At 40.7% G+C, this 130,872-nt stretch overlaps 1 protein-coding gene across 1 annotated transcript; it reads left to right on the plus strand.

The window, feature by feature from the left end:
* The first annotated feature begins 22,944 nt into the window (after positions 1-22,944).
* ANKH (ANKH inorganic pyrophosphate transport regulator) lies at positions 22,945-120,769 on the plus strand. Its single transcript, XM_062499649.1, has 12 exons — positions 22,945-23,040; positions 78,465-78,681; positions 87,000-87,118; positions 88,239-88,322; positions 90,704-90,874; positions 91,486-91,620; positions 94,400-94,492; positions 98,026-98,121; positions 116,186-116,315; positions 116,969-117,092; positions 117,680-117,779; positions 120,084-120,769. Exons 1-12 carry the CDS (start codon positions 22,945-22,947, stop codon positions 120,198-120,200), a joined length of 1,482 nt encoding a protein of 493 aa, XP_062355633.1. The 3' UTR covers positions 120,201-120,769.
* The last annotated feature ends 10,103 nt before the right edge of the window (positions 120,770-130,872 follow it).

The following is a 130,872-nucleotide window of genomic DNA, read 5'->3' on the forward strand; positions in this document are numbered from 1 at the left end:
CTACATACTTTGAACTATTCCACAAGAATACAAAAATCCATTTGAAAGAAAAATGCAATATGCAACAAATCTACATACTAAACTATTAATTTCAGGGTAAAGATACTTAATTTTTAAATAAAAATTATGTTGACTGTTTTGCAAATTTTTAGATCAATAATTTCTATTTCTTTTTACTCTCAGATTATGAAGTTTATTACAGAATTTTAAAAAATATTATTTTGTACAATCTCTTCCTGTACTAGTTTAAACTTCATTTCACAATATGATGAAGTCACAGTCCTGTTTTCCAAAAGAAGGCAGGAAAGACCTGACCACAGCAGAAAGAATCTTGGGATGTAGGGGGCACATGGGAAACAACATTATCAATTCCTTAAATACTGCAAGAAAAACAGGAGAAGTGAAGTACGTGTTGAGTGAAGGAAACAAGGCTTATGTTTACCAATGAAGGAGAGAGTCATCTTTTTCTTGTGTAATCTTTCAAGTAAGAAATGTTTGATTTGGGAAAAAGCCAGCAGTAGAAGAAAAAGGAGTGTTACTGACCAGTATCAAATCACCTTACATGTAGACCTGGACTAAACTTAGAATGAGATTATTATTGCTTCTTGTACAAAAATACCTGAAAACAGGGGACCATATGTCTCTAAACATCAAAACACTGATGTTCTGTTCACCACACTACCAAAATAACTTAAAGTAATTAAACTGCAAGAAGCACATCTTTAGGACACACTTCTTAATCCACCTTATCTCTACAATAAACCTGGAGCTCCTGTTCAGACTCTGGATGTCTGTAAGTTTTCTGCCTCCTTCTGTTCTGCTATCACTTAATTATATTTTTTTCATACTGCTGCTGGTGCAGTATGAGAAATACCTTTTGATGTTCTTGACTTGACTACAGCATTATCTAGATTCTAAACAGGGACGAGTTTTGCATGATACTGTAAGGCCAAGAGCCATGCTACATAGCTAGTAATTTAGCCAGCATCTCTCTATAACCAGCATCTTTCCTTGGTTACCAAAAGACAAGCTACATCTTCATTACTGAGTTTTTCCTTGACCTGCATATTTTTGCAGTTCAGATTGACTCAAAATCAATTCTATAATTCCTAACAAGTGGGAGGAGCCTCTCTTCCTGATTTAACAAGAAAAAGAAAACTACTGCTTTTTAAAAATCATACTCAGTGCTTTCCAGCAAGATTTGAGGTCTACTGCAATGGGATTACAGTCACAGGGGTAAAAGGAATGCACAATCACTGTGAAATCCAGACAGAATACAAGCCTTTGTACTAGCCATAATCTATGCATTCAGAGCAAACCACTTAACTGCAAAGCTGATATCTCCTCGAAGATTTTATCTGCACTAGGTACAGTGAACCTTTCACAGACATACCTAGTGATTCTACTTGTTTCCTGGAATAAGAATGATGAGGAGTCAGAAGATGCAGCTGCAGGGAAAATCATGCTGAGGTTGAGTGATCTTCCTTTGGGCAACTGAATACTGCTGCTGGAAAAGGAAAGGATGTACCCATCTCTGACACAGCCCCCTTGGGATATGGGACGTTCATGCGAGACAGACATTTCAAAAGTGCAAATTCCAGACATTTACAGGACACCCATCTGTCTGGCTTAAAAATTGTCAACATACAGAGCTGCAAATGAAGTTGTGGAGAGGGAGGCTTGCTTTGAACATGTCATATAGTATATGTGGGCTTTTAACATTCAGATTTTAAAGGCTTTTCAGATCAGGTATTTCAAGTTACCCAAGAGCTTTGACTTTAATTTCTCTGTGTTTTGATTATCACCTTTAAAGTTAGGGTAATACCATTTACACAACTAATGCAAGTAACTATGAGAGTTAGTTTTCAAGGAACACTGTACAAAATACACAAAAGAAATGTTCACAAAAATTCTGCCAGCAGATGTGGCACACTCTGGGGTGTGTAAATGGGGTCTAGCATTTTGAAAGGAATGGGAATAAGAAAACCTCTTGTAGCTTTGCAGCAACTTCCCCTGAGTCACTCAGACACACCTCAACATCTTAACCCTTCTATCTACATATGGCCACTGGGGGACACAGCTGTGTCCTTTTTCCCCACTGTGCCAGCTCCTCACTCAGGCCCCATCAGGGACAGGAGGAGAAGAGCTCGAAAAGCTTTCAAGACACTCAGATATCTTCCAGGGTTATTTCCCTGTTACAGGGTTATTTTAATTTTTCTGGCTATTGAAGAACTTCTTGCCTCAATGAGGGAATTTACATTTTGAGGGGTTGGGGGGGATTTACTGGCATTCTTCTGTGTGAAAAGTGTTTTACTGTGGACATAATGTATCAATGTATACGAACAAAATACTGATTTGGTCGATAATACAGGATAAATATATCCAGTTTTCGTTACCGCTTCAGACACAGCAGTATTTAGCCACTCGGGGGTCACAGCAGTCTTGGGAGGGCTGATTCTTAGTTTTGCCTCAGAATGAAAAATAGGATATGATGATCTAAATAAAGATTGCATCAATGCCCACAATCAAGGAACCAAACTAAAATTGTTGACAGGAATGGAAAAAGACTGTCTGAACAATCCCCACACCTCTATTCCTGCCCCAATGACCTCACTTACTGTAATGTTTCAAACAGTTTAACTGCCACAGATTTTCACACACACACACCCCCCCCCAAAAAATAGTCACAGGAGTCAGAGGAAGCAAAAGTTACAAATAATGGATTATACTGGATGTCTTCACTTAGTCATCCCAGAGGCTCAGTACTATGAAGCTTCTTTTACTGATAAATTTCTCCTTTAATACATGGTGCTTAGTTCATTTAAATATAAAGCATTAGATTTTCAGTAAGACATCAACTCATGCTAGGCTGTCTCATATTTCCCTGACCAGTGCTCTCCCCAGATGGGACTCTCAAAGAAGCAGAACTCTCATTTCTCCCTTTCAGAACTGGCGTGCCATTAGTCTAACCAGAGAGCCACTCCTCAGTGTCAGGCCTATGGCCAGGACACGTCACAGAAAGAACTCAGTCACTGCAAACATGCTCTGGGTGAATATCTTTCCACAGAATGAAAGTCTGGCCCATAAAAGATAGTGGGGAGAATTTTTGTAGTGAAGCTCCAGATTCAATCATGTCAGTCTCCTGCACAAGTAAAGAACCCACTCCCTTTTGACAGTTCTCTCCAGCTTTGAGGACTCTCATTGAGTTAAAAACCAAAAATTAGCCCCATCCAAGTAGAGCCACAAGTAAAAACTTGCTCTAGAGAATGTTTTATTGCCTTTTTAGATAGAGTTAATATAAATTTTTAGTTCAGTTGCAAATGCAACACACCAAAATTCTCAAAGTAAAAAAAAAAAAGGCACAAAAATTAAAAAAAAGAATCATTGCATATTTCTAGAGTACAAAGAGCCCAGTGTATTATGTTTCCACAGACTTTATGTGTATAAGTGTTAAAATTTTCCCTTCATACAGGAGATTCCAGTCCCACAGTCTTACCACTGTTGTTTGAACAGAAGCTCCAGTCTTAGTCAGCATGAGCTGTTTGGTTTTGTTCAGAGGAATACATCTAATAGGATAACATGCTCCTTGTAGACACTGGTGACACTACTGAATGTAAACATCTAGATTTACTTTATATTTTCAATAAAATTACACATTTTACTTCTGATTCATTAGACAGTAAAATACAATGAAAACAGAGCTCCAAATTTAAGCAGCTTTTGATGTATTTTTAAAAGTATTCTATTATGAAATATGTATTTTCTCTCTTCCTTCCAACTACTTTTTGTATTTATTGTTTCTACAAAAATCATAGACAAAATATATTTTTTTCATTTTAAAGGAATATCATATGGACAGGTTTTAAGCCTGAATACTTTTGATTTTAAAGCCACTGGAAGGGTTCTGTTCATTAAGGTATGTGAGTCTTATGCTGCAAATCAGCAATGGGGGAGATGTCTGTAAGACCCTTTCTGCCCCATATACAAATGGGGTTTCAGTGCAGGCTAAAGTAAAGCAGAGGGAATAAGCTGTTAAAGGTTTAAGTCACTCTATACCACATAACTCAGGATCAGATAGGGACTAGCCAGACAACAGTATGAAAGAAAGAAACTATAGAACTTAAGAATTAGTTGTGGACTGGTTTTGGAAGCAAACTGTAAATGGTGGTACTGTCAACTGTTCAGACTTTCTGCCATGCCAGGTGACATGTTAGGTTTATATTTAAGCTATCTATCCACCTGCAAGACAACCAATAATAGCAGCCTGGAAACCAGCTTAGAATCAATCCTACTTCTAGCATTATTTGCAAAGACAGCTATTTTGTGTAATTCTGTATCCGCAGGTACTCTGCAGTCCAGAAATCTCCACAGGGCCTAAGGGCAATGTTTCTGGACAATGTTTGCAAAGCACTCAAGCACACTGTTCCCTATGTCTTGGGTAACATGAGTCTTTCAATTTGATTGAGTTACTCCTCTTACAGATGGAGACATTTATAATTTGTTATTGTTACTGTTAAAACAACTGAGGTTTCGAAGGCAGGAAAAAACCTTATGGAATGAGGTTTTCTGAAACATGACCAAGCCAAAGCCACCAAAAATAAGTCTGGCCTGTCTGCAAAACAAGACTCAGTCTGTCTCAGTCCATTCCCTGTGTTGCAGCTATGCTTCTGGCAATGTGAACTCACCTTGCCACTTAATCACAAGAGGGAGAACAACCTAGACACCCCAAGGTCAGTAGTTGGACCCCAAGTAATTCACCAAACAGTCTGAAAAGCATTAGGAGAATAAGGTTTTATTCTCATTACAGTCCTATTAAAAACAAATAGAAGGTGGGTTTAGAAAAAGAATCTAAGCAGCACAGACTGCACAAACATACAGTGACTTCAGCCACAGGACTCCAGGTTTGTGCCAGCAGAAGTGGGGGACGACATGAGACCAGCTGACACTCTCCAGACATTTTCAGGGAGCCAGAATGTGAGCAACGTTGCTGAGATGGCCACACAAAACTTAGTGAAGGTTCAGACTACTGTAGTTTCCTTCAAATAGTTAACGGCAACCTTCCCTTGTTAAACTTCTCTTTCTTCAGTAACTATTGGTTAGAACTTCATCAACAACTTGTCAAACTGTCTAGTACAAAAATAATTACATCAGCAGACTTCAGAGTGGCACCTGAAAGGCACTCCAAAGACAAAACACTGTCCCCTTTTTCCCTTACATCAAAACCACACAAAACAGCAATTATAGGGAAACCATGATAAAGAGAAAAGGAAGAGATCTTTGAGTATTTCTCTGAAGGATCCCACACAGGATATTTACTTGGCCAGATGATGACTATAGAGAGAGAATTCCAGATGTGTGGGTCTCAGATAGGAAAACCTTCCTCTTGCCTATACACCCACACATATCCACTTCATGCGACTCTTAAGCAAGCTTTGGAATGAAAAAATAAGAATTACGGATGAAATATTTGACATGAACATACACTCTTGGCTTACACAAGCCTCTTGATGGATTCTCAAGAGTAAATATGTACCATGCAATTTTCCTTGAATAGAAGGAAATGCCAGACACTTACACAGTGATCAAGCTACCACTGAACCTCTCTGCCTCCACTAAAGAGAGCTCTATATTTGAGACTTGTAGAAGAGGTTTGGTTGTCAGGTTTTAAGCTGTGTGCTAGTAACCATTAAGAACTCCACATTTATCTTGCAGATCTTAGCTGATATAATGCCTTCATTTCTCATTCCAAACATTAGGAGCAACTGAAGGAGTCATATATGAGGATTCTTGATGGCTGTTTCATATTTGTACACCAATGTTGACTGTGACTTTCTCATACCCTGTATAGATACCAAATCGTCATTTCAGACTTCCTCCATCTTTCCTCACATTAGAAACTCTATTTGAACCTAAGACATTAACCAGAAGACAAGTAGGACTAAGGAATTATGATGTCTATATTAACAAGAGAAAAACAAATATCATCATGCTGTTCAGAGCTGATAAAATCTATTTGTGTTCAAAGTATTAAGAGACCATGTGAGGCATACAGTTGTGGAGGAGACATGACATGACTGCAGCAGTTTTTACTCAGTACTGAGCTTAAATATCCTGTGAACTTAGTGGCCTTTCAGTTGAAAACACTGTTTATTCTTTTTGGTCTGAGAAGCGAGCATTCACAGCAATTCAAAGCAAGTCATACGACTGAGCTGATATTTGCACTTCATCATCATAAGGCAGGAAGGATGACTCCACTTCCCGATTGCCAAATTTACCATAAATCCCAAAAAGTGACTGTGAAAAACAGAAGTTCCAGGAGCTCAGGTCTTCCCGAAAATTTATCACAATGGAAAAACAAAGTAGTTGACCCTTTTCCACACCCACACTCCAAAGGAAAATAATATTCTACCTACTGATCACAGAGCTCTGCCAGCTGGTCAAGCCATTCTATTGTTCTACTCTGGATTGCTTTCCTTGCTGGGTTTTAGCCTTGGAGAAAATTCATCACTGAAAAAAACCCATGAAAAAACCCTCTTTCACTTATGTTCAAAGAAGATATATGCTTAGGCCAATAGGAAGTTTAGACCCATGATTATCGTTTAATACAGCACTTTCTCAGATGGCAAGCTCAGAAAAGACTGTCCCACCTGGTCCCTTCATTAGTCCCCTTATATAATTTTCCTTTCATTATTATTGCAAATTATGGAGAAATTTGGTATGGAGCATGCATCCACAGGCACTAGAGTATCTATCTGAGTATCACACAAACTTGATAGTATACATGGCATTCCTAAATACTTTTAACTGAATATACAAAAAGAAAAAAAAAAATCACTTCCTCTGGCAGAAAATAATCAATTTAAAACATATGCTTTGCTTTTTCAGCTTGACTACTCCAATGCATGAAGATTAGCATCTTTGGGAATTCCTGTTTCTGGCCACTGTGGGACAGAAAGTGAAGCATGCATGTTTTGTCTTGCATGTTTAACCCACAATAAGATTTCTACAAATGTATGCATCATATAATAGCCACATATCAATCCAGATTCTGTCCCATGTTACATGGCTGAAACTTCCTAAAGCTTGGAAGTTTAATTGCAAGCTGTTGACTCAGTATTGTAATAGTGAACAGCAATGGCATGTGGAGATATCATAACCAAAGAAATTGACCTAAAAATGCCTTTTAAAAATTTTAAATACTGAAACTACAGAACAAAATTTGCAGCTTCTTTTGGAAAAGCCCCATTATTTCTTACTAATTGTTCACCTTCATGACAGCTACCTCACTGTCTCAGGAAAGGCAGAAGCACACCATCATAAAATGTTTTGAAATTTACTGGCATAGAAACAAAGCTTGTCAGGATGGTACTATCAGTCATCTAGATTTTAACCCCTGCCTGTTTGTTTCCTTCCAAAAGAATGCAGTTAGGCAACAACACAAGGACTTCCTGTTTTAAAATTACTATTTGCACAGTCTGATGGAAATGTAATGATGGGTCTGTGCTTCTGGTAATTGTGGTTTACCCTGTCACAGTAGTTGTGCAAGGGATGAAGGTGGAGGATGTGGTCACCCCATTAAGAAACAAAGAAGTGGGAAGCTGTCCACCTAACTGAGGATGCTTCTCAGAAAAATTGACAAGCTGCTGAGATTCACCATAGAGCCCAGTGTATTTCTCTCATGGAACTGGTAGATATTCAGTGCCATCCTCACCCTCTCCCCACCAAATATTTTCCCCCATGTACAGGAAGATCTTGCTGATCAAGAATAGAAATAAAAATAATTACAGATTTTGAATGTAAGTGTAATGAATGCCCCACTGCAAACAGAAAGGTGTGACTGCATCCTTGATGATTAACATGGCGGGATTCCCTTATCTCTAGATAATCATCAGGGTGAAGCACAAACTTCAGAAAGGTGATTCAGCCACTCTCAGCCACATTTTGGAACTGCCTACCTATCTCCTTCCACCATCTGGGGAGAGTGGTAGAACAATTTTCATCTGAAGATATGTCTCTCATTTTGGAGGGCAGAAACTGATTACCACATTGATGCCACAGCCAGGCCCTGTTTAGGTTCTTGTCCCAATTATTGCTTTTGAATGAGAATGCCATTGACACATGAGATACTTGGGCAGAGATGCCTTCCAGAACAGTACTGTCTAAAAAAAACCCCACCTCAATAATCCTGAAGTTTTCTGCTCAGAATATTTGAATAATCCTGAGAGAGTTCAGGACCCAACTCTCAATGAGTCCTCTGATTCTGTCAGTAAGGCATTTATTAGTGTAGCTGTTTCCTGCCTCCGGAACAAAGGGGCAAAAAAGAAAGCATACAAGAGACCCTAAAATCGATTAGCATTTGACATTAACTGCATCAAAATGATGCTATTTTGTCAAGGAATAACCTCTCAGCCTTGCAGCATCAGAGCCTTTATTGGCAGCACACATGAAATTAGGATTTCACAATGGTAAAATGGCACATCTGATTTCAGCTGCAGATAAAAGCACAACACAATTCTTCAACAATTCAGCTGCTGCTGATTATTAGTATAAGCTTTTATTATTAGTATAAGCTTTCAGACTTCTAAAGAACATGAACCTATTATCCTGTCTCTGAAGATTAGTGCTGTCTTCTCCATCTAAAAAGAAGACATTTCTGAGTACTTTTTTATTTTAAAAAATATATTTTATATTGTTGCTGGGAGACAAGCCACATACAGTGCAATACTATAATTCTACAATTGTGTCTATAATTACTGCCATATATTTTCATTGTTGATAAGTGTTACAATGAATGCTATCTCTAGTATTTGGGGTAGAAAGTAAAAAATCACCCTGTTTCCTTGTGAGGATTTTTGTGTAGATAGACATTACCTAGCTGTCTCATTCCCTGAGCTGACTGGGTCCCCATCTCTACAAAGATAGCCTAAAATGTTGTGAATATGCAGGTGTTTCTGTTGAAATCCTTGCCAAGCATTTTAGCAGCTACATAATAAATGCTCAGTGTGTTGTTTTTGATGGGAACTGTATCTGACAGATAGATAAGGATCTTAACTTCATTCTCTGACACTGCTTTAGCCCAAATATTTTTATACAATTTCTCAGAATAAGAGATTAGCACTCTGAAGAACAGGATATAACAGAACATCACAAGTAGTACATGAAACAATGGTCATCCTTCTTATGATCGCAGTTCAGAGGCCTCCATGCATTCATGTTTTCACTACAAGAGCAGGACACATTATTAAGTGAACACAGCTAACAGACTCCTAAAATGTGCCATCTTGGTCAAAATCTTCAGAAGCTTTGTATAGCATTTATATTGTCAGCACCAAGCAATAAAGTAAAATCAAATATTCAGTTGTCATATTCGCTTTCCAAGAGCTCATTTTCACGTTTTCATAAAATCCACCAGCTACAGCACAAACGATCATTTTTGGAACACTTCTCAATACCAGCAGGATGTCATCATAGAGGTAAATTGCAAAATGAAAATGTAACTAATTAGCTTTGACAGTACATTTATTTGATGAAGGATCATCTTGCACAGCATAGAGTCAGTTACAAGCACCTGCTGCCAGACTGCAGAAATCACTGTTAATCTGCTTAACTGTGAGGCTCCTTTAGCTTCCAGACTCCTTCTGATGCAGACTCATGGGATCCCAGCAGTGGTATCCCCATGCCTAATGCATGCAGGCAGCAAAACCTTGCTTCCTTCAACAGTAAACCAGCAAATGGGTGTATTGATTAAGAAGAGCTGTTACTGCTTAGAACATGGAAGTGTAAACAGGGTGGATTAATAGTGATTTGCAAAAGATTAAAAATGGGGATCACATTTAAATGTCTATTCAATTAATTAGTATTTACAAAGCATGTTCAGTAACTAACAAATCTTGGATTATTTACCTTTGATAAAGTGGTATGAAGGGGAGATCCCTGTGCTGGGGCCCTTTCTGAAGGTCTGGCTCCCTGAGGCTGAGGGCCAGTGTGGGCTGTCCATCACTAATGAATGCATTTACCTTTAGCACTGTACCTGGAAGAATTAGTATTTTCCCTTATCCTGAGATGTGAAATAAATAAATTACTTTCAGCAGACGCTGCCTGGCAACAAGGGATCTGCCAAACTAGAATCAGGTGCTTGAAGAGGGCAGAGGCAGACTAATATTCTCACAAGTCAAATAAGAAACCTAAAGGTCTGCTGCTGTGCAAAGTGCAGCCAGTGGACAAAGACAATGACTGTGTGGCTGAAGCTCTGTGCACACAGGATGGCCCTGGAATAAAGTAAAACCAGGTATTCAGTATGCAGCTGCACTTACCCAACTACCCCGAATTTAGCTGCTTCCATCCCTTTGCTGTGTATCTGAGGTTGTAGAGCTCCTACCTGCATTAAGCCCCAGGTGGGTACTGTATACTCTTTCCCAAATCTGTTTGCTTTGGAAAGAAGACAAACCTGCCCTGGGAAATGGTGGGCAGTCAAACCAACGGACCCTCTTTGTATAGTACAAAACATTTACAGACTTCACTTGGAACAAGTTTCCATTAACTCATAAATTTTGGAGGCCCCTTTTGCTGCTGCAAAGAAGAACTTCAGTTTTCAGAGGGAACTGCCTTACCTTGGTGGAGTATCTCTCTCCTATGCCCTGGACTCCACTTTAAACAAAAGGTTTTGCTTGCTTTACTGCAAAAGTGCCCAAAAATGCACTGCTCTCTGACATTTTGCTGGCAACCACTAGATAGAAGAAAAATTTGGAACATCTTCAGCACTTGAAGGACAACTCCAGGTCAAATGTCCCCGCGGCAGTTGTAACAGCCCATGGTGTTTCCTGCATGAATGAACAATTTCATGGACTAGAAAGACCACACTTCTCATGTTCACCCATATCCTGGGAAGACTGTCATCTCTGGTCCAGACAGCCACAGGAGGTCAAGCCTCCAGTCATAGCCAGGGATGCAACCAAAATTGGAAGATTACTACCAAGAACATCTATCACAGAATTTCCCATATGCTGCTTTAGCAAACTGAACTAAAAATGTGTTTCTTCTTCAACAAAGGAAGCTTGTTGTAGACATGAGACAAACAGAAGTTAATTTTAAGATTTTTTTTTTCCTGGTTTTGCAGTAAATACCTTGACAAAACAATCAAGGTAACAGCTGATCAGAGCAGTACAAAACCTTAATGTTAACAAAGCAAAAGCATCCCTCAGGGGGAAACTAGAAAACATCTTCATTTATGTTTCTTTCATTTAACAACCAAACAGAAAACACCATTTAACACAGATTATCTGTATTATTGCTTATATACCAGAGGTACATAAAGAAATTTAATTCAAGACATATGTAAAAATAAAACCAAAATATTCTGGGTTTTGTTGGCTTATGCTTCATTCCAGAGATGCCCAGATGTGTATGAGGGATAATGAAATGCTAGGAAGAAGTATCAAGGTTCGTTCAGTGAATTTTGATAGGACTGGAAGTGTCAGACCTATTAAAAAATATACAAAAATTTAGTTAAGCTTCACACGGAGTATTAATAAAGATTTTAATAAAATCTGGCACCCCCGAATAACCTCACTAGTTCTGCATCCACATCTGGAAAAAGTGGGAATCAGATGGAGTAGTTTGGTATATGTTAGTAAATATTTCTATACTCAAACCCAAGATTTTGCAGTCATTTAATAGAGAACTGGTTATCAGCTTCAGGTGATTTGCTCTTGAAAAGGAAATGCTAAAACACTTTTTTCTTTTTCTTTCTTTTTTTTTTTTTTTTTTTTTTGCTAAAGTACTGCTTGTTAGACTAGCAAAAGAGAGATCCATTTCAGAAGGATGATCTAATTAGTGTGGTAAGGGGGGCTATAAGAAGCAAAAACTGGGAAAAAAAATCTCAACTCCATCTCCTCAGGGTAGCTGTACACCTGTATGTCCAGCTACCTCATTGACAGCATGTTCTGTACATAGAGGCCTCAGGGTCAATCATTTAAAAAAAGAAATAAAATAATAAAAGTTAATGTCAAGCTTTGTTGTCAAGCAGCAAGTCTATTTGAGGATCACATATACACACACAAATACCAATGTTTCATAATTATGGATTTCCCTCTCAACAGCTAATCTAGCCTACACATGATCATTGTCATCAGCCAGAATCTGAAAGCACATTTTAGGAATCTAATCACTATGAGCAAGTGGTCAGCCCAAATTTAAGATTACACATAACTGCTTCTCCTCAACCTTGAAGTTCAGCACAAAGCTTCCAGAGGGATTTCTGTCACACTCTCAAACACAGTAAAGAACTGCCATTCCACAGTGCTGAACTCCCTTGACCAGTTTATTCCATATTTTCATGCCAAGGAGAAAGACTCAAAAACCAGCAAGACTATGCAAAAAAGCAACAGAAGGAGCACTCGCTCTGCTAATCCTTCCACAGAAGCCACCAGCAGTGGAACATGAACACTCAGTGACAGAGAAATTCCACAGCACTGCATTCCTTTCCTCTAGTGGTGTGAATTCTCACACAGAGAGACTACTGTAGCATGGTAACTATGAAGTGAATATCTGAAATGTCGCATGTATTACACCATAAAATAAGATTAAAAGAGTTCTTTTTCTACACTAAAACTTGTAAGTATAAAGACAGAGGTACCCCCAAGTGGGAACAAGCAGCAATTGCTGGCTTGCTGGTCTTAATTTTTCACAGAGACTTGCAGGCAGCACAGTGGTATGTTTCCTCTTACACTACAAAAGAAATTAATTTTGCAAAAACTGATCACTTTGCATTCTGGAGCTATATAAATAATTAAGATTCAACTAAATTTGCCAAAATATATAATCACAACATTCTACAAAATTAAAGAGTGTAGTAAGCAAGAAGTTTCAGTTCAGTGCACATATTGAAACATCATCATTTTATCCAAAGGATTTCTGAAGCCTGAGGAGCTCAACTCAGAGCTGGAAGATCAAATAGCAGGAACCTGGGGCTGGAAAGTTACCTCATGGTACTTGTAACATCTTCCACTATCAAAGCTCTGAGTTAAAAGAAATTGTTTAGGCAGTTGACATGCTGCGAATCAAAGAATGCTTAAACTTTACAGGGAGATTCATCTTTAGGCAAATGGCATTGATTCTAACTTTGTATTCCCAGGGCTTCATGTCAGTCAAACAATGTTCATGGGTTTGTTTTTTTCTATATGCCTTTTATCTGCACTAAAAGCTCATAGGGATCCATTACACCTCTATGAAAACCCAATTTGAATTTTTCCATGGCTTTTGCATAAGTTAGTAAGCAGGCAAAAAAGTCTGATAATTTTTTTTCAGTTTACTGAACAGCAAAATTTTTCAGGCTCATTTGTTACATGTCATATTTAGCTGATTAAGTGTTTCCTAAGCACAGGAGGCAGTCTGATACTCTGCTCTTTGCCAGTTCATCCATTTGTCCTTGCCTGACATTCTTTAAGCTATCCAACCACCTTAAACTATTTTTTGCTAGAGGAGAAAAAGCCTTAGAAAATATGAGTTCTTCAGGGATTATCAGTTAGGCATTTGGGAATTGTAAGAGCACACAATAAACCAAATTTTATTTTCTGGCCATTCAAAAATGACAGATAGCTTCCTGCTTGAAAGAAAACCAGACTTTACTGGGAAAACACAAACTTGGAAAAACCTGAAAAAAATAGCAGCAGATGAAACTGAGATCCTTCAGAATATGCTGGTAAAAGTCCTGATCCAGACTGCTACTGCCTACAGTGAGTACATAGAAAGGGATGCCTTCTTCATCCTGAGGAAGACCAGACTCACTGGATATCAGGTGAATGGGAAGTAAATATGTTGCCTTTGATGGATATTTTATTTTGAGGACTGCACTTGCTAATCCCTCTAGGAAGAGAGACATCCATATGATGCAGGCACTACACCATGGTGCCTGTGACATCTGCTACCTGTATGGATCAACATCTGTCCTTGCTAACTGAATTCACTGCTGGCTGTTTGTTACAGCAATGGCTTCAGTGCCAAGCAGGTCTCTGAGAGATTGAGGGCAGATACCATCCTCATAGAATCGGTATTTCAAAACAGGTAACCTTTTACATGGTGTCTCTTCCTGTCCTTTAGCAAACAAGGAAAAAACCACCACATCACCAAAAAAATACCACAGTAAACTGCAGACTACAGAGAGTACCACAGCATCCTTCAGCAAACTTAGATCTATTCTTCTCAGCAGGGCTGATCTTAGACAGCATGGTACCAAGGCATTGCCCACCATCAATGCAATTCTGACCCATTGAAGATGCTTTCACATATTCTTGGACTGATGCCCCAAAATTACTGTGCCCCCATTAGATGCTGCTGCTCCCCTGTCCTACCAGGTTTCAGGCCTTTAACCTCATCACCTACTCAGATTCAGCTCCCAGACCCTGAGAGGCAATGCCATTACATCCAGAAAAGGAAAGATCCTTTGGGGAAAATCAATTATTTACCCTGGTGTCATTCCATAAATTCACAGCAGAAGCAACAAAGCACTGCATCACTGGTTTTACCACTGAGCTCCACCCACGCAGGCAGATGATGAGGTTATTGTTGTCATTGCCACTGACCAAACAAGCCTTGCTCCCAGTGTGAGGCTAGTTTTGATTTCTCCATTCTCCCTCACCACCACTTCCAGCAGACCCTCATTCCTTTGCACCCAGATCACAGTAATGGCTCTCTGTGCAGCTCTCTGGTGTCACTGAGACGTCTCTGATGTTAGGATGCCTCTGGCCAGCTTGAGCCAGTAGCCAAGCTTCAAGAGAGGAGAATTCCCAGCTTCTTTCCTTAACCACACAGGTTTCCCAAACACACCAAGCCCACCCTGTCACATGTGGTTTCTCTACCACCTCCTTTCACCTGCTCTTCCCTCCAGTCCATAGCACAGCTGCTGGATGGAAGAAGGAGAAGGCATTTTTGCCAGAAAGGAAAGGAAAATGTGGTGATCAGATGCTGAATACATGAGTGGGTCTGGAGATTGTCTACACCAAATTCCTTGCGATTCATGACCAACTGAGACAACATACTTGTTACTTTTAGTAAGAAATATATTTTTTCCTACAATTTTTACTTTCATTAGTAAATGAGAAAATAAATTCTGTTTTATTCCACTGATTATGACACATCTTTTTTGCAATTTAAAGTAATAACATGTTAATCTGAATTCTCATGGACATAAAGAGACTGTGGTACCATGCTCTTTTTTTAGAGTTATCTTAGCACAATAAGGTTCAGCTAATAGTCTCATTCCACCCACTTGCAAGAAACACTTATTTGACTTTATCCGGATACAAATACACCTGGTTCAGATGGTGAGTTGGAGCCTAAAGGGCTTAACAAACTCATTGCACTGCACCCAAAAAAACAAGCAAACAACTGAAAAGTTTTGCAACTTAACTCAAAATATTTTGTTTTCCTTGTCCTAGGAAGAATGTGAATCCTATTAATGAAATATCCAGAATGGAAGGTAGAGGGATTTTGAGAGAATCAATCCTCCCTTAAATATTTCATGTCCACATGCAAATGACATCTAGTGCTTTGCCTAATTTCTTTTGTTTCTTCATAATACTGTTTTGAAAGAAGAGAAAAAATTGACAGCAAACTGTTGGGAGATGGGAAAATGGCAATAGCTATGCCATTCATCATCCTTCATGAAATAAAAGACTTCTACACTCCTTTAACAGATTTACAGGTGCTCTAATAGCAGATTTGAAAGGAAGTGCAAGGAAGAACTTGAACATTATAAAATCTCAAACTCATCTTTACATCATAGATTCAAAGAATCACAGAATAATTTGGGTTGGAAGAGACCTTTAAAGGCCACCTAGTCCAGCCCCCCTGCAATGAGCAGGGACATCTCCAACAAGATCAGGTTGCTCAGAGCTCCATCTGGCCTGACCATGACTAGTGGGAAAGGGTGGCATCCACCACCTCTCTGGGCAATCCGCCCCAGTGTTTCATCACCTTCATTGTAAAAAAAAAATATTCCTTATATCTAATCTAAATTGATCCTCTTGTAGTTTAAAACTAATACCCATTGTACTATTGCATTTGATAAATACAACATTTATCACTGGAGGACTTCTGCTGAAATTTATACTCAGGAAATACTGGCTTTAGGCATGAATATACGATAGTGTTTTTGGCCCTACATGCACTAATAAATAATGCTTAAGCATTTGCATATTACTGCATTCTCACAAATACATTGTTTACTCATTAGTTTACTACAGCCTCTGTATAGGCTATTTTATGTTTTTTTGTGGTAACACAGAAGCCATCTTTGGCAAGACACATATTAAGGCTGGACTGAGGCACTTCTAAATAAAACTGGAGAGGGTGAAATATTGCAAGCTTATACGTGCATATTTCTGAAATGTTTAAACATATTCTCTACAATTAACCTTACAATTGAGTTCTACACAAAAGAACATTGAATACAAGAGTTTGGAATGCAAAATCACCACCTCCTCCCAGAAGTTTTAGTTAAATGGCATTCAATACATCAATAATCTCTAAACAGCTCAAATCCAGTATAGATTACTGTTTCAATAAAACACAAAGCCATGAAAGTTGACACTTGGAACAGTATGTTGTTGGTAGCATTGTGTGTTATTAAACTTCATAAAGAATACAGCAAGTGATATTACATGTAGAAGTTTTAGTGAGACTCAAACAGGCTGCAAAAAGTACATCCTAATGCTTGAAGCAAAGATGCCAAATGTAAATTTTAAAATGGGTTCTGAATTCCAGGCAAATCCACATAAATACATTTTAATTCATTAACTAGAAATAAGTTCTAGAAAATATTTTAAATTATTGATTGCATTTTTTCAAAATGTTTGAATGCCCAAGTTATAATCATTAAATAAACTGTAATTTAGAAATTAGGCAAGGTAAAAACCTACAAAAAACCACACAAAGAACCCTGTGTTTAAGGATTAAATTTCATCCATGCTGAGAAAAATGCAACATTTGTACACATTTGCTTTGACAAGGAGAGTTTCTCTCCCTCTGATCATGAAACAATGCTGAAGCCTCAGGTCTGATGTGAGCACAATGCAACTCCATCAATAGCATACAAGGCTTATAATAGACAGAAACCATCAACTTGGGCAGCACCTGGCCCAGTTAGCCTTCTGCAATGCCACATTTACATCAACACCACTCCAACACCGAGGAAGGAGCTGTTCGGATTAATCAGTTAAGAAATGGCACAGTATTGTTGCCTTAGTGAGCAGGGCTGCTGCTGAGCATCCCCACTGGCAGCTTGAGCCCAGCTGCTCCCACCAGCTCTCTTGTGTCAGAGCCGCTGCAGAGTCATGTGCCCCAGGTTGCATCAGAAGAAGACACAGTTTTGGAGTCAGAAAACGAGCCCAAAGAACACTATTAAGGCCAGTGCCACAAGATGCATACAGATGGGATTACTCCAGGCTGTGAGCCTGAGTGATTGATGGAACAGACACCACTGTAAAGATGGGGGATACAGAGGCAACACTCACGGGTGCCCTGTGAGAAACGACACGTTCTGGATGACTCCCTCATTGCAGGTGACCAGAGACAGCACTTTGAGTCTCATCTGAAAAATAACTCAGGCACTTCTGAGCAACCCAGGTCTCCCTGTGCCACTGAAATCCAACATAATTTTTATCTTGGTCTACCAAGCATTATTAGGAAGCTGCTTCTGCTTCATCGACTGGGAAACAATTTTGCCTGACGCTGCTGCCAGGCCACTTGTGCCAGCCAAAAAAGAGAGACATGGGTTTCCTGCAGGGGCACCATTCTTATCATGTAACTTGACAAGCCAGCTGCGTCCAGAGCAGACTGGTCTCAGGGAAGTGGCATAGGTTAGTTGTAAAGACCATTTTTATTCTTCACACAGAGATGCAGCTAAATCAGAATTGTATTAGTCAGACACTGGTCTGACTGACAACCCAATTCCTTTGGCTGTTTTCTGATCTTTCAATTCAACCCTACCAATTCACAGAAGGAAATGCTACATAAATATTTAGAGTTTTCCTGCAGCATTTCTGTAGTTTTTCCAGTCATGAATTGCAACAGCCTCGAAGCCACAGCCAAGCACACAGCCCAGGAAACTAGTGGCCCTTGATCCTAAGGCTGATGCACAAGGAGTGAGACAAGGAGAATTCTACTAACCCTTTGAGGTGAAGGCCTTCTGCACAATTCAAAGTGTCTGTAGGTCAGGCTTTGCTGACACCTTACCAGAGAAAGAGTTGTGCCCCTAGCTCTCCTTTGTCCTTGCAGGACAAGAGGCTGAGCACACATTTCACTAGAAAGAGGTTTTCTGCAGAACTCAGGTCCAGGAAAGGAAGGGGATCTTCAAGTGGGCCCTGAAGATTCCTTACAACTGTGTGTCTGGTCAGCCCCCATAAAAATTAGTGTGTAGAAGAATTTCTTTATTTTTATTTCTCAAAACTAAATGGGAGGGTTTTTTTGTTTTTTTTCTTTATTTTGTACACAAGATCCACATTCTGAGCTTTCCTTCAGTAATTCAGACATAGTTTGACAAGATTTTTAAATAACTATCTCATTGTTTAAATTACTGTGGTATAACGAGCCAAAAATACGCATCAGACTCAGTTCAAACTTAAAAGTTAAATTTTCAAGAGGCAGCTGCTGCTGGGGGAGAAACAGCTCAAGACAGAAGCAGAATATGAATGTGGAGATGTCCTTCCACTTTATCTGATAACAGATAGGAAGAGACAGTCATTATTTGCTCTCTCCAAGCCCAAGGCCATTCAGAGACCACAGTCACTGGCAATTCTTGAGGCTGGGAAATCCAGCTCATTTGTCCTCTTATGGGATGGCTGGCTGACAAATTTTGTTATCTGCTTGTTTTGAGTTTCTTATATGAGTGATTTTAAATCACCAGATCATAAAAAAAAAAAAATCCTATGTAGAAGAAAATGTTTGAAAGAGACCCAGTAGCTCCAAAAAGCAGGGGTAACAGCTAAACAGCCAACTAGAGATGGAAAGGCCAAGAACAGTGATTTAAAAAAACAAACCTAAGACCTGTAGCCTCAGCAAGGAAAAAGGAGGCACCGTTCTGAAGCAAGGCAATACCACAGAAGGGTCCTTTAAGTGTAATGCGTCCTTCATCATGTATTTGTGTTAAGAGGCCCCTTTTAAGCTCAGGACAGGACTGGGACGCTAACAGGTTAAAGCTCAAGTGCTGATCTACCTGTTGGATTCCTGACTGTGTGAGTAAAAGTAATGTGCAGTGTCCTGATTCAGTCTGCTACTGGGGACACCTTCAGACTTTGCCCCTGTTGCTTAAGCAGCAATTACAAACACATTTCATTACCAGGCACAAGGGAGTTTTGTGATACTTTTAATCATTTATGCACTGCAACACATTGCAGCACAGTACTCTATTCATATGGACTTCTCCAGTGAGATGGCTCCACTTGAGATACAACCAGACCAGATGATTTTTCTATAAAAAACAGTGAGATTATGGCTAATTACTTCCTGCTGTCCTCTCTGTCTTTTTTATTCCATTAAACAAACAGACAGTGTTTGGTATATGAGTAAGAAATGTAGTGTAACAGAAAATATGTTAGAAAGGAAATGATTACTAATCACTGCTTTTTGCCCAATACAGCAAAAATGACCTATTTCCTCAGCTCGTCAGCTGAGCAAACTACTGATTTCAAGATGTGAGAAACCATCCTTGCTCTTTGGTTGCAAACATAATTTTGTTTCTGCAATGAATCAAAGGAGCAAATATGACCTGGGCTGAAAGAGAAGCACACAAAAACTACAGTCAGCTCAGAAAAAGAAGACATGTATGGAAAGCAGAGAGAGAACCCGAAAACATTGTCTAAGGGTTTATTAAGTAGGTTTAATGATTTTAAAATATAGAACTCAAGAAAGCATCAGGTTTGCACTTGCCCAGGACATTCCAGTACATGTGAGGAGGTAAAACGTAAAACTACTCTTAAAATAAAACAGTACTGCTTTGAGCAGCAGGAAGATAAAAAGTTAACCACAGCCCTCAAGTGACCTATCAGATGTAAATTAATTAAAGATGTAAGGGGCAGAATTCATTATCTGGTGGAATGAAAGAGTATCAACTACCTTATCAACACATAAAAAACCCTCAAATGGATACACTTCTCCTATACTACATTAAACTACTTGGGTTTCTCAGTATTTCCAGGACTGAACACCACTTTGGGACAAATAATCACTATGTATTTTTTATAGTTTGCACTGTGAGACATAGTGTCCAAGTGTTTTGATTCAAGAAGCTTTAATTTTGGGGTGGCTTGTTTATGCCAGGAATTAGAGGAGGTAGTTGTCAAACATCAGCTCAACTGGAATTTTCTCATGGCAAGTTAAAATCATATATTTAAAAGTGGCTTTGGGGATTCCCTTTTACTTTTCTCTGACTCAAAAACAGCACTAAAGGTTTCTTTCCCTTAAATAAAGAATCCCTCTAAACTGAAACAAAAGAGGAACGCTTTGCAAAGAAAGCATTTTAAAATATGGAATTTTAAAAAAAATACTCTTCTATAATTACATTTTCAAGTTGTTCTTAGACCCATGGCAGGGAGGAATGATCTCAATGCCAATAAAATCTAGTTCTGACAGGAAGAAATTAGTTACTGGAAATACAGTTGTCTAAAACCATACATATTCTCAGGAAGAAAGAATGTAATATTGAATTAATGCCTCAATATATATCCAGCCTCGAGTTCAAAAGGCACAAGGCTTGCTTCAAAGAAAAGGACCTGCAACTTACACCTAAGTGTACACAAAGGCATTAAATTGGCAGGGAATTCAGCTCAGTGCAAGCAAACAAATAAGGCATCTGGCATAAGGCCCCTGCATGCCTATGACTTTCTGCTTCAAGTCCAGCTTTAGTCAAGCTGGCTGGAGATTGAATGTTCCCTCTCGCTGGACTTGGTTTGAAGATGTCCGATGGATGAACCACTGGTCCATCTGGAGATGATTAGCTCTCCCTTAGGATGACGAAGATTTGGTGCTGTTAATCCAAAGACACTCTTAGGCAACCACAAACAACTTCTGCTTCCCTCTTCTCAGTTAATGGTCTTCCCCTGTTTTTCTCTGCTTCACTCCAGGACATCATGCTTGTGGCATTTTAAGTGATCTACGGGATGAAGGCAGGTTTGCTCTCACGTAAGCATTTGAGTTTGCTCATCTGTGCTCACAACGATGGCTGCTCCAGCTCAAGGGTAGCTAGCTGAGACAAACTCCAGCTGTAGGAGGAAAAATCTTCCAGCAAAACTTGGGCTGACTTTGTCAAAATACCTCAGAAGTCAGGGGCTCCTTCGCTCCAGCCCCACCCCACAGCTTGTCATCTGCTTACCAGGGCTTTTCAGAGCTCCCCCCACCGACTCTCCAAATATGTGGAATGGTGCTTGATCACAGGAATATGTAATTCTGTTGTCTTTGGGAGAGGAAGGCTTTGCAGCACTCCTCTGCTCCTCTGAGGATCACAGGTATCTAACTGCTCTCAGGGTTCCCACCTTCCCAAAATATTTGCCAACTCTCCTTGAAGGGGGCCAGGTGAAGGTAACACCATAAACCTAAAATACCCCAGCAAGACTCAATTACAATGAAACCCTGAAACCATCCTGCAATTTGAAAACGCTGAGAAACTTCTGCAAATTGTTCAGACGGTGGGTGCCTTCTCGTCTTTCTCCCACCCTTAGCCTGGCAAACCTCGTGGCTTGTCACGGCCCCGGCTCAGAAGGCAGCCAAGTGCCCCAGCCAGCCAGGGCCCTCCTGCAAGCTCCCTTGGGCCACAAGCACCTTCCCTTCCCCAGAGCTCAAGCAGAGATCTTGAAAGATGGTGCTACACTGCCAAACGTTCAAAATTCATTCATTTCAGGTTTTTGACCAGAAGAGCTGTGGGTCAGACACCCCGACTGACGCTTCGTTCAGGACCCCCACCTTTCCTGCAGCTGCACGAGTGCCGCTGCCCGAGGCCCGAAGCCCACGGCCAGGGAGCGCCTTCCCCCGTCCCCGGCTGCACGGGGAGATCGGCGGGCGAGCCCACGGGGGAAGCCCAGGTCGCCCGCCGGGACCCGGCGGGGTGCAGGGGTGCGGGCAGGTGCCGAGCCCGGCCCCGCGGGCGGGGGGCGCAGCGCGGCCCCTCGGTCGTCGGGAGGAGCCGCTCGGTGCCGCTCTTTCCTCCCCGGCCGCCGCCGCCCGTCTGCGAGCGTGTGTCAAACCCACGTGCTCCGCCAGCCCGGAGCGGAGCCCCACGGCCGGGTCCCGCCGCTGGTCCCGCATCGCCCCGCATCGCTCCGCACAGGCACCTCCGCCGGCGGCCGCCACGCACCGCGGCCTGCGCCGTCCCCCCCGGCGGCGGCAGGGAGGAGAAGGAGGAGGAGGAGAAGGAGGAGGGCGGTGTTTTCCTGCGCGGCGCCGCCGCGGCCGTCGCCCCGCCGCCGGCGAGCGTCAGGCGGGGGGGGGGGCCTGGCCCGGCCCTTCCCCTGGCCCCCGCACCCCGAGGATGGCAGCGCTGCCCGCACGAGTGGCTGGCGGCGGTGTCCCTCCTCTTTCTTTTTCCGGCAGCGGCGGCGGCGGCGGCAGCGGCGGCGGATCATTGTTGTGTGGGAGGAGGGCGGCGGGGATGGACTTGATCTCTCGGGTCTCCTGCTAAGGCGGCAGCACAGCGCGCCCCGCCGCCCAGCCAGCGCCGCGCCGGGCAGGGAGGGACCGGCCCGGCACCCCGCCCGCTCCCCGGCTCTTTATTTTTAGGGGGCTCTGCTGCTCCTCTCCCTCTCCCTTATCTCCCCCCCACCCCCTCCCCGCCCGCACACACGCACAGGGACACGCACGCACCCTCCTCCGGTGCCCTTTCATCCTTCCCCCCCGCCGTCCTCCCGCGCCGTCTCCTGCCTCGGCAGATGCGCCGCGGGTCACCGCGCAGCTGGGACTATGGTGAAATTTCCAGCGCTCACTAACTACTGGCCCCTGATCCGGTTCCTGGTCCCTCTCGGCATCACCAACATCGCCATCGACTTCGGGGAGCAGGTAAGGCAGCGCCTCTCCGGGGAGCGACCCTGTCCCTCCCGCCCGCCCTCCGGCAGCGCCGGGCTGGCGCGGTCGGCGCCTCCGCCAGCAAGGGAAGGGACGGAGAACCGAGCCGAGCCGAACCGAGCCGTGCCCCGCCGTCCTGCCCCGGCTCGTCGCGCCGGGCGGGGACTGCGGCCCCTGCACCGGTGGGGGCAGCGAGCGATCTGTCCCGGGCTGCGCCGCACCCCCAGGAGATGCCCGGGGAAGGACGGCGGGGTCTGAGTTGTTTTTGGGAATTTTTCTCCCTCGCATTTCAGGATTATATAATCTGAAATTACATAATGCTTTGTCCGGGGGCTGGCAGTGGTTTGTCCCCGCGCTGACACGGCCGCTCAGGTGCAGCAGCCCCTAGCCTAGTGCAGTGCGGCTCGGCGGCGGCTGGAGCGGGGCGCGGGCCGGGCTACCCGGCTGCTGCCGCCCGCTGCCCAAGGGAGCCGCGGCCCCTCCGCGCCCCGGCGCTGCCGCTGTCGCAGCGGTTCGGCCCCCGCCGGGCATCGCGGGAGGAGCGCGGCATCCCGCGGGGACGGGGAGACTTCCCGGCGGGGCTCCGGGCAGGCGAACCTCCGGCTGCGCCCCTTCCCCCGCTGATGTTCTGTGCGCCTCAGCACTGCTGCGGTTCTGCAGCGGTGTTGGTGACCTAAGGCTGTCCCTTGGCATGGGCACCGAGCAGATAGCCCGGTGCATCCGAACCCGCCGTCAGCCCATCTCCCTGACATACAGCCATCAAGGTTCTATCTCCCAATCCTCGCTTGCTACGTTTGCACCGAGAACATGTTCAGTGCTTGACGTGCCCCCTCCTCTGCCCTAGCTAGAGCTCGTTCGCCAATGCACTGGGGCGTGGGGAATCTCTGCTCTCACGTTTCGGTATTTATGACAATCCATGTCCCGTCTTTTGTTAGGCTGTGCTACACAGGACCTGTTCATTACATTTTTAGTAGGATGGTACACACTGCTACTTACTCGCAAGTGTTAAGCTGGGCAGCCACATTAGGTATTGCACCCCAAATAGCTTTATCCTTGTCCTAAGTCACTAAGTTTGGCTAAGAAGAATAGACATTTGCTCCTATGCTTCTTGAGCAAAGATACCAGAAAATTAGTGGGTATTTTCAAGCATTTGTAAAGAAGAAAGTGAAAGGAAAAATACGACAGTGGGAAAAAATAGCTAACGTTAACAATATGTTTGTCATGGCTGTGTCAATCGCATTTTGATTCCTAGTCCTTTGAATAAACCTGATACTTAAAAATACAATTCCATCTTTGACTAACAACTGTGTGCTTTCCTACTAAGTCAGTCTTCTTTAAAACATACTGGGGGCAGGGGGGGAGAGGGAAGGGAAATCTAAATATAGAAATGACAAAGGAAAAGGAGATTTAAATGCTAATAACTATGCCATGTTAATTACATACAGTAGAAGTTAAATTGAAAGCAGTGCACTCAACAAACTGCATATGACAGGTGCATTCATACAGTTTGCTTCGTACAAGGTCAGCTCAATTCAAGGTAAATGTCAGCCTATAAAAAAAACATTCCCATGACTTCAGTGTGCTCTTAACCAGGATTTCAAAAATTTGCAAGTAATTTTATAAGTGGGGGTCCTTCTGTCTGTCTGAGTACCAGTGACAAAGGAGGGATGTTAATCTGTGAATGATACATGTAAACACTTAAACAGCTTTGACAGTGTTAGGGACAAAAATAACTTAGAAAATGTGTTTTGTTTGATAGCCAAGTCATAGGATTGGCCTTTCAGGAGACTTGGGTCTCAGATGGCTGCCTGGGGAGATATTTAATTGAAAAGGGAGAAATCCAGCCTGCTAGAACTCTAGCTTCTTTTAGGAGCAGAAACTGGAAAGATAGTTTTTCTACCAGCCTTACCTTCATGGAAATCAGGAAACTGAAGCAGGGACAAAGCTACTCCAGGTCTGAAGGGTTCCTCTTATAGACAAAAGGACATTGATTTTATTTGCCTCTATGTAATATATAAAGTTTCTTTTTGCACTTGTACGACATTACTGTTGGACTTGGGAGGCTGAAACTACATTGACTGGCTGAGCCAGTCACCTTTCTGCTGTATATTTTCAAAAAATGTAATAATTTTAATGTAAGGGATGAATGGAAGCAACATAGAAGAATAGGTGTGCCAATAGATAACTCTGCAAAGGCTGCAGTACCCCCTCCTGTGAATGCATCCTGCAGATAATGCAGATTTCTAAGAATTATAAGGGAAGTAGCATTTACATAGAGGAATATTACTTGCTCTGGACAATCCTGTAAAAGAGACAGGTGAACTGCAGGTCAGAAGTAAGAGATTACTATAAAAAATTATAGACAGAATGGACCTCGCCTGACCAGGGAAGAAGAGATGTGTAAGAAATGCTGTAAGTCATAAACTCTTTTGATGTATGGTATTCATACATTGCTCCCTCAAATGGGGAGAGTATTTGGAATTAGAGTGTTCAAAGCATAGCCTTCTTAGCAAAACCAGATACTGTTAGATACCTCCGACTGAAAAGTGAGAAACAGAATCACGTATTTTTTTCTATTACCTTGAGAGGCTTTTCTGTGTGTTGAGTTGTTGTAGTCAATAGCAAACATCACTAGAAAATTACCAGATCCTTGGTAGGCAGCTGCCTCTAGGTTTCTTGCTAGGTTAAGGGAAATTTACAGTAAGGCTGAAGATTGTTTGTAGAACATAGGTTAAGGCTGTCACCATTGCCCCATATAAGACGCTTGGTATGGCAAGTCTGTTTAGTTTACAGGAAGTAAAAAATGCTGGCACAGTGCTTAAGAACTAATGAGCTCAGCTCCTGAAGTCAATTCCAGAACCGCTGCAGCCAGTGAAGAGCCTCCTGTTGATCCTGGACTCTAATCCAACAATGCTTTAGGACAAGGCTTAGATTACCGAGTTACTTGAATCTAGTGAGCTGACCTCATTTCTTCACCTCATAAAGTCTCCCAAACAAATACCTGATTCTTCTTCCTCTACTAAAAAAGGTAGTCCTGATGCATGACCAGGTAAATGACCAGAATATTAGCAGGATAAACCATTTCTAAGTTACATTCTGGATTTCCTTCTGCAACCCATTTCCAGTTTATTTACAGTGATACATAGCTTTTATGAAATGAAATACTACATACCTTTCTTCCTAAGAGTATGGCCTTCAGGAAAATAGTCCCAAATATTTTGGCTAAATGTTCCTTCTCCACTCAAATCTGTGTCTCCATGTGACCGTAATGTGTGTATTCATGTGCACGCATCTATGTGTATTTTTTTCTCCAAGTCTATGTATGCATACACAAATACATATAACAGAACATTTTCACCCCAAGAGCTTAACACTACCAGAAGAGAGATGGTCCTTTTTATTCTGCCATTGAGTGGAGCTTTCAACTCTCAACATCTTACCCTGAGATTAACAATAATTACTGTTGTATGTAGAGCTCAGTCATTGGAGAGCAAAGTTTGCATTAAAAATTCTGGCTCCCTTGAAAAATGTTGGATGTACTTGCTTATAAATAAATAAATAAATAAATAAATAAATAAATGCCTCCCATGTGATGGAGAGCAGCACAACCTCAAACAACTCAACCAGCAAATAACAGCATTGCTACCCTGTGGGCTTAAAACTCCATCACCACCTGCACCAGTTATCTTTTTAACACAGTTCCAGAGTTGCTCTCCTATTCTGGTGGCCTGACTTGTAAGTGTGCACTTGCATCAGCATTTTTACAAAGGGGGAAAGCTGAGGTGTGCATAAATTCACTAACTTTGTCAGAAGAGCCAACTCAACCCTAGGTTGCGCTAAATAAATTTTGCAAGCGTGGCTGGTAACTCTCTCTGATGCTCATGGGGTGGCAAAGAGCAGGATTTGGATCTCAAGGCCTGTTTGCAGTGGTCCCTCAATTATCAATGGAAACACTAGGACCGGTTTTTTGTTTGGGGTTTTTTTTAACTCTGTAGCTATCATGTAGCAAGCCCCTGGATCATTAGATTCTGTCGGTAGCTGCTGGCCAGGCAGTTTGGTGTGCCAACATAACTGAAGTACACAGATGCAGTGTCCAGTGGCTTGTGGGCCCTTGGAAAGTAAAACCGAGCAAGCACAACCCTGCTGCCCCTTTCTCTGGTCCTTGCAGAGAACTTGCCATTCATTGCCCATGTTGAAGTGTTTAACATCCAACAGACTAGCCATAAAGGAAATGCTAAGTGTTTTGTATTCCAAATTATTTTGCAGTAATTGCTGTTTTTCTTCTTGTATTTGATTGGGGTTTTTTGGTCTGTTTTTTTTTTCTTTTTTTTTGGTTGTTTGTGTTTTGGTTTTTTTTTGTTTTTTTTTTTTTTACTTAAAAAAGGAAAGTTGCCAGAAGAGGAGAACAAGTCATGAATAATGTATCAAAAAGAATTAGTGAGCTTATTGTCTGCCCATGCCACTTGCAAACTTGGTAGGGGGTTAAACATTTTGATTAATGCCTTATGAAGCTTGGTTTTGGGGTAAGCATTATTGTCTGGACGTCCAAAACAAGTAATGGAAGAGTTCACATTCCCAACTGTTCACAAAGGATTTGTGCCAAATTGTGTAACCTTTCCATGGCACAGTTTCCCTGCCTTTGAAGTGTGCCTAGACACCTACCTGTATGTAGATGTAATGAAAATTCATGTGTCAGAAGCACTCTGAGATGGGAGGTGATGTGTGAGTGCAAAGTACTCCTGTTATTGATGTTGTAAGAGGTCAGGGACTCGTTTAAATTGTGTAGGACTTCAGTACCATATAAACAAGAAAGCTAACAACATCCTGTAATTGGTGTACAGCATGACTATGTTATTACCACAACTGCATTACTAATGATGGAAATGCCCTATTTATTTTAAATGAATGTGAACTACATAGCATTATAAATTAAATTTAGACTAAATCATGTTGAAGAAGAAAACATATACAGAGTATACTATAAACAGAATTTGTTGTTGTTGTTGTTATTTTCCATGGCATTATTTTGAAGTAGTTTCTCTTGCAGAATTCACCAGCCAAATAGCCAGGGAAATAGCTAGGAATGACCATTGAAATATATCTAACTTCCCTGTTTAGAGAGAGCAAATCCTAGTGAGATGCTCTATGAAGGATTAAACACCAAACCACACACACCTGAAGTAGTAGGTTTCAGGGATATATACCTCAGTGCTGTCTCCAGAGACTTTTTTGTAAGCAGTGCAGCTTTACTTCCCCATGCATGCCAGCCTGAGACCTCCAGCCCTGGCTCCTAAATGGTCATCTGCCAAGCACTGGGGGTTTTCACACCTGTGCTAGGTGGGCTCTAGAACACGTGGACAGCTCTTGAGACTGCCCAAGAGATTAATTAGGTTTATAAGTCTGTGTTACTGCAGTGGGTGTTACACACCAGGCATTGCATTCACCACTCACGCGGAGCATTTTTTGCTGGCATTTCACAGCAAGCAGTGCCTGCTGAGATCTGGGAAGAAGTCAAAGATCTCATAAAACATTTGCAGATAAAAGCCAAATCTCAACAAAGAGCTAATGTTCTTAATGGTGACAAAGACTTACTCCTGGCGGCTAAACCAATATCTATTTGCATTTTATAGCACGCGAGGTACAAAATAAACAGGCTAGGAAGAGCACTGGGGCTATCACCACTGGAGATTTCACATGGTACTAGAAATTATGAGAATGAATCTGCACTATTAATGAGGTGTCCATTCCCTGCAGTGTTCCACGTTGCCATAGTGTAAAATACATAATCTTGAGCTAGGACCTGTTTTGTGTCATTTGTCAGTACCTTCCCTTTTTTTATCCTGCTCTTTCCTTCCTTCACAAAACCATCCAGTTCCCTGCCTCCCACCTCCCATGGCTGTGTCAGCTCGGCTCTAAGGATTTCTCTGGATTTTCTTATGCTTCAAGTTTAAGAACGGGCAGGTTTTGTACTTGGTGATAACCATGAAGCATGTCTGAAGGAATTTGCTATCTATAGAGCTGTAGAGAGAGCTTATTTCCAGGACAGGTTGGAAGGGAGGGGTGGGGAAACAACTCCATGCAGCACCAACCAGCCCCTTTTTCATGATGTAATTTAATTAATCTCAAAACTGTAAGTTTGGATTGTATTTTCCCACCAGGTTGCTGGAAAATAAAACTTTGAGGTCAGTGGGGTGGAAATAATTCTCCCTACCAGGAGACTAACTCATGCAATGGGAGACAAGGAACATTTACAACTTTTCCAAGCAGTCCCAGTACCCAGTCTCAAGGCTGGAGAGCCCTCACTAGAGATACTCCAGTCATAATATCATTGGATATCCACTGAAAAAGGTGCATGGGGTAAACACATACTTCTCATACTTATTTCAGAGATAGGGTAATTGTCTTCTCCTCCCTATGCCAGTGAAAATCTAGAAGACTAAGACAGCATCAGGAATTGAAAGCAGGAGTTGAAAATACCCAAAGTCTAATTTTAAAACATGGGTTCAAAACTGGGATTTTGAAAGGGGTTTGAACCACTGTATTTTGCATCATGTTGAGAAATCTCTGCAGTAAAACTTTTGGTTGTGAGCTGACCATTTGCTTTGTTTTGGGACTTTACTCTTTTATTTCTTTTTGCTGCCTTTTTCCAAAACCAAGAAAGCTGATTTCTCTTCACATTTGCTTTGGTCTGAACTGATTTCTTTTTAATAATTGGTCATTTTGCTGCTGCCTGAAGACCTTGGTTGTGTACAAAGGCTTACACGACATGACCAATATTATGACTAAAGTGTCTTTTTATATTTAAGGAAGGCATACACTCAAGGCTCCAGCTCTGAAAGTGCAGATTCTATCTGTTCCTATCTTGATGCTAGACAAGACATTTCTCTTTGTGTGAGTTTCTTCAGTTCTAAAATAGTGATGTGCTTCACAAGGCAGTTACAAAGTATATTCCTTCATATTTGTAAAACATGGATGTAAGTTGCTGTATAAATAGAAAATTTAAATATATCTGCCAGCTCATGCAGAAAACTCCATGCAGAAAACTGAGCAATTCCAAACAGATTTTGCTTTGCAGCTACTTTGAGAAATCTGTGATGTTTTTAAATAACAAATATTACAGCTGAGCTCAATTCCAGTTTAAATGACATATCAGAACATGTCTCTCTTAAAAGAAATATGGGTAATTTGTAACTATCTTTTATTTTAACAAGCTAATTTAATCACCCGTTGCTACCTCATGTTCTTTGTGCTTGGAAATCTATGGATTTTGGGGTGAGGGAAACAGGAATGTTAATATGCAATTAGATCATCAGATTGCACTTCTTTCTGCTTGCTTGATTTTCTACTGACATGATATTGCTGTATCTATGGTTTTAGACACCACCACTGTGTTTTCAGATAACCATTAGATAGAAACATTTAAAAAGAACCACCATGAGAGATGCAAATGATCTGTGCACTTCAGTGTCTGTCTGAAACAGCAAAGCTCTGCAGTTTTCCCATGTCCTGTCTTCTTTATGGTATCACCTCTCTTTCAGATTTTCCACAGGATGTCACTACCTTGCTATAGAGTTTTTCTACATGTGTACTTTTTCTTGATGAGTTCCATTCCAATGTAATGCAGAATAAAAGAGCCTGCGTGAAACTTTAACTAAGAAAAATTCCAGGTGTAAATATGCATTTTGTTCCAAAGAGGGCTGAAGTAGAGCATTGTTACTTGCAACATCACAGTTGATTTCCACAGCCTTTCCAAGGGCATTCTAAAAAAGGACTAAGGAAAAATACTGGAGAGTGAGGAGAAGTTTGTTGAAAAAAATAAGTGCTACAAGGGCGTGAAATCTCAAGTGCCATTATAATTATTTTCCCAGATAAATTCACTGTTCCTGTTTTGACTGGAGTGTTACTGTTGGAGAAAGGGTGGACACTGTTGCCCGACATGTCCGGTTTGCTTTACTGAAGTAGTGGTTCAGCAAGAGTTTAGCTTTCAGTGTGGGAAGTGAATAAACTGCAAGACACTACTTATTTTCAAATGTTTTGCTTCACATAGTATTTCTGCATTGTTAAGGCAGTTTTTTTTTCAACCCTTTTCAATTTTTACAGTCCAGAAAATTTTCACTGGAGTGAAGAGAAAATTCACATGCATAGGAGCTGGAGAACATACATGGTTTTATATTTCTTCATTACCTGTTTCCAACACCTTGTAAACATTTGTGAAAGTACAGGGTTCTGTGGGGCTGAAAGCTCACTGAACCAATACATGTGCCAGTCTGTTTGTTACAAATAGATTTGAAAGGCTTTTGGCTAGGAGATGGTCTGTCTTCTGGCCTTCTTACTTGTGTTTTGCACGTAAATTAGCGAATGAAGTCAGATGCAGGCTGCACTTGAGCTTTAATGTGCTGGCATGATTCTCACCCATACTGGCTGAAGTGGTGCCTGTCAGCCAGGACTGATTTTTTTTTCCTTCATCAAGTTAGATGTGCAGCTTGTGTAGGTATAAGGGGTGCAACCACATCACCCAATGTCCCCTTGTTTGTTTTGGTTTTGTTTTTTTTTTTAATGTGGTGTTTGACATCTACTTTCCTGAAAATGTATAATTTATGTCTAGATTTAACTGGACTCTTTTTCCTGTTCACTCCCTACTCCCCTTCTTCCTTCTGCTGCATACCAATGACCAATATCTTATTTTTGTAACCTCTGTGTTAGTACACAGTAGCTGCTGTTCCTGTAGCTATGGGTTGTTAAGGTGAGGTAGCCTCTGATCTGCCCCTGGCATCTTCGCTCCTCAAGGCAAACACTTTCCTTGCTACAGCATACCAATGTGCTACTAGAATCTGGCAGCCTTTGATCTCAAATCTCTGTTGTCCTGCAGATGGAAGACAGATACTTGAAGAAGTCCATAATTGCCATTTCCTCTGTCAGCATCTTACCAATTAAAAAATCTTTAGGTCATTTGAAAAGAAAATGAATTGTTAGCAGCATCACAGGGGTGGGAAGACACTTCACATTTTTGGTTCTGTTGAGAGGGGAAAAAATGTCAGTTACGCAAGAGGAAAGATTATAGAAATGAAGCATTTATAGCTTGGATGGAAGAGGGAGTTTGATAACCATCTGCAGGTGTATGAACTATGGTGTGGTCATGAAGGAGAGGAAAGGGGAGACAAGGTTGGCTAGGTCACTGCTGTGGAGAAGAATGTAGACAGGAGCACTGAGAAAGAGTGGGGTGGTAAACACAGTTTAAAATGAAAAGGTTTCCAGATGATTTTCCAATTAAACAGCAGAAGTTTTTCCGTCTCACACTTTACCTCCTTCTAAAGTGTGGCACAAAGAGTGCTGACCTTTAGACATTATTAGGTGGTGGTGGTGGTGTTTTCCATAGGCTCAAATTCAGTGAGTTAACAAAAAAAAAGAGTGCTGAGGTCACTGTAAAGTGCTGTACATAATGGGTCAAACCTGAAGACCACATTTTCTGAGCTTGAGAACCACATTCTCCTCAAAGGCATCCAATACACTCTAGAAGGGCACTGTAGTTATGGCCTCTTATTAAGGTAAAGTGTGAAAAACCTGCAACTCAGATGTGAGGAATTTCTTTAACTAATAATCAGCAGTCATGATAGAGTTTTTTCACAGCATCCTGTTTTTCACATGCTGTCTCCTAGATTCAGCATACAGAGAGCAGTTGCTAGGGGGAGAAGTCAGATCTACCTAGCTAGTGGAAGTATTGACTGTGAATGGTTGTCTTGTTCCTTTTAGAAGCATTCACTGGAGGCAGCATGCCCTTTGCTACCTGAGTGAGCAATACACTGTGTTAGGGTCTCCCTGGCAGAGCTGAGGAGAAAAAATCGAAACAAAATAAGCTTATCAAAATGCATGAACCTTTCCAATATGAGAGAAGTAGAGTGTTGAGTGTGGAAGTAAGGGAGATCTTAACTCTGCTTTTTAGCTGGAGGCTTGCTGAGTTTTTTTAAAGGCATAAACTGTGGTAAGACTGTGAGATGTAAGACTGTGGTAAAGGCAAGCACAGGGGAGGTTTAAGTCCTGTGGTCCCAAATGGTGTATGCCCACAGCCCTGTACCCTTTCTTGACCTTTCTCACCCATTCTTACTGCCTTTCCAGTTCAGTTCTTCAGGTCCTTTGCTTGGTTGTTCCATGGGTGCTGGAGTGTATTAGTTACACAGATGTCTCTGTGGCTTTGTTACCAGACTGGAAATGCAGTGCAGCACCTCTTCCTGATGGCTACCAGGGTGCCCATACATTTTGCCCTCATCCTGCTACTGGCTTAGGTAATTTATTCCATCAGTCCATCCCCCTTCCTCCTTCACTGTGCCATTTTGGATATGACTTTGAACATTAGAATTATTTGCAACCCACTCAGCCCAAGAAGCCAGCTAAGAAGATGAGTTTAAGCCAGCCACCAACTCTGCCCTAAAAAAGTGAAAATGCCAGGTGATATACTTGACATCTCTGGTCATTTTTCTCTGCACTTAGTAGCATATAACAACTGGCAGTGTGAGCCTCCAAATTTAGTGTGACAGCCCTGTCAGCTTCTCCTGTAGTTATGCTGGATTGTAAAGATTTTGCAGAGTTAAGCATTCATTTTAAAAGAGGATGAAAATCCAAACTGCACAACATTTTTCAGCGCATTAAAACACCAAAGGCAGTGATCTACTGAAAGCTTTTTTTGACACAGTTAAACACGTTTTTCACATGATTCTTGAAGACACACATGTAAGTGGTGCATTGTGAGCGGGAGACTGCCTTTATAGGAGAATTATACACTGAGTGGTGCTGAAGTACTGTCTTGATTACTATTGACTTGTATGCAAGACTAAATGGTCAAAGAAATAAGGAGATGGGCTGTAACTGCTCATGGACCTGATTTGTGGCTTATAGTTTGAGCCATCTCTGGTTACATGTTGCATGTGCAAATGCTGTTTTGTTTTTGAATCCATGGTTTTGTACATGGATTTTACCTTTCCAGAATGTGACCTTGATAGCAGTCCTGATCACTGCACCACTGTTCTTTATATACTTGTGGGTAGTCATTTTGCTTCAGAGTGTTTTATTTCAAGGCATGAAAGCATGACGACCTTTCAGCATTCAGAGTCTCGTTCTTAGGAGCTTTCTGAGATGCAGTCAACGGTCTACTGGTCAGGACATGCTCCAGCATTGTAACAGTCTTGGGAAGAGCTTTCATCAGCAGCGCCTTCTAGTATATGAGTAGTGTGGGGCTTTTTCTGTCAATACTGTGCAGAGGCCAGTGTTTCTCTTTAAGTAAATTCATAATAAATCACAGCAGGTATCCTCCTTGGCATTTATTTTATTCTAGGCTTGACCTGTCAGTGAGCTTTGAGTCGCAGTCCAGAAAAGGCCAGTGTTGTTGTGGGCTAGCTTTTCCAAATCACATCATGCCATTTTTATAAGCTGCAAGCTCCTACCACTTGTGGGTGGTTGCATCACTGAGGAGAAAATATCTAACGAAGGCACAATCATTGCCTCGGGACTTTGCCAAGGAAACCTCATGTGAAGTTACATATTTGTGACTTTGAGCTCCAAGGGTTTGGTCACGCTTGCAGATGTGGGGTCCATTGTGTTCTGTGTGCATCCAGAGATTTGAAAGGAGAAGTGAGTGGTAAGAAAGGGGTTAAGATCAAGCTGTCTGAAAGGGAAAGGCCTGACAACCTTGGCTTTAAGAATACCACCACATCCCAGAAGTCCTGGGTCATGAAAGCTTTCACTGCTCTAGAAGGGCTGAAGCGCTCCAGTCAAAGTGACTGTGGGGCCATAATTTCATCACTAATAATATAATATAATATAATATAATATAATATAATATAATATAATATAATATAATATAATATCTTGCTGAATAACAAACTAGAAACTTTTTCCTCTGTCATTCTGCTGGAAGTCTAAAGTAGACAAAGGAGGCATGCCAGTGCAAGTTCAGCTTAATGAGAAGGCTGTCAAGTTCTGTATTGAGACCAGCATTGAGAAGAATGTTAAATCAATACTTGTCCAGCTGGTGATAAAGGATAACCTGTGCTTAACTGTAAAAATAAATAGAGGAAAAAATATGACTCGCTAAAATCCTTGACCTTTTTTCAAGAAAAGAGATTAGTAGCAGCACATGAAACCATTAGATATGAACACAGTCTCTTGAGAGCTCTGAGTATGGAGTGCTGTGACAAGAAAGAAGCAAATTGGCTGGACAGGGAAGTCTCTCTGCAGCCAAGCAAAGAACACTTGAGTTTGTTGTTTTGGGGTTTTTTCGCTCTTAACACACTTACAGAAGTGTGGAGCCCTAAGCACTGTCCTACTTTGCTGTTGACACAGCATATGGGTGAGGGATGCACTGAGAGGTTGGAACAATTACAAGAAAGGATTAGTAGCTGTTTTGCAAGAGGTTACTATTGCAACTTCTAGGAGTTGGTTTCAAAGGCATCTGCAAGCATGAGTGTCTCTCGTTTGCATTCCATGGAGAATTGTGCCTCTGTAGTCTCTTGACATTTAGAATCAAATACCTCTACACTTTCCTTCTTTCTGTTTCAGCCAGGTAAGATTCTATAACCTCAAATCTGTGTATATCCCTTTGTTTTGCAATTCCTTTGTGAAAGAAAGAAAACAACCATTGAGAAAGAGAGAAACAGGATTTAAAAATAGGAAGCTGCCCTCAATTCAATTCTTTTTTAGTCTTCCACTGAATTCCTGCGTGGCAGTTCAGTGATGCAGCACCATAACCAACAGTCTGGCATCTGCAGCCTGCCAAGCTTAACCCTGAAGGATCAACCATGATCAATCTCATGTTTTACAGTTTGTTTTTGTCTCTTTGTTTATACATATTTATTTAAGATTTTTTTTTTTTTGTTTCAGCCCTTGGCTGGGGCCTCCCATGCATTGCTGTAGTTGGTGGCCCTGGACAGCTCCTGTCCCTTCACCTTGTCATTCTGCCTCCTATTTACTGCCCTTTTTTCAGTCCACAGTAGTCTGTAAACTTCAAATACCTGCTCCTCTTCTGTCTCCTCTGCTTTTCCTTTTCTGTGCCTGTCCACAGGCTGCCTCCAAGGCACATCCCATTGCTGTCTGCAGACAAGCAGCCCACAGTAAGTACAGCAGCAAGGTGCCCACTGCCTGTCCCCAACAGATCCTTTCCTTGCAAACAAGAGGCTTGGCTCAGCAAAAGAAATGCTTAGTTAGAAATCTTCTTTATGTCTGTGGGCTTTAAATGTAGGCCTCACTTCAGCTGATGTACAGGAATTTATCTCATATAAGACATCCAGACTTCAAATGAAGTATGTGAGCTTTGTAAAGCTGCAAGACTTTTATCTAGCGCAGGATCCATGCCTGCCGCTTCTTCCTTCAGACATGCAGTTGTGGTAGCAGGCAGCATGCTACCCAGCTGTATGTGTTCCTCCTTTCACATCCCACCATGTCAGAGCCAGGTCCAGGTCAGTCTGCTTCAGATACTTTTTCTCTAGGACTGGCATGGCACAGTGCTGGCGAGGCATGGCTGTGACTACTTCACCGCTTGACCTCTGGCTCCCTCTTGTCCTCGCCCAGGTGGCATGTTTTGAATTCCGCTCCACATGATGCCATGTAGGAGAAGCAGTGAAATTTTTGTCCCTGCATGCTGATGTCTGCTGGCACATGATTAATGCCTGGTGTCCTCATTGGTGGCTTTTTTCAAAGAACCTACAAACCAAGGTCAGAGTGATTATTCTCACTAAGTCTTAAAGCCAATTACTGGATCACAGACAAGAATAACATTGCCTGCATTCCCCACATGCCTGTTCATCCTGTTGTTAGGTCTCATGCCTGTGGTTAGGTCTCATTGCTCCTGAAAACAGAAATGTCTTCTTACCTGCATGGCCAGAGATAAAGCTGTTGGAGTGCTGAGCGAATCCAATCTCAGCAAAGCCCCTTTTGGATCAGAGACCACATCTGCTCTTGGGTGTATTCTTTCAAAGACAATCCTTTGAGGGAACCTGAGAGAAGCATGTCAAGCCCAGTCAGTTGTACGTGTGCATGATTATAATGTACAGAGAGATTCAGGTGTTGAGAAGGTGCTCGCTGTAGGCTTCAGACAGAAACATCCCCATTGTGAACCTGTGCACCCCTTCAGGGACTTTGATGTTCATGACCATTTTTAACATTATAAATATTTTTAAAATGCTATATATAATTTGTCTTCAGACATTTTCAGGCCATAACTGAACTACTAAGCTTGTTCCAAATTAGGGGTGGATGGCATGAATAGCTCAGTCAGACCCATCATATGTTCTAAATTAAACTTGTGCTGAGCCAACATTGATCTTAAAACTCCTGAAAATCTCCCTACCTTACAGATACTGCTGGTAGTGTTGCTATAGAGGTTGATAATGAAGAAAAATATAAATCAGAAGCATAGAAGATCAACTGTAGATGGAAGGACTCAAAACATGCAACTAGGAGAAAGTATTCTGAATAAATATGATAGTGAAATAACAGCTTCAGTAGCATATAGGTTTTGGTTTGCTTAGCACTCTTAAAAGTTCAAATTGCAAACCTCTAATGTTGCTAAAGCAGAGTTGTCTCCTAATTAATACAGATGGATGTTTTCCTACCTAGGCATTGCAAGCTGCCTGAAGTATAACCACAAAAGGGCTCCTTGTTTTCTGAGGGGAGGGGGTGGTGTGGGGAAGGGGGAAGAGGAGTTATGAGGGTAACATAAAGATCAGAAGATAGAAGGTCTTGGAGGATTTATCTGATGACCTGTCCTCCAGTGGAGGTAATGCATGTTCTAAGTGAGATTTCACTTGGGGTACTTTGCACAGTTATGGCCATACATACTTAAGGCAGGTCAGTTCAAACTAGTTCAAAAGATTAGGAAAAAACATCTCCAGCTATTAATGTCTCTCTTTTTTTCCCCCATTATCTTATCTGAGAAGGTGAAACTGAAAGGTTTTGGTTTCTGTAGCCCAGCAAAGAAAGGTAGAGCATGATTAAGGTGTTTGTCTGTGAGGGAGATGGGATCATGTTTTCTGATGGAAAGATGGTAGCCTACCTGCAAACAAGAGGAAATTGAGTAGCAACATAAGACTCTGAACAGACAATGAGTGCTTTTAAACTGGAAATGCGGAGGGCTCCCAGCTACCAGAAGAATGAGACTCTGGAAAGAGCAGGGTCAGGAAAGCTGAACAACTTGTTTTTAAGATTGCATTAATGAAAGTCATGCTATTGCAGGTGTACCTGGAGCACCACAAAGGACTGAGGCCTACACCCCTGCAAGTAGTTTACATTCCCTTTGTGAAGGGGAGGTAGTAAAAACTTCTTAATCTGAATAAGCTGTGGTTCTGTTTTTCAATATTTCTACCTTTTTTAAAACAGGTCGTTGCTTGCTTGAGACCTTCACAAACCCTGTTCTCCCATAGGAATGATTCCCAAAAATGGAAGGTGTCCCCTCAGCCAGGGACACAGAGGCAGAAGGCTGTTTCTGCAGGGCTGACACTGCTGCCTCTGCTGCTGCTGCTGGCACTGGTGGACAAACAGAGCTCTGTTCATTTTCTGCTCCAGCAGAACGAGCAGGGGGTGGGGAATGGGACATGAGAAGGATGAGCTCGGGGATGGAGGTTTCTCAATAGAATGAGAAAAACATAATGAGAGAAGATAATGTCTATTCAGTTTCATAAAGAAATTCATTCAATTACACATCTTAAACAAAATTTGGATGGGTTTGCTAATGTCCTTTTATTGTTGTTCACAGGGCAGCCTATCTGTTATTTTTTTTCTGTTTTGCATGCTAATGATAAACCAAAGCTGATCATCTTGTCATTGCCGTTGACCCTGATTTAGGAAAATCTAAAAACATAAAATACCTTCCCTTTTTCTTGTTGCTTTTGTCTTCTCCCAGCATTCCAAATAGCAAGCTGCTGTTGTGATATGAAAATCCTTTAAAAGACAGAAGTATCCAGACTGTATGTATGAGAGCACTGGAAGAGACATGCTTGTCTTTTCTGTTGGCCTCTTTGAAAGTCTCAGTCTGTATATTTCCATCCATTTGAATTATGTTGCTTTGGTCTTTCTGAAAGCAAAGCAACCATTATTACAGTAATGAAAAAAAAAATCTATTACAAGTTTTATAAGACATAGTGCTTTCAAAAATGTGCCATTTTAGAAGCGTGGGCATTAAATTTGTTGGCCTCTGCATGACTGGGCCACTAAGAAGCCATATTGGTGTTGTTCTAGTAAGTTAGAAATGTGATTTTAAAATGTTTTTTTGTACTGCCACTAGAACAATACATGATACAAGAGCAAAGGCTGAACCATGAGAGTCTTAATTCTGTGTTTGAGAGATTCTGCATTTTCATTTGGGTGAACTGAGGCTGAGGGAAGAGGGACTTTTGTTTCACATGGGGGCATTGGGATTCTTCGTAATTTTACCACATCCATGCAATACATACCAATACATTCAAGTGTTTGAGCACTGATGAAGCACAGTCCAGTCACTCTGCTGACAGCAAATGGAAGCAAAAGGCCAGACCATGAGGTGTGTCCTACCTGCTCTGACCTGTGGCCATCATCTGGCCCTACACCTTCTTCAGCCTTGCTGAGGAGGGGTAGCCAGGGAGAGGGGTAGGCAAAAGGTTTGTCTCATTCTGTCACTGTTGTATGTGCAAAGTGGTGAATCCTCTCACCTTTATAAAAGCTGGTTTTGGTTTTTTTATCCACTTAATCAGGACAATGTTTATTTTTCCACTAGTAAAGTGGCAGATCTCTTTATTTTATACTTACATCCTAGACTCAGGAAGGTTGAAATCTCCATGCAGCATAGCTGTTCCTTTTTCATCTCTATGATCCCTCCTCATTGCTAGACTAATGCATGGGAAAATGGGTGCAGATTTGGTATCTCCCTAAATACTTTCACTCCTTGAATAGTCATGATGATCCTTGTGAACAGAAGGTAGCAACACCCTTAGAAAGTAGAAAATGAATTTTCTTTCTACCCCAGCCTTTTTAAAACACTGTGCTTTTTCATTCACTCTTGCTAGTGAATTAGGAATTTGCTGTATCATTGTTAGCTAAGCAGAATAAAGACAGTCTGGAAATAGAAATGGCTGCAGCCTGTGCAGATAGATGTCAGCTGTTGCTCAGTGTCACTATGAAACTGTGAAGTCATCAGAAATAGTCCCCACAGGGAACGTGAATACTGGGGTTTCCAAACCGAAAATAGAGAGCCAGAAACCTGGGTAAAAGAAAGGAGTATCACACGACATGAAAGCGGCTCTGGTTATTTTTGGCTCACTGGAAGTGTTTGGATGTCTGTAATATCTGATATCCGTAGAAAACATACATGAAGATCCATGAACAGTATGTGCACTCGTAATCCAAGATGGCCTGTAGAGCTTCCCTATGCTTAGTGGAAACTTTCTCCACATTAACGTTGAAGCCATGCAAAAACATATGGACAAGAGGAGGAGATTTAGGAAAGGATAACTTATCTTGTTAATGACATCAAGGAATAAGACACTCAAAAGAAATCCAATACCTGCAGCAGTAAAGGTCCTGTTAGCACTGTCAAGGTTGAAAAGGAAAGCCTTTAAGAAAAAGAGGCAATAAATTTGCTTTCCAACTCCTTTATCACACATTACATAAAAAAGCCTTAGGGAACAAGATCTTACAATTGGAAAGAGTCTTAATGGCCCAAAATTCAGCCCAGATATTTGAACAAAAGCTATAGTCATCACATTTCTTTGCTTTCTGGACAAAGAACTTATTATGTAAAAAGCAGAACTTAACTCAAGAGCCTGGGATATGCCAATAAGCAAACCTCCCTTTACTCAGACAATAAAAAAAACAGATCAGGAAAGAGGACTAAATGCAAGACTTCAAACAGCAGCCTGTTAACCCATCAGACCAATGTGGGTTTGTGATGAAGATCCACTAGTTTTTCACCTACAGGAAATGGCACCATCTGTGCCCTTTGGAATTTCTCTTGTGACATCTAAGCCAAAAATTCCACAACTGTCATCAGAAGTTTGTGCTGTTGTAAAAGTGAGGGGTATCTGCTTACTCATCTAACATGATTCAGCTTATTTTGCTCCCAATAATGTTGAAATGACTGGTGAGTGCCTGTTCCATAGTAGTAGTAGTAGTAGTAGTAGTAGTAGTAGTAGTAGTAGTAGTGATGGTTCAGAAGAATAGAGGAGTTAGCAGTTGAACTACTTGTTATTGTGTTACTGCCTCAACATTATTTCTGTATCACTTCTTTGCCATAGGCAGAGAAGTCAGCAGTGAAGGAGAAGGTAGCTGTTACTCATCATTGACAGAAGAGGAGATAGCATGTGAAAAAAGTACTTTTACTTACAAACTAATACCAGATAATCCTAATGAAGCTGCAGGATGTCAACTGTAGAAAGCAGCAGCCAAATCTCACAGATTTTCATGAAACTTAACAAAATAAGGCAAGGAGTGTTCTTCTCTTTTAATGATCCAATAGCCTGGTCTTTATTTGTAACTGAAGGGTACTTCTGTGAAGAAATCATTGGTATTGTTATAGTAGGATGCAGAGCTTCCAGAAGAGATAAGGAAACCACTGCATTTGCCTTCACTGGATACCCAAGGAGTGCTGTCTTTGATGCCTCCACTGGACATAATTTTTGCCCACTGACAGAATGCTATCACTGGGAAGAACAAGCTCAGACCTGAACTAGCAAAAAGACAATTTTCACTATATGGATGTGTGAGATGTTTTCTGGGAATGAAGCTCAGATCATGCTGATACCTTATAACCTTAATCCCATGAAAATGAAATTTAAGACAGTGATCCAGGCAAGTTTCTCTTTGAAATGAAATTGAGAACTACTCTCTATGAATAGTTCTGTTTTGCACAGTTTTCTCTAGTGACAAACGTTCATGTTACCTGCAGAAGAATAACAATATATTTAGTTGACTATACCCATTCTTAACACAGTTGAAGGAGGAAGGCTGGTTAAGGCCATGAAACAGGCTGCTCTGAAGCTACACCTACATTTTATCTTCCTATTTTAAAAATACATAAAGAACCAATGTTTCAATATTGTATTGTCTATTGTATTTGTTAAAGTAATAGCAGGAATAGAAATAACAGCATTAGTCTAGCCAAATCCACTAACAGGTACTGAACAAGCTCAGACAGTTCAAAATTGTGGAGGCTATGCAAGAGCTGTAGTGAGCAAGCAACATAATTTGTAGTATTTGTAGTATTATGTTTTGGAAAAAAGAATTAGAGGAAAAAGTCACAGATTATAAAATTATATAACCCTGCACAAATTACAGTTACACTAAAAAAAAAATCCCTCACAAATGGTTTACTTGATGTATCTACATTTCAGTAGGTTTTTGCTTCAGCCTTTTACTATAGAATTTCAATATCTCATAGGTAGCATACATGAAGACTTAGGGATACCAGAGCAAAGATTAAGATAAAAATTAAATGTGCTTATAGAGTGAAAGGGAATTTTTCATTATAGTGTTGTGGCTGCCTTACTGTGTCTGTGACCAGAGAATTCAGACTTGAAGAAAGGACAGTTTCTGTGTTTCAATCAAGCAAATAACAAAAGAAGTTCTGTTACAGCATTCTGTATTTTAATACCATGTTTCATTCTAGATCATCTACACTGCAGTTACTTAGTATTCTGAACACCCAGCATACTCTGTTTAAAAAGAACCACAGAAAGTATGAATTGTTTTCTTCTAATGTTCTTTCTAGTTTGCATGACACTGCAACTGTAATTCCATATTTGCCGTTACAGCAGTAATCAAAAAAGATTGTTTCCTCCAGAAACTCAAAGACCCACCTTTTCAATGAAGCTCATTGCTTCTAAAGCGTGTGCTTTGCCTGCTAGCAAACATCTGCCTCCAATTTCTATGCAGATGCTCTTGATCACATGTATCTGAGTCATGTTTCTTCTGGAAACAGGCAATGAATTCTCCAAATATCAAGCCGACCTGATGTACTGAATGGCCACTTATTTGCTACTTCCTCTGCTGGGGTGCAGCTGATGGCAGTAATGTTGCTGTGCTCTCAGCTTAAATGTCAGCTGTGGAGTTGTTCATAGCCCAATAGATAATAGCTTTTAAGATAAAAAGTGATAAAAGTATGTTCTTCTAGAGAGCCTCACAATCTTAAGGGAACTCCTTTCTTCCACCAAAAACATCTACCCATCCCCTTTCCAGGTCTCAGTCCTTCTTACTCAATCAGCCCCTAGTTTCTTCCCTTCCACAGCCAGGATCCACTGGGGATTATTTACAGTGCTGACACTCTTGCTCTCACGTGGGTCCTGAAGTTATCTCTGGCAACTTCAGCGTAAGAGTGCAGCTAAGATTGGCAGAAATGCACTGGTGAACTGGGGAGCAAACAAGAGGACCTGGTGACACCACAGTCCCCTGCAGCAACTTCCTTTTAGAAAAAGGCTCATTAGTGTTACAGCTAAGTTTTGCCTAAAGCAATTGATTTACTTTTGAAGTCACCAGCTGAAGAAGTAACAGTTAGGAACAGAAGTGCTGTAACCAAATAATATGATAATTATAATTCACTGCTTGTGTGTTTGAATTGCTTAAATGTTTGTCCCAGTTTAGATTTTTCTTCACTGCTAGTGACTGTCAGCATTTCACCTTCCCTATCTAATAGGTGCAGCTCTGCGATGCAAGTCACTTGCTCCTTTGCTCAGTTAGTTCCTCCCTATTCAATGAATAGTTAGCCAATCTAAAAATAAATGTGAATTAGTCTGCAAATACTGTGTTCGGGCTGCAGGCTGTTAGGTAGAAGCAAATTCAGCCAACCATTGTGTACGTGTGATAAAATGAAATCTGTGCATTGATTTTTCCCCTGCTTTGAACTCTAAGCCATCTTGTATTTCTGGCTGCTGCTAGAGCAATGAGGCTGTATCTGACAACAGAAATGGACTTTTAAAGGCAAAATATAAATATTTGGAACGTGCCCAGGGAGACAAGTCTCACATTTTCCCTTCTGCAGCAACAGTCAGTTCTGCTCTTCACTGAAAAATTGCCAAAACTCATTCTTATGCTGAAGAAACAAAGAATATGAGAAAACGTGCCACCTTTGAAACAGATTTCCTGCTGTGAAAGCATCAGTCCAGTAGCAGGGACTTGATCCTGAGTGTTCTGTGGTGTCAGGGGTAGTGGAGGCTCCTGCAGTGCCTGGGAGCTGCATGGCTGAGCTCTGGAGATCCCTGCAGATGTGTTACACCAGACATGGTTCAGTGAGGTAGCTCTCTCTGAAGCTATCATCCTGCACCTGCTCATACTGTTGAGGGGTTCACTGAGATTAGAACTCAAAGTAACACCTGAAGTTAAAATACCTCCTTTTCCCACTGCAGCAGAAGGAAAACAGGGTTTGCCATGCGTCGGCTGTGACTGGTGTTGCACCACTGCTGTTGCTGTGCTTTCCTCACAGTGAGTGGGAATGCTGGCTGCTGCTGTGGGCTGCAGAGAGCATCTCACCAGTTGTTGGCTGGGGACAGCACAACTTGTGAGCTGCATTGAGGACACTGTGAGCTCTGCTAAGCACCTTTAACATCCACCAGCCTCCCACTTTGTTTGTAAGCCCAGTCTCTCCTGCTATCTTAATTGCCTCCACATTCCACATTCAGCTGCAGTTGCAAGCAGTGATGTTGCAAGGGTGTCCACAGAAGGTTACTAAACCTTGATGACCCTTGATTATCAGGAAGAACTTATCTTGCCAGCTGTTTTCAAGAGAAGAGATGCAGAAGGCAAAGCTATGTCAGTGAAGGTCCCTGAATACTTTAAAGGCCCCAGATCCCTGGCAAACAGTGATCAAAAAGAAAAATTTCCAAAGTTGGGAAAAGCAAACAGCATTTTTTGTTTTGTCTAATTCTGTTCATTTCTTGTGCAACTGTAACAGAAACTTCTGCAAAATCTCTGTCCTGTATCCCAGTTGTACTTACTCCTGCATTTACACACCACCAAATGTAATCAAAATGGAAATGTATAGTGCTTGAACAAATGGGATGGTTGTGTATGTGTGTGTAGGTAAAGGAAGGATGCAGGATTGGACAGGAACAGGAATTGCTCTGACTAGATACTTGAACCACAAGGCTTTACTTCCTTACCTGTTAACAGACTGAATTTTTTGTCTGAAGGAAATACATCTTGGGGATGCTGGAAGGAACGAAAAAGGTTAATCCTTAAACCTACCTCAAGACGAGGGAAAATAAAGAACTACAGGTCCATATACAAACTCAGTTTTCTGGTGGCAGGCATAAAACTCTGAAAACTTTCTAAGTTTGTATCATCATCTAATAAAAAAAAAAGATACACAAAAGTTGACTGGGCACTCAGGAGCTCTGGGGTAGCAGCAAGCAGATCCAAATTTGAAAGCCCATTTATTCATTTTTTTCTCCTTCACATGTTGATGTTATCAGTGATGACTTCAGAGTCAGATTTTAGGTTAGTATTTATTAATATGTAAACCTACATGTTCAAATAAGTAATTCTTAACATTTAACCAATTACTAGCATGATATGATAATGTGCAATGTTAATATCACTTCAGGATGATGTGCTCTACTCCCTCTTGTGAAGTTTCATTTCAGGAGGTAGAGACATTGTATGAGTCTTTCATTTTACGTAAATTCTTATTCCATCTTGGCTTAACCTGATTTTCATAAGACCCTGGTTTGTGTTTGTCTCTTTGGACAACCTACAGCTAAATTAGTGTCTGTCAGGCAAGGTTATGTGATGTTATATATTGCCTTAGGACTCTGAAAACTCTGTCATTCAGCATAAACTGAAGAGTTTCAGCTCCAAGAATCTGGAAGCTTTCTCACTTGTGAAGTGTTTTGATTCCACCTCAGAGCCATCCACATGTTTGATACTTTTGGGCACCTCCATTCAAGTAAAGAAAAACACTGGAAAATGTAGAAATATAACAATATTAAGCTACAACCTTTGCCAATGAAGTCTAATCCAATAAATTATGTGAAATTTCTTCCATTAACTCCCAAGTATCTTAAATACTTCTAACAGGATAACTAAATCAATCAAGTCCATGATTTTTCCACACCACAAAGAACCATAAACTTCAGAAATAGTTTAGATTTGTTTTTTTCTAATTTAAAAAAGAAAGCTAAAAGGCTTTCTATGTGCTTGAGTGGTGTCTTGCAAGTAGTCTGCAAAGTAATCATGGTCAGTGTCAGGGTTGTCCTGGTATGATGCATACGAGCTGATGATTGTAGTGCTCTACTGACTTCAAAGCAGCTTTGTGCGCACCTCAAGAAATTATTTCATGGTCAGGCTTGAAAAAACTTGGTAACAATCAAGTGTAGAACATGGCTTAGAGGTAAAATAGCAAAAAGCACTGAGCATGGTTTAGAGAACCCGTCTCAGGTGAGCACTTTCTTGTGTCTTAGTCTGGGAGGCCAAAATGGATATTTTTTCCAGCACAATCTGGCGTGACTTTTACTGAAATCATCTTTCTTGTTTTTCTATGCCGCCCTTTACACAGTACTTCGTACTCATCTTTGCTTCTCTGCTCTTTCCTTTGGCACCTTCTGACTCTCTCCCACTTTCCTGATGACCACCCTACATCAACTATTTGACAAGCTACTGGCCTGACAGTCCTCTGAACTGCTCGTTTGCAAGAGCTGATTTGTCTAATGTCTTCAATTCATGAATAATCTCTTGAGTCCTCTACTGACATCAGTTTCCTTTCAGTGCAATTAATTTCATTTACAGCCTGGCAAAGCTTTAAGTCTTGGCTTTCCTCTTGCCTTCTTTTTTCCTGGAGTCTGTATTGCACTTCACTCCTCTTTACTGCATACCCTGTCCCTTGATAGTCTCCTTCACAACTTTTGTTTATTCATGTTCTGCTTTATCATAACCATCTGTTATCTTGGACTCCTCTTTTAACATTTTCCTTTGTAATCATACCTGTTTCACAGACTTTCTTATTCATACCGCCTGATGACTGTGCTTCTGATCTCCAAGCCTGCTACAGAAAAAACCCAGCATCTGCTCATGCAAATCTGTGCCAATACTGTGTTTATTACTCCCTCCAAACCACAGAATTTTTCCTCGAAACAAATATTGTCAAAAGAGAAATGAGACCGAGTGGGACAGTTGGTAGAAACAGCACATCCAAATGAACATACACTATTCTGCAGTGTGTCCCGTATCTCATTTAAATACCTCCTGGCATATGCAAACACTGCCCAGGACACAAGGCTCTGCCACCTTGCCTTCTGCCCAGCTGCCTGCCTCTGAAGCCCGCTGGCTGCTCTCTTTGCCCTAGCGACAGTGTTTGTGTTGACATTGCAGTGGTAGTGCCTGGTAACAGGATCCGCTATTTACGTGTGTGCAGGACACGATTCCTGCCCTGGCCCTGCTCTCCGGGTAGGGTCTCTTGCTCCATACGCTGAACCTCTGCAATCATTTAGATCAACGATGCAAAGAGTTGAGAACCTGTTGAAAATAGACCAGGCCGCTTTTGATTCTAATTTTTTTTAAGTTAATGCTATTCCTGAGTTTCTTTCCATCAGTAAAAAAAAAATTCGCTCTACTGGATCTGGGTGGAATTCATGGGGATAATCAGCAATTACAAGCAGATCACAATTACTAATTCACTGCAGCATTCCTGGAACATACTGTTTCCATTCCTGGATTGTTACACTGGCATTTAAATTATTAAAGCTGCATAGTAAGAAGTCATACGTTCTCCCTGAAGGACCTGAAACATTCTGACATTTCTATTAATGAAAATTCTTCAAAAAGACTTTTTTAAAAAAGTTTTCAGAGACTTAATAGGCAACTACATGTCCACTCAATTTAGGATAAGATTAGCAACTTTAAAATAAAGAAAGCTTATTGGGATGCCTCTGAGAGCATTTTTCATTTCTTCATTCAAAGATATATGTGTTTATGCAGACTTCTCAGGTCAAAATAAGTTCTCTTGAGTTACTGTTTTTAAGGAGTGCTTAAGATTTGTGCTTGATTTAATACAAATTCTTTACAGCATTGCTCTGCAATGTGTTTTTCCAGTCTTGCTCTTTAACCCCCATACAAGTGACTTGGTTTGGATGAAAATTGATTACAATGTCCATATTTCTGGTGTTCTGTCCCAGCCTGCTTCCTTCCCTCCTCTGCACAGGCAGGGTTGTTGTGCTTGGCTGCCTCTTGCAGGGGCTTGAGAGGCACAGAGGGCCAGTATCTCCCCCCAGTTCCATGCCTGTGGCACTGGGGAAGGCAGCTCGCTGTAGCCACATCATGGGGGCATGAGTGCCGTGTGTGCTGCCTCTTACTTTTTAAACCTGAATTTAGGTTTATTGAGGTTAATTTTTTGGCAAATGTGGAAGCCACTCCAGGAGAAACCAAACAAGTTCACTCAGTGATAGAGGATGGTCAGGGAGGCCAGCCTTCTTCTGGGCAGCTTCCAGCATCTCCACCACCAGTGCTAGGGTCATCTGTCAACATTTTTGAGGAAAGAGCAATGGTTGTTCATGTGCAGTATTGCAATTTCCAAACTATTGTGAAAGACGTGACATTTGTTTTACTGTGAGATTTCTTGTCACACTCTGACTCTGTTTTGATAGGGTGCACATCAAAACATAATCCAATGGTAAAGGCATCTCTTTTGGGACAGAGGCACTGTGTGATGTCTCTTCTTCTCTAAGGAACTGGGCTGCTTTTAAGATTACTCCTATCAGGTAGTTCCTTGCCCTGAACTTTCTGGACTACTTGTCCAGAAAATACTTGCAGTATTTTTAGTATGTGTGCCTGCTGTTCTTCCTATGGGAAATTGCTTAAGGTTTTACACAGTGAACTGAAGGGAGAGGTGAGCAGAAGTAGTGATGAACACCTTGGTGAGATGGTTTCTGCTGCTGAATGACAAAACATACCTGAGGTGAGAAGCAAACTCTGTAGGAGAGACCAGAACAAGCTAGGTGCTCCTGCCTGCTGATGGAGAACAGCCCACCATGCCTGGGTTCAGCAGTGCAAAGAGAAGGAGAAGGTTGAGAAGGTAATAAATACTTTGACCTGGCATCATCTGAGGGATTTAGGCTGCCTGCTGCTGCTACTGAGAGTCCATAGCAGCTGGGTGCCTCATTCGTGGGAGTTTTTGGAAAAAAAAAATCTCTCTCCTAATTGCACCAAGGAAAACCAGTAACTGGAGTGTCAGCCTGACTATATACCACAAAACCAGATCAATTAGTTTGATTTGTCTGATGTCAATTTATTAATTTCTATATGCATTTTATTATTTGGTAGAAATTCTTTGGTTTGCCCACTCAGAAGGTATCTGATAGCTTACAGATATAAGAGTGTGACTCAATGTCATTTTTAGCAAAAAAAAATTAACCCTGCAGATGCTGAATGATATGGGCTTGCTATTTTTCTTGTCAGCATTGTTTTCAAGCAGATATAGTTCCAGATACAGTTTTCTGCTTTTAAATACCTTCACAGAAAACAGATTGCTTCCCATAAATTTAGGTGCATGTTTTGTGCACAGGACTGTTATCTCAAAGCATACCTCAGAGATCAGTAATTATTTTCTGGGGTAGAGGAGTAGTAGTATTTCAAATAGTCTGAATAAGGAGTAAATTTATTTTACCAACACCAGATCATCCAGTGCCCTGCTAGTTGTCCATCAGTGTCCACTTGGATGTCTGTCTAGTCCTTTGGCTAGCTGTTGCTGAGGGACTTTCGTGGAATGACTTGTCTGTCGTGGAGGTTTTGTCTGTCTTCAGCAGTGAAACTGCAGTGGACATGGCAGATCACATGCTCCCATATTGGCCAGGAGGATCATCCTATTTGTTTAAAACTCTTATACTGCTTAGCAAAAGCTTCCTTTTATTCAGTAAAATTAAAAAAAAAATTCAAGATTTAGATTTGATGAACTAGTTTTGCTAAACCTGTATTATGCAAAGGTATGCACAGATCTCTTTTTTTATAGACTGCACTCAGTTTTCTTTCCTCATGATGGTGCCATATTCCTCCTGCCAGGGTGAAAAGCCTCCAATCATCCTCTGAAAATATATATAGAAACTGGATGTCTAAATCCACACAGTGAAGGTCAGCTTGGGGTGTTTTTATTTCTATGCTACTACTGCATTTCCCGTTATGTGGTTTCTACATACTTAAATTCTCAATGCACATTGCAAAGATGCCATTACAACTGAGGTCATATAAGTACATAGCCAGGCAAAAAACAGGACCCACTTCCTTCACTTCAGACCACATCTTTAAGAACTCCAGGCCATGTTTTGTCTCTGTTAAACATCCTTTTGCAAAGTACTGACACTTTTTTTTAATAGTCTTTGCTTCTTACCACTGACCACGAATGTGGGCATCCCTACATGTCTCTGTCTATTACACCCCTATTGGCTGTGGCCCCTAATTGAGACTTGGGTTTTTCTCAGCAATTGAAAGACCCACAGAATCCTTCACCTATTAAAACAGTATTTAAATTAAAGAGAAGCAAATGTCATTTTCTGGTGGAGATCAGCCCTTACATACAGAGCTCTTCTTTTGCACATGGGTCCTAATTGGTTTATATGATGGTTCCCCCTGGGATATTTGGGACTTGTATTGGTAACCCAGGGCCACATGGTGCTAAGTTGTTTTTTTTTATGACAGCCATCACTGGCATCTCACTGCCTTCTCACTGCCTTTTGTATAACATTATGCTTCTAAGCTGTTGTGGTATACTCAGGAGTGGTTCAGCTTGGCTGAAAGGTGCAGCTCCTTCCTCCAGGACAGCTGTGTCACGGTCATTGTTATTTATTATCTCTCCTTTGTCACACACCCAGTAATGAGGCTTAGTTACCTAATAGCCATGATCTGTCTGCACAGAAATGCCAGACCAAGGAGAATTAATTCTTATCCCCACAGTTGCCAAAGGATGTTCCTGCTAAGCTAAGCTGTAACCTAGTAAATTGCATCAATAGCTATTTCTAGGTAGATCTACCTTTACCTATAAACTACAGACTGAGAAGCTTGCATGGAATGTTGTATTTTTCCATTATAATTTGAATTTGTGCTGCTGGTGCAGGCAGATCAGTTTTGGCTCCTGATTTTCTTTTATCTTTTTCTTTCTTACTGCTATGTCACTGCTCTCTTGTTTTTCAGTGTGCCAAACTAGAATTTAATCCAGTGTCGGGAGAGCAGTAAGAATTACCAACAGGAAAGATTAAAGCAAGGTACAGTTTGAAAATACTGGTAGCAAATGAAGGAAACTCACTTTTTCTTCCACTTCAATCTAGCAGATCTCCTGGGTGAATTATTCATGCTGTTTCCACCCCTGGCTGTATTTAAAAAGGTGCAGCAAGAGCACAGCCTCGCCTGAGAGTCATTTTATTCCTGCAGCCTTTCACACACTCTCCAAGGGATGGCTTCTTAGGAATTACCTTTTTTTTTTTAATCCTGTGACCTCCTTTCATGCAGCTCAATCCCTACAACTGCAACACAAATCCAATAGAATAACCACCATAATGAATGTGGCTCAATTTCTGATGATACTGGTGTGTATCTTCTCCTTTTGCTTCACACCCCCCCCCCTTCAGAAGGAGAGCAAAGAATAAAGACCAGCTGGGGAGACTCTCATCATTTCATGTCATTTTTCTAATTAGCCTTTAGGATTCTTCCAGGAGTCTCCAGGGGCTGAGCCTAATCAAAGGCTGGAGGTACTGTCAGGAAGCAGTGTGTTCATTCAGAGAGTGTGCTTTCCTTCTGACACTGCTTGTACTTCCTTTCAAGTTCTTTTAAGAATCCTTTTTAATTCCCTTATTGCTCTTTTAACCTCCTTGTTTTCCTGCTACTATCAAGGACCAAAGGAATAGGAAGTCTCAGCAGTTTCTTCATATATCACAGTACCAAGGGAGGAAAACCTGAAAAGTAATAGGACTTAGAAAGAATATCCTTCTTCAGTCCAAGGATGAAGCATCTGATTATTCAGCCTTTTAAGCAAACTGCAAAATGACAAGCCATATTACCCTCAGGTTCCATATATTTATATTAAAGCTGTATCTTTTGAAGTGTATGTGTTCAGTATGATGCCTGTGGTATGTTAAAGTTGGGTCATTAAGACTAGGGCTCCAAAATGGTCCACAGAGTTATTTTGCAAAGATCTTTTTGCATAGAAGTCATCTCAAATCACACTTCGGATACCAATAAATTGCCTCTGATATATAAGCTGATGTATGCCATTCTTGTCCCAGTACTGTAAATTAGTGAGACTTTTTAATTTTGATATGAAGAAGAAAGATTTAATGGCAATTTTGAATAAGATTTCATTTAAGAAAAAACATTACTAAAGTGGAGCTTTGTCCTACAAAACCAATCTGGGTCATTTCTCAGCATGCACTGAAAGCAAAAAAAGAGGGACTTTTCAGTCAGGGAGCACAAGCACTTTGAAAGCAAACGCCACTTACCAAACTTCATCAGGAAAGAGTGATGGTTCTGAATGTCTAAGCACAATGTACTCAGTTTGGTCAAGAACCACCCAAAGAGTGTTATCTCATGCCAGTTCAGTCATGAAATCGGGAAGAAATCTGTCCATTTTTTAAAGTAAAATAAAAACTTCAGTGTTAAAAAAAAAAAAAGGGTAAGCTAAAAATCATCAGAGTTCACTTTGTTATTAGAGGCTGGGTATCCATTTCCCCATCTAGTGTCTTCTTTACAAGCAATCTTCCTACTTTGATTTCCATCTTGCTTGTTTTATTTGCACTTTGTGCCTTGGCAGGGACAAGGTATAGGAGCAGAAAACTTTTTGATAGCAATCATCAGTCCTCTTTGACTTCCTGTTTTTGTAGTACTCTCTGTTTTCTGAATTTAGGAAGACTAATGAGAACATCGAAAGAAAAGAGATGGCAACATGCGCTACAACTCTTTGCAGAAAATTTAGTTGATTTTGCAACAGAAGAGATGTGTGGGCTTAGGTAATCTTTACCTAGAGGCTGCCATGTTTTTATCATCATGATCCTTTTGCAATGACTGGCTGCTGGCACTATTTATTAATTAAATTATTTTTGTTGTTTTGCATTGTCTGAAAGCCTGCAGCCCATAGGAAGGACATGACATATGTGTTTCCTCTTCCAAAGACAGTCACAAGCTCTTCTGCAGTAGGAGCCAAGTTTCCTTCAGCAACTGTAGCAGTCCAGTTCCCCATTTTCCCCTCAGTTTTCTGCATCACAGAGTTGCATGCTGAGGTTTCCTTCTCCCAGGTTTTAGCCTCACTCCCATCTTCACCCATCACTTTTGGTAGTGTCTAAGAGGCTCTGGTGTTTAGTTGGTGGCAGTTCTTGTTTTGTACTGTTAACTTGCTGCACACACCTGGTTTAGGGTATCAACTTGATAATGTGCAGTATTTATGCTGCCAAAAGAGGGATTTGGTGCTGCTACAGTTATAGCTTTAAGCATGAGAATTCCCGAGAAATTATGACTTTATTCTTATCTAGCCCTCTTGTGCTTTTTCCGAAAGAATATGCACCATATGCTTTCAGACTTTTACTAAATAAACATGAATTAGCAAAGCCACGTATGCTATCAATACAGCAGAAATTTGTTGACAGTATTTTTTTTTAAATCAAAAAAAGTCCCAAACCCAAGTTTTGGCATGCTCAGCAAGAGAGTTGTTTAAATTACCATTTTGGGGTGTCTTGCCATCTTTCTCACTGTACAGTGCCTTCCTGTTTATGCCCTTCAGTCCCCCAGAACTACTGGGAGGGGGGCGGGGAGGTGAAATTATGCTTAATTTGAAGCCAGCTATGGAGAAAGGTGCAAGATTGAAAGTAGTTTTGTGGTAAATACAGATCTGCTGTTTAAAAATAAATACTTTCTCTCAGCAATGCCTTTTCAGCTGGCTGAGCTTCCAGAGAGCATTAAGGGCTATGATAAGTTGGCATTGCTGCTGCGGTATCGTAGCAACTCCAGCAAATCAAGGCTGCACCCTCAAACAATGAATCATTCATTTAGAAACCATATCTTCTCTTTTCCTTACTTGTGAAAGATTTATTCCTTTCAGGAGGAAAATTTATATCCACCATACAGGCGTGGGCTGCACAATACCTCGTGGAGTGTGTAGAGTAGCTTTGGGGGGATTGCTCAGGGCATTGCCTTCTGCCAAGGCAGTAATTTTAAAGAAGTCTGAAAAAGGCAGCAGTGGTAGCTGTTTGGATAGCTGCCACTCTCCAAAGCTGCTTGTCTTCAACCTCTTCATTTTACCTGTCTTGCTGAAGGGAGCTAGCATCACGTCATTATATCTTTGGGTTTCGCTGCTTCTACTAAGGTAGGTGAATCACCTAGTGAGCCAGCAGCTGAAAATAATGATACTGCCAAGTTAGCTACTAATGATCTGATTCTGACAAGCATCTAAGCTATAAGCAGGAGGAAAAAAAGTAATTATTTTCTTACTAGGAAATCCAAGCTGAGCACATTGCTAAGAAACACATCAAAAGGGTCAGCTTAAAACACACTAAATCAGATTTCCTAAACTCTGCTAGACAGCTTTGAAATCTAAAATGTCTGAGAACCACTGTAAGAAGCCATCTGAATGAGAAGGCTGTGAAGAAGAAAAGTGCCCTTCCAGGTCTGTGTCTAGTTGCTGAAGTAATAACAGCATCAGAGCACAGGATTTCTTTTCCCTTTGATGTGCAGATTGAAAGAGAGGACTTGGCTTAGAACATGTGAGCTACTTTAGTTAAATATAAGTACAGAATTGAAATGTCTTCGCACAGTAAGAAGGTCTAAAATTATTCCAGCTCTGGACTTAAGTCCTTCAGAGAAGTAATATAGTGAAGTAATTTGATTAAATTAGTAAATACAGGCAGGTATATGCCATACTTAGGCTTGTTGATAATGAAGTAAACAATAAAAAAAATTTCTAGGGCATCCAGTGTAATCAAATTTTATTATATATGTCATGTTAATTCTTGAATATTATTTCAGGTTCTTTCAGAGTTGACAAACCTCCAGAATCAAAAATTGAAAACATGCCTCAAAGGGTTAAAAAAATACAGATATTTTTAGATAAGATATAGACTTCTTTTTTTCTTATTGCTCCAGGAATTCTTAAGCGCTAGGACTGCCGTATTGTCTTTCTCCCTTTAATTTGCACATAGCAAGTTTTTCAATCCTCATTGAAGGATTTTAAAGATAAGGTGAAAGAAAACTTTGCAAAAACATTTCTTCTATGTGTGGCTGATATTGTCGATAAAGAAGTCCTCATTTCCCCTTTCTCTGCCTCCAGTGTTTTTTCCAGAGTTGTGCAGGAGAACAATGATGACTGAATAAATGGGTAGTTTCCTTGGCAATTTGTTTCTTTTCTTCATTGGACACAGAGTACCTGATAATTCAACTAAAGTAGTTTACATGGAAGGTTTTGATATCTGCATGTGCTGGTCTTGGCTGGGATAGAGCTAAATTTCTTCATAGTAACTGGTATGGGGCCATGTTTTTGATTTGTGCTGAAACAGTGTTGATAATTTAAGGAAGTTTTAGTTATTGCTGACCAGTGCTTGCCCAAAGTTAAGGCCTTTTCTACTCCTTACCCCACCAGCCAGGGGTCTAGGGGTGCACAAGAAGCTGGGAGGGGACACAATCAGGATAGGTGACCCCAGCTGACACAAGGGATATTCCAAACCAAATGCCATCAAGCTCAGCATACAAAGGTCTGAGGAAAGAAGAAGAGGGGACAAATGGAGAGATGTCATCTGTCGTCCTAGGTTACCTTTATGCTCAATGGAGCCCTGATTTCTTGGGGATGGCTGAGCACCTCTGCCCATGAAAAGTGGTGAATGAATTGCTTGTTCTGCTTTGTGTGTGTCTTTTGCTTTTGTGAATAAATTGTTGTTATCTCAGCCCCTGAGTTCTCTCACCTTACCCTTCCCATTCTCTCCCCTATCACAGTGCGAGGTGTGGAATGATCCAGTGGCTCTCTGGGCATGACCCCAGCTGATGGTCTGGGATCAAACCACTAGCTCTGCTCCATCACAGTGTGCAAATTTTAAACATAGCAACTATTTGTGCTTTGTTTCAAGCGTGAAGCAGTGGTGAAATAAAATGACCTCAGTCATTCACTGCTGTCTTAAGGAAACATGAGGTTATCTATTGCACGTCACTGTAGAAGGGGACAGTAGACAAGTGATAGATAAGCCCTTTTGAAAAAGTTCATGGTGATACATTTCAAAGCTATAATGTCCTACTTTGAGTGGGTTTTTCTAATGACGGCTTTTTGTTCCTATTTCAAGATGAGGGAAACAATACATACTGAAAAAGTCATGATTGCGGTTGAACCTACTTAAAATGTAGCACTTGAAAAGGACTTCTGATGCACACAAAACTAAAAAGATATATCTCTGGTTATAGGATCATCACTGGCATGCACCCAAATTTCAGTCAGTGCGTTACAGCCCTTAATTTATTTTCTTTTTTTTTTTGTCACCAGAAAAGACTGGAAACAGTATTTTCAGTTATCATAACATCTTAATTAAAACTAAATGTTTGCAATCACTGCTAAGCAAATACAGGAGGCATTCTCTATGCTGAAAAGTCTGGTCCTTGAGGAGCAAGGAGATTAGAAGGAAACATTCCTGCAGTATTTGCAAATAAGTCTGTGGTCTGACTTCCAGTTCCTTGGACTTACATGGTGTATGTGCATTACTTTCTGTTCACCATTTGGACAAAAGTTACTAGCTTTCTAGGGAATTGCTTGTATTCTCACTTTTCTTTGGCAAATAAGGGAGAGAGGTTTGAGAGGCTAAGCTCTAGCAGGTTGTAAAGGTAGAACTGTTCACAACAGAAGGAGGCAAACCACATAATTTTCTATTTCATATCAGATGCAATTGTCTAGTTGAATTTCAGCGTTAGTTACACAGAACTTTAGAGCAGTGTTTTTAATCACCACTGTCTGCTTTGGCTTCCAGATTCGAAAGTGTTGTTAAAATCCGTAAGAGAGTTACGTTTTCTTACGTGGATGGATTTTATTTTATTTTTTGAAATTATTGCCATCCTTTGTCTCTTGGCCTCTAGTACATTACAGTACCAACTCTGAACATAAGACAAGAAGCACTGTACTTCTCTAGCTGAAGGTGAAAACAATTTCTCTCTATGGAACCCATGTAACTGCTTAGAACATTATATTGTCTTCACACAAAAGGAGTGAATACTTTCTCTCTATCAGATACCTTCTAAAGCTTTTTATGCTGTATGTCTTTGGGAAGTAGAATGGTAGGTTTTCATTCATCATCTGCCAAATTGGCTGTATCAGAATTTTAGGTCTGGCATTTGAAGTTATGACTGCCCTCGTGCCCATGAGAAACTGAAGACACTTTGAAAGATTAAATGAAATCTTAGTCTTGATGACCTTTTCCTTGTTAGAAGAGATTGTTTTTTTGGACTATGGCCTCTGGCCTTCAAGTGTAGTATCAGATTTTTCCACTCGTGTGCTGTGAGTACTTAGTCATCGGGAAGTTCACTGCCAGACAAATCATAGCTCTGCCTTTCCTGTTGTCACTTTTTAGTACCATTCTTTGAACTATTCATGTGCTGATGAGTTTTTCAGCAGCAAATACAGGGGAATAAAGTTCACAATCCTCAGTGAGCCACTGAGCTGACCACATACACTTCAAAGGACTGAAAAAATGGAGGAATTAGGCTCAGTTTATAATTACTCAGAAGAGGTACAATTTATTTCTTCCTCCAGATATTTACAGGCTGTTTATCCTCACTTTAGCAGTCATTTGCTCTCAGACATGCTGATGAACACCACTCCCAGAGGGGCAAAGTGAATAAACTTTGGTTCATTGACTGGTCTGTGGTAGGAATAACAGAAAACTGTAAGAAACCTTTCCATCTAGGTCTATTTGGCAAGAAGGGAGAAGGAAAAAAAATACATGAGTTGCTATCTTCAAGAATTCAAACTTTCTGCCCTGAAGTATATTAAATTTAGAAAACATATTAGTGTACCGCAAAACCCACAGGACAGATTTCAATTGACTCCACCTAGATTTTGGTGGCAAAACATCCTGGCCACATAAACCAGTGGAGCATTTTGTATGGAAATGTTGGCTTCAGCAGTTATTACTCACAAGTCAAAACAGAAAGATTTATTCCATTTTCCATTTCAGTTTTCCTCCATCTTATAACTTTGTGAGGAGAGCTTCCTTCTTTTCAGATTATCCAGATAAGGATACCTATAGAAAGTAGAAGACAATGAAGAATTCTTCCTGAAGCTTCTTCCTGCTGTATTTTTCACAGAGAAGATTGCTGGAAAAGATTTTTAGGGTCAGAGAGGATGCTTGGGATTCACCTCTGAAGCAGCTGCAGCTGCTGTGGAAAACAAATGCAGCCACTTTCATGATCAGGCATTTTGGCTAAGTTTATCCCAGTATATACGTTTCCTAAGAGTTACACTTTAGAGCAGGTAAATGCTTTGGAAGGGACTGTGGTCTGAGGTGGTGAGGCTCTGTAGCCCTGGAAGATCAAAAAATGTAATGCAAACAAAGGAAAGTCAAGCAAAACTGTGTCATGAAAACACAGAGGGGGAATGGTGTTATGCAAAAGAAGTCTTTCTTTGCAGTGGACTGAGGTATCAAACTAATTAGGGTATTTTTCATTCCTAGCCTAGTTTTTGAGCAAGGCTCAAACCATGAGGAGGCACAGCAGCTGGCTCCTATACCTAGCTGGTGTAGGAGGTCTCGTGACTTTCCCTATCTTTCTGAGCGTAAGCAGGTGAAGAACACAGATCCTCTCACACACTCTTACTAAAGCAATCTTCAGACTCTGCACCCTTACAAACCAAAGCACCTTATTAAATGCAAAGTTCTCAAGATAGCTCATGTTAAAAAAAAACCCGAAAAGTTCTTAATCAAATTTCTCATTATCTTGACTTGCAGCGTACATACAGTTATCATCATTGTATCTTTTAATATATATTCATTCATCTCTTCCCTTTGCACATGTAGTCAAGTAAGACAGTGATACTGATAACTGATGCTAAAGGAGATAACTTAGGACATGGCTAATAAAAGGTGAAGGCAGCATGATTAAAAGAAAACAAGAAGACCTGTAAGCATAACAATATTGAATGGTTCTGGCAATGTAAGCCGAGTGTACAGAGGAAAAGAGCTGGGTGCTGTGGTGGATGGGAGTACAAGAAAGTAGGGGTAATATGTTTGTGACCAATCCCACCCTTACAGGGTTTTGTGAAAGACTATACATTTGCCCTGTTACTTGTTAGAGAAAGGGGACATGGGGAGGCAAAGAGGAATCTGTAACCATAGTGTGGGGTGAAAAAAACAGGATTATAATAAAAACCCCAACAACCAAATCCAAAACATGTCCTTACATAACAGAGCTGTTGCACACATGTACCAGGCTTTCAGCAGCACTGAAGCATACTGCCTCAGAGTTTGGCCCAGCTGTTTTGTGTTAGAAAAGGAGAAAACATGTCTGAGATGTGACCTGGAGGACTTAAGCCAGAGCCCTCTGCTGAGGTTGTCCTTTGGAGCATCCCCTGCAAAAGGAGGTGAAGCCTCCTTGTTTGAAATCTGGTTTTGGGGTTGTTTTCTCATCCTTATGCTGCATGTTGTACTGAAATAGGGGATGATATGGGACAAGCAATCCAAGTGAATTTAGTACCTGTGATAATAATTTAAAGATAAGATGTAGGCACTCCTTTGTTTTCCAGGCTATACTTCCCTACCTTCAAGTGCACAAGATGCATATATTGCTGAAAGGGATCATGCCACATATCTTTTTGCCCTTGTAACCTTTGGAAGGAAAGTGGTTTTCTGTTTCAGTTGTTGGAGACCCATTTTCTAAACTTCAGCTAGATTGTATACAAGCCCTGTTTATACCCATTTGTTCTAAGGCCAGCACTGTCTTCTGAATTAAATGACACTTCTTCCCTGTTTTTTCCATCATGGTTATGTTGAAACAGAGCAGCCTCTCAGCCTTCTCTTTGCTATGGAAAACAACCTCTTCTGGTTTCCACTCACTTGATCAGGTTTCTCTGTACCCGTGGATCAACTCAGTAACCTTCCACTGAATTAGGGATGCTCTGAAAGCCTCCTTGATCCTGTGGAGAAGAAACGAGAAAAATATTTCTCAGTGTCTACCAGAAATGCCCCACCAGTTCTCCAAATGCATTTGCCTTTTTCCATGTCTGCATCACTTTGCCCGTCAGTCCTTTGGCAGTGTGTTCATACACCTAGTCTAACTGACAATTTCCTGGCTCGTGCCAGAAATTCTTGTTATTGGTCTCCAGTATTTAGCTTGGCATTTTCAACTTTTTATTACACAACTCTCAAAGCTATCTGTGCCTGTGGTTCTTACTAGATTTGCATCCCTAGCATGTATAATCTACATATTCTCAGTGTTTGTGATGTGGTGCATGAAAATTAATGAAAATGCTAAAGAATATCAGCTTGATCTTCAGTGCCCCACCAGTAAATTCCTTTGAGTCCTGTGCATCTCCTTTCAGCATTGCTGATTGCATTTCCCTTTGAGCCAGCCCCATAAGCATTTCAGAAGTCCTCTTCTAATCCATGTAATTATTCAGTCTGATGAATCCTCTCCTATGTGATACCATATCAGATGCTGTTACCTAATCAGATTGTACAAACACCAGCATGACAAATTAATTAAACCCACTGCAAATTCATGCACTGCTTCTTTCAAAAGTTTGCAGTTTAGACTGTCTAGCTGTTGTTGTCTGGACCCTGCATAGAGCTTACTGAGTATGGCTTCAGTCCTCAGCTTTGCTTGTGTTCACTCTTGTAGCATTTGCTGAAAATACAGTGGGAAGTATTCTTTTGATTTTTGATAATGTTTATTCCAGTTTGAACCATTTCAAGTAATAATAGGAGAATATTCTACTTCATTGGCTGTTTTCTGAAGTGTTCATTATTACTTTCTCTCCTATGTTAGCACTGCTTGAAGATTTCCTCTCTTCTTCTTTTTTGTTGCTTTTTTTGTTTGTTTGTTTGTTTGGTTTGTTTTCACTGCTGCAGTATGCAAGTTTGGTTGTTTACTTGATGAGGGCAAAGTACGTAATGTGGTCAGAATGCACTGGAGTAGCAGTGCCAGCAGTACTCCCACAGACCCGTGCAAAGGCGTCTGCTGCGGACTGGGACTTTTTGTGAGCTGAAACCAGCAGTCCTGCTTCCCACTGACTCGACAGCATTCCACCATGAGATCCACCATCGCCTTGAAAATGAAATGTGTGTGCACAGTCAAATAGGCTTATCAAAAGAACATTTGCAATAGGCTTTGTTTCTCCCAGGTGACTTCACAGTCTCCTCTGTGATTAATACTCTTGGAGGAGATGCACAAGCAGAGATGCGTGTCCTAATGGAAAAGAGAAAGATGATGAGTCTCTGAGCCATGCCTTGCAACTCTTTTTTGGTCTGACATCTTCAAGTCACTTCCTCTCTAAGCCTGATGAGCCTTTTCTCATAGGATCTTTCAAACCTGGCCTGTCCTGCCATTCCCCATCTGTCATCGCAGGCACAACTGCCTATATATTTCTATATGGCTTGCTGCCTTCCTGCTACCAGCAAATTGCTCCTCTCTGTCACAGGCAAGTTTGGTAAACATGCCAAATACACAGTGCTGAGCATCCCAAAGAATTCACTGACTTATCACCAAATAAGTTGGGACACCTTAGTGTCCAAAAATATTTTAAATGTTGTGAAGCATAAGAATTTAGACTGTATATAATACTTCAAAACAGAATATCTCTTCTTGCTCTGACCTGGATTTCACTTTCCTCTTTCAAAATCTATTTATTCCCAACTACCTTGTCTTGATGGAAAACCTTGATCTATGGCATAACAGGATGCTGGAACTGAAACAACCAACAAATGTGTGATAATGACATCAGGTTATTTAGGAGCAGGAGATTTTGGTATTTTGGTCAAGGTCCACTGTAGGCTTGCTTTGCAGTTTTTTAGTTTGCTGTAGGCAGAAAACCCAGTCTGAAATCAGAAAGTTGGAAAGGCCCTGGGCAAGGATTTCTAGGGTCACAGGGACAGTGAGTCACTCACCAGCCTCTGCACAGCACCTCACTCTAGCTGTGGCACTTTGGCTTGCTTCATATGTTGCACAGTCAAACAGTACAAAACGTTTTTGAACTCATGGGCACTTTAAGGTGCTTCAGTTCTCCCAGTCTCTAGAGAAGAACAGTAATCGCAGTTGGAATCAATATTTTAAAAATTAAATAAACAAGCAGATAAATAAATGTAATTTACACAATTCTTTCATCGTAGCACAACATAAACTGTGAATTACTGCAAATAAATATTGCCCTAGAATGTAAACTTGCATGGAATGTTAAAGCACATTTGTGCCCTCAAATATCCTACATAGGACAGGAAGCAAAGAGCAATATTTGTCTGAAACTTCAAGACTGTTTCATCTAGCAGCTGTAAGAGAAACATGTCCAAATTGTATAAAACAAGACTTGTGACTTCTGTTATTACCACAGTTAGCAGGGTTGAGGGTTGCTAGCACCCTTTAGAAGATACTATCTTTGGAATAGTAAAAGCAATGTTAAATAAACAAAGCCAAGCTTAGTTGTATCACTTCATGTAGAACTGTACCATTCCTTTCTTTTCATTGCTGAAAATGAAATTTCACCTGTTTAAGTTTGTGAAGGTGGACAAAATGAGAGGAGGAATCTTGACAGTTGCTGCATCCTTCCATGTCTTCTGGTAATACATTTGGAAGAGCAGAAGCATTCTAAGAAAGCTATTCCTCAAGGAAAATGTACTTTCTGATTTGCACTGATTACAGAGTCCACTGGATAAGGTCCTACCACTTGCGTATAATAGCACTTTAAATACATTTATCTTTTAATTTAATTACATTTATTTATGAAATATGAGTTTGGATAAAGCTTATATGATCACAGTACTGGTTGAAGCCCTATCTTAAAAGGCCCTGTGAGTCTTTCTAAAATTCTAACCAAAAAAACATAATGGCCTTTTTCAGAAGCTTTTCTCTTCATTTTATACTTTATAGCCCTTGTTTCTTTCCCAGAGATGTTGGCATCTGTTCTGATGCTGGCTGCAAGAGTGCTTTCCCAGTGCAGGCATCAGGGATGGGCCTGGCTGAGTAACTGCCCTACTGCTTCCCTTTCCCAAGAAATTAATGCTGACTGCTGCAGTAAGTCAGCAGGCTGGAGTGTACCTTCCTGTGCCCTCAGCTCCGCTGCCAGTTTCCATTAAAGGCTGTCCCTCCAGCAGGTCTCTGGTTAGGAGGGGTGGTCTGTCACTGAGGTGCCTTGTGCAGGGCTGGGACCTGGTCTAGGCTCAGCGTTTGCACTGCGAGTCTCGTGACACAAGCACGAGGAGTGTGCCACTTCATCCTGCCGCAGCCAGCTGGGGTTTAGCAGATGGTGTTGGGTGTTACTGCTGTTGACAGGACATACATTAGTGCTATAAATCTCTGCCCAGAGTCTGAGAGCCAAGGGGAACACAGTTGCGCTAGTCCAAACTGGGGCTCAAGAGTTGATCCCCAAATTGGGGGTGAAATAAATGCCGTGATTGAAAGGGTTTCAAACTATTCTTCTTTATCCTGTGTTGTTTGGGTTTCAAGATAAGCATGCCACCGAGCTTCAGGGTAGAATTGCCTTTTAATTTTACAATGGCTATGATTCAAGGCTCTTTGGTTATAAATCCCACCAATTTCAAGGAGAAAAGCCTTAATCCACTGGATACCACTGTGACAATCATCTGCTTCCTCAAAGGCATCTTTATTAAAATGAATCAAGATAGTCTCCTGGGGGAAAACTTCACAAAAGGTCTGTAATAGAAAGAAATACCTTATTTTCCTTAAAGTCTTCTGATCAACAGCAGCAGATGTATTACAGACTGCAAAAAAAAAAAAAAAGAGAAATTGCAGTACTTGATTATGTAGCTTGAGTGGGGCTGGTCTTTTGTTCAAAGTGAAATAAGTCATATAGCTAACAAAAGCAATTATATTCTTCACCCAGATTTTAACTGTATCTGTTGAAGAGATTGTTGAGTTACAGAATTATTGCATCTCAGTTCCTACTATAAAATAAGGGTTTTGGCACTCTTGCCTGGAGTTGAGAAATCAGTCACACTGTTGCTTAAATTTGCAGTGATGGCAAAAGTTCTGCTCCAGTGTAACCTCAACAGAGGGCTTTCTCCATTATCAAACACTTACAAAAGGAAGTTAAAACATAAAGTCAAGTCTTCCAAAAAGAGGACACAATAGTTGTAAGGGAGTTGTCTCACAGACAGTGAAATATGCACAAAGAGATACAATAATTGCCTCTACTTCTAAGTTAATGAAAATACAGTCCTTATGTTTAATACAATGTGGTCTTACCCCATGGCAGGGTGGGAGGCAATTTGCCGGGCTTTTGAAGCCAGTTCAGCTATCTGTGATGGCACCTAAGATGCGAGGACAACTGGAGCCCACCAGGTTCTGGCTCAGATGGCAGACAGGGAGTGTGTGCAGACCTGGCCCATGCCCGAGAGAGAGCTGCCAGGGATGCATCCGAGGATGTAGAAGGCAAGAGGGGGAAAGCAAAGGTGTAAAGGTCGAGAGCATCTGACAGTGAGCAGCAGTGAGAAGCTATTTTCTGTGATGCCATTTAGTGCTCTTTATAAAGTGCATGATGACCTAAAGAAGGCTGAAGTTGCTGTTAGATCGACCCACCAGGGACAACCCAGTAGGGGTTTGTAAGTTGCCTACCTGCAACAGGCAGAGACATACATGTTCCTGGGAACTGGGCCCCAGAGCTCACTGGGGTTGTGAGTTCTGCCCTACGTTGTCATCACGGTTGAGTCACCAATTTCAGAGAATTCACTGCCTGCAGTAAATCAGGGGTGATCGGAGAAAAAGGATCTTCTTTGGATCATCTGAACCCCGTTAGGCTATTCAAGAGAGATGTCATGACACCTGCATTCACCTTACTCTTGTCACAGTCATGGTTTTGACTCTTTGGACCAAAGAGTTCCAATAAAGAGTTTAGAAAATATGTATCCTGTGTAGCACCACTAAGGTCTATAAATACCTGGTGTAGAAAACTATGTTTTTGCAATTGTAGCAGGCTGGTTTTGAAGATCCACATCTTTAGGATCGCAATTGCCAAATGACAGCCCTTTGGAGGATCATCCCACAATACTTCTACAGCTCTTAAACTGCAGTTCCTAAACTAGATCTTTCTTGAATTCCAGTTGACTATAATCTCGTTTAAGCTCCAGTTTTAAATTTTCCTTTGGGACCTGTGACTAGTATGAGCAGGTTTCTTCTAAGCTGCTCAGAACAAACATAATAGACTATCAGCAAGAACATGACTAAAGGGAATAGCAACTAAGACCATCATGTGGCATTATCTTGAATGAATTTTAATTTTCTTTGCAAGTATACCTTCCAGTTTTTTGTTGTAAGATGCAACCAGCATTGACTGCTTCAAAATATTTCAGATGCTTGCTCCCACTACGACTCTGCAAGGTCTGTTTCAGAACCTCATTTCCCTGATGTCAGAAAGAATTTATTTGTCAAGATCAGCATGGACTAATTTGTTCCTGACCTGCACCTGAAGATTTGGTAGTCTTAGTGCCTTCCTGGCACATAGGTCCCAGAAGTGCTCCACCAGGGGCTGTGCATATCCCAATTTCAGTTTTCCTGCCGTGCAAATAGAAAAGCAGACTTCTGTCGGGTTCGTTGTGTGCTGTTGGCTTCATTCATGTGTCTGCAGTGTTTGCATTCTGGTAGTGCACACCACCCCTACAAGAACTTCAGCATTATATTTACCCCTAGGTTGTATGCCAATGTAGTGCAAACTGGTGGCCTTAGCATCATCACATTTCTGAAGGTGTTTTTGGGAGCACTTAATGCTTTTGCCCAACTGCCCTGCAGGCCTTGGCTAAGCAAGCCCAACAGCTGTATTTTTTCCTTTGGTATTCAAGATTCAGTAAAGGATAAGTTGTAACCTGTTTTTCTTGTAGACAGAGAAATGTAGTAAAGTATTCACTCAGGTTACAGACTGTGCTATGCTATCAAAGCAAGCCAGCTCAATTTTTCAACCTCCATAATGGCAATAGTGTGACAATTAGCTCTCTCTCCCTGCTTAAGAATCTTGGCAGGATGCCCATCCGAGGCCAGTTTTGTATTTTGCATTGGAGTAACTCAGAGATAAATTATAGCTGTTCTGAATTAATGTTTTACATCCTCTGTACTTCTCTACTCATCAGCAAGAGGACAAAAATCCTCACGTATGGAGAAGATAGAAAAGAGATTGCATCTCGTTTGACTTTGTGTGTAAATGACTCAGAAAGTAGAACAAGGCTGATCTGGGGGCCAGGGGGGCTGTAATGGGAGGCTGTTCTGATGAAACCTCAGCACAATTTAGAGTAGCGCTGTGAAAGCGTGGTAGATAGTCTATCTTCACTGCATTTCTTACCACTTTTGAAATCCCTGAGTAAAGACACCCATTATTTAAAACCAGTGAATCAGACAGAGAAGCCATTAGGCAAAATTACTTGTTGCACTATGGTGTGTCAGGGTCAGTTTAACTTAAGCTTTGAGAATCAGTGTTTTTCCTGAACTTTAAAAGTCAGACTCTCATGGCTGTATAAAACAAATGAAAATGGGTTAGTAAGTTCTACCTGTGCAATTCAAGTTGAGGAGTTAAAGGGAGTAGGGTAGTGGGAAAATGTTCATTGCAGTTGAAAGAATCACTTTTAGCAAGAAGAGATCACTGCACTAGGAATACAAGAATGAGAAAGGATGTCAGTGAATATAGTTTTAAGCTTGGAGTTAAGTTTGGTGGCTAAGAGAGCATTGAATTTGTCAGGGGTGTCATGGTGGTGAACATTCTGCTGCTGAAGGAGGCTGTAAAAATGCTGTTAGCAAAACCCGATTTAAGAATTAATGTAGTAATTAATTCCTCAGTGGGGGAAGCCATCCATAGTATGTCTGGTCATCTCTTCAGCTGGAAGATGGTTTTTTTGTGTTTTTTTTTTTTTTAAGTTTGTGTTTTGTGAACCTAGAGGTAGATACCTTTGAAATTAGATTAATCATCAAACTCAAACACATATTTGGCATAATCAAGAATACTCACAAACTGACTTGTGACTGCACCTCTGATTAAGACTCACCCCTGCTAGACACATAGAAGTCAGTCACAAGATTTGCTACGACTCCATGGGTTCTTCCAAGGCTCTCTTTCTCTGGAGAAGACTGCCTAGGTAGTGCTTAAGGAATTCTGAGTAGAAGCACTAGCCAGGGATTTGCTGAAGCTATTAGGCAATTAATTATTGCCAGGAATTTAAAGGGTACTCCAGTGGACCCCTGTCTCTGCGGTCTGTGTGTCCTGGTATATTCAGAAAGAATGCTTTTTTGACTCCCTTTATAACTTACATGTTACCAAGAGGTACAGAGGAAAAGTTTGAAGCATTGATATATTTTCCACGTCTCCCCTTTTTCACTGGATCCAGTAAGGGCAGAACATAACTACTTTGATTGCATTTCAAATGAACTGGTATTTCACCTTATTTCCATTGTCACAGAAAGCCATTTATTATAAGAGCAGCAATTTGGCTCCCAGCTGCCATGAGATAACATAAGCACCAGTAATCAGGTTCTCCCATGGCATCCCACTCTTCTAGGTCAGAGGGTATTTCAGCCCTCCTTGTGCAGAAATATTACTGTGGTTCCCCTTGTGAAGCACAGGGTGTTTTAAAAAGAGTGTATGATTTCTAGAGAAACTTGTTTGTTACTCGTGCTCCATATAGCCACCATCTGGAAAAATCCACGTGCAATAATTTCATTGTGGGTTGGCTTGTTGACTTTGTGTCACTGGACACTGAGGGAACCAGCTGAGCTATTTTTAAAAGGAAATGTTGGCCAATCCTGTCAACAGCACCTGCAGGAACCAGGCAAGGAGTCCAAGGTTCTCAAAACTTAGGCTGAGGACAGAGAAAGCTTGGTTTTCTGCAGGAAAGTTTTACTTTGGGGAAACACTACCTCTTCTCCTTTCTGTCTTCCTCCACCACACATCTTTACCACCCGCTTTCCATTTATTTTAAATGGATACATTAGGTTAAATTCTAGAGGCAGAATTATTGGTTTGATGAAACTGTCACTTTCTGCAGATACTGAAGTATTGGAAAGTTCTGTAAGAACTGGAAATATTTTAAAGCACATTTTGCACTAGCTTTACACAAATGAATCAACAGCCACTATACACAATTTGTTTTCAAGTCCACTGAGTAACTTTAATCTCATCCTAATAAAGCTGCTACAAAGAATAAGAATGGAAGAGGAAAATAAAAGAGATACAAATGAAAGGTTTTCCTACTGTTGTAGAGTTTAATTATGATGGGTGTTTCTAGCAGAGGAAACACCAAGTTTGTATTTAGGCTGGTGGTCTGGGTGCCCTCCATTTGTCACTTCTAGGCAATTAAGATATGAGCTATGCTGGCACCTGTACACTTGCAGTCACAGGCACTCACACCTAACAAATCAGCTTTGTGTAGCCCAAACTGTGCTTTGCCCAGCTGACAGCGTGCTGGAGGGAACAGCTGCTTAATGACAGCCCTTAACCAGCCATGCTCCCCACTCTCAACACAACAGCTGAGGAAAATATCAGACCTCAAATATGTTCTGCATGGGTGAAGATGGGCAAAGCCCTGGAACATAAGTAATAAGTCTGTGCTGGGCCACATGGGCAGATAAATGCTTCAAGAGTAAGCTAATGGACAGCAGATAATTGCATGGCACACTAAGTACCAGTAAAGGTGGGGCTGTACTACATGTCTGGGGACAGATGGCCAAGCTCCGACTTCCAAAGTCGGGCGCAGAAGCCTTGCTTAATGTTTATGTGTATTTTTTTGTAATCACAGTGGCTTTGATGTATATTTTATAGAGTGTTCAGGGTTTTTTGACATACTACAGTACTTAGGTTTCCTTCTAAGCTTAGTCATTGGACAAGTCAAGAATTTGTTCATTTGCTCAGCAGGCTCCTTACGTATCTTGTCTGCAGCGAGAGAGAGAACATTTATTCATGCTGAATGAACAAAACTTGCAGACTTGCACCCTTTCAACATGTGCAAGAAATGTTCATTAAATAGCAGAAACTCAATTGCTTTACATATTTTGCCTAGCTCCACTCACAGCAGAGGAGTAGCAGTTTGTGAGGTACATTTACTTTGGTCTGGTGCTGATTACTGATGAATTTGAACCACATTAGGGGAGGAAAGGAGCAAAGAGCAGATAACCAATCTATCTTCCCCGAATTCTCATACTTTCAACTTCTGACTAACGAATTTGTTCTTCTAATTTACACAAAACCCCAAAATATGTGTTTGCATGACCATACTCCAGTGAAGCAACCCACCTCTCCCAGATCACTACCAGTTCTGGCAAAAAGAGTAATTTGGAACAGCAGCAGCAGTAGGCTAATCTCTAGAGCAGCCATGAATTGGTAAGATAGTACATGTGGTGATAATAAAAGGTTTTGCTGCAGTATTGGTGGCCTTGAATTTGATTGTTGGCTTTCACACAGTTTGCTGGGTGTAATTAATACATCATTTAAAATCCATGCAGAAAGGGAATTGAGAGGATATGTCAATTATTTGTCTTCCACATAGGAGGACATAGCTTTGAATTATTAATAAAGAGTGGAAAGTATGTAGAAATAAGAGAATTTAAACAAAGTATATTTTATTGATCTTGCCTCTAGGGTCCTTTCCAAAAGAGGCAAAATTGGAGAATCAATCACCTCACAATTCCTGAGAAAGAATTCATAGTAGGGTACTGCAGCTTCAGTCTGTGGAAAGAGAAAGTATTTGCCTTTTGCTTTGAGCAAATATAGGTAGTGTTCTTGTTCCCTGGTTTCTTAAGAACTTGAACCTGTGTGGTCTCTGCTGGGTGTTGATGCTTGACTTTCTCTTTCTCTTGACTGCTCTAAGCTTGATGCCTAGGAGCACACAGCACAGCTGAAATATAGGCAAGATTTCTGCATAGATAAAGCAGTTGAACAAGTTTTACTGAACCTGTGCAACTCATATTTTGCAGATGCTTGGCCAAGTTTTGGTCTGGTTTAAAGGCATTTTTGATAGCTTCTGCCAAATGTCAGAGATTTTCACCAAATGCTTTATTCATCAAGACTTTTTATAATGTGAAAAATTAAAGGAAATATTTTTAAAAATCTACAAAGCCAGGAACAAACCTCATTAATTTTCCATAATCCTTCAGCTGGCAAAAGTACTTTGCAGGTATGTTGAAGTGTTTGCTTGGATTTTTTATTTTTTTTTCCTATTTGAGTATTTTTTAAGGGGAAAGAATGGATTTACACTACACACAGGATTTTGTAATTGTGAGTTTCAGGTGACCTTATATGAAAAAATATGACTTAAGAAAGCTGCTTATGTGAAAGAAGAGGCCTGGCTTCATATGCAAGGCATGAACATACAAAAGAAACACAAAAGAAACAAACACAACATCTAAATTACTGAAAAATACTGAACAGGAGGGGTGAAAATTGGAAGACAAGTGGAGCTAAATAATTTCTTGCCATGAGTCAAAAACATAGGTGAGTTAATGTGGAGGACGAGATCTCTGGTGAAAGTGAGAAGAGGCGGTAGTGAATGAAGAAACAAAAGATCTTTCAGGAAAAGAGAGGAACACGTGGGAAGTGGAGTTAGACTGATGCTAGCAAACTTTAATGTGCAAGGGAGGCAGATGTGGACCTTCAGATGCCAGTTTTGTTGACATGTTGAAATTCAGGCTGAGAGGGGCCTCCCAGATGTTGTCTAGGGAAGGTGTGGGGTCTCCACAACATCTCCCAGATGTTCAGTCTGCGGCAGCGCTCTAAGCTGGCCCCCAGGGCCCCTTCCAACCTGAACCTGCCCAGACACTTCGGAGCCTAGTGAGGTGTAATCGTGGAGAAAGTGACACTCTCCATTTCAGGATGAGGGAGCCATGAGCAGTCTTTCAGCAAAGAGTGAGTTAGTGCAGATAAAAAGGCAATATGCCAGACTGGTGAGGGACTGACAGGTGCGGGACCTGTGTGGATTAAATTTGCTGTGTGCATACGAACAAGTCTTATAACAGTCCTTGCAGATGTTTAATTTATAAACATGAGAAAAAGTGAGTTTATGAAATGTGCAACTGATAGAGAATCAGCTTACTTTTTACTTTGGGGATATAATGTGCAGAAGAGAACAGAGCCTGTTTCTGTGGGAAATTAAAAACAAAAGAAGGAGCATTGCTGTAGATACTGTATCACTTGTGATAAAGGCAAATATTCTTTGTGTGCAGATGCATATGATATGCATTTGTATCCTCCCCAGTGTTTTCTAGCACTTAAAAGTAATCAAAATGGAATTTGGTGAAGAAATGATCGCTATTCCACTGGCATTCTGAAGAGATAGGGAACCAGCTTTCTCCTAGTTTTCTATGTCTCAATTTACGTCTCAGTTTTTATTTGTCTGTACTCCTACACTTAGAAACAGAAATAGCTTTTGAGAAGAAAATGAGTCTTTGGCATGAAGATCTGAAGACAAATAACCTCAGCCCAGAGTTTGCCATGCTTATGCAACATATTCCCAAATGCTTCTCACCTTTGCAGACTAGCTCCAGGGAAACATGAATGAAAAGCTTGCACACTGCTTTGGGAACAAAGCATTCCCCTGCATACCCTTTGAATACATTTTGGACAATTGATTAGTATCAGTTAGAGGATACCAGGAAAATCACAATGCAGAGGAGTATCTCTGACGTTGCTTTTGTCCTGTTTCCCTAGAAGCACTGCTTGCCTGAAAAAGGCCAGGAAAAGTTAAAGCTTATGGTCTCACCTCAGGAGTCATGTTTGTTTGCAGACATCAGTGGAAATGGCAGTGGTTTAGGTCTCCTTCATGCTGGTGTCAGGCATCCCTGTTCCACACAAGGATGTGTGTCCTGGAGGGCTTCCCACAGTCATGGCTCATAGCTCTCTTGTCTTTGGGATCAGTGTTCTCCACATCCCACAGGGAAGAAACCATCTGCAGCAGCTTATTCACTCTCCAGGATTGCTCCCTGTCATAAATATTCTGGAACTTTGTCAAATGTCATTTGAAAAGAGACACTCTTTTGCTTCACTGAGTCTGGTTTCTTTCCTGTGGTCCTGCACCACTATCATCTGTGGTTTGTGCATTATTCTCTGCCTCGTTGTGCTGTAACCTGTTGTTCATTAATCTACACACAGGCAGTAGGTGCCCTAGGGCAGTGTGCCACATCTGTTCCTCCAGCTCCCAGACATGTCCTCCTCTGCCTTAATTTTTGCAGTGGGAAGGATTTTCCATTTTCACGGAGATGACTGTTGCCACTGCTGTTCTAGTTATTCCTGCACCTCCTTGCTGTGCCTGTTCAAAGGTGCAGTTCCCTGATGCATCCCAGGTCAAGTGCGAGCTGCAAGTGCTCTAGAGCTATGTTACTATGGATTTAGGGTATTTATTTAAACTTCTCCCATGACACATAGCCTGGACATTGGACAGCAAATGGCTAATGTCAACAAGTAAAACTGAGATCCTGTTCATGGTCACAGAATAACAAGCATTTCTGTTAAGGGTAAGAGCCTTGCAAAAATGTTCATTCTTGCTTTTCTTTGCTTCTCAGGAAGGTGAATGGGGAAAAGTTGCAACCAATGGCATTCTAGTTTCCCTTCCAAATGATGGCATTCTCATTTTCATGGCTTGCTTTTTGTTTCACAGGGTATATGAGCTTTCATCTTCTAGGCCATATTCTCATTACTTAAGCAGGCAGAGTAAATTGTATTTTTTTTTTGTACACTAACTTTTTTTAAAGATAAAATGTGACACTCACCCTGCACTGTGAATTAAAAATCAGCAAGCAACAGAATTTCAGCTCTCATTTTACAGGTCTGTCCTAATGCTCTTCCAAGGAGATCGTCTCCAGAAACAGGCCACGTACCACAGAGATGTTGAGGTGTTCTTCTCTCAGGACAGGCATTTTGTCTTCCTTCAGGTGGGGTTCAGAGCTCTGGTCTCTTGCTGAGGACTGGGAGAGTTTCTGTGGGTTGAAGCAATGTCAGCACTTAGAGACTGTGGAATAGAGTGACTGGCTGTTCTCCCACAGCCAGCTTTAGTAATGAAGCAGGGGGAAAGTAAAGTGTTTTAATAGTGGGCTAATAGGAATTGACCTCACATGGCATTTCAGACATCTGATACATGAGCTGCAACAGATGCTGACCCAAAAATTAGAGATACTGAATTGCATTGCAGAACAAAACAAACTAAACATCAACTCCCCCCAGAAAGACCCAAAAGAATGAACACTCTTCAGTCATAATTTTCAAGATACAATGTCTGACTCCCTCTCCCCTTGCAGGGATCTCTTCATACGGTATGTTTGGACAATCTTCCTGAGCCTGAATAAATGTGTGTGTGTTACTTTTCCCCCAGTTTTCTCTCTGATCTATACCTGTGTCTATGGAAGTCTTACACAGGCCTGTGTCAGAGCCTGTTTATATCAGATTGCCTGTGGTGGCTTCTGTGTTTATGAGAAGCCCATTCAGAAGCAGAGATGCAGCTGCAATAGTGCTCAGGTAGCACCTACACAGTGATCCAGTTATGGCATGCTTTCAGAGCATCAGATCTGTCAGGCGTCTGTCCTTCTGGCAGCACAGTTCCTGCAGTGCTGACCACGGGAGCAGAACAGCCAGAGCCAGCTGGTACATTTGATGCTGAAGATTTCAATGTGACAGGATTTAGTAAAAGAAAACTCAGCCAAGAGTCATCAGGAGAGAGATTATTTGACACAGGAGATAGATTGTCCCCTACATCAACTTGCTCTTTAACTGGATACTTTGGTTCTCTTCCATTTTCTTAGGGAATACCAGGTAGGAAGAAAGATACGTGCGGGGAAGGGTAACACGTTACAAATGTTTGCTGAACCAAACATACATTTGGCCAAGATACTGCCAAATTGAGCAGGTTTTTTATGTCACCTGTAAATAGATAACGAGCCTGAACAGACTTGAAAACATCTCAGGCAGAATCCCTGTTTCAAACAAGCTGTAGGAGCATGCCAGCTTCCAGTATGTCTCATTCTGCTTTTCTGGGATAAGCAAAATTGAGCATTGACAAAAATTACATTTCTTGGATTTTACATCCTCCTGTTTAAAACACAAGCATCAGGGTCAAGTAGTGACTGCAGAGTCAGTATTTAACTTCAAATTAAGTAGAAAATGTTGCATAGGTAGATACAGACTAGTGAAATATAGGTAGTGTGTAGGTAATAATAAGTTTTAAAAGCAGAAGAAAACTTGTACAATAGATGCTGCTGTCTTGGTGTTTTTTTTTTTTTTAATAGCTCCAAACCAATACAAAGTAAAATATCTGTCATCCAGTGGTCCCTGGGAAGGGAGGATCATGTGAGTAATGGTCAAACTATCGAGCCAGCTTAAGAGACAGCCTTTGAATTTTTGGCAACAGAGGTGTGTAGTCCTAGACTGGAACCAAACCTTTTCTGCCAACGTTACTGAATAGTGCTAAAAGTTCATGCAAAATAGGACAAGTTAGACCTTTGACATTTTTCTCACAACTGTTTCTTTTCAAATCACTGCCTTTGCATGCAAACCTTTGTTGAATTCATCCATTATGCATGTGCTAGAAATTTGATAGAGGTCTCATATGTTCCTTCTAAGAGGGTAAAACCAGCTTCAGTACCCAATTGTAAAGATGTGGTTACTGGCTTGCAATATTGTTAAGTGTGTTTGATATCCCTCTGACTTTAATCTTTTGGATGGGAATTTAAAATTGCTAGTCCTCTCTGATTTTAGTGAACATTAAAGTCAGCACACAATTATTCATAAAGAAAAAAGGTTCAAAAGATTGTTAGCAGGTCCTCTAGTAAAGATTTAATCTTTCTAGTGGTAACAAATGTGTCATAGAAGAAATTGCATAGAAGTCACTGTGTATATTGGCGCCTGGCATTTTGAGAAGTATTTTAGGAATATGACTTACTTCAGCTAACCTGTCCATGTGTCTACCAGACTATGGTCTGCCTGGAAGTGTTCTGTGGGGTTTTTTCTGTTATTTCTAGAAGAAGGATCAGCTATATCTATGGCTTTGTTTTAATCACATTTGGTGAATTGCACTGTGACATTTTCACCTACTACCATATTAGATTAGTGGTTCCTTAAGGACTCAAGCAAAGGTGATGTCACCAACAGTCTGTCTTCCAGCTTCTGGATTGCCTAGTCATCCCATCAAACATGGTGTGAATAAGCTGGTTCAAAGTAGGATGACACCTGAAATGTATGTGATCAAGCTAACATGCTGTGCTAAGTATTGCCATTAGTATTATTGCTACCTAGTTCTGTGTGACTTCACCGACGAGCTACACAAATCTTTGTAGAAGTGTGCTTCCTTGTGATACAGATCCTACTGATGAACTTTCCTTATTGATTTCTGTTCACACAAAAAGTGTTCAAAATAGAGTCAGATTAAAAAATGAAGGCCTTGCCCTGGTTTATATTGCCTTCCTTTATGACAGATTTAATTGGAAATCTAACAGGAAATTAGACTGGAAAATTGCCAGCTGCATGGCTGGCATACCATGAAAGATCAAGTGTCTGTGTCTTTCATACTGCACACCAAAGCAGCTTTATCAGTTATCTGGGATTTCTTGTGAATTTTAGCATATCAACAGCTTTAGCAGCAAAAATATTTGGAAGTACATAGGGTCGAAAAGCTACGCAAGTTTTCATAGGGAGTTTGAAAAATGAGGATGAAGAGTCTTATATTGTCATCTTAAAATGAAAAAGGAAAACAGAAGCTAAACCATCCCTAAACACAGCTCTATTGACTGTTCATTTCCTAAGGATCTTTTCAAAGAAGCATTTAGGACTGCTTTTTCAGGGCTAACCTCTAGAGTATTTCATTATGTCAGCCACACATTCCACAGGAGTAAAAATTAGTGGCAGCATATCTCTTACAAAAGTCCCTTTTGGATTTTGCCAGTTTACCTTTCCTGGTACACAGGCTGTCTCCAGGGAAGATTACTCAGAAGTTATCTACTTGGCTGTCATTTGTTCATTCAAAAGACATCAGTAAAACCAGAGAGTGAGGGAAAGAGGAGTGCTCAAGTCTTTCTGTCTGTCCCACTTAGATGGAAAAACTTAGTTACCCCAGGGCCAGAGTCATACGGAGCTGTTTTCACTGGCATGAGGTCTGTGCTAGGCAAACATTTCTCTCTCTGCAGAGGGATCATAGTGCCATGCCTTTTGACAAAAAGTTATTTCTTAAAGCCATGTTTATCCCATCACCTTGTCAGAAGTGGATCACCATCTTCCACAGACTCTGGTATTCTGTAGTTGTACAAAGCAGGAAGGAAGCACTTGTGCTTGTGAAACTGCTGGAAATAATTCAGCTGTTTACATGTGACGAGAAGTTTTTAAACTAGCCTACCTGATATTGGTTAGCTGTTTCTCTTTAAATTGAAGCTGCCTGAAATATTTCATTCTTGACAGAAGAAAAAAAAGGGGAAGAGCCATGATCAAGGAACCTTGTATTTGGCATAATTTAAGGCTATTTGTCAATTACTGTCAACAGCAGCTGAGCGTTTTGGCGTATTTCTAGCAAGTTTAAAGTAGATGGTTGTAACTCTGTATACACCTTGAAACTGATTACTTCACCATCACAAGTATCACCGCAAAAGACAACTATACTTGACTATTCATTTCAGAGGCCACAGTCTTTCAAAAATTGTTTGAATACAGTTTTGTGCACGCACTAGTGCTTTTGGCATTAGCAGATTTAATATAATTTGAACTGATATCAATGCAATAGGTGGAATAATCTGTATCCCAGGAAAAGTTACACTTAACAGCTTCAGGTATTCCATATCTAACACATGGTGTTTTCAGGAAGGAACAAACTGGAGCAAGACAGATGAAAATATTTGGAGTCTCAGGCATTCAGGTCAGAGCACATTAAAAGAGAGATTTGACAGGCATCAAAGGTGGAAAAGTTGGTATTTTCTACAGCTTTTTGCTATTTTGACAGTGCAGCTTAATTTTCAAAAATTAAGAATGTCTTATAGGAAGAGTGGAAAAGAACAGTAGGAAAATTGCTCATTTCTACTTCAGGGATGCGGGTTCTTTTCAAGTCGATAGGAGTTGCTTGCTTGTATGATCTTTGGAACAGAAAATAAAGTCAAATAACTGCAACAAAAAGTTTATGCTTCCATTTGAAATGGAAGGACTTCACCACAATTACCTGATGATACTCTAGCTAGTTTGTTCATTCAGATAAAGTGGTATTAGAGCTGTGTAAGTGTGAGTGAGGTTTGCGTGGTGGCTTGGCGAGACGTTCCTGGTTGGCGTCATTGCTGCCGCCCTGTCAACACACATCAGCTGTAACCCATAGGAACTAAATACTTGTTAAAACAAATCATATTTCATCCTTCATGCTTTTTTTAATCTAATATTGTTTTAACAGTTTGCTGGGTGTACCAGATGATTGATGCTGTCACACTGCAGATAAAATTTATAATTCTGTCATTTTTATTCAATACTTTTGAAGCATTTTGGTTCAAGCTGGAATCTGAAGGAATGTTGCACATCTTTTTTACAGCTCATCTTAGTTGTAAAAATAATCCATCTAACTCTCTGATTAATTGGCAGACATTTCCTAAACACAGACCTGGAATAAATTAGTAAGTTAGTTGTTCCTGAGTATGTCTTGAAAGACACCTGCTGTAGTTCTTTTAAAATTTCCTACGAGGGGGTATAAATGAATATGTTATCAAATGCAAACACACAGATTTGTATACACACAAATATGTATATATCAACTACATGAAAGGAGATCAGTTGTGTTTAATCACGTGCATATTTGGCCTCATTTCATAGTGAAGGTCAGAGACTAATACTAGCTAGTCACAACAACTACATGGGATGTTGTGAAAAGCTTGTTGCACAGGAAAAGTGTTTTAGCTCCTCAACTTTGAGCATATGTCAGAGTTTTTGCCTGTAAAGATGACCTGCAAGGTCTATACTCTGTTGAAATCAAGGCTGGAACCTCAGAGCAGTATTTAAGTAGTTTTGTATTATCCATGACTATTAGCAGCTCATAAAATTATTCTAAAAAGGATAGAGACTGGCTTCTGGTATGGCAGAAGTTCTAGTATATACTTCAGAAATAGATACCTTATCTTCAAGTCTACTTGACTTGAATTTAGTCTATATTAAATTATTTTGCCTGTGTCAGAGGTCACAAGTTATTGCTGCTGAATCCAGAGAAATAAAGTCCAGCTTGGGGTGAAAACAATGACAGCTAAATTTCTTGCTAAATTGCTTGTTTCTTCAGAAACCTGATGCCGGATATTGTGTTTGGTACCCTTCCACATGCGCTACATCATTTGCTTTTTCTGTGTTTCAACAGGCCTTGAATAGGGGCATTGCTGCTGTCAAGGAAGATGCTGTGGAAATGTTGGCCAGCTATGGGCTGGCATACTCCCTGATGAAGTTCTTCACGGGTCCGATGAGCGACTTCAAAAATGTAGGTCTGGTGTTTGTGAACAGCAAGAGAGACAGGACCAAAGCAGTTTTGTGCATGGTTGTGGCTGGCGCTGTAGCTGCTGTATTTCATACTTTAATAGGTAAGGTCACTTCACATCTAGTTAATAAGACTTTTAATTTGCTTCCCTCACCCATTCTTCAAACTGCTTAAGCTGTAGGCTTAATATTTAATTTGTAAGTACAACAGGAGATACAGAAGAGATGAGCTCTTTTGGGCTGGTATCATGCCCATCTGCACAATTTTTATTGCTTTTTAAACTGGTTATTAAGGAGCAGATTCCAAGCACAGTGCTCTCCTGCCTGGAAGCAAAACATTCTACTGATCTCTTTCAGTCAGGTGTGTGAACAGAACTTTGATGAGGTTGACAGGTTGCCTGAAGCTGATAGCTCAGTGTTACTGTTAGGTAGTGATGAACAGCTAGCAGTATCTGCTGGGTTGGTTTGGCAGGACTTCAAGGTGTTCTTGGTAAGGCTGTTTGTCAGTTCTTGGTGGCGTTGTTGGTGTACTCCCTCTGTACTTCCTTTGCTACTTATCTCACAGTACAATACTCTCAGCAGGAAGATGCCAGCATACTCATTAAAATATCAGGTAGTACTCTCTACTGCTGTTAGGAATCATCCACTTCTGGCGAATCATTAATCCGTGAGGAAGAGGTTAGTAAGAGCAATTTATACCAAGCAGAGACTGACTCACTGAGTGTACTCTGAAACAAAGAAAATACACAAAGCAGAGGGATATCGACTCAAGCAGCAGCCACAGCAATTAAAGCCATGTAACTTGGAAGACTTTTAACTTCATCCTCTCCAAGAATTCCACGAGATTCTCTGCACCTTCTGGCTCATTCTACAGACCTGAAACCTCTGGACTGTAGCAACAAGGAACAGAAGATGCTGGAGGAAGAAGCAGAGTGCACTGCATAGAAAAGGTAAAATCCTAAGAGTTGTAAGGGGTGGGAGGGAGGAGCCTATGGAGGCATTTGTTGATTGACAGGCAGTAGCATTGGATTAGATGTAGACACCAGTAGGGTGTCATTCCATTACAGAAAATGGGAAATGTAAGTGTAATGGCAGTATCCTGAATTGCTGTGAAATCTCAGAGTGGCCTCGAATGAGAGACAGCATTCATTGTCAGGCTGTTAGTATCTCAAGAGCAACATATGCTGCAGTTCATCATGAATAGAATAGAATAGAATAGAATAGAATAGAATAGAATAGAATATAACTATTTCAGTTCCTGTCTGAGTAGGTACAAGATCCATCTGGCAAATACAAATGCCCCCAGTTCTCACCCTTTAACAGGCTGCCAGCTATACTCTCCAGCTGTATGTGCCTCCTAAGCAATAAGGTTTGTTTTGACCATCATATCTCTTATTCCACCACTGGTACATGAGCCCTGTGCAATCCAGCTTTGCTCCATGTTACAGTCATAAAAAATGCTTACAGTAATGGCTCACTAACCAGGGCAGCTGTGTTCCAGGGATGTCACTGATTTTATAAGCTGAATCCATGCATTCAAGTTAATTTAATTCACTGATTTCAGCTGGTCACATCCTAAAAATATATTAACATTTGAGGCTGTTTTATTGAGTCAGTGTTATAAATTTTGGCCCATTTGTACATTTGGCTCTCATACTTCTTTGTTGGGAATGTTTCTTCAGCCCCTAGAGCTGAAGAGCTGCTCTTCTAGTTGCTCACTTGCTTTTCTGCCAATGCTGGTCAAAGTTTTTGCCTTTGCCAGCTGGATAAAAAGTTATTTTCTAGTCCTACAGTATTTTATTTTAAGCTAGGATAGATTTTAAGAAAGTTTTAAATATAACTATCAGATTTCCAGGTGAAAGATGTAACTGGATTTTCCATGTGGGACTTCTTATTGAAAGGAGGTGTTTGGAACAGTGGTTGGAAAACCTGTCAGCTAAGTTTTTTGCCTTTGCCTGGAAGTAGAGCCCTGCTGAGTTCAGAACCTCTGAAATGCACTCTGCAGATCCTGGGGAAAAAAAGGAGATTGTGCTTACCCTACTTTAAAGTCCTGAATTAAAGGACTGCACACAGTCTTTCAGCTTTTTATGGTGATAGACTGCAAAATATTTTTTGGTATTTTAACTTGTCTATGCCTGAAAATATGCAAAGGCCACAGCAGAGACTGGCAGAGAGCCTGAGGGAATAGAGTTAGTCAGATTCTAGCACCAATTGCCTGGGTGATGTTGCCAAATTTTATGTTCCAAGTTTCCTTTGAACCTATTTCAAGTCCTGATTATTTTGCTCTGACCCACAGATACACAGCCTGCCTAGCAGGAAGAAGAGAAGGATTTCAGTGGCAGGCAGCCTCCTAGGACCTGAGAGTACTCCCCAGCAGCTGCAAGCCTATCACAAGCTATCTACAAGAGACACAAATACAGGTCACTGTTGCTTGGTGGATGAAAAGGAAAAACAAATAACACTTAGGGGACCGAATTTTTTCCACATGCCATAAATATAGGGCTAAGGAAGATAAGATGTCTATCTGCCATGGATTGTCAATGCCCAGGAAGAAACAGAAAACAAAAAGCCCAGTGAAATAAGGAGTACCAAAAGGAAGAAAACAAGTGGTGGTAGAAACACAGTGACCACAATGAATCACCACATTTCCAACTGTGATAGAGACTATTTGCAGTCTACACACACAGCTCCTCACAAACAGTGGCCTCTGCTCATGGAAAATATCAAACCAGATCATTTCACACACCTGACTCATGCTTCATTGCTTCAGCACCAGCTCCCCACTGCTGCTTCCCCACTGGGGCTCACACGATCCTCTGTGCCAGTGACTGGCTGAGCTAAACCTCTTGAACTCACAGCTGCAAGCTCTGGGTCCCTCAGTCAGTACCCAGCCACATCCTTATGAAGGTCTGCAAAGTCCAGAGCAGCTCCTGTCACTCCTCTGTACAGGTAGCAGTAACAACTGAGAACCAATTTGGCCAAAGGGATTCAAAACCATATTCTCATCCCACTTCCAACGCTGCTGTAAACCTTGTCAGTGCAGTATTCCTGGATTGGCTGTTTCAGGTGTGCTGTGGAAATAGAATATACTGTTCTGCCTTCCTTCCCGTGGGCTACTTTGAGGGCAACTACTGCCACCAATTGGTATCCCTGGTGGGAAGTTACTCTGGAGCCAGGGTCTAAAGTGTTCTGTTATTTCAGAGATTGGCTTTTTGATGGCTGTAAGAGAAGGGATTCAAGATGCTAAACCTGTCTCTGCATATTTTTGACATCTTACTAAATTGCCATCTTGACAGAGAAGTCATTTATATAACATTATGCTAACATTATGCATTTCTTAGTGTTGCTGGTAAGCCCTCCATACTAAGTGAGTCTTTTAACATCAGTGTCATGAAGAGTATGCACATTTTCTTTGGCAATAAAACAGCATTGTTCAACTTTTCACTAGTTTACTGAGAAAGTTTGTTTCCTTTAGAATAATTCTCAGTAGTTCTAGAAATGACAGGGCAGCAGTTACTTTGAGGAAACATCCTCTTTGCTTTTTACTGATTAAAAACTACATGATGGGTCATTGTCATCACCAGGAGAAAAAAGGATGGAACTTTAGTAACCAGTAAACTTAAGTGTAGGTTAACTTCTGCAATAATCCGTAGCAGATTGGATGACCAGGAGATGTGAGTGATTAGTTTTGTGCCCATTTATTGCTGCCAGGCTGCTGACCGTGGGCTGCAGATTGCACAGGGGAGAGCTTCAGCAGTTCCCAGCAATTTCACTGATGCGTTTGAACTTCCCACATGCATGATCACTGCATGCACATTAAAAATCTCCCTAGGAAGTGAGACATAGGTGTAATCCCACGAATTCCAGTGTAACACTACTGGAGTTTTCCAGAGACTAGGAGTTACAGAGTGGGTTATGACAAGCTGAGGTGTTTTGTTTTTTTCTTTTTAATCAGTTTTGTTCTGACAAGACCACTGTACTAGGGTATACAAAGCATTTTGCCTGGGAAAAAAGGGACAGCACAGGAACACAAATCAGAATATAATTCATGTTTGCTGCTTTCCCCCTCCCCCACCCCCTCTAAATAAAAATGAAATGTTATTCATTAAATTTTTTTCCTGCTTCATCATGGTCATTGCCAAATCAATAACATGCTTCCCTGGCTACCACAACCCTTCTCCCACAACAGGAGCGGTTTCTTTTCAACAAGGTATTCAGGACAAAGGAAGAAAGCCTATGACCAAAGCAGATAGCAGTGATTGTATATCAGTTAAAACAGGATAATGTTGAGACTTTTGAAACACTTGTTTATATGAAGTTATTTCAGGTACTGAAAGTCATTCACAGATCCGGGAAAAATCAACTAATGGAATTTTAGGACTAAACCTGAGCACAGAAAAATATGATTGTAGTAATCAGTCTTCACTGAGATGCTCCTAAGATGTTTTGGTTTTCTTTAGTTCATGTATTGCTATAAGCAAAGGAATAAGAAATCACAACACCTTAAACACTAGTCATCTGAGCTTTCACATGGGGAAAGCAGAGGATTTCTCTTCTGTTTTAAGTTCAAGCTAACCAAAGCATAAAGAAATCTGTATACCCTGTGGCATCTCTATATGAAGATTTGCTGTTGTTTATTCACACTGCTATTTTCCTATCTGCCCACATCACTTCGCTGAACAAATCAGCTCAAGTACATCAAGGATTGGTGCTAAAAACACCAGGGTTGTGGGTTTGATCCCTGTACAGGCCATTCTCTTAAGAGCTGGACTTTTTGGCCTTTGTGTGTCTGTTCCAACTCAGAATATTCTGTAATTGAGAAACTGATGAGTATCAGTTTTGGCCATGTGAACCATCTTTCCAACAAGCAGCAGAATAGATTTGTTACTTCTCAAGTCTCCAAGTTCATTTTTAAAACTGGTAGCAAAGTATGTAAATGGAATGTGTCTAGAAAGAGTATATATACTTGGACCTGAAAATCGTGGTTTGGATGTTTTTCTCCTGGTAAAGCTATTTTTGACATATGTAGCTCCATATCTGGAAGTAAATATTTGAGAGTTTTTTCTTTATGATTTAAGTATGACATGCTCAGTAGTCAACTCCAAAATAATTACAGTACAGCTATGTGTCTGAGACTGCTGGTACCATTGAGAATGTGTTGTTTTAAGGGTGTCTGACGTTTAAGTGGTAGTAATTAGCTTGCTAGAGAAATCAGTGTAGGGACCAGGAGATCCAATTAGGTGTACATTTTTCAGTGTAATTTCTTGACCTTCTGGGTCTTAAAACTCAACTGGAAAAACCAAAAGCAAGAATTCTTAACTTATGCTTAAGTTAAGAAGAAAATGCTTAACTTCTGTGGCAAATCTGATTCTTAGACATAGCAAAACAAATGAGGTATTAGAGAAGAGCAAACAGGCAGCTGATCTTGGACTTGGACTTTTCTGTTTTAGTTGAAATGATGCAAGAAGTGGGAAGCACCATCTGCTTTAGATTCATGTAATACTCTCTGGCTCTATGTTATTAGTTTCGTACCATTCTTCATAATAAGTTTGTAAGGTTGGCCAAGGTTAAGTTCTAATTGCATCAGCAATTGCTGGATTCACAGCTCAGTGGTACATGCCTGTATGTTTGTCAGTGAATCTCAGCTTGCTGAGTCCTTCTTTGTGAAGATGGAAACATCCATGGACATCAGCAAAAGTGATTGTGTGCTTTCACTGACACATGAAGTAGCTGACCATTTTGAAAATACTGTTTTAACAATTTATTACCAAAATCAAATAAACCAAATGTAAAACCAAAATCACATTAAAAAGTACAGTTAAACTTTTTTTTTTTAATGAGTGAGAGGAAAACAAAAATCTTTCAAGCTTCCAGAGCTCAGTGCTGATATCCCTAGAAATCTTAAAAATGTGGTACTATGAGTTGTAATGGTATAAGTGCCTTGGGAGTGCCCTGCCAATAAACTACAACCCTTTTCTTAGAAGTGAGAGTAGTTCAGCCTCTGACCCCCCTAATTCTGTCATTTTTTCTGTGGTAGTAAACTTTAGGGAAAAAAAGCCCAAAACCATTTGATAGCCTTTAGAGATAATAAAAAGTTACTTATTACTCACATTCTAATCACTTTAAAATTCTCATTTAAAACAGATGAAGGGCAGGGAGAGCAGGGAAGGGTGATTTCTGCAGCATGCTGTGCTTCTAGCGCTGCATTGCTGGAGGTGGCCCCTCCACAGAAGCAGATTCCTCAGCACATGGACTATGATTCTCAGTCCCTATGTGGAGGATAAGGTGGTGTGTTTCCTGCACTGGTTTTTAAGTTTTTTGCAGAAGTGTAAAGCACACTCAGTGGAACCTAACAGAAAGTTCAGTGAATCTGACCTTCACACATGGCTTGTCTCACAGACCTTCTGAATTTCTTTCTTTCATTTAAACAAGTTGAATCAGGAACATCCATGCACTGCCCTGCCATAGAAACAGCTTTCCACAAGGACTTACCACACACAAAACCTTTCCTAGCAGAGTTTTCAAAGCACAGAGTCAAGATTGGTGCATGGCTATTCATGCAAAAATATAAAGAGGCTTTGCTTGATGTTTGAACTGCAACAAACACCTGAACACATAAGGGACTAAACTACCTTCTTCAAACTGAAGAAAAGTTGGAGTCCTGGTTTAAAATTCTTCCTCAACTCTCTTCAAAAGGAAACAAGGCTGGGAGTGCCTCAGGAAGATGGCTAAGCAACTTGGGATTTACTGAGTGAATTTGGAGACCGTGAGTCTTAAGAGTCATAGTTCAGGGGAAAGACATATAGATAGGGACCAGCATAGGGAAAGAGGGAGTTTTTAACATTTTTGGCATCTTTTGGGTAGTCCTGGTTATCTGGAATGAGGCTTGTGTTTGTTCACAGAGCTGTCATACCACCTTCTTTTATTTTACTATCTTGTTTACATCATCTTATTTGGACTCAAATAGTCTTCTCAGTTCTGTTAATCATTTAACTGCTGTATCTCTAAGCCATCACAAAACAATGTCAACTTAAACTCCTCTTTAATTGCTTCCAAATACTGTTTACGACTTATGAGAGGCAGTTTTAGGCTAAGAAGATTGAATTTCATGACTAATGTTAGCATTTGTCAATCTGGTTATGAGACATGCATGCATGAAAAGGATCACTTTCCTGAAATACCCTATATGACAATCTGTGCAAAGATAATAGAGTTGTTATAAATGGAAAATTAGATAGATGTTTGCTTTTGAAATAGTTAACTTAGAAAATATACAAGTAGGAAAGAACTGAAATAAGGTTCCCCAGGCACAAATAATTCTGCCATTACTTGCTTTGGGAGAGGCCTTACAGCCTAATCATTCTTTTAACAGCTATTGCAAGTGTATAGAGGTAATCAAGTAATGATGTGCAGGTCTAGAACATAGTTTGTTAAAGGTTAAAACTGATCTGGATTAGTTACCTCTGTGTATTATTTTCATCTCCGTAGTTCAGACTCCAGTCACAGCCTTTGTTATTCCTGGTTAAGGGGAGGACTCTGGGGTTCTTAAAACAGCTGGGTAACATGGGTGCAAACAGAACTGTAAGCAGTCCTGCAGAGAGCTGTGTGGGGACTTCCCATGTCTGTGCAGCCTTCAACCCAGCCCTTTGTGAAGAGAGGCCTGGAAAGAGAGTGTGGTCCAACATAAAAAGTTGTCTTGGGTTGAAACAGGACAGTGAAGTAACATGCCAGCAATCAGAAGTGGGAACCCCCCGATTTCCAGAGGTGCCCTGTTCTGACCTGTGGCTCTGGAGGTGCTGGCTCTAGATAAGGAAGGAAACTGAGGCTAATCAAGGCTGCCCACAGACTGCACAGCAAAGCACAGAGTGTCCTGACAGGTCCTGGCAGAGGTGACCATTAGGCAGAGTAAGGGAGAGGCATAATGAGTGTGATTGTTGCATGCCATCACAAATCACAATATCCTTTTATAGCTTTGGGCAGGTTTACAGGTAATGTCATAAGAATGCTGTGAAAATATATGGTTTCAGCATTTAAAAGGCACTATATCCCATGAAATACACAATGCCTGGTGAAAACAGCTTTTCTAACAAGAAGCCTTGATTTAATGAAGGAGCAGTAGATTTTCTGGAGGACCAGTGTGTTCATTTAGCAAACAGATGTGGCACTTACTATACTCATCTCCCAGTTCAGCCATTTGTTATCATGCCTCTGCCAAAGGTTACTTTAAAAAGAACCATGAGAGCACTCTTTAGTCATAAACAGCAGCTGGTGAGGCTGCAATATCTGAAGCCCTTGCAGCTGTTTGCTAAGTGGATGTGTGTCTGAGCTCCAAGACATCACAGTCTTCCAGGTACTTCTGAATATCTCACCCAAGAGTCCGTATGCAACCTTTGTTTTTCATTATTGTCTTGTTTCTCCACAGCATATAGTGATTTGGGGTATTACATTATTAATAAGCTGCACCATGTGGATGAATCAGTGGGAAGTAAAACTCGGAGGGCCTTCCTTTATCTTGCTGCCTTCCCTTTTATGGATGCCATGGTGAGTACCTGATTCAGAACTGAAATTCAATATTAATATTATATTTTTGTGACCTTAGTTCACAAAATTTGTTGCCTGGTGGGAAACAGAAGTATGCAGAAGTAAGGTGTGTCCTTTGCAAGCAGTTATTCTCTGTATACCTAGACTCATGTCCTGCTACATGGAGAAAGCATCTGAGTGGACTTCAAACATCCAGAGATCATGACAGATGTCAAAAACCTCAGTTGCCTTGTCAGGGTTACAGTATGTGCATGTTGGAAAGCACTGGTCATCTTGTGATAAGCTGCACTGGCTGTCTATATGCGACCTCATTCTGATTTGTGGTGGAAGATTTGGATTTGCCATGCATTCCCAAATCACCTGTAGAGCTCACAAGGAATAAAATAAATATTTTCTCAAAGCAAATTTGTCAAAAGGATGTTTCTTACCACGCATTTTTGCAAGTGCAGCTAACTCCAGTATATCTCAAATGCTTGGACAAGAGAGCCACACATGGGGAGAGCTGCTGCTTCCCAGATCACCAGGCTCATTGTTTGTCATCACCAGGCCTGCACATGAAAATGTGGCAACTCTCTTTAATGCCTCTACTTCTATGTAAAACTGGTAAAGGAGAGCCTTCTCGTGTCAATGCCTCCACCACATTATTACCACTTTGCTTGAAACAGTCACTGACAATAAAAAGAAGCTGGATCGTTAAAAAGAAGTTGGTTTTCTTTAACAGAAAGAACCTAGTATTAAGTCAGTGGGCCAATGAATATTACATTTCAGAGGTGCTAATTCATCATTCAGCTGATGAATGATTATTTATTAGATTATTTACTGTGGTAGTTTGTTTTGTGTAGCATCTGATTTGTGAAAGGCTGCTTTCTCACTAGTTGTGCTCAGAAATTTCTATACAATCTGTAAATTTTTTGCCTTCATCCCTGCCAGCCTGGCAATGTGGAACTCAATGCAACAGTGCTTTCTCTGCATTTATGGCTTAATGTTTGCCCAGGTTCACACCAGGTGCTGCTGCAGGTTGTTTGTGTACAATGTAACAACCAGAAAACAGCATTCTTGAATCTGAAATCATTCACAATATCATAATCACTTCCCAAACTTTTCTCTGGCTCTTTTTCAGGCATGGACCCATGCTGGAATTCTGCTGAAACACAAATACAGTTTCCTAGTGGGATGTGCCTCCATCTCAGATGTCATAGCTCAGGTAAAGGCTGCTCATAGAAGTCCCATTGTGTTGTGGGCCAGATGCTTTCCTAAACTTGCACAGAGTCTCTCCGTGCCTTCTCTCTTTTCCATAAGCAAGACACCAGAGGAAGTAATCTTGTGTGCTGCCCTCTGATTGTTCATCATGTGAAGGCTCTTGCTGGCTGTTGTGGTTTAGGACAGTCTTGCTTGATTAGTTCAAATCAGCTCCCAGGTCTGTTTGGCTTAGGCCATGTCCTGAAGCACTTCCACAAACCTGTTTCATAATGGCTGATTAAAAAATTCTGTATATACACATGTACATTTGGGGAAAAGAAAGGTCAGGCAACGAGACCACTGGCTGCTACCAATCTGGAGGCTGAGAGAGTGCTCTGAAAGAGATCTCTCTCTCTCTCTCCAGCATTATATGCAGTTCCAGTGAAATCCTGAGCTGGAGGTGAAGGCATGATTCTCCAGCTGAGCTGTCAGTTTTGTACGTGGTGTCTAATACAAAGAAATGCAATGTAAGCTGCCTTCTTAGTATTGGTTACTGTTCCAAAAGGTGAAGTCTCAGAAGTGCTCCAGAAGGAGTCTGTGGTGATAACCCCTGGGTGATTCAGAGAAGACCAAATGTTTTTTGAACTTTCAAAAGGGAGGTGTAAACTATCCTGTTGCTTTGTATTAAGCACACAGAAAAAACAACATTCATACACACTGACGATGGCCAGTGTTGTAGCATTTAGGAACTAGTATACAGCCCTCTTTTGAAAACATGTAAAAATATTAGGAAAGGAAGAGTCCCAGCAATTTTAAACAGTTGCTGTACTGCCCCATTACCAGCCGAATGGTGTAATGACTGAATAAGAAAGAGGATAAAACAGTACAACATCAAAGGAAATATGGAGTCTGTGGCACTCAGTTCAATTTTACGTAGCATTTTCCTCCCACTAAACATAAGGAAACCATAAACCAGGTTGAACCATTCAGTCAGTTGCTACTCTCTATTTGTCAGACCTGCCCCGCTACAGTGCTGCACTAAATCCCCAGAGTTAATACCAATTACTGTAAATTACCTTAACCCTCAGTGTCTGCTCTTGTTCTGATGTGACCTACAAAGTTTCCTGACCCTGGGTGTGTGTCAGGTCATGCGCAGCTAAATACAGAAACAAATTCTTATTTTGGCCGTGCCCTTTCCGCAGCGGTTGGTGAGTGGGGTGCCAGGGTTGTGAAGAATAAGACACCTGTCATCTTCTCTCAACAGAATGCTGCACAGAGCAAGAGCAAATCCAGAGCACAAAGAGTTGTGGCTGTCATAGCCCAGAACTTTACACCTACGTCCGCGCCCTACGCAGGGAGTAGGGGCACAGGCAGTTAGCCACTTTTTCTTGAGTAGCTTCATGTGCACATTCTTTGTGACTGACTTTTCTCCTATTTACTGAAAAGCCATGTTTCTGTACGTTTGAAAACCCTCACAAGCACTGTGGCTTACCTCAGGAACATTTGCAGAGCATGGTTTTTCTTAACTACTTCTACAGCTATAGCAATGAGTGAGAGAACCTGCACCTGAACAATGTGTATTTTATTTCTTGTAACTCACCTAAATGCCAGCATGTCCTGGCAGGATTGTCTTGGTTCTGCTCGTCACAGCACCAAACACAGTTGGCTTTCCAGTTGTGCCGACTATCCAGAGTAATTTGGAATTTACCAGGCATTTCATCTACTCTGTACTTAACGAAGAGAATAATATCATGTTAATCAGTTCCTTTATATTTTATGGATTGAGCATTTAGTCTTAAGAGGCTGAATTATGAGCTGTTCATTAGCCCAAAAGTTTCCATTTAATTTACATTAATGTGGCACTCATCTGAAAAGCAAATAATTAAACAGTGAAATTTCACTTGAAAAATTTGAAAATTAGGTTGACATAAGACTTCCTGCTCCTAAATGTTGAAGTGAATATTTTAAAACATCTGGCTTTTTGATTGCCACTACCCTCCCCACTGCCAAAAAAAATAAAAAAAGTAGGGCTTAGAAGCTGACCCTGGAAGCATGTCTCCAGCCTCAGCGTGTATCAGAATAGCACATTCTCCTGGGAAGGGTGACTCTCAGCCACATGCTTGCTGCCAGACCTTGCCAGATTCTCATGCCAACCTTCTCCTATTTTTGGGTTCTAGTCTGACACCTGCCCAACTTTCAAGTCCTGCTTCATAGAGTATGAAGTTAACTCTTGCTCTTCTCATGCACATGACCAAATACTGAGAGATCCTGGCTAAAGTTTCTATAGATACTGTAGCCATGCAAGTTGTTGGTTCAGATGGACTCAGTAGGAATCAGACAGGAGATGTGTTGGCCTTGGAGAAGCACACAGACAAACTGTTTATCATCTGTTTGTTTTCTCTGCAGGTTGTTTTTGTAGCCATTTTGCTTCACAGTCACTTGGAGTGCAGGGAGCCTCTCTTGATCCCAATCTTGTCCTTATACATGGGAGCACTTGTCCGATGTACCACGCTCTGCCTCGGATACTACAGGAACATACATGATGTTATTCCTGACAGAAGTGGGCCTGAAATGGGGGTATGTCTTCATCCTTGTGTTTTTTCAAACTCAATAATAATTGTACTTTAGTTTACTGTACTTTACTTTATAACACTTTTTGTGTTATAATACTTCATTAAACCATTGTGCGTGAAGGGCCTTCTCTCTGTCCCACAGGAAAAAAACATTTTCAGTTAAAGAGGCATGGTAGAAATTATTCCAGCAACAGCACATGTGACAAAATGCCTTCCATGGTATGGATGTGTCTACTGAGGACCTCTGTACTGAGCTGTAAGACAGCACAGCATGAACTAAGTGAATACCTTAGTTCATATGGAAGAAGATATCAAAATTTCTCTTTTTCTTCAAATGTCATATTGTTTTTCATGTAGCTTTGTCTGGTAGTCAGAACAAATTATGCAGATAGATACCTTATGCATTATTTATTGAGATCCATGACACATCTTCTTTTGAATCAGTACTGCTACTATGAGTGAAAATATTTTAGGCTCCTCATACTGAAAATTATTGAAAGGAATGTTCCAAACTGATAATGGATGGGAAAACCAGAAAACTTTTCTCCATGATTTTGGTCCTGTGCTGCATGTTTTTTTTCAAACACACTTCATTTATTTTACCCTGTGTTGCAGGGAGAAGCTACAGTAAGGAAGATGCTGAGTTTCTGGTGGCCTTTGGCATTAATTTTGGCAACTCAGCGAATAAGTAGGCCCATTGTCAACCTTTTTGTCTCCCGGGACCTAGGTGGCAGTTCTGCAGCCACAGAGGTAAGAAAGGCAGTGCTCTCCATTACTGCAAATTATCATTTCCATGGTGTTACCTCTCAGCCAAGCTGACAAGAAAAAATTGGCTCAAGTACATTTCTCTTTAGTGCTCTTTTTATGCTTGAAAAGAAGATTGCTTGGACTCTCACCATGAGCCCTTCTGCCAGGTCTAATGGGACCTCACCCTCAACAAGACTAGTAGAAATTTTTCAGTGAACAGTGCCTGCATCCTAGGTTTTCATGCTCTACACATAGCTACATATAGTCTGGAGCATTTAGATCCCAGAAATTTTAGGACAGTTGACAGTAGTCCCACATCCTACTCTTTCCTGTCATATATATTTTATGGTTGTGCAAACCCAAGTGAAACTGTTAGCAGTCAGTGCATCACACAAAACAATGTAGAGACATAAGGAAGCACATAATAAAAAAAAAAATTGTCTCCTGGTTGGGATATGAAATGCACCCTCTTTCTCTTGAGGAAATCCAGATTACTCCAGTAAGTCTCCTACAGCTATTGGGAGACAGATTCCTGATTGTAACGCAGAGCCTTTACCAATGCTCACCACAAAGCTGACCTATTCTCTTAAGAAGTCTGGGGGACTTCTGCTGCCAGTTTCAGGCAAGGATGTCTAGATGCATATTGCCATAGGGTGAGCAAATCTGTAAGTTACTAAATGAAAAAAAAAATTCAAAGAACTGCTGTTAATTTTGTCATACATGATCCTGTGTATTTCACTCACTCAGGAGGTGCCAGAGACTGCAAATAAACAGCTGTGAGAAGAGAACGTAGGAAATGTAATTCTTTTACATGTGTGATTCAGGGATCAGTCTATGTGTTAACAGTGATCTCTGTACAAGGGGAGCCAGAGGTTAGAAAAGATCAGTTTTGCATTTCTTGGTGACTTTCAATTTCAGATGCATCACATTTCACAGCTAGCCAGTTCCATTTTGTTGCTGTTAGGATGACTCCAGGGAAATGTCACAGCTGATGATTTACTGTCAGTTTTACACTAACAGTAATGGTCACATTCCAACTTTCTCTGATTTCTGAAATAATTGCATCTGAAAAGGGAGGTGCTGACAACACAGATAACATCAGTGTCTGGAGCATCAGTATCCACAGGAGTTTTACAGGTCTCCTATTCAATAATAGGAGCAGCTTTCGCTGTGTGCAGGGAGTCCCTGTGAAGGACTAGGCTGTAACAAGTTCATGAGGACCACAAAACCTCTTGCACTGTCCAACTCCCACTGCTTTTGTTTGGACTGCCAGCACAGTTGTGGTGACTGGGCTACCTCTGTGGTAGTGGCTTTCATAGGGGCCCTTTTCACCTGTCAAATACAGGTGCTAGACATTTAGGAAAGCTTTCATGCATATATGTTGGGATAACACTAATTGAGGAAAAATACTGGGAAAAAAACACTGCTAAAAAATTAATACTTTAATCCAAGTGGAATCTAGTATACAAAATATGATAGTGAAATTCTTTTTCCTTTAACAGGTACTGTGTCTTGGCAGTCTTTTTGGATTTAATGATTAAAATAAGCAAAATAGCTTTTATATTCCTTACTCAATTTAACCTAGTTAGGTTTCATACAGATGGAAATCTTGATGAAAACACAATAATGGGAGGGTGTGCAATTATAAAGGGTACTATCTTAAAATTCCAATTCGTTTTATTTGAACCAATTACTTTTTAGAGGCACATTAAACATTATTAAAGCTATTATTGGCAGTGAAGGATCTATTAGCAGTGAGGATCTCTTCCTCTCTGTGGATATCACTACATTCCACTCTTTTTAATCTGCACAGGGAACAAATTAGCTTTCTACGTGGTCCCATGTTTTTATAGATCTTTTAACCAAGCAAAGACAGTAGTTACATTTATAAAGGGAAAATGGGCTCAGATAATCAAGAAAACATATTTTGAAAGTTTGGGAGTAAAACAGAAACAGCCGTAGTTAAAAAAGGTCTTTCTTAACACTACCATTGCTGGATTTAAAATGAATCAAAAATATGTGGCTTGTAACAGACCTGAACCTGCAGACAAAAGGCACCCAAGCACTCTCAATTAATGTGTGAGAGAGCTTATCTCTTTGATAAACCTCTTGGGCTATACTTGTGAGAGTGTAAAAGGGCCTAGTCTTAAAACTTCAGGCAGTGAATTGTTTCTTCCCATAGAAATGTTCATCTGGAATTATTTTTGTCTGGTGCTCATTGATGAGCGGGGAGAGGTGGATTTTTTTGTCTCATAAATGCCTTCTGCCCCCAAGAAGTCAGACTGATGTCCAAACTGAGTCAGTCACTGAGGTCCATTGATTTATAGTCCATCTGTCTTACTTGCAGCTGTTTTATTTATGAATAACCAAGTATAATGTATATACATTGAAATTATGTGGTATGATCCAAAATTACTGCAAGCAGCAAGGCATTCTGCTGTTCAGGTATCTGTAAGTAAAACAACTCAGGAGCAATATGGGAGGAAAGTGTTGGTAAAGTAAGGGGTGCACCTCAGCTCAAGTTAACTATTATCTCAGAGTATCAGAGTGATGGTGAAATGGCAAAGCTGACTTAGGCAACTTCATGGCACAAAAATTTCATAAGCTTAAAATGCCAGGCCATTTTTATGGTCTTCCTGGAACAAAAAGCTTCCAGTCCCTTGTCTGGCTTCACGTTGCGTTGAAGTCAGTGTGGTGATACTGGTGGGCAGTAGCACCTTATGTTAGTTTAACTGTTGTGTTTGAAGATTTGAAGTTCATGTTTCTCTGTCTCTTTTTGTAGGCAGTGGCAATTTTGACAGCTACGTATCCTGTGGGACACATGCCCTATGGCTGGCTGACAGAGATCAGAGCTGTATACCCTGCTTTTGACAAGGTGAGTGTCCCTGTTAGGGCTGTCATAAATACCTCTTGTGAGACTTTTCATGTGTGGCCCTCCTAGTTCTCTCTGTTTGTTGTTCCACTGATAGGTTTTCTTAAAATCTAGTTAAAATTAATTGGCTTTTGTGGCTTCAAGCTGTTGTCTGATTTATGATTTTAACCTTAGCTCTGTGTTAAAAGGTATTAAGCTGCCTTTTGAATAGATAGGTGTTGTATTTTTAAAGATTAAAAAAGTCCTCACTATGAGGTAGCTACTTAGGTGATTAAGTGATTTCTCACAAAATGTCATCACTGAATGAGCAAGCTCACATCTCTGCTCCGGATTTTATGGTATCTCTCAAGTGGGTTTGGGTTCATTTGCTTGTGTTAATATATAGCAAAGGGTATTTCATAGACTGACACCAACACAGGTAACAGACATTGTTTTAGTAATACTGACTTAGCTGACCAAGGCTATGAACATTTTTGTTGGTAAATCATGTTATTATGTAAGAATGCACGGACTGCTCCTGGAACTGAGCACAGAGCAAAAATTAATTTTGTTTAGTCTCCTTTTTTGCTCTGATTTATAACTGGTACTCACTAGTGCATATGTTATGCAAGGAACAGTCCTGTCCTCTGACTCTGAAATTCAAATGCCAGATCCTCTCCTTCTCTTTATTCACCAATTAGTAACTGAACTTTCTGGTTCCAAATACTCATGAAAAAAAAAGTTTGTTTTCCCTGGAAACTGGAGCAAGCACTGTTAAATATCACCCACCATATTTCCAAGGAGAATTTAAAACCTACACAAAGTCAAATCAGTCATAACCTCCCAACCTGCCTGTGTACAACTAAATTGACCTGTCAGATAAAATGCCACATGTAAGCATTCTCAGAGGCCATGCTGCTGAAAAGGAACTGCAGATGCAAACCCAGTGAACTGCAAGATAAAAATAGTTTGGGACAGGAAACTCAGGAGCTGCTAACCTCATTTGATGCAAGCCACAGTCAAATGCACTATTGCCAAGCAATAGTAACAGCAATTAAGGCTCCCAAATTCAGGTCTCATTTAGCTGGTGAAAGATATGCTGAGAACTGCAGTGATGACAGGATTAGACCATGATTTCTCCATTTGTTTATTTCAGTAAAAAGGCTTCTCAGAGGGCTCTTGTGGGACAATGTGAGGAAGAAAATGCTAGGGCAAGGCACAGATGGCTACAGTTTATATAACTGCTGGAAAAGTACTAATGAGAATATTTTAGTTCCATGTTTGAAGAGCAATTTGTAATGAAATGTACAAAATTAGGTAGCAGCAGTATAAAGGGTATCATCAAGGCAACCATGTGTGTAAATGCCTTTGCTGTACTTTTCAGATAATAAATACCAAACCTGAAACCCACAGTGGGTTTTTTAAGATTGCTGTGAGAATTGCTTTTCCCTTGGTTGTGCATCACCTTGTGTCACTGTGCCTTTCAAAAGCTTTGTTTCCTTAATCTAAGTCTTTCTCAGTAGAGTCCAAATAGAAACACTTCGTTATTTCTGGACCCTGTAAGGTGTCCATTGTAATTTTCAGAACCCAAAACAATGTGTTTGCAGGCAAGTTCCCATTTTCTTTTGTCAGTTACTCAGGAAGCTGGCAATGCTGATGGCCATCAGAAGCACCCTGACATGGGATTTGAGATGCTCCTCTTCAGTGGTTCTACTGGAGAAGTCAGATTCTTGTCTTCACAGGAAAATCATTATCTCTCTTCACATTTGTAAGAGAGGTGCAGGGTCCTACTTCAGTCTTCTATGAGACTTTGTGTCCAAAGCAACCTCATGGCCTAGCAGTTACATTCAGGTTAAGGGCTAACACTGTCATTTTGGAAGAGAGCAGGCATATGCTAGTTCTGTGCTCTGTGTGCTGTTTTATACAGTGATAATGCCATTGCTCTTAATGGACCCTGCCACCTGAATCAGAGCAACACCAGCTGTGAGATTTGTGAATGCTATTTATATGATGACTAGATGGGAATTCTTTTTGCTCCATAGTGTTTTGTTACAGTGTGTTAAAGTTACAAACAAAGAGTATGTGGTGAAAAGTTGGAGCAAAGTACAAAGCATGGCAAGGGGAGGGATAGCAGCAGTGGGGTAGGAACTAATGAGGAAGGTTTTAGCATCCCTTTTGGATGGCTTGGTTTGGGTGCACTTTATTTTATCTTTTTTATTTTAGCCTTGTTAGAAAGTTGAACCATGCAGCAAAAAGTTCATTTAAACACTGGTGAGTGATGTAAGCAAGGCTTATCCTCACATCTGTAAAAACTAGCAGTAGCAAAGTATTCAGAAACACAATTGATATTAATAGATGCATAAAAAAAACCAAAAAAACAAAAAAACAAACGTTTACAGAGAGTTTTCATAACCTGTTCCCCAAAAGGTCAGATGGAGTGGCTTCCTGCTTAGAGTCTGGGTTGCCTACATCTTCAAACACCCAAACTTCCAAGCAGGTATTTAGGCAGGAGCATGGGGCCATCTAGGTGCAATTGCTGCACTGATCAGAACAAAAGCCTTAAACTGCAAAATTCCATCAAGCACCTGAATGTGTGTGGAATGATGTATTCTTCACAGTGCTCCACTCCCAAGATGTGTCTGCAATAGTTCTATTTCTCCTATGAGTAACTCGAGCAAAGGAGGCTGACTCTGTGACAGGTACCCCTGTTCTACCCAAGTTGAATCAAGAGTGTATAAATGTACATCTCATGGTGCAGGTTTTATCAGCAGCTGCACAAACTTGTGTAGCTCAGACAGTCCCAGTGTAAATGCAATAGATGACCTAAACAGCCTCTTGTTTAAAGGCTCCTAATGGTGCCCTGCTTTGATATCCCATCCTCTCCTTTCACACACCATTTAGTTTGGTTTTATGTGTTCCCCAAGGGCAATTTTAAATCTTTGGTTTCATTTGCTATATTAGACATTTGGAAGAAGGCTTCTGTTGTTTTTAAATAAAACTTTGCTGCCATGTGACTACAGAGACCATGTTCAAGGTGGAACATCTAATAGTCCTAATTATGTTCTGTTCATTACACTGTATTAATGGAGCCAGCTGTTCCAGGAGCTTTGTTTATATTACCTGCTTGTCTAATTGGATCAGTAAAGATACTTGCATTGGTGATTTGGTACTAATTTGTGGTAAAAGGGAATAAAATCCTGTTTTTCCTGCAGAAGCATGTTACAAATGTCAGACTATGGTTTAAAAAATCATATATGTTTTCTTAGAAGGAGCTACCAACCTTTTTCAAAGTCAAATTTATTAAATAAGACTTACTCCTTGGAAAAGTAGGAAGATTACTCAGCCCTCAGTGACCACAGCAGCAGTTGCTGTCAGTTTAAGCGGAAAATGTTCTGTAGTGGTACAAAGTACTCAGAAAGCTCTAGGTTATAAAGCAAACAAGCCAAATCAGACAGGGACAGGCACAGACAGCCAGGTCCAGCACATGACCCTGGTGCCAGCAGCTCCCAGTAGTCTGGAGCCAGGCTAATGCTCGCTATCTCTTTCTCTTGCCCTAGAATAACCCCAGCAATAAACTGGTGAACACCAACAGCACCGTCACAGCAACACATATCAAGAAGTTCACCTTTGTTTGCATGGCATTGTCCTTAACGGTAAGAAACTTTTGTTCAACTCAGTGGTTTTCATCTCAACCAGAAAATTGTCTCCTCTACCTAATGCTAAAAGCACTAGCAGTTCAAGAAAGGTGAGTTGTCTTGTCTTGTCTTGTCTTGTCTGTTGCTTTTATCTGGAGAAGGGAGTCTGATCATAGTACTGGAATAACAAGAAAATCAGCTGTCATTAGTTCAGGCTAGATATCTAGAAGGCTGGAGGTACTCCATTTTATTTTCAATACTTCTCATTTCAAAACAGCCTCCTGTGCAAAACAGATATCAGAGACCTTCTGTTTTCATCTCTTTTTGTTTCTTTTTTAAATGAACAGAACTTCAGGTAACCAGTGTGTCAGGAAAACAAAAGAAAGCATTTGTGTCACCTGCAGTGGGATGGCAGCCTGTCCCCGAGCATCTTCCATTTACTGTGAATGGTGAGGAGGGCAGCATGGGTTGACCCTGTAGTAGCTGTGCCCTGCTGCCTCTCCTGGCACTGGGTTTTCATGTGGGGGTACTTTGATGCACATTTGTTCTGCTTGTTCTCAAAATTGACTAAAAAGGGCAATCTTGGAGATGGTGCGGACACTGACTAAAGGATCTAAATCTGCGTCCATGCTGGGAAGCGTAGTGTGGGGATGACGTTCAGGGAGAAATTTTGCTGAGCCTGCCATGTTACAAAATTACCAATTTGCATACATAAATATAGTGCATTTTCCCAAAGAACCCTCTTTCTGCAGTCTTCTTAGCAACAAACAGGCAGTTGTGGAAGAAAACTCCTTCAGCTTGTGGGGATCACAGCAAATAATGGAGCAAATGACCAGGGTAAATCCAACGTCTTGTTTCCATAAAACATGGATTTATATTAGTGCTTGGGGCCAGGACATTGTCTCTACACAGTACCTGCACTAGAAGGACAAAAGAAAAGGAGAATCTAGAAAATAGGTTTTTCATAGAAGAATTCCTTCATCACGCTAGAAAAGTTCTTGGGAAATGTGGCAATTGTTTTGGGATACAATGCTCAAAGTCCTACAATTGCATTGACTCATACCCCAGACATGTTTGCTGTTTACCCTCATCATTGCATACTTTCCATGGGGTAGCTGGCTGTTTTGGAACTCTCTTCTCCCTGCATTCACAAATTTACTGTTGAGTATGGGAATGATGACAGAATTTCTCTCTCCCTTTCATTTTAGTGTAGAACCTTTATTTCCGCATTGCAAATGGCTTATGCATGAAGAGAAACTAATATATGTCAAAGGAAATGTTACAGCACACAAGCCAGAAATGTTTGTAACCATCCCCAACCCCTTGCCACAACCTGAGAATGTGGGATACAGAACTTTGTGTTATTTCACAGTTGAAACTGAAGCAGTTCAATCCATCCATATCTGAATTACATTTCTTCTGCTCTTTGTTTCCTATACTTTTTCCCTAAACAGCTACAACTGGCCACCATCAAAGACAGAATTGCATGAACCAATGTGACATCTCCTCTGTCTTTTCATTTCCTTAAGCTTGATCTCTTTTCATGTGGTTTAGACAGCAACAGCTCGTGCTCTAACTTGTATTTCCTACAGCATGAAACAGAGAGACATACGCCTCCACTGAATTGGCCATTGTCTGGAGACTTTCCATGAGAACCTAGGTCTCATGTTACCTACCATCACACTCCTTGAGGTTTTCTTTTGGGTCCTGTTCTAGACCAGAGTTATGTTCTCTACAGTTGGAGCCTCCCTCAAAGTCTGTCAGAGTTGTTACAGACCTACAAAGGGGAAAGCTTTCCTTGTTGTTAATTGTTCTGAGAATACTATTTCAATCTCAGTTTTCTCTGAACTGACTGTATTCTTAATCCCCCATGGTATTTATCAGGTTACTCTGGTTTTGACAGATTATGAGCTTTTCACATTACCATCACTATCTTCTGCAGAGTACTTTTAATCACCTCAATAGGCTTTTGTTTTGTGACTTTCTAGGATTTTGTATCCAAAAGTTCTCCATTTTACTTTCAAGGGCAGTTCTTCCATGAGATCATCATGAGAGATTTGCCTGCACTGAAATTCCAGAAGCACTTTCGAGGTCCATAGCTTTTCCTGTCCTGTTTCTGTTGTTGCCTGCTAGTGACAGATTCTTAGGATTGCTTGTCAACAGACAGAGCAGATAAATAGACATAAGCTCTGAAGATTCAGTTGGATTCAAAGGTACAAGCCTGCAAATGCTTCAGCACACAATCTCAGCAGATGTTGGGATGACTCTTGTTAATGTGTGCCACAGGCTCTAAGGAACTAGACTTCAAATTTGCCTCTGTTGTTGCCAGATGAGCTACTGTGGCCATTGGTGATGGCTGTGATGGTGATTCAGGGGCTCTACTTCAACAAATGGCAATCAGACTAGTGGCATCACCATTGGTAACATCTTGTTCTTTCAGGTCAGAGGGAAAGGCTCCCAGGCTGAGAAGACAAAACAAATCCAGTACTTAGATATGTCATGTCAATGCATTTTCCAGTGGATGGTCTATAGAATTCCAGAAGATGTATAGGTAAAGAAAGTCCATTAACCACTCAAAAAAATAACAGTGAAGCTTTAAGTACAAGCGGCAGCCATGCATGGAAGTACCTTCCCAATATAAAACCTTGGGAAACTTTCAGTTATCAAAGACCTACTATTTCAATGGAACTGGGAGAAAAATATCCTATCTCCTTCCACAGACCAGTCATGCCTGCACATGTACTGCAATCCTACTACTGCAACACAAACACCTTTTCACTGTTGTTGGCAGCGACAGTATTAGGTCACAGTAAGAAAAAAAGGCATAGTTTTGTTAAGAAACATAACTTCATGGTTTGCTTAAATCTTCATGGAATCTGAAAGGCTACACCTGAGCCTTTCCAGGCCAACTGTGCAGCATGCACATGTGTTCTGTGAAGTCTGATTGTAAATACTGCCTCATGGCTTTGAAGCATCAGGTGGAAACTAAAGATGCTTCTTCAAAAAATGGGAATCAGTTATATTGCTCAGTAAAATATGTTTAGACAATATGTTTTATATAAAGGCTGTAAGTGGAAGCCATTAAACTCCTGATAAGTAAGACAGCTGTTGTTATTAGTCACCTTGATTTGGCTTTTGTCGTAAGTGGGGATTCCTTCCAAAGCCATGTTTTGTGACTGTGCAACCAAATGTAAAATTTGTATTAGCAGAGGGAAGGGACTCAGCCATAGAATTTCCTCCATACAAATAAAGAACTATTCTAATTTTAAAAAGTAAGTAATGCTTGGTAATTTACATGCAGTTTAAAGGGTGTCCATAATGCTGTTTGCCATTATCTGTTACTTCACTGCCATTAGGCACTTCAGGAAAGATGCTTCTTTCCATATGTAAGTAGAGATACTGCTCCAAATGCCAATGCTGCTGCCATTGCAGATCAGGCTGTTAAGAGCTAAATAATTTGGTTCAGTGCCAGACCTGTTTAGATGGCCCTGGAGATCAGCTCTGAGGTTGCTGAGCAGCTGCAAACTAAGGGAAGACAGAGAGTCAAGAGAAAAGTGGTACATCTGTAGTCCATATCCCTTTGGTTGTGGGATGTGTCAGCCTCAGTACACTGCAGAAATCCCAAAATAATTTGTCTGGGTGTTAATTTACTGCATTTCTCCACTGCAGCAAAGGTTTGCTCTGTCATGGGAGAGCACTCCCTCACATATGAGCTGTGCATAGAGGGGCAGGCTCTCTGAGGCACAGGCTATTCAGAGGAACCCTCTCCTACGCAGGAGGAATAATAGCAAACAGGCTGTGCTTTAGCAAGGGGTTCTCTTGGAATAGTGTCTCTGAGCTTGGATACCAAAGTGCAAAATTCAGGGATTTTTCCAAGGCAGCCTGTGATGGGGCACAGATACTGCCAAATTACCTTTCTCTCTCTCTCTTTTTCTTTTTTTTTTTCCCCAATTTTCTTTCCATTTCCCAGCTGAGCTCTTTTTTTAAGTCTTCTGTGATGACACAGAAGTTGCAGTCAGTTCAGATCCTTCTCCCTGGTTAATGTTAGCTGCTGGCACTAATCCACGTGATTAGTGTTTGGTCATCTGCCTCTGAACTGCAAGGCTTTGCAGGCTGGTTTCACATCATATATCAGCGCTGCTGCGTAAAAGTAAGAGAGGCCTCCTTGGTGAGGGCTCGGGCTGCTTTGCTGCAGCCACCACAGCCTCGTCTGTGTCTGTGTGCAAACCCTGGCCAGCTGCTGAGGACATGTGCCCTGAGCTGAGAGGCAGCCATCGATTGTGCAGGGAAAGTGGGACAGCCAGCTTGCTCAGGGGACTGGCAATAGTAGCATTCACATCTCAGAATCGTGCTGGAAGGCAAGTGGTGTCTTAGTTAAGGTGAGGTCTGAGCACCCTCCTTTAAGTAGCTGCTGCTGGGGTAGCTTGGCTGGCTGGCACCAGATCATGGCTTGAGGAACATCCAGGATGCTGGTCAGAGAAAGCAGCTTCTCAGATTGCACTGTGAAAGCTCCTGTCACTGGACATGACCCTGAATAGCCTGTACTTATTTGTTCATTTATAGCGGGGAAGGAGCAATCAGTTCCTACAGCAGTAGTTTGAGAACTGTGCAATTTGGTTCTGCTCTGTCTTCCAGCAGCCTCAGCTGGGACAGGCCACAGTGGTTTTGGGACACGGTTCCAAACACCAGCTCTTCTTGCTGCATGGTTCACATTAGCTGAAGTGTCAGCAAGACACGTGGCCAGTTATCTTGATATTCTCTAGTGTTCTGTGTATCACAACAGGTTTTCCCTTCCCAATAAGACAGGCTCAAGGCGCCAAGGTGACGTGCTGTGTGCACCACACCATGTTCATCCATCTGTCACCGAGCTAATGTACAGCAGGAGAGCTGCAGTTACCTCTAAGTTTTAACATATGTGCTATTAGAAACAGCTCAAAGCTCTTTCCAGCTATTTAAAAGGAATGTCAATGCTTCTTTGCTTTTTTTTTATGAACACATGGTTATGGACAACTGGGGAAGGCAGCAGTTTTGATGAATAAACAGACTGATTAAGGGGAGAAGCTAATTGTATAGAATGCTGTTTTATATTTAATTAGTAAACACCGCCTAAGAAACAAAATCCAGATATTCAATTTTGCCCTGTGATTTTTCATTCCTTTCTGTTCCAAAATTTTAAAAGATGGAGTGGAGAGAAAATATTGACATTTTCACTTATGTGTGTGTGTGATTTGTGCAAGATTCATAAATTTCCTATTTATTTGTTACAAACATACTAGTGAAAACTTTAAATCATTAAAAAAAAAAAGAACATCACCATGAAGACTCAATGAAAGTGAAGATTCAGGCACTTAAGATGAACAGATTAATGTGCATTGTGTTGTGGTAACCAAATTAAAATTCCAGGTCACCTGCATTAGATTTAAATCTCAGTGAAAGTTTAAATGTAATGTACTTAGGAGCAGACAGCTGGTCAGTTTATTGGCTTATATTCTTAATCCTGAGAGTTGAGTGTGTGTGTATCAATACATGTCAAAATGTCACCTACTTTACAGTCAGGGTTGGTTTATTGACTACTCAATTGTGTTGCTCATAACTGAGGAGTCTAATGATAACTTTAAAATGTTTCTAATACTAGCAAAAATATTTTCTATTTTTTTATTAGGAAATCACTTGGATTCTATAAATAGAAAGCTACCTTGTTTTTTTTTTTGTAAATAGAGTATACTTCTTAGATTCATAACTTGTCCTTTTGACAGAGGACTAAAATATAGTGATTTCTATGGACTCCTGCTGATGAGCATCTGTAGTTTGAGGAGTTACTACTGGCAAGTGTTGTTTCTTTCATTTGCTGGCAGTTATCAGTCCCTTAGGAAGAGTAGCACACAGACATTTTGTCAGCTCCCCAGTGATTATACCTTGTAGCACAGCAGCATAAACTACCATCACTTGGCAGTTATATTCATCTCATAGATTAATGTATAATGTATGTATTTGATAAGCATGTAATCATATTCAGTATCATTCTGAGTGTTGGGTTTTATATTATAACCATCAGAAGGTTTAAGCTGCAGCATTTAATACGTTTGCTTGTGTAACTTTTATTTTCCCCCCAACCACGGGCAAAAAAGAGGGACAGATGCAGGGAACCGTAGACTTGCAAGATTTAAGAGACCCCGTCTCCATCTGAAAACAGCAGGGTGAGGTTCAGAGTCACAGCATTTCTCATGCTGGATCCCTGTGATGGGATCAGTTTCTGCCTGAAGAGGGGAGGAGGAAAATCTTTGTTCCATTTGATGGCAGTTTACTGCAAACCATCCCATCATTTTCTTAATTCTCAGTCATTGTCTGTTTGGTTATGTTCTGTAGTTAATCATCAAGCACCTAGGAGATAAGAAAACCCTGATAAAGAACAAGGGAGCCAGCCTAACGGGGAAAATTCCCTACACAAAAAAAGAGAAGCACAGAAGACAAGACTCAGTAGTTGCTGCTTCCTGCTTGATTCTGTCAGAGCAAGAGTAAAACAATGTGGGAAAGTAGCAGCTGTGTTTCATCCAGGCTGAAAAGCCTTGTTTGTTTAAAAGACAACTTGGAATGCCAGAGTTTTAGCTCTCTGCTTTGGATTTGGTTATGCCAGACTAGGAACTGCCAAGTGGGTACAGGCTGCTGACTTTCCTGTCCAGTTGATCAGTAAGGCTCCACCAGCCAGTGAAGTGTAGTACTGGCAGATAATATTGGAGTCAGAATGAATAAAGACACAATATTCATACCAACTCAGTGCATTATTGCAATAGCATTCCCTTATTGACTTATTCCCTGATGTTGTGCAAACACTCTGTACTCAATAGTTGTTTAATTTCCAGTTGAGCTCAGCAAATCATATTTCCCAGCCTTACGTCTGGCAGCTGATTTTTCCATGAGGGACACCAAAGACTGTACAGTTTTCATAGGTCCATTTGCTCTCAAATATTCATTCTGTAGTGTAATAAATATACAATTTCATATCTCTTTCTGCACTTACAAGTAAGTTCATTTTCCACCTAATAAACTATCCTGTGTGAAGCTCTTACATGCATTAGAGTGATGTATTTGATGTTTTCAACCATGCTGTCTGCTAATTAATGAGACATAAAGCAACTCTTGACAGAAGTTAAAGGAAGAAGTTAAAGGAGAAAAGTTAAAGAATTCATTGCATCTCTGCAGCAAGCCTGACTGCTGGCCTTGCTAGGCCTATCCTTAGTTTCCACTCAGGATAACATGAATTAGTTTTGCATGTTGAAAAATGCCAAGGAACATGTTGCCATTTCACTGAAATCTTTTGAAGGTAGGAGTGGCCACAGCATGAAATAACTGCATGACAGATCCCTGCAGTGTACAGCTCTCACTGGGTCCCAGGAGTCCCATGGCATTTAGCCACCATGAATGCACTTCCTGAGCTGCAGTAGATAGAGAAGTATCACGCGCTCTGCTTTCTTTAGAACTTTGGAGATTAAATACCCGAAAGGCCAAGAGACAGAAAATTGCATTCAGGGCCTGACTCAAGATTAATTTTTAGATGCCTTATGCAGCTACACTGAAGCCAGAGGGTATGCAAAGGAGTGTTTTAAAATAGGGTTTGCCACAAGCAGTACATGTGAACATGTTTTCACAAAAACATAGATAATGTTTTTCTCCTTTCCAAAGAAAATAGGGTCAGTTACCACTACTACTGTGAAATCAGTATTAGACTTTCAGGTAGCAAGAAAGTATAGAAATACATAAATTTCACCTTACCTTCATGCCTTTGAGCAAACAGGTGAGAAGGATTGTGTGTCCTCATTTGATTAAGTTTTGTAAGAATCAGCCTGGAGAGGAGCAAAGTGATTTGCAATTCTGACCCATGCAAGAAACTGTTGAAGCTTTTACTCCATTGTTCCTCTTATACTCTCAAAAGTCCTTTAGCCAAGTACCTGCTGCCTCACCCCCATGCTTTCAAGTGATCCAGATGCTGAAAAAGAGCACAAGAAAAAAAAAAAAAAAACTGTTAATGTTTCCTTGTGGCTGATGCCATGTAATTCCTCAGTGTATTGAGAGGGTTGTTACCAGAAAAAAATCACCGAGTAATTGCAACTTGGATAGCTTTGGTAGCTATAAACATTCCAGGCTGCCAATACTGGTTCTTAGTTCACAGGCTGAAATCTGAACAAAGTGGGGATTTCTGAGATCCTTAATTTAGGCCTTCTTCTCTGTGCTTTTCATCTAACCTGCATGCAATGCTGAAACCCCCACGCTTCACCATCTCAACTCTTATGGAAATGACAGCAGGCATTCTGAAGATGGCCCACAAGAACCAAAGTCTGAATTCAGAAAAGAGGCAGTACTGGCAGGGTGTGTGGTGAAATATGAGCATATTTAATACTAAAGAGAGAGCCAAAGATATGGTCTTTTTGTATTGATGGTACAGAAGAGCAGCTGAACAAGTAGGTATAAATGAACTGAAGTTCACAAAGCCTCCCTTTTTTCCATAAATTTTTGATTCATGATCTAGGGAATAACATCATGGTCTGAAGAAGACAAGCTGTGCATTTAAATTCCTTGGCATTTCAGATACTGAACATCCTCCTTGCAAATGGGGAATGCAATATGGTGTCCAGTTAGAAACCTCATGAATCTGTTCTGTCTTGAGGATTTGGCTACTGTAGCATTTCTGCCTTGCTAGAAAAAACAGCTGTGCCACACCATGGTAAACAGGATCATGATGATTTCTTTTGTGTGAACCAGGAAATCTGGATTTATCAGTGTTCGTGTGCTCAAACTAAAACATTGCATAAACGAGGTTACTCTGTAGAAATCACAAATTTTAATTCTGGAGCAGAAAGTTTCTGATGGCAGTAATGCTTTTCAGTGTGTGAAATGCTCGTGTTTTAACAAACATGCCTGGGACTATGTTTTGCGGTGTCGTAGTTGCAGAGGGTCAGGTAGCAACCACTGCACTAGAAGTTATAAATGGAAGGTTACGTAAGAGCCAGCTTTCTTAAAGTGGCTTGTGTTACTGCATTAATTAGGGTGAGCCTTTGCTGCTTTTTAAGGTTGACCAAGGTTATAGGATTTTTTTTGGGGGGGGGGGGGGGGATGGGGTGTGTTGAAGTTAAGTCTGTCTGCAGAACTTTGGGTGTTTTAATAATAATTGATTTTTTCAATGCATCCCACAATATCAAATTGCAGATTAATACTGCCAATCCTTATTCCCCTTCCACCTTGTTTAGAGCAGTCAGACTTTATACTATACTGTCCAGTTCATCCAGGTTAAAGCAGTAGTTGATCCTCCTGTCCAAGGTCATGCTTACAGCTCTCCTGAACTGGAAATTTTCCTGAATATCTCCTTTTCTGCTTGTGAGAATAAACAATTACCCCTGAAGACCTTCTTGCTCAGAGTAACTACTGCATTGTATCTCCATTCCTGGTACTTGTTGCTTACTTTCAGCAGTACCTATTTATAACAAAGAATAGTTTAGTCATGGCTAGCAGCTGGCTTTAAGAAACAGTATAAACCGTATTTTCATCAGAACTCAAGTCCTGTGTAGCTTTATTTAGCCTTCTCTGTAGTTCTTCCTCCTGAGCTTAAAGATAAATTAAAGAAAATTACCTCAGTTGATCAGAGTGCTAATAATGCCAAGGTTGTGGGTTCTGTCCCTGTATGGGTCATTCACTTAAGAGCTGGACTCAGTGATCCTTGTGGGCCCCTTGCAACTAAGAACATCACCAACTAAGAATATTGTGTGATTCTGTGAAAGGTATACAGGAACCATATTTTGCTGCCACCATATCTACCTGTGACATTCAGTGTCAGAAGTTGAAGCCATTACAGAGGCCACTTAGATTTTTTTTCCCATCTTTTATTGGCTGTCTTTGTTTTGCATCTCTTCATTGCTTTATTATCAAAAGTTACATCCTGGCTTTACTAAAATCATGGCAAATTTGGACTGAGAGACAGTAAAATCCACAGGAATAAAGTTCACAACAAGAATCTGTTCCTTCTCAGAGGACACAACCCCAGCTGCTGGCCATGCCAGTATTTGAAATTCCCTCAGTGACAGCGTATCTCTTGTGAGTATACAAAGAAAGAACGTAAAAAACACAGACAACTCTCCAAACTTCCCCAACTCTCTCAAATCTTACTTCACCAGTGGTCTCATTACAGCCTTATTGTATTAAAAAGATCTCACAAGTCTTATCTAGAATATCCATACTTTAAAAAGCAGCATTAACTTTTAAGACAAAATCCATTTTATTTTGACTTTACTGTTGTAGACCATATGAAGGTCAAGGACAGCTTTTAGAGTAATACCAGTCATCCAGTGGAGCAATTTGTTTTGACTGCTTTGATTTTGCCTATCTCTTAACCTCAAGATTGTTTTTTTTACTATTCAGGCTACTGCCACAAAAAATAGCAATTGGAAAATGGCATATTGGCAGATAGTTCCTCAAGAAGTTCTTCACCTTTTCAAGGTCAGGTTTAGTTCCCATTTCAATAAAAATTATTTCAGACATGAATGGAAGCATTCCTGCCTGCACAGGAAGATGCTGGACCACCAGAGGCAGACTTTATAAAATCCTCACGAGGGCCTTGTCCTATCCATGGTACTGCATTGAGCCTTTGTCCTGGAACAAAAGGTTTTTGTTTGCTCCAGTGATGTGGAGATTAATGTCTTCTTCATGACTGTTCAGGTTTCACACAAAGGGTCTGTTCTGCATGAGTGGCTGGAGCAGGCAGAAAAGAAAGCATCAAAAATTGTCCCTGCAACAATGCTTCTGCTCAAACTCCATGTTCACAGTAGGAAGAGCAGCAAGAGGCACAGAAAACTTGGGACAGAAGGAAGTTACCAAGTTGGAAGATGGACAGTTTACAAAAAGAGACCAAATATTCTGCCATCTTTGGTTTATTGCATCTTTTTAGAAGTGAAGTAAAATGATCTTTCTATAAAAAAAAATTAAGCCGCATAATTCATTGGGAAGATATAATGACTACCTTAAACAATGTAGTGACCCAACCCAGCCTGGAAAATGCCACCTAAGTACTTTCATCAGCAGCTGAGGAGAAAGCAGATGTGGCATTGTGTTAATGTGATCAGGGCATCAGAGAATTGTGCAGCTGCTGGACATGCCTTTATTTCTAAAGAACCCAGTGCTTTATCACTCTGGAAAGCTGGGAGAGGTGGGGGGAGATTTCGATATGTATAAACCAATTATTTCAGGAGGAGATATAAAGTTAGGGGGTGTTCTTACAAGTAGGCTCTGGTTCCCCCGCTACTTGAAAAATTTTGTGAAGACTAATTCCAGCTTTACATCCCCTGCACAGAACACTAAGTTCACAGAAATCTATACTGACTTGCATGTGCCTGAGGGAGCATCATTGTAAGAGAATGTCCTTGTGATTCAAGTCATCAGCATTATCATAAATCAGTTTCAAATGTGACTGCGGTCTGACATTTTTACTGCTCACATATCCAGGGATTTTGTTTCATGGGATCCCACAAGTGTTCAGGTTGGAAAGGCCTCAGGAGTTTATCAGGTCCAGCCTTTGCACAAAGCAGTGTCTGCTGTGAAGTCAGAACAAGTTCCCTGGGACTTAGGACAGTCTATTCCTCAAAACTTTACATTTCCCACACAAGAAAAGGAGCCAATTCCCAACCTCTTCTGATTTACAGGGCGCATGAACACACATCATAATTTGTCTCAACAGAGCATCAGACTGCAGCAACCTTGACCCTGAGATTTGCTCAGTTGATCAGAGCATGGTGCTGATAACACTAAGGCTGTGGGGTCAATCCCTGTGTGGGCCCTCCACTTAAGAGTGGGACTTGATAATCCTTGTGGGTCCCTTACAATTCAGAATATTCTGTGATCTACGACTTAACGCCTCAGAGTCTCAAACAGTTCAGGACGATGAATTTAGGTTGTTTGCTGCGTATCAAAAATTCCTCAAAACTGCCAAAATTGCAGGTGTTGCTCTGCAAAGACTGCTCTCTGACATGAAATACAGAAAGGACAGCATGAGTCTGCAGGCTTATTCTGGGAAGGACCACGTTATGATATACATCAAGATTCTGTAGCAAGGCAGTGATGCTGGCCTCTAGTGTTGGATGAAACCCAGTAATTCCTCCACAGATTCCAAAGAACTTCATGACTGTTTATAGAACTGTGCTTTAAAAAAAAAAAAGAATTGAAAATAACAAACAACCTAACAGGAAAAAAACAAAAAACAAAAAAAAACAAAGCACTTAAGTTTTTAAAGACAATAAGTTTTTTACTTGATTATTTTCATGATAAATTAGCTATAATTTCCTATCAACAGGGAATAAATGCCTTTATGATAAAACCTAGAATTTACAATTTTTTGGCCCACGATGAAACATAAGAGCCCTTCTTTGTGTAAATCAATGAGTAGCTGCACCACCTTCCTTCATAAGAACCCTGCTAAATTCTTTCTGCATTTTTCAGCTACCTGAGAGGTACATGGTAGCTTCAGGATATATTCGGACTTTGTATTCTGTGCCACACCTCTATTCAATACGGAAGCACACCTCAATGGGATTCTGAACTTTTAACTTTTCTGTTGTCTCAGTACGAATAAGCAGTTAATAGTTACAAGCTGTCGTTACTTTTATTCTTCATAAAAATACAGAAATGCAGTTTCTTTTAACAATAACATACTAGAGTAAGATTTTGAGTGAAAAGCTCCAGTACTGTGTAGTCATTTAGAGAACTAAATTTTGAAGGTCAATGGAAATATGGATTTGAAATAGCCATAAAAAAGCACTAAAAAAATTAAACAACTTTTTTTCCCAACATCTTACAAAATAGATTATTGAAGAGTGGAGAGAAATCCAGTATTTGACATGGATACTAGTTAGAACAAGATATTACCTTGATGTCAAAAATATAGCTGGGAAATCTGCTCATCTTGTGTGATGCAAGCTCTGAAAGGAGACAGAATTATGGAAGTTCTGTTTATGTCAGAGAGAGGGAGACCATGGAGACAGACATTTGCCATGTTTGGCAAATCAGGAGATCCACCCACATAAGACTCAGGCTACTTTTTGATTTGTTTATTGCACAGTTCAAAAGGCTAAATCATGTGATATATATATTCTTTGTAGTAATAAAAGTTAGATGCTTAGTTGACACTACCCAAAGACCCGAGGTGCAATTCAAAGCTGAGATGTGTAATGATTTTCAAAGTAGGTTTCCTCTACCCTCACTGGGCACCAAGTAGCATAAATGGTAATAGGAAATGAACAAGGCATGGGTTAAATTAAGGTACAATCCTCGATACATACATAGAACAATATCTTAGGGTAAAACACTTCACTTGGACAGCCATACCTTCTGCCAATGTATCAGGTTCAATAAATGATATGAAACTTCTGCTGAGAGGTTTTTTGCAGGAGAAAAATAGGAGCTGCATTTCATCACAGAATAACCTTTACCAGGTTAACCACTTTGCACAATAAAATCTATTATTCCAGACTCATTCCAGATTGGCATATGTATAATCTATTTTTAAAAACAAACGTTTTGGATTCCCCAATTTCTTTCTGAGGAACACAGAGCCGTAGCATGTCTCTGTCATATACCAGTGTTTCTTCTTAATGAAGACTGCACGAAGTCTAGAAAAGCTGTGCTGTTGTTCATAGCTCACTGGAATAATATTTTGTGCTTTATATTTATCAATGAATGTCTCAAAAGACAGGCAGTTTTCTACAAGTGCCGAAGAGCAAATCAGTCTGGCACCCTGCAGATTACTATACACATGGCAATAGCCTTTGTTAGCATAATGTATTATAATGCATTATGTAGTGGGTCTCTGAGGTTTAGTAATCCCTGTCAGCAACCAGAATAAATGGAAATAGCTTCCAGGAGATGCAAGGCCTATGAAAAGACTGTTATTTTTCAAGAACTAGAAGCATTCAGACTCACACATACAGCCTTTGAAACAAAATCTCATGAACAATCTTTCATCACAATCATTTGTGAAAGTCAAATGCTATAATTGTACTTAAGAGAATAAAGAGAAATTGAACTGAACACTAGCAGTTCTGTACTTGCCTTTTGAAAAAAAAAAAAGAAAATATTTGGTGCATTCTCTCAGGCTTGGTGACAGCAGAAGTTTTTAATTTTAACTTTTGAATATGCTTAGACACTGAATTTGTTAGGTGAAAATAGCCAGGTTCCACATCAAAATAGGCACACCTCTTTGAGGAGGGTGTCTAAGCCACAAGTGAGAGCGTTTTTTACTTACTTTTAATGCACAACTCTATTGAAAAAAAAAAATCACTAATATTAGATAACAGAACATAACCTGCATGGGATGAAGGTGCACCAGGATTGCTGAACTCCTGAAGCCTTAACTCCCCTGCAGACTGGGAAAGGTATCTCTTACACTACACTTGCCCTGCTTTTTATGCCCTTCCCTTTGGCAACTCCCAGTGACCTTTAGCCAGGAGACAGTACTAATCTAGCTGGAGCTTTGATCTGAGCTAATACAGCTGCACTAGTTTTCTTATGGTGCTGTGAGTTGTTGACATATTTAGTAAAGTTTTTCAAATTTTACTAGTGTAGAACAATGAAAGGCACAATACCAAAACCCTTCAGATCAATTGAAATTACTAAAACATCTCCAGAAATGCTTAGGTTACTGTTGCTGATACTACAATTGATAATACATACTACTATATTTATGCAGAACTGCTTATTCTCTGTAGCATTCCACTCTGCTGTTTACACCTTCATTTCTTCCTGCATTTTTAAAGTACTCATCACTGGTCAGTTGAAGTTCCAGTTAAATTATCAAAGGCTATATCAAAACTATCCTTTACTATCTTGCTGCACTCATACCATAAGGCAGCAGAAAATCAAGCTCTGTTGCTAGAATTCTACAGGAAAAATCCTTACTCCCAGAACACTGAAATGCTTTGGCCTCAGCAGAGTTGCCAGGTCCAACACTCAACAGCTGTAATTGCAGCCTGAAGCTGCAGTGCCACTCTGCATGCACATTGCTTGCCTCTGCAGAAGCTTTCACTGTTTAGTCTTCATCTCTTGATTAGGTTAAATGAAGGTATAGCTGTAACTCTAACCAAGCCATTTATTCTATTTTTAACCTTGCAGACATGCATAGAAATGCAAGTGAAGGGAGAAAACTGTGCTAAATTAGGAGAAAGATAGGAAACATTTATTGGTAAATCTACTTCCTAAAATCTTTCCTGATCTGAGTTGCTGGAAGTTAGCACTGCTTATTCTGGTAGAGCCAATCTCTAATTTTAATCTGTGCCATGTTTTCCTGGAAACATCTTTGCATCTTCTTTAGTCTTCTGTCAGACATCACCTTTTACCAAGGTAATGACAAACATCCTAAAGACCCCTCAGAATCACAAAAAAGCTGACCTCATCCTATTTTCAAAATATGCCATCCGTAACAAAATCAGCAGCCGAAATACCTTTTCTGCTTTGCATGTTTGGTATTATTCTTTGCCTGAAGTAGAGCCTGGATTTTTTTCTCTATATTTTGCCTTCGAAATAGCAAAGTTGCAATCACTCTAGGATTAAAATTGCAGAGGGCTTGAATGATGGAAAGCATTAATTTATTTTCCTAAGACTTTGTTCCCGGTGGGCATTCAGAATATCATCTCATAAGATGATGGCTCTCTTAGCAAAATGAATCCAGTTACCAGTATTGCAACCAAAAAAGATGGAAGGAGGCTGAGACAGAAATAGAAGGGCCTTCTGCTGCCGTGCCTCACCTCCTCGAATAGCTTATTCTTGAGCTTGGCAGCCTTTACCCACCAGCTGCTGTAGAAGTGCTCTTTGAAGCCATTTACCAGCATTTATCTGCTGATAGGGGGTGGGGAAGACTGCAGTTTGCAGCAGCTGAGGAGAAGTGACCGCATCCCACCTGGGTGTAAGTCATTATCCCTGACTGGCAAACTGACCTCACTCCAGTGGGAGCTGGGTGGAGATCAACTCTGTTCTTATTTCCTTCTGTTGCCAGAAGGAAACCTTTAGAGAGCAGAATTGAGTACAGTGCCTTTGGTCGCTCATTTGCTTGACTGTCTAATCATGTTCAACACTTTTTCGAGTGGCTGTTGAAGAGGGAAAGACTGCTCTGTTTGCCTTTTGCTGGCAGTGGGCAGGCTCTGCTGTTAGCATATATGTATGGAATCTGGCAGCAGCAACTATACTGCTCATTAGGACACTAAATGGCATTGTGCAGCATTAGCAGTCTAAACGGCCTTGCTTTCATAAAAATAGCAAACTATAAATGAATAGTGGGCATCTTTGTATCTTACTTTATTTCTTGGACTTTGAAGAAAGATTTGACAAAATATTCCCTATATGACTGCTATATGGGTCATTTGCAGTGAGAGTACAAATGACTGCAGTCTACCAAAGGGTGTCTCCAGCAATTAAAGAATTCACTCTGTTGCTGTACAGTTACTTTTTAATAACTGAATTCTCAACCACACAACCCCCTCTGGTCTAGATTGTCCCCTCTGCTTCAGTCGTACCCTGTACAAGTAGATTGCACAAGAAGTGCTCACTTCTTTTGTCTCCTGCTCTTACCTTCCTCCACTTAATGTTCTCTGTAGAGGAGGTGGAGATACACCACAAGGCAGCATCAAATTAGTCAAGTAAAAATGCAATTGTAACAAATGAATAGTAGGTCCTACCCTAAGAAGTAGAGAAAAAGACTGAAGATGGACCTTTCTCCAGGAATGTGAAATGTTTTGTTCACCACACAGAAGGTCAGAACATGGGACCTCTCCCAGGCCTTGGGAAGCTTCTGGCATCTGGGTGCTTGGAGGTTGAACAGAAAGGACAATATCTGACACCCTACCAAAGAATAAGAGTGAGATCCCAACTGTCTTAGAGGTGGTAGGACTTCAAAGACTAGTTTGAAAAGCCATCTGAACATATAGGGGTGTGACAGCTGGATAAAAAGAAAGAGCTAGCTGCTACAATATTAGATGGTAGGCTAAATTATAACAGAGTGTTTATAGAGTCTTACAGATTGTAGAGCCAATGTGCATAATTTACAGGGTACACAGATTTGTAACCTGACAAGAGGAGTGCTAGAGCATTTAAAGTCCCCAGTTTTGCACCGTTCAGTCAGCTCACTTCCTTAATATTCACTTTACAATAAATAACAATATTAGAATAACAGGAATAATTGTTACAAGAATATTGTTACAAGAATAACAATAAGAAGCCATTTTTAAAATCACAAAATCAAATTAAATAACAGAGTAGTTCTACTTGAAGGTATGCTTTCTTATAGGGAAAGTCCTGTAAGGATTGTCAGGACTGCTCTTCAGTGAGTGCCTTGAACTGAATCCTGACCTGCAGCTGCCAACAGCCCCTTCAGCTCAGATGGAAGCCTCAGGACTGACCAAAAAATTAAACAGCATGTACTACCACTGTACCAATTGTCATGGGTTTTTCATGGAAATCTTCCTTTCCTGTATGGACTAAACAGCACACTTTTAATGAAAATATCAAGACTCAGTGGATTTGTAGCCTGAGAGCACCATGTCTGCAGGACTGTGCTTTGCCTTGCTATCGGACTCACTGCATACCAACAGTACTCTTTCTAGCAGCAAGTTTAAACCCCTAGTTTTAGATTCAGGTCAGATCTCTGGGTCTTGGAGGACTTCAAATCTTTAGTTACTAAAAAATTTAATACCCTGTTAAGGTGTATAAGTGTTTTAACCAGTACAAGTGCTGTAAAAATCTGGGGTTTTACTGTCTGTGTAACAGCACACCATTCAAGTACAACCACTTGCAGAAACGTACATAAATATTCTTTCTTTATGCATCACACTTGGTATGTGAGGAAAATTGAGAGTAGTAATTGCTTCTGAAGTTAAGGTATCTCCCTTATGTACCTGTGTATTTGGATGCAAGCTAAATATAAATGTATAGTATGTCTATTTACCATTATTAGAGTTATCTACTCATCAGTTAACAAATATTTTATTCCAGGAGGCCCTACCTTTTCTTGTGCTTCCTTTCTGAAATATAAACATTTTTAAAAATTTGTTCTTTCTAGCTCTGTTTTGTGATGTTTTGGACCCCAAACGTGTCAGAGAAGATTTTAGTTGACATAATTGGAGTAGACTTCGCTTTCGCAGAGCTGTGTGTTGTTCCTTTGCGTATCTTCTCCTTTTTTCCACTTCCAGGTAAAAAAAAAAAAATAAAAGGAAAATAAAAATTCTGTAATCTCGGTGGGTCTTTCAGAGCATAAGCATTATGTAATAAAAGTTAATACTTCTATCAAAGAGCAAGACAAGCTGGACAGCAATAACCAAAATGTTTCAAATTTCTAGCTCTATAATTAATGCAACATACTTCAATATTTTCTGCTTATATGACAAGACAGTTTCATAATAAAGGTAAACTACAAATACAAAAATAGGTACATGGAGATACCTTTTTTAGTACTTTACTGTTACACCATGTGCCACACAGGAGCCAGATGGAGAATTTTCCATGGTAGGATTTCTCTTTAAGGAAGAGAATAGTTTGGGGTTTTTTTAATAAAGAAAACAGAATGGACCGTCTAATAAATTGGTTTTAAGAGAGCAGCTCTTAGGAGCAAGAGCTGTCCATAATTTTTTTTTTTTTTGTTTCCTCATTTTCCCAAATCAGTATATTAAAGGAATTTGAACATAAGATCTACTTCCTTTCTAGTAGGATGCAAAGTTACCAGCAGTACGTTTCACAGTGGTTATTTACAAACAGTTCTCTGCATGGAAAAGTTACATATGATGTGACTGATTTTTTTTTTTTTTTTTTACTCTTATGCCTTTTTTTCTCCCTTTTTTATGAACAGTGACTGTCAGAGCACACTTGACTGGTTGGCTGATGACTCTGAAGAAGACATTTGTGTTGGCACCCAGCTCAGTGCTGCGGATTATTGTCCTCATCACCAGTCTCATCGTGCTGCCTTACTTAGGGTAAATCATTATTCCTCACAGAACCCATGGGTTTGCTTTCCACTTCATTCCTCTTCCCTGTCACTTGATAGCTGAATTTGCATAGCTCAGAACATTTTCTCCAAATACTAACCATGATACAAAGCCTAAACAGTGTCACTATCTGGAAAAGAAACATTTACAAATTTACAAGCGTGACTGCTCTAGACAGGCACAGTAGTGATGTCCCTTTGGAAAAAATACATAAATGTCAAAGAGGCAAAAGCGTGTCCTAAGGGGAATTTATTTCCATAGTATTAAACACACTGTTAAGAAATCTAATGGAAAAATATCTTGTTTATAAGTTTAATAATCTATTCTACAGCACTCTGTGCAAGACTTTAAATTCTTAGTCCATAATTTGATTAATTTGGCTTCTTTTAGTAAGCAGTGTAGCCATTAAAAATGAACGAGTCCTTTAAAATACCAGTTATTCTCTTAGACAGTGTATTGTGTCTTTCAAGAAAATATTTCTATCAGCAGATTGATTATATATGCCAGTGAAAATGTAACCACGAATCATGCATTCTCACACAACAATGACTGCTTTCTTTCTATGCCTCCAACAGAGTTCATGGAGCCACTCTTGGAGTAGGATCCCTTCTCGCTGGTTTTGTAGGAGAATCCACCATGGTTGCAATAGCGGCCTGTTATGTCTATAGGAAACAGGTAAGAATTTGCCTCTGTGAGATCTGGTGAAAGCAGGTGATGAATATAGTGGATTTTAGTTCAGATTAAGTTACACTTTAGCAATGTAACTCCCCAGAATCCTCACTTCAGTTTGTCTCCTTGTTAAGTCTCAGGAGTGTGTATCTTGGAAAGTCTTTGGTTTGAAATAAAACCAAAAGGTTCCCTCCAGCTGCTGATGGGCGTCTAGGCCATGGGCCATGCTGGTCTGCAGTCAGAGAGCCTGTTCCTTCTCAAAACACATGTATCATGGATATCCTGTCCTTACTATCTTACAGCAGTTTTGTGCTGTATTTTGCTGCTGCAGTACAATGCAGCAACTTTATGTGGGCATAGGAGCTACCCATCCAAGCTTACAATATGTTTATCTATATGTATATAGAATAATAGAATCACAGAGTGATAGAATGGTTTGGGTTGAAAGAAACCTCGAAGTTACAAGGAGTTCCCTCCCAAGGAACCCCTTTTGTAGTGTTACATAGTGTATACATTTATATCTGTATGTATACACTATGTAATACATATATCTCTGTATATATACTTTTATTTCTATATAATACCAGAAAATACTTTTATTTCTGGATAAAACCATAAGCACTTGTACTTTTTTTCAATCTTCTGCTGAACACTAGAGGAGTGGCTTTAAACAAGACATATTCCTGCAGCAGTTGGCAGTAAGAACTTATAAATAATTAAACAGGTGCATTTTTACTTATTTTAAACACTACGATCCTACATGTGTGAAGTAGTACTGATACATGGATGCTGATGAAGATTCCACTAAATTAAGGCAAACACAGGATAAATATTGGCTGGGTGACTGGGTACATTGCAGTACCTGCATGTATGTACCTTTCAGTTATGTGTTCAAGGCACAGTGTAGGGTACTAGGTCCAACTCCAAGCAGAACCAGCAAGGTGTGTACATTGTTCTGTAGTACAGAAGGACCCTGTGGATGGGAACAGAAAATATGATCTAAGCAGTGACTTTTTTTTTAAATTATACTTCTTACTAAGTGCCCTGTGGAAATACCCACCAATTCTATTTTTGGGGGGGAAAAAAAAGAAAAAAAAGAGAAAGAACTACAGAAGATGGAATATCTAAAAGCCTCATATTGGAACAACCTAAAATCAGTTTTGATATGTGTTGACAGTGCAGGCCATGGCAAGAGATCAAAGTGTACAAGGTTCATAAGACAATAGAAGCACCATAATCTCTGTCATTATTAATTTGTCATGTTTGCCTTGAGAACCAGAGTAAAACTTTTGGACACTGAAATGGCTTGTCTTGACCTGTGGTTTCACAACATCCTCATTGCTAGTTTGTTACCATAGTAGCTCACAGAGTCTTTCTGGCCAAGAACATTGTGTGTAGTTTTTCTCAGTGGTGAGTGCAGGTAGTAGGAGTAACAACTGTGCCAACCTAATTTATTCTTTATTCAGTGTAATGGTGGCAGAGCCAACCAGTAGCTCTAAACACCAGGTTATTCTCAGCTGCAGTGGGAGAGCTGCAGATCAAATGCTGTGTAGATACCTCTGAAATTTTGGCACTCTGATACACCCATCTCAGTTGAATCAATAATACCTGTGGGGGATATTTTGTCAGCTGTACAATTGTTTTCAGTAAAACTAGTCAGCCTGCTGAGAAATGGGTAATAAGGAACAGATGCTTCAACTTGTTTTGTAGGGAGCTGAACTCTTCTTAGCTTTACTAATCCAGGACTTCCTGGATGAATCATAGGACTCTTGAATGACCTGCTCCTGCTGGCCAAAAATACTCTGATATTTCTTGGCCTTGGTGAGGCAAGGGATCACAGTGGACCAGCAACACTAAGAAAGGCCATCATGCTCACATCTTGTAAAATTCCTGAAGTTTGACCTTTAAGAAATTAGGTTGCCACCTCACCTCCCTCCCTAGAGAAGCTTTTATTCTCACATTTTTTTTCCTTCCTCTTTTTTCTTGATAATAAGTCTGTGGTGTAAAATATTCCAGATGCTCTCTTCCCTCCAGTCATGCTGAAGCCTGTTTTGGATGTTGCTTAGCTTAAGAAGTGCCTGATTGCATTTATGTTAGAAAGGAGAAATCTGAGCCCCAGAAAGGCTATGGAAATCTCCTAAATTAAACCAAGTTATTAGTGGCAAGCCACAAATATAACAAAAATATTCTAGTTTTTAATAACATACTCTAAACCATATCCTCACCTCACTTCTCCCAATGTCCAAAACTGGTGGGAGTGTGTTCATGCACAACTTACTGATAGGTTTCTGGATGCTTGTTTCAATCTAGAAAAAGAAGAGGAATGAGAATGAGACAGCTGCAGAAGGTGAAGACTCTGCAATGACCGACATGCCTCACACGGAGGAAATGACAGACATCGTAGAAATGAGAGAAGAGAATGAATGATAACTGGGATGCAATTGTTCTCTGAAGGGACAATTGGAGTGACGCTTCAGCATCTTGTCGTCTCTCATACTTTTTTGTTTGTTCGTTTTTATTTTTGTAATAAAGAGGCCTTGATTTAAAAGGTTTCAGATAAATTCTCTAGCATACTGAGTATGCTCTCACTGATGAGGGACCTAAAAAGAGGTCTTTGCTTCTTTTTTTTTTTCTTTTTTTCCCAATTGAATTTTTTTTCTCACTCCGTGCAAGTATAAAAGATACAATTGCATCACTGTAGAGTCTTCCTTACTTATGCATCCACCTTCTCTGGACAATCTGCATTTGTCAACCAAAGCCCTGCTCCTGTGCGCCTGTGTGTGTGCGGACCTGCGCTCGCTCGGTCGCACATGCACACCGCCACGTGCCACTGGCTCAATGCTACTGCCATAACCCCACTCCCTCCCCTCTCTCCTTTTCCTTCCTTTTCTTCATGAGAAATGGAAAAGAAGTTTGGAATACAGAGATTTATTTTACTTGCTTGAAGATGACTTTGCTACATAAACTAATATACTATGGTGAACTTTATCTTTTTGTTTGGCTTCATCACTAGAGCTTATACTGCACAGGGTACAAGACAGGGAGGAATGTGGGAGTCTCCCCATAAAAAGGGGAGAAAAACAGGTTCCTCTCTCATATTGAAAGTGTGTGGATGTGTATATACACACACACAGATACATGAACAGAGACATATATATTTATATATATATGCATATGATAAAGTACACACAGGACAAGAACTCTATATAGCTTTCATTCTATCAGAAAGATAGTAATCTTTTGAAAAAATATAAACATTTAATTCAGAATTTTCTTGGATCATTAAGTCCCACCTTACATATAATTTTCTTTAGGAAAAAAAACGTGCACTTTCCTCTTGTGAAGAGGGTGATGGCAATTGATAGACTTTGACTGTATTTGAATAAGACAAAAGTAAATACTGACAAGCTTTACCAAAGTTCTTGTCCACTGATCAAACTTTAATTTTTAAAGGTTGATTTGTTCTCTATAATTATTTCTGGTGCCTCTATATTGAAGAAGAATAAGATCAGATGATGTATGCAGGATACCATTCTAGATAACATTATTACACATAGTTCCATGAAATTTTCCATATAGAAATGTACACATACTCTCATGTGTGTGCATGTGTACGTATACTTCTCTACACATGCACACCCACCCACACACATGTATGTTTTACTATAATGTATTTACCTATGCAGTAGATCAAAATCCATATGGTGAAGCTCAAGTATTGATGGTCCTCCAAGCTGAAAATGAGGGACTTTTGATGATGTGTTGGCTCCCAGGGCAGCGTTGTGTGAGAGCAAGGAGCCATTCACATCAGCCTGCGGAGCTGTGTGCTCCGTGTGCTTGTGGCTGGAGTGCACCTTAAATAACAGCGTGAGATGGGGTGGGAGACTCAGCTTGGGTGAAAATGAAGCCTGTGCATGAGGTGAGGCAAGCAGGGAGGTTTTGGGTGTCACTGATGCTGCTATGGCAGCAGCTTGTGTTTTTGTGCTCTTCTGTGTTTGGCTGCAGGGCAGCGCTTGTTACTGGTCTGTAGTAGCTTGGGTCCTTTCAGATTTAATCATGTCAGAGTCTGGAAACCATTATCCTCCATCTTATATCCATAAATCAGTTAATTTAAACCTTATTTAGTAAGAGTATATTTTTCTAAGTTGTGGAAATCATTATTTAATTGTGGACAAATTCTGTTTCTAGATCTATTTGCCAGGTAGTCCCAGCAGTCAGAGAACTGATCAAAACTAAACATTGCTTTAAATGCTTTATCAGTATATGTGTATGTGGACATACACATGTGTATAAATATATATATATTGTATATTATGTACATTTATTTTAAACTACAATACGTTTCCTATTTTTCCAAGCTCAGCTAAAAATGTCTCTACAAAACTACAGAGTTGACTAGTAACCAGTTATGGCCATCATGAAAGGCATTGTATCAATGAACTTTATGTTTTATTGGAAAGATTTGTACCAATTTGTTACACGTGCAAATACAATAAGAAAAAAATGTAGAAATTACTGTGTTAACTGATAGATTTGTAAAATCACTTTACGGTTAATGAGCAGTGGTGCTAGGAGGGTAAGACTAAAACCAGTAACTACATTTGCTGTGTCACCACAGGGTAAATACTTTTTGACAGTAGTTTAAAACAAATTATTTTTAAAAAGCCCTTGGACAAATTAATGTGTGCAGGATGTAGACTGTACACATTCACAAATACAGGTTCTCAAACAGTCATATGCATATAATGTGTATATAGACAGTTACAGATCACAGTGCCCTTTTGAGGTCTCCTTTATTCATGTAGTTCTGGTTTCTCCAAGTATATTTGTCTCCAAGTCCACAAGATCCAGTTTTTCAGGAGCTGTAGAGATGAAGCAGGAAAACATTTTTGTGCAATATTTCTTTTGGTACATGACTAAAATTCAAACAGCAGTATTTTTGAAGAATTTTGAGCATTACCAGTGTAGGTTTCAGGGTAGTAATTGCACCCAAAAGTAAAAATCTGGAAACAAAGGATAACACTGAGGCTTGTACTTCAGATAAAATATGAACAAATATAAAAAAATGAATTATTGGTCATATGGAGCTAAACTAATGGCACCGTAAAAGATAAATTTTCAGTTGTGAGTGTAATACTTACTAGTCCTGTACTTTGCAAGGTAGTGAATGAGCACAGGAGTGGTGGGATTTGGGCAAGAATTGAAGTAGTGATATAAGGACACATGCATTGCATCTCTTTCTGCTTCCTGCAGGTCGTGCATTTCTTTACATTTCTCTGCTGGATTAACAAAATGCGATGGCATTTCTGCAGGGAGGGGATCCCAGGCAGCCCCTCGTGCTGGCCCGGGTGTTCTCTGGTGGGCAGGCAGGGTGCTCAGCCAGGAGGGAGCTCTCCCTCTGTCCCTTGCAGACACTGGGCCTGCTTCTGGGACTGCTGGCAGGAGCCTCAGCAGCCTCTTGAAACCTCGCTGCTCCATTTTAGTGGCAAAGGGAGCTGGGCTGGTGAAGCAGCCAGTGTGATGGGCTACAGGAGGGAAGGGGACAGACATCCTTTGTGGCCAAAGCCCCAGTCAGTGCATCACGGATAGTGTCCCTATCAGGTAGATGCTGGTACATCCTGCACTTCTTCCCTTCCTGAAGTACTCCCTTGAGTTCTAGTAAAATGGCTTAGCTGTGTCTCTCTGTGCTGTTGCTTATGAAATGGCTATCTATCTCTGTGGTAATTATTTTGCAATAGAAATCCATCCTGTTTCTGTGTCAGAGAGCTGGAGTGCTGTCATCTCAATGATTTCATGTGGAGCCTGGCCTTTCCAGACTGAATTACACAATTGAGGTTACAATAAAAAAGAGAAAGAAAGCTGATCTGCATCTTACATCTAGTATTGCAGAGCAGCTCATACGGTGGGAAATAAGAGCAGAACACCGATAAGCTGTGGATTAACGTTCCTCGGCTTTTAATAAGTACATAAAGTTGTGCTAATGTGTCTTGAGCTTTCCTTTTCCAGAATTAAGAGAAAACACTGCAGGTTTTCCCCCTCACTGCCCTAAGCAGGCTGCCGCGCTCACCAGGCGGGGATGGACAAAGCCCAGCATTTCCCAGCCGCTGCCCGGAGCCCTTCGGGTGCAGCAGCGGTTCCCAGGCAGTCCCGCTCCCCATCCCTCGGGCACCGCCGTTCCAGGCAGGAGGGCTCAGATCCCTGCTTCTTTAGGTAGAGCCGCCCTAAGTGAGAGGATTGGGTAAGTAACAGAGAAGTCTTTTTGTTTTTCACTCATTCTGCTGCTAAATATTTCCTTTGAGCAGGAGATTTATATCTGGCTCTCGCTCGGTGTTTCGCCCAATCTGCAGCCAGAGAGAAGCAGCCCCAGACGGAGAGCTGGCTGATGAACGCAGCCGATTCAGGGCGGGCCACGGCCCGCGAACAGAAACCTTTTGAAGGCAGGAGCGCCTTCTTTTGTGGGATGGCGCCTCGTGCTTTAAAAGAAGGGAGAAAGAATGCTTTCAGACCCGGGCAGGCAGAGGCGTCGGGCAGAGTTCTGTGTCGGGCTGCAAGGTGCAAGGGGAGCGGAGCATCCCGCAGTGGGAGCATCCCAGACCCCGCCGGTGAAGTGCGGGGCACGGCGGGTCTGGAATGGGCTCCGCCTCACACCGAGGTCGTGCGGCTGTGGCATGGTTGGCAGAGGCTGGAGTGCAGCTGGTTGTTCCTGGGGATAGCGGCAGTAAGCCTTGGAAAGCCGTGCATACGCGTGTGGGTGTGTATAGGGCGGTGTTGTGCAGGCAAGCTCCTTATGACCTTTGAATAGGTCCTTGGAACAAGGGTTCAAGTCTAAACATGATCTCAGTGTGGAACTAATACTAAGCCGTTTTGTAAAATCACAGTTTAAGCTACACAAAAGAGTAAATGTAACAGCAGACCTTATACCATTGGGCTAAAACAGGGCTTAGATTAGTGTGTTGGAATGGGAGAGAAAGAAGACATGCTGAAAATCTTACAGATATTGTATATCCCTTCTAAAGCCAGCAGCATGGTGTGGAGGTGACGGAATCAGAGGACAGAAAACACCATTTCCCTTTCAGCTGCCCTGGAGAGGGACTGAAGGATGAGGAGCAGTGTGTCTGTGTAACATCACTTCTAAGTATGTTGGTTTCCCAGTTGAGGAGCCTTCAGAGACAGCAGTGTGAAACATCTTTGGGAATGAGTCAAGCAGAAATAAACCTGGGTGCAGGTTTTACAACGTGCAGTAAGGAGGCATGATGTGTTCCATTTTCTGAGTGGCTGACAGGGCTGCACTGGGGAAATGTGACTTAAGTATTAATTAAACATGACAAAATTATAATGATTTTGGTAGCAAATTGGCATGTTCAAAATACCAGCTTAATCCCTCCCTTGTTCATGTTGGCTTTCTACTAGAGTACAGCAAACCATCTATTTTGAAGGGAGTAAGGTCCTGTGGAGGGGTTGCAGTGCAGAACAGGCTGTGGGGGCTTGTGGTACGAGTCCCAGGTAGGAAGACGAGCTCTTAATTTATTCTGTGTCCTGCAACACACTGTATAGCAGCATGGCAGCATCATGAAACAAGGCAGAGTGGTCAGCTTAGCAGCAAACTGGGTCCAAGCGTGGTCACAAGCTGCAGCAGCCCTGCAGAGCAGCAGGAGGGCATGGGATGCAGGGGAGCCCTGGCTCCAAGCTCAAGCTCAGGCAGCTTGTCTGGATTTGCTTTGGAGAGCCAAGTTCAATTGTCAGTGCATAGATGCAATCCTCAGCAAAACCACTGCCAGGCTTCTCAGTAATTGGCACCTTCTGAACAAAAAGGCTAAAGACAAAATACGGGGGCAGAGAGATCGAGCTTTAGGCTCGGCTTGGAGCGCTGACTTGCACAGAAGGGTATTTTGGCTGCAGCTCCCTGCAAATTAATTGTAGGGTTAGAGAGTGAGCTTCAGTCTCAGCATTTCATAACCGTGACATCCAACCCATCTCAGTAAAACAGAAGAATGGCAGTATATTTCTAGGTGCTCTTTTGTCTGTAATCCTGAGGGGAAACTTTTCCTTAGTTGTACCAAACCCTGTCACTGCTCAAATCAATTTCTTAGTTTTACCTCATTATTTTCTGTCATTCCAAGTTCAGTGTCTTCAGACATTTCCTCATTTTCTTCTGAAAGTTCCTGCTAGGCTTATTTTGTCTGTTGGCATTTTGAGAAGGAAAGTGTAATCGTCATGCTGACTGAATGTCAACTAACGCTGTGATTAAAAAGTAGCTTACAACAGAATTCTTCTTTGATGGACTGTTTTTTACTTCACATTTGCTAAGCTGAAAAGAAGAGTCAGGGAGTAGAAGGAATTGGGGGGCATCTTTATCTAAAATCAAGAATCAAATGACTTCATTCAAGTTAAATGAGTTAATTCAAGGTAATTTCTTAAGTCCAGCCACCTTGTGACTTTGTAGTGAAAACCTTTACCCAGAGTTTTCCAGCAAAGTTAATGCATCCCCAGAGCAGCACAGAATAGTTTGAGGCACACAGGTTTTGTGTATTTCAGAACTGAATGTATAACACTGAGTTGAAAAGCCTGATTATCAGGGGCAATCCATTAGGTTTAAAATTCATCTGGACATGAGCAGCCTGGTCCAGTATCAAAGGTGGCCCTGCTTTGAATGGAGGGGAACTTAGCAAGAACAGTGTCTGCAATCCCCTTACAACATAAATTGTCCTCTGATTCAACCAGGAACCTAGAGAGGTCCATTCATCTTAAAGGACTGAAGATTGCTTGCCTTTTTTTAGGCTTTTGGTTCAGGATTGAGAGACAGTGCCAAATAGGGATCTTCAATTTAGATATGGGCACAAAAATGTTGAGCTGCACAAATCCTTTTGTGATGACAAAACTTTGGTATTGCAGAGCCAGCTTTACAATACCCTCCCACCCTCTGGGAGCCCACAGTGAGAGGAAAGCAAAAACAAGCTATTGTATCTGCAGATAAAGTATTTGAGTACTGTACTGCACTTAACTGTTAACTCTTTAAGCAAAACTGCCTGGAAACAGCAAGAAATTGCACTTATTACCACTTCCTCCCATCTCTCTTCATATGCATCATTCAGCATTTAAAAAAAAAAAAAAAGAGCTACCCTTTCTCAAAACTCCCTTTTGTAATCAAGGTAATGCAAAGTAAATACATACATTTATGTAATGGAATGGCTTGGCCTATCTGCAAATGAGAGCATATAAATCCCCTCTTAGGAAAGGATGTAAAAATTGGAACAGCAGCTTTATCCATAATTCAGGGGGAAAAAATCCACAACAGAAATGCAAAGAAAAAAATTGCAGAACTGAAAAAGAAAAAAAAATTCATTAACTTTTAGAGGAGACTACTGCCTGGGTGGCAAGTAAAGTGTATCTACACATACAGAAAACAGCAGAGCTTGGAATTAAAGTTCATTGCTCAATTTTGTTGTTTGCTCTTCAAAGCAAATGTAATTCTTTTGTGCCTATTGTGGTGAAGAAAAAAAAATCCCTCCTAAGCTATAATGAAACAATTGGAAGGCTACAGGCAATAAATTAACTGGTTACTTAGATCAACAGATTTTATCCACTGAGTTTGCAAGCGCTACAAAACTGCAAAAGTAAAATCTCAAAAAAAGGATACCTATTTTTGTAGATGACATTTCCTTGCTTATTATCATCAACAAGCATTTCACTTGGTTTAATAAAATTATTTGTAATATCTTTGTGTATTTTCAAAAGCATATGCACGGGATGCAAGGCTTAACCTGTGTTTTCAAATGGCAGAAACAGCCCCCACAATCACAAAGGCAATCAAGCTCAAATCATGTCGGGTTTTGATCTTTCAGAATGTTGCTCTGTCTGTTTCCCTTTTTTAGATAGATTATTTTGTGGTGTTACTGCCTCCACCTTAGTTTTGTGAAGCCAAACACCTATGGAGGGTTTGTGAACTTGAAGTTGGGATTGCAGGTAGTGTGAAAGCCCCCTGCACTGCTTGTGCTGTTTGGCAGGGCAGTTTACCACCACAGGCCACAGAAATTCAAAGTGGACTTGACTCTCTCTGGTGGAATGGCTGACACGCATTTCATGGGGTTTGGGCAGCATAGCTTAGCAGCATTCCCTTTAGGAAAGACTTGCTTCACCTACATGGGTCAGAAAGCTTCTGAGAGTGCCTGAGGAGGAGCACAGGTGAGTGTAGAGGAGTGAGTGTGTGTATGTGGGCAGACATGGACAGGTGGCTGCAAATGAATGAGCTGAAGTGTCTTTTGCAAGCACCCTGCACTGTGTTACCCTGCAAGGACCATACTGGTGGACAAAAAGAGCAACAAGCCCTTAATTTAGCATCTTTAGTGAAAGGTTCTCTGGCATTTAAAGGTTATTGGGCATCTTAGTAGATCCTAGCTACTAGAGAAACGCAAACTTTGTAGTGCTAGGAGCACAACAGAGAGCAAACTTGGTTGCACCTTTTGCAGGGGAGAAGCCAGTGTCACACAGCCCGCTCTCTCCACCTTTGAGCAGGGCCAGCCACAAGGTCACTCTAGAAGGAAACTACAAACGTTGAGCAAAATCCAAAGTACAGAAGCAGCAACTAGGAGTTTTCACAGCAGGAAGTCATCACAGAGGAGAACCAAACTGTGTAGTGTAACTCCCAGGAAGTCACAGTTCTGATGCAGTTTCGGAACAAAGATACCTCTGACCACATCATGCAAGGTCAGACTGCGCCATTTGTAACATGATCTTGCAAGGACAGAAGGTTCTCCAGTCTCAGAGGGGTGCTATAAGGATAACATTCACTAATGCTGGTGAAAGATGCTTGGATATTACAGGGGACAGTGTCACAGAAATGCCTAAAAACTGAATTCATATTTGCATGTTCTAATTGTGCCTTTGGGTTCTCTAAAATTGACTTGTTTTTAGTTTTACAAAAATAGTTTTAGAATTGAGAGTGAGTAGTGTCTGGAAGCAGCATCCTAAAAAAAAAGCAACCCAAAATCTGAAGACTGTTGCTCAGGAAAGAAGGGAAAGGAAGTTTGGGAGCCTCATCTTTTCCCAGCCTGGCCTTCTGACCATGGATTGTTCTGCAGGACATTTTGTTCTGCTCTCAGCAGGCTAAGAGTGCTGAAAGAGGCAAAAGCAGTAGCTAGCCACACTCAGACAAAATTTCCTGGGATTAAGTTCAATTCTCTATCAACATATTTCTGTAGAGAAAAGGCCCCATTTTTCAGTTTTCTCCTATAATTTGAAGGTAAATCTGAGAACTCGGCAAATGTATATTTCACCTGAGAGATATCAGTGGGTTTTAATTTCTTTAAGAATATCTTTCAGCATCAACATCAGATTCTTTCTTAGGATAAAGCTGTCTTTATGCAAAGCAGTGTGCCTAATAGCCATTCTCAACTACTTAAACAAGTCAATTTTGTAAGGACTGTATGTGTCAAGCCAGAGCACTGTTTGGAACTACAGTACAGGGATCATAGATTTTAAACGAAATGTTACCTCATGCATCATTTTCTATCATACTTACAGAATTCCAGTTCGTTTATCTCAAAATAAATGTTGTTTTCCGTAATTCGTACATATGCTAAAGCTTCCCGTCTGTTTTTTTTTTTTTTTAATGAATGCTTTGCTTTGCTTTAAACATGTGGGTTTTCTTTAAACAGAAATGAAGGTTAAAACTTTGTACATTTTTAAAATGACTGCTAAGGTCAGGAAGCATAAAAGTATATGTTGCATTAAAATTGAGTGCTGTTCATGTATTTAACATGTACGTTTTTGCATTGTTAAAAAGAATGATCCATGCTTTCTTTGAGGGGGATCTGTGCTCCAGCTGTCCAATAGCTTTCATATTCTAATTACTTTCATTAAAGTTCTAACAGTTTGCATATGATCCGTGATTCTGATTTCTTCTTTTTTATTAATTCTGATAATCTGACATGGTCTAAAATGCTCTTCTCATTTGGAACAAGCAGAATATGCCTCCTGGTGAGAAATTAATCCAACACTCAAATTGGTTTTGAATTATGAGCATAATGATGCCAAGTGCAAGGTCTTAACTTGAAGTTAATGAAATCCAAAGGTATCCATAAAATGATGCAAGACAAGCTCTTTATTTCTACAAAGTCTCCAAGTGTTGTTGATATGGAAATACCATGGTCAGAATATGTTTTCTATACCAAATCAAATATTTTTTCATTCCTGTTAAACAGACAATTAGTATTTAAAAGGAGAGCATTATTCTCGTCAGGCTGAGGCAAACTCAAGTGTAGGAGAAGATTCATCTGTCTGGCAAGTCACAATAGCTGTTATTATGAAGCTACAAAAGCAATCTGAAACAAAAAGTGGGGTTTTTTTTTGTGTGTGTTTTTTTTTTTAACATATTCCTTAAGTACTCCCAAATGACCAAATGTGAGCCACCCAGAGCCAGTGAGAAGATTGGCTTTTAGTGTTTTGACACTTGAGCAGCCGCTGGTTTTAAAACAGTCTTGAAGAGCTACCATGGTAAGAATTTGCTCATACTTTGCTCAAGACTCCTTGGGATCCTGGTGCCTCAGCTCTCCTTACACTGGCCCACAGCAGCAAGATGCAGCCTTAGGATCTCCTGCATCTTGCTGGCCCTTCAGCTCCTGCCTGTTTCTTCTTGTCTCCTGCCTGTGAGGCTCCAAGACCACCCTCTCATGCCCCTGGCATCTGTCAAGGGCTGAGAATAACAGCTCTGTTTCTCCTGGACCTGGGTGGAGGGCTGTCTGGGGGACATTCAGAAAATCCTGAACTGGCTCTTGCCATGTCCAGCTCCCCCATCCCACTCTACAGTCATGGCTACAGAGAGCCTTGGCTTATGTTCCTGTCTGAGACCAGGAGTGATGAGCAGAGCAGAGAACATAATCGGGGTATCTACACCAGCAAATGCTCCATCTCTGCCCCACTCACAGGCAGAGACTCACTGGCTGCTGGCACCAGCTGGCATGGCTGTCCCACGCACAGAGGGCTCCCTGACCTTCCCGAGCTCTCCCTGCCCAGAGCACTGCCCTGTGGGTGGTTCTGCACAGCATTTACTTTTGTGTCCAAATATCAGTGACAAAGTGGTGGAATGCAGCTCTGCTGGAGG

This window comes from Cinclus cinclus, chromosome 1 (assembly GCF_963662255.1).
Source record: "Cinclus cinclus chromosome 1, bCinCin1.1, whole genome shotgun sequence".
Taxonomy (NCBI): domain Eukaryota; kingdom Metazoa; phylum Chordata; class Aves; order Passeriformes; family Cinclidae; genus Cinclus; species Cinclus cinclus.

Excerpts from the sequence above, each read along its gene's own strand:
- ANKH (XM_062499649.1), top strand. The coding sequence starts at position 22,945 with ATGGTGAAATTTCCAGCGCTCACTAACTACTGGCCCCTGATCCGGTTC. Across the intron at positions 98,122-116,185 it reads GCATGGCATTGTCCTTAACG|CTCTGTTTTGTGATGTTTTG; the intron begins GTAAGAAACTTT and ends TGTTCTTTCTAG. Across the intron at positions 117,093-117,679 it reads ATCGTGCTGCCTTACTTAGG|AGTTCATGGAGCCACTCTTG; the intron begins GTAAATCATTAT and ends TGCCTCCAACAG.